This window comes from Grus americana, chromosome 2 (genome assembly GCF_028858705.1).
Source record: "Grus americana isolate bGruAme1 chromosome 2, bGruAme1.mat, whole genome shotgun sequence".
In the NCBI taxonomy this organism is placed as follows: Eukaryota; Metazoa; Chordata; class Aves; order Gruiformes; family Gruidae; genus Grus; species Grus americana.
In genome coordinates, this window is record NC_072853.1 from 99,755,617 (window position 1) to 99,899,795 (window position 144,179).

A 144,179-nucleotide genomic window follows, 5' to 3' on the forward strand; every position below is an offset into this window, starting at 1 on the left:
GAGACCTTTCCAAATGGAAAATTCAAACCCAGGAAATACAGAATCAAGGTACATGCCAATAAAACATTAACTGCCCCCCTGGAGCTGGCCGTGCTCACTGGGAATTATCTGCAACCACTCCAGCTGCAGTCACTGTATTAGCTGGAGCAGTATTGAACGGTGGGAGGATTAGCTGGAGTTTGGCAGAGCTTGGAGGATAACAAGAAAAAATTTCAGGGTGGGAGAGAGGAGAAGCTGCATGCACATACCTGTGTGTGTATATGCATACATAAAGGGAAGCAGCACCTATGTGCCAGGGGGAACTTGGGAATTTCACTGCAGCACTGAGATGCAGCAAAGAGACAAAAACCTAGCAATGGAGATTTGGCAGCAAGGCATAAGAGAATATTGACTTAGGGGTTTAGTGCTGGGCTGAGGTGCTGCTGTAGGCTATGTAGCTGGGCATGGGGTAGATGTGTGCAGTTTCTGTTTGGTCCAGCAAATCCACAGCACAGGTAGCATTAGCAGAAGGAAGGTATCAGGTGCTCTCCCATGGTGGTCATCTGTCTTTCCCTTTCCTTGCATCTACAAAGTGTGTTATCAGGGAATTGAGATCAGGGAACAATTGTACAGCTGAATTTTCTTATTTCCAAAGGACTGCTTATCCAGAGTAGTACGTATTATTGGGCAGCCCGGGCTTTCTGATAGCAAAGATAGTTGTCAGTGAATTCCCTGGGTTTGTTCAATAGTAATAGGAATGTTTTTTTGTTGTTGTTGAAAATAGTGATGACTTCAACTATTTAAGTTAAGGTTTTCACTCAATACCACTAAAGAGGAAATAGGAAGTCTTATGATTAAGTGGTTGCATTCTTTTTTTTTGTGTAACAAAATAAATTTTGTTCCTGTGGAATGGAAGTTATAGTCATGTTTTGAAATACCTGTGGGCTAGCAGAAGAGGAAGGGAATTCAAACCTGTGGTCTGTTTCTCCAGGTCTTCAGTGCTTTCTTTTGTGGTGGCTGTAACAGCTTGAAGCTTGCGACAGATGGCTGATACATCTTTGTTCCCGCCCCCCCCCCCCCCCCCCGGCATTTCCGGCAAGATGTAGAACTTGCCTGTGTCTTTGGCCTGGTCCATTTCCCATGCCCTTAAAACATTAGTACCTCAGGAGCTGTATATTAAGCTCCTCTGTGATTCTCTTCTAAGCTGGGTTTTGGGAGCTGACCTGGGGCCGGGTCCTGGCCCCTGTGTTGTCCCAGCACAGGTTGAAGAGCCAGGGCTCCAGGTCTGAGCACGTACACCCCATCCTACTGGAGTTCAAGTTTGGAGTGAGCTAGAGGCACTTGCGGATGGGTGCAGTACGCGTTAAACATCTTCCCGGCAGGCAAGAAGGGTCTGGGTGCACTAGAGTCCGTGATGCCCTTGCTTGGAGGCCGTTCTGGGCAGCCTTCAGGCGGGCGAGGGTTGCAGTGAGCTCCTGGTAGCGATGCTGGCACAGCCCCCTCCCGGGGTAGGGTTGGAGCTGGGAGGTTTAAGCCCCAGGCCGTGTGTCTCAGAGAGGCATCTTGAGTTGTCTTTTCTCAAAAGCCCCTGATTTCGGATGACAAACAGGCCTTTCTGAGGCACAGCGAATTTGCAGGCAGTCTAAGTTGGCAGGGATTTTAGAACTCTTTGAAGACTCAACCTTTTAACAGGAAAGGCTTCTTAGCCTTTGTGAGAGCTAAGCTGGCCCTCCGCTACAACAGATACACCCAAACATCTTCTCTTACCTTTTGTTTTCAGGATACCCACAATATTAGGAAAATGTTGCAATGAAACACTACTGTTATTTCAAGAAGTAGCTAAAAAAGCCCCTGGGGGAGAAGTGACTTATTAACAAGTCACGGGACTTTGGTACGCCTCAGGCAACATTTTCAACCTATTGCTCTCCAAATCAATCGCTATAATTATATCACTTTCCAAACAGAAAAAACAACGTGGGAAATTCATCTAATGTAATATCATAGGTCTGAGCCTTGGAGCAGAACAAAATGGGTTATTGAAACATAATAGTAAAATAGGTGTGACTGCAGAACAGCAGGTCAAAGCAAACCCTCAGATGAGTAATTAATTCTTACTATCCTACTTGTTCTATTTCATCCTTAGGTATTTAATTACACAGTTTTCTTTTCCTCTTGTCCTAACATGCACCATGAGGCAATTTTTTTTCCTTGAGCCTTGGAAACAGTAAAACTTGAGTGCTTTATTAGAGCTACTCTCCTAAAAATAAAACTTTGAAAGGCCTGAGCAGTGGTAGGACCAGACTTTGTAATTACGGCTCTGTCTAGAGGGTACAAGATGGATGAGGGTGTCCTTGTGCTGGGTGCTGTACCCTATGTGTTAAGGCAGGAACTTAAAAGCAGCAGAGCACTGGAGAAAACCACGATCTTCTGTGCAACTTGCAGCCCTTGCTCGAAGTTAATCCCATCCTTTGAATTGGGTTGGGAGCAAGTTGCCTTGACATGGTTCCTATCTGGGGATGAGAAACTAACTTTTTTTGCAAGGATGCGTGCTGGATAAATGTAGTAAATGCTGCCCCTGGGTTACTAGCCTGTAAAAACAAGACCCAAGTGCTTTCTTCAAAAAAAACCAAACCCCACAACCATTCCCTGCCCGTTTAGGTGCTTACAATGTTCCTGTCATTTTAGTCTTCAAACGCCTACTATTCTAGCGACTCAGCTGATAGCACTGTGGAAAGTAAATCTCTCTCAAGCATTTTCCTCCCTCTGGATAATAGCTAATCTAATAATAGTTTGACTCCTACCACCACAACAGCTCTCTTTAGCCTCCTCCCACTACACATCTTATAAAGATATCATCTCCTCCGTGGTGATCCAAAACTCCTTGAAAGTAGCGTAATGGTACTGAATTGGGGCCCTGCGCTGCTTATTTATCACCCTACAGACCTTTACAGGCTTAAATGTTTCTCAGATTTGACTTTAAAAATCCAACAAAAACAACCAACCAACCCTCCCCAACAATGCATGCCCCTCTCAGTTTTTGTTATTTTTCCCCCCTTTTGTGTTAATGTTTTCCTTGTTAGTGTTTCTGCATGAGATCTCTTTATTTATTTATTTAGTGCTTTTATATCAGCCCTAAATGATCTTCCTATTCGTACAGGAAGCTGGCAGCAGCCAGTCTGCAGCCTTTGGATAGCCAACTAATTAAGGGGAAAGCAGGTGTGGATGAATCTATTGAGTCTATAAATAAATGCCAAAAATTTAAGTTATTGGTCTGTGAGTGTTAGCAGGTGGAGCACTGTTTTATACTTTCAATGGAGAGAAAAAGAAGGGTTAGAGGAAATTATTATTATTTTTTTCATGATTTAAACCTCTTCAGAAATACAGTATGTCTGTTCTTTAAAACAAAACAAAAAGTCATTGTCTTGTACAAGGTTAGTCTTGAAGACAAATAAAGGTAGTGCAGGGGCCCTTACTTTCATTGACCTGAGCTGGGTGATGAACTGGATGGTCTGCAAAGAAATAATTCATATTCTTAGGCTGTGTCAGAAACGTAACTCACAAGTGACTACAGATGTTAGTGCCTATTGTTCCTTTGTGGTTCTGTTTATTTATAAACTTTCCCTGCCTTCCATCAAATGCCCAAAATGTTCTAATCTGCAAAAAAGCCTCTTCCCTCAGTGCTAAAGAAAAATACGATCTATTGAACAAAGTATTATGCAAGGGAGTTTGTGTCTAAGAATATATTCTCTCCTCACACTGATTTCTCCTCCTCCCCAATTTCTGTACTGGCTTTCTTCCTTTGTGCTGGATTTAGTAATTTATTCAAACACTTCTAACCAGGGGGCGTTTTTCACCAGGGGGCGTTTTTCACCAGGGTGCAGTGGCAAGAGACCACAAAAGCATTTCACAACACATGCAAAATACATTAAAACACTTTCAGGGTAGTATAATGTGTAATAAGATAATGTTAGAATAAAAACATGTAGAACAGCCACCTACTTACTTGACTGGTTTCATTAATTTTGATCTGACTGATATAAAAGTCTAGTTCATGGATATGTATTAATCTTTTATGGGCTGTGTATAAATTTAAATGCAAGCCATAAATGAATGCTTACACTAAAGCTTGCATGTGTCAATCTGGGAAAGGCATGGTGAGAGGAAAAACCCAGTATTCAAAACATACACATTGTTTATATTTTAAAACTCTGGGAGCATCTGGCCAAGCTAACAGGTGTTAATCTGCAGTTGTAAGGAAGGGGACTTGTGGTCTGAGGCTTTTGGGAGGCACTGCTGGTTTTAGGGACTTTACTTTCTGAATATGCATCTCGAAATCAGAATGGGACTTTTTTGCCTTTCCCTTTCTTTTCTCCCCCTTAAATACTTAAAGGTGGGGAAAAGAAAAGAGTTTTCTAGGTCAGATTGATCATTATGGATTGCCTTTTAGTTCCGAGTCCAATTCTCAGGGCGCTCAACCACAATGTGGCCGTGCACGTGAGACCTCTTCTTTGCCTGCCAAGCTATAGGATGCTCTGGCTTGGAAAGGGGAATGTTTGTAACTTGTCTTTTGCCCCTGGTTCCTCTTCATACAGATAATGAGATATTTGCTAGAGCAGGGACTGGGATTGGGTACTCAGCCTTCCTAGCTAAGTGTACTAATTAGTGTCTCTTTTTCTGTCTCTTAATGAATCCATACATATTCATTGAGAAGTAGAACAGCTCCAACAGGAGAGACTCAAGAAAAAACTCTTTCTCAGAATACCCTGCAGCCTACCTGATGGTTATGACTTTCTCCTGATGGTTAGAGACCATGGCTTAATTTCTTTGAATCAGGTGGAGGGAAGAAAATAGCTCTTTTGCCTCTAGGGTGAATAGTCTGGCCACCAGACCATTGCAGGCAAGGAGAATGGTCTCCTTCTGGAGGGTGTCTGTGTGTTGATCCTTACTTCTTATGTTCTTTTATTATGAGTGCCTTAAATACAAACTTTTTCAAATTGGAGCTGAAGAGAAAGTTTGTTTACTAAGTAAATCTAAATTTTAAAGCCTGTTTTAAATCAATCTAAATATTTCCTTTCCTTAAACCACTGCAGCAATACATTTTTGGTTTGATAGAGGAATAAGAAATCAATCGTTGACATCATTTTATTGAGGTGCTTTTTAAAGCACTTGGACCCTACATGCTTTCCTATTTCATCCTCAGGAACACTTATGTTTTGTTACTAGAATAAAAAATAATACTAGTAATAATAAAAATGACTTGAAGATAGGTGGGTAAGCATTGGCTGAGAGTACCGACAGAACCCATCCTGCTGGAGAAAGCTGGCTGTGAAATGGATGCTAAAAATAAACCTCAACTTTAAAAGTCATTTCTGACAGACCTGGGTCCTGCTTCTCTGTGTAACGTAATTTGCCACAATCTGTGGGCTGATGTTGCAGTAAATTAGGTTCCTGATACTTACTGTTAATGAGTCACTGAATAAATACATCTGTATAAATTAGCCCACAATTTGCCTGTTGCAAAAATAAACAGTTTTGATTTCCTGTGTGAACAGCATGGCAAGCGTTGTACACGTGTAGTTTTGCTAAACACTGCGGATGTTAACTTGTGGAAAGAGAAAGCAGTTGTGAGCAGGTACGTGAGTGGCGTGTGGTGGGACGGAGAGGTTCAGCCCTTGTGCCACGTCCCGCTATGTCGGAATGGGGCCGTGCGGGGCAGTGCAGGATGTGGAGAATCAAGAGCTCCAAGTCTGTAGCGCTGTCATCTTGTTTTAGACTGGGTGTCCTCTGCGTCAGCCTGAACGAGAACAGCAGCAGTAAATCGTGTACCCAACAGCAACGTTCAAGATGTTATTTGTGTTTTGGTAGCATGGGAGCTCGGGCCTCGTGGCACCAGATGCTCTGTAAGACCAAAGTAGGAAATGTTCCACTCTTGGAGTATTTTACAGTTCAAGTCTGAGAAGACATAATAACACTTGGAAGGAAGACAATGAAACCAGCAATGAGGACTTAGGTTTATATAGGCCAGATATTTGCACAGTCACAGTAGATGACTTCTAGGCTTCTCTTGTGTATTTTTCATCTCCAAATAGGGTAGTCTAAGTGCTTTACAAGTTACTAGTCTGAAAAAGACTCGGCTACTCCTTTTTCAGTGAAAACACCTCCACTCCTATGCAGTGACTTCAGTTGGAGATATGTGGAAACAGAAATGAGTTCAATTCTCAGTCCTTGTGAGCTGGGTAGTGCATTTAGCTGTGGAGCTATTTGATGTCAGTCTCCCTGAAATGGCTGTCTCTCTTAAGCACTGGGTCATTTCCAAGGGTTGCGAAGAGTTGCCTGTCTGCTGGCGCTAGACATGTGACCTTATTGAAATGTCTCCTTTAATATCTAGAGGCTGCGATATGTCACACTGATACATGTTTTTACCTTAACACTCACTCAACAGCAGCTTTGTGATGTGACAGTGCTTTTCTAATGCGTAGACATCCAAGGAGATGGATGTCTGTGTAATGCTACTTCTGTTTGCCTAGCTGGTCTGATAAAATGAATATCCTCCCACAAAGTCATTATGTGAGTGGCTTATGATGGCATGCAGGAGTATGAACTTCAGTGCTTATTCTACCCAAAGTATGCATATCCCATGGATGACCTGTTGCAGGCATTTATTCTGGAAATGACTGTACGTAGCGTGCAAAAAAGAATGAGTTGCATGTTTTGTTTGGTCATAAGCAATGGCGTCTGCAGAGGGGCTAGGATGAATGTGAGGGAAAAGGTACTCAGGGTCTGCCTGAGGCTGGAGCATGAGCAGGGGAAATTGTCGATGCAATAAACCCGAAAAATACTTAGCAATTTTTAGGGTCATTTTGGTGGCTTCTCTGGGTTGGAGATGCCTTCAAAAGCACCTGGCAAACCTTTCTGTCTAGTCAATACTATTCCATATGGGTGCCATTTGCTAGGCAAACAAATGTGAGATTTTTATGCAGCCAATTTCAGTCCCTCCTTCCATCAGGCATGGTCCTTGTTTGTTGGCATATAATGCTGTGCTTCCTCATTCACTTTGTGCCTCAGTACACTACATGCAGCTGGTCAACCTGATTTGGGATTTGTTGGCTGGCTGCCAGCCCAGGGAGCATGTGAGCCCTGATAGAGGATACACATGTCGGGATCCACCAACGATAGAGGACCAACCATACCTGCTAATTTTCTTCTGAGTGTGTGTGTATCTTGTGCGCTGTGGGAGGAGAAAGTCGAAAGACATACCGAAAGCACAGAATGAGTTAATAAGCCAACTATGCAGTGGCAAACCATAATCTGACCAGGAGAAAACATAAAGAGGGCTGTTTAAGCTTGACTTTTTTTAAAAAAAAAAAAAAAAAAATATATATATATAAAAAAATGCTTCTATGAAAGGCTATTTTATAATGAAACTATAATTACAAAGCTGTTTATTGTGCACGTATACACACGTGGGCACATATGTACCTGCACATTGTGTATAAGTACCTGACCCAAGTCAATTTGATTCTGCAGAGTGGTGTGCAAGCTTGTACTGGCTGGAGGATTTGTAAACTCATATTGCACAAAAAATATTTGCAGAAGTTATCTCTTGCCCAGCAAGGTTAATGTCTCTAGGATCATGCTCTGGTCGAGGGGAAGAGAGGAGCTCTCCCCAGGTGCAATCCAGAGCAGCAGTGGTGGACTGTTTTTTGGGTAAATTCCCTATGGGAGTTTTTCTTTTGACAGAGAGAGCCAAGGCTGCTGTGAGCCTGAGTGAATATCCTTCACAAGGAGATGTGAACTAGGAGAGGGCAAGTTGTTGGGGGTTTTTTTGTTTGTCTTTTTTTTTTTTTTTTTTTTTGAGAGAAGTGTCTTTAAAGTTAAGCTTCTAAACTCCTACTTCAGTGTTGAAACCAGATGCCTGGTTTTTAGCAAGAGCAGGGGGCTCCCAGCTCTCTGCCCAGCCGCCAGCAGCAGGACCCCGAGGGGCTGCCCTGCTTGCTGTAGGGCGATCAGGGTTCCTGGGGCTGCGCCGCGCTTGCTTCCCCCTCGATCCGCTTTAAGCTTTGGCTGTGTTTCACAACTCTTCATGGAAATAACTCCCCGTTCTGGGAGGGGCTCGATTTCTTTCTCAAGTTATAATGCAATCCAGACATGAATTGGCAGAAATGTCATGAGACTTCTTATTCTTGCTTATTTCCAGTGTGAATGCGCTCAAAATATCCTGAGAAAGGCAGCCTTGGTATTTTTTCTGATGAACTGACACTGACCTGATAGTTTATTGCGGTTTCTTCCCCAAAAGTTGGTTATATAGGAAAGAAACTGAAGGATCCCTTTCCCATCCCTAGCTTGTTTTCCAGCTGTACTACTAATAAAACCTATTATTTTTCTACACTGTATTTTAATAATTGTTGCTCCATCAAAATACTTACAGTTGAACACCACCTTTAAGCATATGCTTAAATGTTAACTTAAAACCCATCTACCTTTGAACTCTGTGCATTTCAGGAGGCTTAGTGTACCAGGTAGGAGGGGACAAATGGTTTAATATAGTCCTCTGAGTACAAATTCAAAGGGGGACCTTCTTACCTCAATATATGGGCAGCCTAGGATGACTTATCTCCTTCAGGGCTGGCACCTAAATTTACTGCCCAGAGTTGGGCAGAGTGGATAGCTGCCATTATTATCTTTGTGCCTTGAGACAGCAGGACCCCTCTTTCTCTGCCTTCCTGTTTCCTCAAGTCACTGATAGGGATTCCTGATATATCCTGAATGATGGAAGGAGAGAAGGTGTTTCACAGGCTTTTCCCAGTTTTGTTCCTGTATGCAAAGGGGACTACTGATGTGGCACAAGAAGAGCCACTGGGAAAAAGACTCTGAGGATGGGCTGGGGTCAAGTACCATGTTCTCTGAATCCTCTAACAGTTGGGCAACATGGGTGCCTGACTCAGTGAGTGCTGCTGTTGTGGCTGTACAGGGATAGAGAGGGACCTTAACACAGATCTTGGTCCCCACTGTGCATATTCTGCCCATTTTTTGTGTGGGGAAAGGCTAATCTTGACTCCTCTGCTTAATCTAGACAAACTTCCCTAAGAAAGAGATCCCCTCTCATGAAAGCCAACAGGGAGATTCAGGAAGGAAGATGACATTACTTCTTCACATGTCTTTCCAACATAGCAATGAATGGGTACAGCAAGGTAGGTGCAAGCGATTTAGCTAAAGTCTCACAGGAGACCTATAGTGGAGCTAAGAACAAACCCCGTTCTTCAGCCCCGCAGCACTGACCTCTCTGTGGGCTCCTTTTTATTTTGATCCTTGACCCAGAATGGCAGCATTTCACACCACATATATGCATAATTTTTCAGAAGATGTAAGGTATGAGGCACTGGAGGGCTGGATCTGCTGATTTTTTTCCAGCTGGTTGTTGTTGGGCTAGTTTCCCTCCTCCAGGGCCAGGCACCTCTGTGGTTTCTGGACCTCAGTCCTCAGCACCCGACCACCGAGACACCAGGACAGATGGGATCATAGGTGCTGCTCAGAGAGGAGCTGGGGAAGAATCTTTCTTCCAGTTTCTACCTCCGCCAAACACTTCTCAATGGCAGTGGCATGTGTGTCACCAACGAGGGCTGAGCTGCTTCTTCCATGGAGGAAAGTGTGGGAGAGAAGCAGGTAAGCCTCATCAGGCTGGTTTTGGGTTAGTGGCTGAGTTGAGCTAATAGTTCATATATGCCTCACATGAAGTCAAATGTGTCGCTCAGTCAAGCACATCACTTTATTTTTTAAATAAGCTCAGCTTAGATGTGTCAGTAATATCTGGCAATGCTTCTTCACACGAGAGTTGAACTGCTGCATACTTGTCGGAAAGGCAAGAAACAGAGCAAGTACCAAAGCTGCAAAAGCACTCTACTGGTAAAATATCACAGCATGACAGGTACATCGCAAATCAATACTACAGAAGAGTTTGAAATACAGTGTGTAGAAATATTTACAGACCATGGAGATTCAGAAATATTACCGGCATGGTTCGGGGAATCAATACATGAGGGTAATTACAAAATGCTGCCGCCTTCTGAGACAAAAAATATAGGTCCCCATCTTACCTTAACAGCAGTTAACATGGACCTTTATTGAGTTTCATTGGAACCAATGGAAAGTTGAAGGGGTTTCTGTTCCTCCGCTGAGTTATCTAACTGGACCCAGTATTAGATTATAGAAATGGGTCCCTTACTTCCAGCTATTTTAAGGAAAAAAAGAAAAAATCCTGGAAAGCAGGGAAACCCTGAAATGATAAATAATTGGAGAAAGAAATGTTTAAAGTGCAGAAAACTTAAGATAAAAATTCTAAAAACAGTTCCCTGAGTTTTCATCTAGCTCCAGATTTTATTCTGGAACTGTAGGGATCAAAATGAAGTACATAATTTAGGATTTCTTTTTTCTTTGGATTTCTGTAGGTGTGATTTAGTTTACTTTGTGCTAAAGCAGATGTAGGGAGGATAATACTTCTGGCAGCGTTTCATATAGCCTCTGCTCATAGTTGCTGAGTGGATTTTTTTTTTTTTTTTCTGATTTATTACTGAGGTGTAAGTTAATATGTGGCCTGTCAAATATGTTGGAAAGACCCTATTTAACTCTCGGGAAGGAAAAGGCACCTCATCCGTGCAGTAAACTTACAAGCAGAATGGAGCCGGAGGCAGACTGGCCTTGGCTGCTTCGATTGCCAAAACTCTTCCAAACTGTGCAGTAACGTGGTCTGTGGTTTCTGCCTGGTTCGGTGCAGCCTGCAGAGGTCAGGAACCATTGAGCCATCTCTGGTCCCACAGACACACAGAACATAATGAAGAGCAGATTTGTGCCTCTTCTCCCTACTCCATAAAATTCACACCAGCAGAAGATGACCTTGACATCTGCTGAGATAAGCAAAGACAGGTTTTAGCCAGTATACATCAGAAAGTAGCGTTTATTGAGAAGATTAGCCTAAGCTTAATAAAGGCTTCCTGGCATCTCCAGCCTCCATGGCAGACAGTGCTCTTGTGATGAAGCTGTGCCATTAAGCCAAGAGGGAAATTGGGTATCCATTTCTGCAAGTGCTTCTAACCCCACAAAGGTGCTGGGGGAACGCAACGTTGCCATGTGCGCTGTGGGCCCATGCCATGAGACATAAGGAAAGGTCTCTGGGTGCTTCCAGGAGATGTGGTGGCAGTAATTCCCACGGTGGCGGGATGCTCAGAGAAACTTCTCCCAGCAGAGCCGTCACTCTGGCACTTGACCATCTGACCCACCAGCTAGTGCACTGATACCGATCCAAACGGTGCCTCAGCAGAGCGTTTTGAAGGGAAACCCTCTCCAGAGGGTGGAAAAGCCAAAGCTGTAAGGTGGACAGACTTAGAAGAGAGGGGGGTGAGTTGCAGGCATGTGTTGCACCAGGTCTGTTTAGATGCTAGTTGAACTAAGAGAAGTTACAGCAGAACCTGTGGGTTTGGAAGCAGCCAAGGAGGAAGAGCCAAAAAATCTGGAGGCAGCAGAAGCTGAGTTTCTGCTAGCACCAGAGACCAGTCGACCCAGCCCAAGCATATTGTTACTGTTTTATTAAAAGGGTTGATTTGGAGAATGTTGTGTTTGCAATTCAGCATCATGCCTTGGAGCCTTGATTTCAAGCCTTTATTTATATGCTTAATTGTTGCTATGGAAATTCAATATTTAAAGAGGTAATTATTGCTGATCTTGTTGCATGTGTCCATTTCTGATGTCCAGCTGTTAGCTCTTTAGCTCCAGTCTAGCAGATTAATTACTACTATTGATTACTTTGAGCTTCTCTCTTCACACCTGCAGTCTGTGTAATTAGCCAGTGGCCTCCTCTGAAAATTAGGAGCAGTTTCATTTTGGCACCTTGCCATTTCTCAGCCATGTGCATTACACTGATGAACAAAAGCAAATCTATTTTAAATAGAGATATCTGGGCAATGAATTTGTATTTTTGAACTATCTGTGGATAACTCAACTTACTCTATGTTAGCAAATATTGCAAACCATTGGAAGACCACTGGTAGTAAAAAAATAAATAAATTCCAAAACACTGCCATTTGCTCTGACAGCCCACCAGTCAGTAAATGCAGTTCTAGCTTTTTGAAGTTCATTTTCCATAGTGATTTTTGCACTAAATGGGACCCAACCATCTGAGCAGAATCACTTCTCTGAACCTGCTTTCCTGAGGTGAAGTTGTCCTTTCATAGAATCATGGAATGGTTTGGGTTGGAATGGACCTCAAAGATCATCTAGTTCCACCCCCTTGCCATGGGCAGGGACACCCTCCACTAGACCATGTTGCCCAAAGCCCCATCCAACCTGGTCTTAAACACTTCCAGGGAGGGGGCATCCACAGCTTCTCTGTGCAACCTGTTCCAGTGCCTCACCACCCTCACAGTGAAGAATTTCTTTCTAACATTTAATCTAAATCTGCCCTCCTTCAGCTTAAGGCCATTCCCCCTTGTCCTATCGTTGCCCTTGTAAACGGTCGCTCTCCAGCTCTCCTGTAGGCCCCTGTTGTGTGCGTGAGACATTTCCTGACATTCTTACTAGATACCACTGGGGCACATCAGAGGAATGTTAAGTAGGAGGGTACGCCTGTACCCAGGAGACCCTCATCCGTCCTCTCCCTTTCCAAGCACTGTGCTTGTGTCTGGCCATTTACTGTTTTCCAGTGGCCAACCAAGGACCATGGCCCTTCTCAGGAAGACAAGTCTGTGCTGAATTTCCCGCCCCCCCTCCCCGTTGCACATCACAGAGGCAAAGACCAAGGATTTGTAGGCTTTGTTTTAAGAAATAAAATATACTTCTTTTGCCACTGAGGTCATAGCTTCCTCCTCTCAAAAAAGAAACCTTTTCTTTATGTAAGCTGGGTTGCTAAGCGTAGGTCATGCTAACATTGTGTGATTTCAACATAAGCAGTGTGCTGGGAGGGGGAGAGAGCAGGAGGCGAATTCTGTCTTCGCTCTCTCTGGGCGAGCATCCAGTCTAGATTTATAGCAGACCAAGGACAGTCCAAAAGCACAATACGGGTGGCCTGTGAACTGAAGTGTGCTGAAATTCAGTGTTCAGGAACTAACTTTCATATTAATGCTGCATGACTGGACTCTCTCTACGTATCAGCAATTTAACGTGCTGTGGTTCAGGGTGGTGAGTCTCCAGAGTCGAGGTGGCAATGAAAACGATCTCCGCTTCATGGGTCAAATGCCACCCTGAAAGTTGTTGTGAAGTTCAGGGGAAAAGAAGGAATTATCTCCTTTCTGGTCGGGTAAAGTAGTCGCTTTAGACTGGTACAGCACCGGCCTCCAGACCAGAAGGTATAGCACCGGCCTCTAGACCAGAAGGTCCCCAGCTGGAATCTCATCACCGCCACTGTTTCTAGATTAAATTCTAAATTGTGTACTGTCATTTGGAGGCCTTCTGTGCAGGGTCTCACTGAGTCACCAGTTATTAGGAATGCCTCCTATTATCGTAGCCTTAAAAGCTATTTGAACAGAAGCCTAATGTGACTGTGATTTCCAAGGACCATTTGCTGTTATTGCAGCTCTGCTTTGCTGTGAGTGAGAGAAACAAACCAAAGTTGCTTTCAGATCACATGAAAGGGAGGGACAGGGAAGCAGTGGAGCTGGAGTGACATTCAGCTGCCAAGAAATGTAAATTCACCAAAAATAAACAATCTTTTTATTAACTAGAGCGGGGTCATTTCTACTGCAAGAAAGCAAACAGGTTAATTTTCTTCAAGCAGATACATTTTCAGGATTTTGTAATTCTTCTCATTTTTCTAAGTAGCTGCAAAACATAGCTGCTGCAGAAGTATGCAGAGCCTATACGCTGCCCTACCCCATGGTCCAGAGGGGTTTCCTCCTCTGTAGAAGAGGAGGACATAGCCAAAAGGCGAGTGTCTGCTCTCTGTGAGAGGAAGGCAGTAACATGTGTGCACAAAATGGGAAACTACAAACGTAAATATTATTGTGAAGGCACGCAGATACACGTGAGAAGTCCATATAATGTGAGAGAGTTTGGACTCTGAATGATACAGTTTAGAGGCTGGAGTTCAGAGCAGTCTTGATTCTGCTTTCTTGCTGACTGTTTATCAGACTTCTTAGTCCTAAGTTGCCTCCATAAAATGAAGGTGGAATTTTGCCCTAAGAAGGGCTGATTAAGATACTAGGAAAATAGGTCTTTCTTAAAGAATTTTAGAAGTTCATGTGCTGTGAACAGCTTGCTCCTGCTTAGGAGGACTGATGCGAAATGGCATTGGTCCACTACAGCTAGTGGTGCTAGGTTCAACACTGGTTGAATATATGGCCAAATATTTGTATTAGTCCTGGTAATACAGTTGTATACACAATTCAGCCCTGGCTCTCCCTTATCTAGCCTAGTGCTGGGGTGTTTGGCAAGGATGAAGGGCTACATCAGAGACTCTATTTAGAGCATGAGGTGCCAGACATCATCTTCATATCAGATGGTCTGCAGCCAGCCACGCTCGCAAAGAAGGACAGACGGCTGGCGAGGGAGAAGACAACTGAAAGCTGGGACCATTAGAGGAAGGCAGAGGTGCTGCCAGCTATTTGCTTTCCCTGTTCCCAGCTGGATATATCCCATTTAAGATGCTGCTGTACTGTCTCTAGCAAAAAGATTAGTAAATTGGGAAGGGAGCACAACTAGCTGTGGGGCAAATAATAGGTGGCCAGGCAGAAGAGAGAGCAAATGTGTTTATGCATCCATGTTATGTGTCCAAGCACTCACAGCACTTCAGCATGGCACAGGCTGAAGCATGGGGATGCTTTCATGGCTGGCTTACTGTACGTGGAAATCTGTGAAATTTAGGGCTGAAGTTTCAAAGATTTCAAAGTGGCCAAAATCCAACCTACTGCAGCAGAGGTCACAGCCTCTGGCCAGCGCAAGGTGCAGAAAGGCCATTCCTGCCATGATTGTCTCCTGGGATCTAAGAGCAGCAACTGATCCAATTCTGTTGAGAATTAGCAAGCTAGCCTGGAAAAAATCAATCCTGCATGTACGATGGAGCCACCTAGGCACCAGCTGCCTGTGTGTTTTAAACCACCTAGAGGCATTGCTTTTACCTAACTGAGATCGAGCCTCGAACAACTTGCTCCAACCCACACAAAGAGCTGGATCTCATGGCTTGGGGGTGCAGGTGGGGTGGTTGTCCCCATATTGATGGTGAGGCAGACCTACCAGACTTAACAGTCTGTGTCCATGGTCAGGGCCAGCGCGCTAGTGGAAGTGGTGACAAGCTGGAATACTTCTGGGGCAACCGCTTTCCTCCTGGAGAAAGGTAAGGCCACTGGTAATGCCCCTCAGGGGTTGCTGGTAAAAGAAGAAGTTCTCTACCTACATGCTGTGACTAAATCTGTGATTAAAGGTAATGAGTGTCTCACCCTGAAATTCTTAAAATAAGTTGGCTCAGCAAACCATTCAAAGGTGCCTACTGGCATTACCAAAAACGTCTGAGGGCCCAGTTCAGGAGGATCTGAATATGGGCACTTTTGGTGATGGCTGCCTGTATCATTCTGCTGTATCTTTAGGTGTGTAAACAGTTTGATGTGTTGCCATGTTTAGAGTGTGTTAAAGGTGTGACTTGAACAGCCTATCACCCTTTCTGAGGGGTTTCATCATTCAATTTTGCATCATTGCTGCAGCTTTCTTCGTCCTTTTACAAGATTGTGAGGTACTACCTCCTGCCACCGTATACTTATGTGGGTCTCAGCACAGCTGGTTCAGACTGAAGTCATCCCAAAATAAAATGCAAGTAGTAAACAGGAATAAGTGCATGAGATAGGTATGCAATGACAAAAGTGAGATGCTTGCAGCTGGGCAAATTGTGTATCAGAGGTCTTTAGATTTGAAATGCCATTTATTTTTGACTGTTTGTCTCAGTGCAGTGACTTTGTTGATGTTTTCATAACAGAAAGTTCCAGCTTTAGTTATAGAAACATAATCTCAGTAGAGAATGAAAAAGAATTAAAATGATCAAAAAGCAAAAGAAAATTTGTTGATTTTTCTTCATGATTCTGACTTTTTTGATTTTGACTTTTATCTTTACTGAAGTCAGGAGCATTTATTAATTCTCAATTATATAGAATTATACTGAAAATTGAAAGCAGGAGAGGGACTTTTTGCAAGGACATGAATGGGTTTAAGCTGAAGGAGGGCAGATTTAGATTAGATATTAGGAAGAAATTCTTTGCTGTGAGGGCAGTGAGGCACTGCAACAGGTTGCCCAGAGAAGCTGTGGATGCCCCCTCCCTGGAAGTGTTCAAGGCCAGGTTGGAAGGAGCTTTGGGCAACCTGGTCTAGTGGAGGGTGTCCCTGCCCATGACAGGGGGGTTGGAACTAGATGATCTTTGAGGTCCCTTCCAACCCAAACCATTGCATGACTCTATATGCCAGGTGTTGCGTTTGGCCTTTGACATCAGCCTATGCAACCGTCACTGACTTCACCTGAAGCTGTGCGAAAGTGCTGCACTGTGTCATATTTTCCTTCCCCAGGATTGAAGTTGTTTGAATTGCTGTGTGTGTGATCCTTCTCCTACCTAATAACATGCAGTGGTTGCACTTTGTCTTTTGTCAGTGTGGAGTTTTCGTTTAGACAGTTATAGCTGTGAGCTGCTGTTGAGCTCTGATGGTGTTTTTTTCACTAGTCCCGTAAAAATCTGTTGCCATTGCTAGAAAGGACACATCTGGGAGTGCAAAGCACTCAGGCTTTAAGCTCTGATCTGCATTTGAGGTGCTTGCTATGTCCTGCTTCTCTGACCCCAGCTCAGGAAACCCTACCAACCTGCTGCCTGTAGGAACGGGCTGAAGGAGCCGATGGCACGCTCCGCACCAGGCTGCTCCTGCTACGTTCCATCTGCCTCGCTTAGCTGGAGCGTTTATTGTCGAAAGCCCTCCTGACAGTAATCATTCCAGCTGTAATGAAACATCCACAGAGATTAATATGGTATTTGTTACCAAAATGTCTCCCAAAACCACAGTACTGACTTCTGTGTCCTAATTGTCCCGCATCTGTTTCCAGCTTCAGATTATTACCTCTTAGGTAGAGGGGCTGATGTAACCAAACCGTCTCTTGGTGTCCGTTGCTTACTAATGTGGCTTCTGCATTGTTCATGAGCTAAGGAAATAGCACGGTGCTATAAGGATCCTAGGAAACTCAGGACAATCTGGGTTCTTTATATGAGTAGATGTCTTCAGGAGGCATTTGAAATCCTTGTACTATCTCTTGATATAAAATCCTTTTCTTGAGAGCACTTATTTTATGGCTCACACTTTCTCCTCTCTGAATGTAAATACATGTACATACGTATGCATGTGTCTGTGTGTGTGCATGACATATATGAGAGATTTTTGTCCCTTAATAGGGAAAACATGAGTTGGTATGTGTTTTCATGAGCTTGTGTGTCCCATCCACAGTACCAGCTCTCACCCTAATGAGCTGAAGCTACATTAGCAAAATCCCAGGCAGATAAATTGACTTTAACCTTGGTTTGATGATCCTACTAAGACATTCAATTAATTCTATTTTGCTACAAGCTAATTTATGACTTTGTGTTTATTCCCCAAAAAATGTTGAATGTACAAATCAGTAGGAGACAAGGTAATGAATTATTCTACCTTCCTTCATGCTCTTGTCTTCACACTTCACTTCTATAAGAATGGAAGAGGAAATATGAAAGAAATGTCTTTTGATGTATGAAATGTGGGTATTTTCTCATACTGAGCTGTATCTAACTGGTGTAAACACATAATCAAGCCCTCTAGGAGATGCTAATTAGTGCAGTAAATGTTAGTTTATTAATTGCCATTACGTTTCTCTTTGTTTCACCAGTGAATGTGTCTTTTCAGGAGAACAGATTTGATATGGTGTGTCTGTAGAATTTGTTTGTGTTCATGGCAAATGAAGACAAGTAGCCTAGCAAAGCTGTGATGAATTAACAGCAGTCCGTGCGATCAACGTTTCTGTAACGGAGTCCACAAAGTGCATGGGCTTCTGTGTGATCTGAGAAGAAAAACAACACAAAACAAAAAGCCCCAGAGGATTTGATAACAATTTTCTGCTCCATCTCTCTACTTGGTGTGTTTTTAATGAGCTCTCCAAAAGCACAGGTAGTAAAACTTTCCCTTTTTGATGTGGCAGAATACACTGCCAAGACATACTGCAGGAGAGGTACTTCAAAGGCAAACAGCCAGCGAATACAATTACATTAGGTGAGGCTGCTGGGTATAATTGAGTTCCTCCCATCCTTGGAAAGTGATAGAAGACAGTCCCTTAACAATTCCCTCTTCCTGCTCCTCCAGCTTGTTATTACAAATCAATACTTTCCCTGTGATGCTCACATTTGTAAACTATACCATTATCACACGCTACGTCGCCTGAGTCGGGTACCGTGAGCCAAAATTATGCCTACTGGTAAAAAATAAGGGATGAAGTGAGTGCTCCCCCAGTACGCAGCAGCAGCATGGGCTGTGGAGAGGGCAGAAGAAGCATCCAGTGGTCTGCCAGCCTGGAAGCCATCCCTTCACCCCCATGGAGGCTGCCAATAATTGCTGGAAATGTTCGCGCAGGGAGGTGCCAGTGCTTCTGGGAAGCAGCGGAGCGGGTTGTGCGTGTCGGAGCAGCTCAGTGTCCCAGGAGGACCAAGGTGGGAAGCGACTTTTCTGGGGGCGGATCTCTAGAGTATGGTTTGACCAAGCTCTCAGGACCTACTTTTAGACTTGGTATGGGGAGAAAAGCTTTGCATGGGGCGGGGAGGAGGTTGTTTCCTTCTGTGTGGAATGTGAACTTTTGGTGTGTTTTCATGGACTTTGGTTAGAACACACTAAAACTCAGCTGTCTCTTCATATTCCTTCCCCTGTAGAATCAGCTCTACAAAGTCTTACAATATGAAACAACGAATACCTTTCGCCCAGACATTTGAAAATACTTTGTCATTGTTTTCGTCAATTATTTGCCTAGACAGGCATTAGCAGGCCACTGAAAACCTGAGACTGGAATGCTCGTTTGATCTTTATCCTTGAGAGCAAGGTTGCTTTGTGATGTCTTTGAATAGTTGGAGTCCCTAATCCTGTTCAGGGCAGCTTCCAGTTTATATTCTTATATAAATAACGACTATCCCATATCACAAACTTCTAACTTGGACTTCTCTGGATGTCTGTTCAAGAAGCAGGATCCTTCTTGCCTCTTTCCACTAGGGCACACATCTTGCCTCTGCGCTTCATTTACTGCAGACGTCAAAGGCGGGCATGGCTGACTCTTCTGGGACTCTGCATGGCAACAGTGGGTGTTGCTGCTGCAGGTCTTAATTAGCATTAAGTCATTGATTTATTTTCTGGTGATAAATAATCATAACTAGTATATAAATATGTAGTTCTGCTCTGATTGGAGCACTGAATTAGAAGGTTCTGTCCAAATGTTTGCACGATGAATGAAAAGAAAAAAATATATTGGAGCGCCTTTCATTTTCCAGATTGCGAAGATTTTAAAAAAATTGCAAATGTTGTGTTTAGTGTATTGCTTCAGCACAGCTTGTGCAAAATTCTACCTTATTAGTGAGGGGGCTTTTTGCTGTACTCCGGTAGCAGGAGCATGATGGAGGATGGACCTAGCTTAGAAATTTGCTAGAAATCTGGAGACAGAAACTGGCGTGTCCTCCGAGACACGCTCCATATATGCAGAATCTATCTGAATAAATGAACCCCTTACTTAACTGGGAACGTACTGTATATTCCATCTGCAGACTGAATGATTGCTCCATTTCAAGCCTCCTGACTCCCATGGAGCCATCTGGTACGCGCTAGTTTGTACGAATAGGTGAGGATTCCTGCTAACACAACAGCCTTCAACTAGGCAGAGTGCTGATATTTAGCACTCTGCTTCACATCTGCGCACAAAGCCGTAACAAAAACCCCAACACTTTCCGTGTTTAATATTTAAATGAACCTTCCTTTTTTTCCTGGAAAGCCAGTTGGGACAGGAACAATTAATGCAATTACATCAGAAAATGGGTTGAGCTATTAATACATCCAACTAAGCAGAGATTTCATGTTATGTGGCATTGTGAATTTTTTTCACCCATTGCTTGCTTAGGGCTGAGCGGGGAGGAGGGTAGAAGAGGGGGAGAAGGTATGTGTCATATAGATATTTTTATATCATTTTGAGATATCATCAGAAAATTAAGCTAATGGATAAAATTCATGTCTGTAAGCAGCAGCGGGCTGGTCATACGACTTATCAATAGGTATGTAAAGGGTGTCATTTTTGGCTGCCCTGCTATGTCCGAGATGTCCATATGGGACTGGCAGTCTGTGGCACAGCACCACACAGAAGATAGGGGAGAAAGGGCAGTGGGCTAAAAACCAAAGGCTGCCTATGTACTCACACTGTTTTATTCTCTGGCACCCAGATCCAAGATATATTTAAGACACCTAACACATAGCCAGAGACACCTGTGTGCTCCCTAGCAATTTAAAAAGAATATAGTGACATTAGATCCCCCTTTCCCCCCCAGACATGGTGCAGGAGCCTGGAGGGGAAGGAGGTCAGGAGGACCTTCCCGCTGCTGCGTGGGACGTGCTGCTGCCCTGGGCTGAACAGTGGTGGCCCTTGTGCCTCTGGAGCTTGTAGGGAGCTCTTGGCTCAGAAAAGTCCCACTAGGTCTTGCTCTCCTGAGATGTTTTGCAGAGTATAGGTTACTTAAGACTTTTGCTTGGTCCAGGATGAGACTTGCATCTGTAGCAGACACCTGTCTGGTTTTGGTTTGACCAAATTTATTTATGTATGTAGCTATTGGAAATAACGTTGGATCTTTCCAACAAAACTATCTTTTTTTTCAGCCATTAAAGCTAGCTCTAGCTTCTGATGCTTCCTGATGGGAGTCAGTGAATGGTGCAGAGACTTGTGTTTTCTCATAATGTGGTATGTGGTTTACCAGTGCAGGTTTTGGTCTGTGTAGATTCTTGCGATTCACCATCAGTGCAATCTCACTTTGTTTTAGTAATGTTGCCCCTCAGACATGGGATCGCTTACAAACCGGGATCTGTGCTCACATGTCTATTACAAAATACAGCCTGCTAAAAACAGCTGTAAGGAGCTCCCTTTGTCTGGTTGGGGTTCTTCACTTAAGTGCTTGTGGTGCCTGATTAAATTAGTAATCAGAGTCATGCTATTTTGTGACTCTGAGAGCCTTGATTGTGGATTATATTTACACACTGCAATTTCTTTCTAAATGGAGCTCTTTGTATTCAAGGACTTTAGGAGTCTTTCAGCCTGTGATAAAATCCAGTTTGCTACATAGGCTAGGTCTTGCAGTGGTGCCAAGCTCTTGGTCAGGCATGCTGTGTAAAGCAGTTTTTCATTTGCACAATAAATACGGCTATGTAAAAGTTCATGTGTGGTGCAGTGGTTTTGCTGACCCTTTACACTGAAAAACTGCACAATGGCAGACTGTCAGATGCATTGAATGCCTTCATGTTGTGTTGCCTCGGAACGACGGTTTCCTTTCTTGTTAAAACAGAGGTTGGCTTGAACCAAAGCCACATAAATGGCAACAACAAACTTTGTGGTATTTAAAACGCCTGCATGGATCCCAACGCTGTGGCCTGTTCCTGGTCAAAACAATAGGGCTGGAAAGCCAGCCAACCCTTATAACATATTTTGTTGTGTTTAAAACCCACGTTGTGTGCTAAGCCAGTGGCTCTGTCCCATGCGCGTAGGTAGCAGAGGTAGGCAGGAGACCTGACTCCTCTGCTGATTTTGAGACTCCAGAGCCCTTCAGATAAGCCCTATGGGGGAACCCTTTTGGTGGGGAAGCCCCTGTTTAAAGTTTCTCCTTGTCCTATTCAGAACAGGGACAGGAGTCCTGATCTGCATCAGCGCAGCTGCATTCGCTTGCAAAAGGGTGCAGGGAAAATGAGAAAGACTTGGCCCACCATGATGAGGTGCTCCAAAATGGGGGAAACCTTGGGCCAGTCTGTGCTCAGAATCAGCTCAGCCCCTTTAGCCCCTTAGGGATTTCCCTGCCCTTGGCCAGAAGATTCACCCTGGCTTGCAGGAAACTTTCCCAGGGAGGGTTTTTCTTGTTTGCTTGCTTGCTTTGCTTTTTTGTTTCTGCTGGAAACTGATGGGTTCTTATGAAATAAACCTTACTACTTTCTCTGGTGACATTTGATTCGAGCTCTCTGAAAAATTTCTGACCAGCTTTAGTAGATACTTTAGTGGGTACAATTTATTTGAATATCTTACATTGATACTAACATGAAAGTCCTGTTTATAAATGTATTAGTGAGATTTAAAACACGTAATTCTATTCCTTTCTTTGCTTTCCTCCTGCAGCAGCACTTCAAATCTCTGTGCCTCAATTTCCCTTCCACCCATTACTTACCTTCTCCATAAAAATTCTTTGGAACTAGATTTTTGTTACTTCCTTGTGCAAGAAAATGGAACTCTGATCTCACTTGGGTCTTTGTATGTTGTAATGTAAATAATATTCAATTAATGGAGTACCTTTAATGATTATTTTTAGGTATCCTACCAGCTACAGTAGCCATTGAGCCTATTAGGATGGTGAAGCCTTTGGATGAATTAACAGACCAGATGAACAGATACAACTCACACACTTATAATGAAATTAATTCTTTCCAGAAAATGATTGTACCATCTTGCAGATTGTTGGAATGATGCTGCCTACTGGCATTTTCCTTCTGCCACAGATAGCTACAAACCACTCCCCAGTGAACTGAAGAGTCCTACAGGATAGCAAACGGATCAGGAATGTCCCCGGAGTGAACCCTCTTTGAGTTCAGGGGGTTCTGTTCAAACAGCTGGAACTGTGTTTGCCTCTTGTATTTTCTCTTCCAGCCTAGATGCAGCTACGAGCTTTTTGAAGCAACCTGCCAGGAAAAAAAAGTCTGAACTGGTGGGAAAAAACCAAACCACCCTTGCATAATAGCAGTTATACTCACTGTAACATCATGCCTCTAATGATGCTCCTATCCCCGTCCCTGGCCAACAGCAGATGCTTGGTGAAGAGCGTAAGAAGGGTGACATGAGTGTGGTGATACATGTCCAAACACCCTCCTGTGGCTCCGTGGCTCTTGACCGTGGCTGGTCACGGCTCAAGCTAGTGCAGGGACCTGCCAGCGCGGAGGCAGCCATCAGTGGGATGTGTACTTCCAGAGCCAAGCCTGAGGGGAAGGCAAGGAGGCACATGCAAACATGGAGAAGGGGTGTCCCTGGGCACACTGGAGCTTGCCTGGGGCGTTATTTAACAGCCAGCTCCATCTAATTGCAACGTGCTGTCTCCAGTACAGTCCTGCCTGATCACACTCAAACCATCCTTCTTTCTTCAATAGCTATTTAAATACACTGGTTATCCTATCTGGTCTTGCTACTGGTTGTTTTTGGTAAGCGGTGTTTTGTGATCTCGCCCTTCGTAGGAGAAACGTGACTGTTTTAGGATTTGGTCTGTGTTAGGTGTTTGATTTGGGCTCTCCCTGAGCTTGGCTCAATGTCCCCTGAATCGCAGGACCTGCAGGCTACCCTCCAGCCTAATTTAGGTACAGAAAAGTATGGTGCATAGGTGTGATCCCACCCAGCTCTTCTCTTGGTACATACAGCCTAGCTGTGATCTCGAAGAAACCTGTTCCCAGGGGCTCCATGTGTTGCTCAGTGTTAATGGTAAGTCATAAAATCCTAGCCCAGGCTTCCTCCTGAGCCTGAGTGCCTCGGCTGGCAGCCTGCTGCTCTGCTCCAGGCTCCTCTGCTTCACGCACTCAAATGCTTTTATTTTCTGTGGCTGGATGTAATGGGACTCACCTGGTTTAATTGCCAAGCTAAGTCAGCAAAATAATCTTGAATATCAATGAAGATTTCTCCTGTTCTACTGCAATGGCTGGATTAGTGCTCCTCTCCCCGAAATGATAACATCTCCTCCCCTGCCACCAGAAAAACCCTAAAGCCCTCCAAACCATCAGTGCAGGAACTAAAACTGTCATGGTCATTGCAGTTTCCATAGGTAGCAGCTTTTGTGTTGGTTAATGAGCTTTTTGAAGGCCTTATTAGTATGGCAGTAGAACTCTTTGGTGGCTTTCGTGGTACAAATAAAGTAGGACTAAAATTGTGACTGCAAAAGTTGAAAGGAATACAGTTACTGGGTGTTTGTTAATTCCATCTTTGCAGGAGGATAGCAGCTGCTTTTCTTTTCTTTTTTAACAGATGGAGTGATTTCTCATGTAGTGTTACAGTAATGACCAACGTGACACAGAAGGAAAATTCTGTGACAATATGGTGAGCAAGATCTTATTGACAGCTCCACTTGGTTGTAATTTGTAAGCTCTATATTGTTGCTCTATTCTTTTTTCCTCCCCCTGCCCCCCCCCTCCCCAAATGCTGCCTGTCTTTTCTGCCATATAGAATTAGATTTCAAGTTGAATGAAACAATTTAATTTTAAGGACTCTTAGCTAAAAGCTGTTCAAAATCTTTACCAGAATTTACACCCCATCATAATTTTAAGAAAATAAAAAAGCGCTGTATTATGAAGTGATGGTGTGAAAATTATCCCCTATTTCATTTCTCTGTTGAGATGGCAGCCTTGATGTCTCCTGTAGCAGCTGATACCCTCTCAAGGACGGGACTTACCTGCTTTGCAGAAGGCAACCTTGTCCTAGCATGAAGGTGGTACAGCTAAGGACCAGCCCAACACAAGGGCACAGCCCCGGTGTGTGGACCATGAATGATGAGGAAGGAGTGCTTGAACCCTGCCCTATGACTAAACAGTGTGCAGGGGCTGGAAAAAAGCCCTGGGACATGATTATCAACTAAAATCTCCGGCTTCTGCCATGCATAGAGGCGCTCAGAACAAATGACACCCTCCATTTGTAGAGAAGCTGAAAATCCAGCTAGAGACACCCACCCGCAGCTCCTCTTTTGCAAAGCATAGAATCGTAGAATGGTTTGGGTTGGAAAGGACCTCAAAGATCATCTAGTTCCAAGCTCCCCGCCATGGGCAGGGACACGTGCCTGCCATGGCATGGTTAGCTCTATGTCACTATGTGCGTGTAGCTGCATGGATAAGGTAAAGGGCTCTCAATATCCTCATAAGCTCCTCTGTAATCTGTATGGGGAATAGGTCACAAGGCAATATATCTGTGGGATAGCTGGGATGATGTTCTACTCTTCCTTAGAATCTATTAGGTTTGAAACTTGAAAACAAAAAGCGAATGTTTGTTAGCTTGATGCTGTAACAAGTACACCCAAAATGTTTTCTTAAAAGGGAATGTCATGAAATAGCAAAGATGCTATTTCTCTGTGGATGATAAGGAAGACAGACAGAACGATCCAGTGGATTCAGCAATAGCATAAAGCAGAACCACAGAGAATATTGTGCCAGTGGGAGGACAGGTGGAGCTTGCATGTGCTGCAGTCCTGACCTTCTCTGCTCCTGCATGAGGGGTCTATAGTCATCCTTGCTTCTGAGAAGTGTGGACTGGCAAATTCTGCTCTTGGAAACAGTTCCCAAAGAAATAGTCCCAAGGGTTGGTTTTCATGCTTGCTACCAAATGCCAGTGACTCTTACAGTCCTGTTACAGACTGCGTACAGTGCAAACACAGCCATTTCTTGGTAACAGGGAGAAATACTCCTAAGAGAGACATTTTCCTTTACAGTCCATAAATGAGACTTACTTTTTTTGTGTCCTGCACACACAGAATGCGGCTGTTTTAATCTCTGTAGCAGATTTGTCTTTAATTTCTGGACTTGTTGGAAACTTGTGATATTGTTTTTCAGCGGGTTAGTTAGAATAGGGAGAGATTAGACTGATTCTGTATTTCACTTTAACTGCCTTTTAAAATTTCTCCAAGTGAAGGGCTACCAGCCTGCTGCTCAGTGACTAATAAATTTGATTCATCCTCACTCCCCACAGGGTTATCCTCCTTCTTACTAATGTTTGACATTTTACGTTTTAATTAAAATCACCCTCCAAGCAGCAAACCACTAAGAGAATGACAGATATTCTTACTGCAACAAGATGTAAGCAAAAGGGCAATTTGCTAACTATATCTTTGATAGTGCCTCTCACTTACACTCAACATGACCACCTAATGTTTGTGTGCGTGTGTGTGTGTGGGTGTGAGAGACAAGGCAACACCTATCTTAACGTCCAGGGTACTTCCAGTGTCCCAAGATACTATCATTTAACGTCTGCATTTCAGTAGGAGCAACTGGGACTCAGGAGTAGCAGTACTTGGTTGGTGCTATACAGACACATTTATAAAGTTGTGTAGCCTAAGAGAAGGGAACGAGGGCAAAGAGGAGCAAAGTAAATCACAGCTGTGGAAGCAATTGCAATGAAAATGCTCTAAACTGTGTGGCTGCTGGCTGCTCCAGCCATCACTAAGGGGCTGGTTGTATGGGACCTCCCCCTGGAGAGGAGCAGAATGGAAGGACTGGTGGATAAACCTGGTGGACGGGTGTAGAGAGGGTGTTTGTGTAAGAGCCTATACTAACGAGCGTGTTAAACTATCATCACATGAAGCTGAAGAGCCACCAGCAAAGCTGGTGTCGGTGACAACATAGAGGAGATGGCTGGTGGGAGACAGAGCAAGAGGATAGAGTGCATAGGTGAAGGCGTGAGGTGCCTTGTAACCAGCATTACAACGTCCTTGGAAGGAAGAGCAGGTTGAGGGAAGTAATCCTGCCCCTCTACTCGGCTCTTGTGAGACCCCACCTGGAGTACTGCGTCCAGCTCTGGGGGCCCCAGTACAGGAGAGACATGGAGCTGTTGGAGTGAGTCCAGAGGAGGGCCACGAAGCTGATCGGAGGGCTGGAGCACCTCTCCTGTGAGGACAGGCTGAGAGAGTTGGGGTTGTTCAGCCTGGAGAAGAGAAGGCTCTGGGGAGATCTAATTGTGGCTTACCAGTACCTGAAGGGGCCTACAGGAAAGATGGTGAGGGACTGTTTATGAGGGAGTGTAGTGACAGGACAAGGGGTAATGGGTTCAAGCCCAAGAAGGGTTGATTTAGATTAGATGTTAGGAAGAAATTCTTTACTGTTAGAGTGGTGAGGCACTGGAACAGGTTGCCCAGAGAAGCTGTGGATGCCACATCCCTGGAAGTGTTCAAGGCCAGGTTGGATGGGGCTTTGGGCAACATGGTCTAGTGGAGGGTGTCCCTGCCCATGGCAGGGGGGTTGGAACTAGATGATCTTCAAGGTCCCTTCCAACCCAAATCATTCTATGATTCTATGAAGAGGAGGTAATGCTACCAAAAAGGATGTATACCTTTTGCAGAGGTGAGTCTGTAGGCCTTGAGAAGGGGAGTAGCAAAAGCATGGAAAAGTGCTTTGATTATTTGAACAGAAAGAAGGAAAACCTGAAAATGTTTTGGAAAAACCTGAAAGTGATGGAAATGTTTTTAACTGGTCTGTACATAAGGCAGAGAAAAGATAATCCATTGAAGATGCCCTCTAGGGTACAGAGCTTGATAATAACAAGATGGTGAAGCCAAAGGGACAAGGATGGATGCTGGCAGAGGGACAGAACAGTGCTGTAAATCCATTGGGGAACTGGTGCCTGAATCTGTATGGAGAGTCAGAAAGGTGTCAATCCAGTGGCTTGGGAATGGCATCAAATCCAGAATGAGCCATTCAGATTACGAATCTTATTTACCTTTGACAGAGACACTTATCCAGGTGCTCATGATAAGCCAGTTTTTTTTTAGATGACAGTGACTGGATGTGTGTGATGTGAGAAATGCCATCTTTCCTCTACTCATGCAGCCTAAGAGCATAGAGCTATGTTGTGAGAGGGTAGTGACACAGCCTATGCCTCACTTGTTTCTAACCTAATGCACCATACTGTAGACTCTCACTGGCCTCTCTTCCTCTATCTCAAACCCAGCAACAAAAAATATTTTCCTCATACGTATTGAGTCTGCTGGTATTGAGGATGTTATTTCAAATGTCTTCAGAAAAGACAGCATGCAAGAAAAACTTGCAAAACCCTGCAAGTTACAGGCTTGTCTGGGCCTTTCTGAATTATTATATGAACCCCAAAGGAATAGTGGAGAAATGACAACTCCCTTTCATGTGATATTCTGGCTGCCCTTAGGACATGAACAGTGAAATATATGACTTCTGAAGAGAAACATACTTAATAGGGAGGAAGAAGGCTTAGCTATATTGGTATGAATATATGGGGAAAGAGAGAAAGCTGTAAGAGAGACGGGTTTTGTATTCATAGCTGATTTCTCCTCCTTTCTGGAACAGAAAAGTCAGAGAAATATGGTAGTTCCTCTTAAGAAGCTCAGCGATCTGCATTTCAGCATCGCCAAAACCAGAAAAATCAAGTGGGACTAACTGGTCTCCTGTAACTCCAGGGAGAGACCTGTTTTTGGTTTGCTAGAATAGCCAGTAGATAGCAACAACCCTGTGGCATGTACTGTTGGTATTAAGAGCTCAGGAGATAAAAGCTGTTATAAGAAATAGTGTTTGTGTCTCCCCATGACTTGGTCCTTTAGGAGGGAATTTACAAAAAATGGTAGAGTTGCCTCCTTCTGTCGGGACATCTGAATTTTGCGTGGAGGAGGCACTTGCGCCAACCCTGGTAGAACCACATGGACTTCCTAAGGGCCATCATTGGGCATCTTTACTTATGATGGAAAGGGTCTTGGCTGTTTTCAGAAGCAAGTTTCTTTCAAGAGGATTTCTGTGTCAAAGTTGCAAGATGCTTTGCTAGGCTCTCTGAGTGCAGACACATACTTGAAAATAGGAACAGACACTGCGTCTCAGGAAAACAGGTACAACACTGTACAGATTCCTACCCTCTGCTGGCCATCCCTCAGGCATGTTGACTCATGGGTTAGTCCACGCAGGCACATGGAAGGAAGGAAATCCAAACTAGCTACACGATCTGAATTTAAAGTGGATTGATTAAATTTAATTAAATCTGTGTGTAGATGTTCTTGTTCAGAATCAAGGTAAAGTAAGATAAGTCTCATAAAGGCCAAGTTAATTCTGAAGGAGAATACGTACGTAGAGATTTAATGCATTTTTAACTAACCCATTTTCGCAGTTAATTCAGATTAACTGTACTCAGCGTTCCTCTCTAGGAAAGCCCTTCAAGAGAACAAGACATGGAAAAACACCAGGCTCAGAAATGTAATGTTTTTAAACACCCAGCACTGTCGATTACAAAGCAGATAATTACCACCGTGGCGTTCCCGAGTTGAATAGCTGCACGCAGACCTACCCGTGTCGGTGCTGTTGGAGGGGGCAGCGGTCCTGGGAGGGACTTGCCAAGGGCATCCTTGCTTCCAGGAAGGTGTTTTGGGAAATGGCGCAACGTGCTGTCTAAGCCTTGGCTAACCTGCTGCTATGAGGAATTTTGATCGTTAATGAGATGTCTGTGCTAAGAAAATGCATCCTCCCCACAATAAGCGTGGAGTCGGCTGATACCTGTGCCTGCTTGCTGTTTGCGTGCAAAAGAGGCAGGATGCGGTGTGAATCTTAATGGTTTCCCTCCTACCTGGAGTGATGTATTCTCGGGCAAAATCCTGTCTTCACTCCTCTGTGTAAACCAACCAACCAAACATTGCTTAGCCCTGTGAAGTCTCTTCTTTAGCTTAAAAAGTCAAAACCTGGAGTTTAAGCTTTAGTATTGATTTAAAAAATATATTGTGAACAATAACTTACAGAGAAATGGGAGATTATGAATAAATAATAAGGTGCATAGGTGTACAGGGAAAATACAGCAGTCCATAAATATAGTTAAGAACTCAGTTGTACAGTAAAAAGAAATGGTATAAAAATGTAGATGACTAAAGCAATATGTGTGCAGAGGAATAATAATCTACCATGAATTAAAATATGCAAGTATTGGGGACTAAATTGCTTTTACTACTCTATACATTTTTTTAAAGTACCTAGAGGCCTTCAGGTATGAGTGCTAAAATAAAAATATTATTATTATGGTTTTTGGGGGGCAGATGAGTTGGAACTCAAGGATGTCCCCTGTGCCTTAGCTCTATTTCTTGTGGTTAAATGCATTGGGCCAAATTTATCCCTGTTCTGCTATATTTATTGTTGAAAGCACTTTAGAAAAGTGCATATTAAAGCTATATCTAAAGAAGCACTGAATTCTGAACAGGCATTAAAAGCAAGGCAATAAAATCAAAGGTGTTCTCTCAGGTCAGTTTAGTTTTGGGTGAGGGGAGCGATTGCTCAGTCACATCAGTCCAGTGAATCCGAAACAACAGCGCGTGAAAAATATGGTGGCAAAATAATGTCTCCATGTGGGGCAAGTGCTAATGCTAATCACTGGCTGGGCTGCTTCTTGGTTTTTACTCATGTATTTTATCCTAATTTTTTCACTGATTATTATTCCCCCCTGGTGACTTCCAAGGTAACTTTTGTCCCTATTTTGCAGGGAAATTTGAGGCCAACGTTTTTGCTGCATAATGAAATTCATGCAAGAAAATTTTTCATAGTGCCCGCCAGCAGCAGCCTGCAAAGCGATCGTGGTTTTCCTGCTGACTACGAAGGAGCTGGGACTGAGCCTTGGAAGAAGACACCCGGACTGCGGTACCTCCGATGGGTTTGCAGCCCAAGAGGCACCCCATGCACACGTATGGCAGCAGGTATGTTTTGCCGCTGTCACTGCCACAGCTGGCTTGGGCGATACTTTGGTAATCAGGGCAGTGGTGCTGTTGGGGCACAGCTGCTAGCAGTGACAGAAGCCAAACTGGCCAGGTCTGTGGTTCCTTCATCTATTTTAGATTCACCTCCCACTTGCTTCAGAGCATTGGGCCCTTCAGGAAGAGCTTGCATGACTTTAAGGAAATGCAACAAATATTCAGGAAAGATGACAGGAAGGGAAGAACTCAATTTTCTATCATTTATTTGTTTCTGCAATCAAGCTATTTTACAGGGTTTGATAACTCCTGTGTCCAAAACAGCCAGTTAAATCTTGTGTGGAGGAGCTGATGCTCTCTATAGCCTTACTTCTCGAGCAGCCGTTTGCCTGCAGCTGGTCCAGCTGCATTGTCCTTCTTCCTTCGATCATACCCTGAGCCTCCCATGGCAGGACTGCAGCTACGTAAAAGCGGTGATGGCTGCCAAGCAGGGTCACATTTGGAAGAAGAAAGAGGGCCATCTGGGAAGTGTGCAAAATGCCTCCCCAAAGAAAGGAAAAGCTACAGGCAGTGGGATGTGGAGAACATGCTTGGTCGCTTGTCGTTATTCCACGGCGATGAGTTACAGGAGAGCGGCTGAGCGGTTGATATTCAGGCTTCATAATGTCTAGATGCATCTTGTGTATTTTTGCAACCATGTTTTCAACTTGTCATTGCAGAACCTGGCATGGCCGCATGTGCAAAGTCCCATTTTATGAGAGGAGGAGGAAAGGACTTGCACCAGTGGGCGGCGACCAAGCTCACAGCACTGTCTGCTGTGATTTTGCTTCCATGTGCAAAGTAGAATTGCACCTGAAACGGTTCATTTTTGCTGCCACAGCTGCAACTCAAAGGTTTAATCCTGCGGACCACTCCGTTTGGCTGATAGAAAGGAGCTGACACGCTGGGGCTCAGTGTGGCATTTGCTCAGCACTTGTGCAAGCAGCTTATTTAGCACGCACGGTGCAGCGTAAACCTTCATACCTGAGGGGAAGAGGGTGCGGTGCAGGGGTGAGTCCATGGCACCGAAATCAGCCCTATTGAATACCCAGAGAGAGAAACGGTCAGGGACAGAGCTGGAAACAGGCTGTAATGAAGTTATAGCATAAAAACTCTGGTAAGAAACTGAACTAGTTCACGGCAGACAGCAGGGTTGGAAGAGGTCGTGCTCCCAGCCTTTTCGCTCCCTGGGGGAGCAGGGAGCCTTGCACAGCCACTTTGATGCTTCTTCCTGGTTTTGTCCCTTTTATTTAAGTGCTGTGCTCTGCAAAGAAGGAAACGGCAGGGTTCAGTCGTGGCTGACCCCAGTTCGCAGCCATGCCGTAGCAAGGCCTGTGCGTGTGAGAGTTAAAAGCTGTGTAGGGACTTAATGGGGGTGCATATACAAAAAGGTATCTATCTTTCCTGGATGCCCTTGGGTGCATCGGCGTGTAGTACTTGTCTTTTGCTTTATTTCTATTTCTGTTAGTTAAAAATGTCCCTACTAGTTGCCGTGCAAGCAGCTTGTACCTTGTGCAGCTCGGGCTTGGCATCCTGCGCCTTTCTGTGGAGAGAGGCTCTTGACCTCAGCGCAGAGGCTGCGTTTTTACCGGCAAAACGTGCAAAGGGAGCGAGGGAAAGCTCCATTTTCTGTTTCCTTTAAAGTATAGGGATCACCCGTGCTAAAAGGATCGAGGTGTTTTCAGAAGCACACAGACATTTTCAGGGTGGCTGCTGTGCCTTTGGGGAGGTTTGAGTCCCGCAGACGATGTCCTGCTGTGCTGCTCCAACACGAGACGCTTGCCAGTAGTCGGTTCGGTCCTAGTGAGATCAAGGCAGAGCTGCCACTGATTTTAGGGCTGTGTGGCTGCAGACTACAGCAGCTGTGCAAATCGCTCCTAGGGATCGTGCTCTTTTTTTTTTTTGTTACAAGTGTGAAAGTGAGGCTAACCTCTCAGCCAGTTTAAGCCCACCTCATTCTTCAAGCCAAACAAAATCCTTTTTTATCATATCGCTTTTTTTATCATAAAAGCATGCCATTTCCTGAAGAAAGGGGTAGCTGGGGATGGGGGAGAGGGGCTGTCTGCATTTTGCCTGGATAGAAATGCAATTTTGTTAAAACTGTGAATCAAACAGTTGGAACAAGAGAAGTAAAAACAACCCAAAGTTTCGGTGCAAAACTCAGTGATGCAAGAAGAGCAACTCTCCATCAGCTCGGGACCTGAGCACATTCTCTCTCCAGCAATGCAAACAATATCATTACCTTGTCCCCTGGTGAAAGTGCTCCCAAAAGCAGGGAAAGGCAGACCCAGTTTGAGACCTGGCCTCATCTACACAGCAGTGCCATGCTGGCCAGCCCGAGGGAGGACTGGGTCGAAATGCAACATTGCTGCTCATGCTGAGGGCTCTCAGGTGCCTCTGCTCTGCCACCCTCAGCGATGGAGGTGCCAGGACTGACCCCCTTCAACATGGGAGGACAGGGGCAGCTCAGGCATACTGTGCTGGGAGTGGGCTTGAGAGAGGATTCTCAAAATAAACCCTGCAAACAGTTTTCGAGGAACCCACTGCCTGTCCAGAGGGTCTCCCGGCCCATGCAAGCCCTGCCCTGCCATCCTCATGGGCATGTCCTCCAAGGACAGGGACACCAGGAACTCACGTCTGGGCTCGATAGCTCTTTTCCTGGCATGAAAGCCTGTTTTTCTGCTCCCATTTCTGTTCCACAAAAGGGCAAGTGATGCTTTGCCCATTGCACGAGTGGGTTGTGCAGATCGGAAGGTAAAGCACTTTGGAGGAGATAAATCCTGCGGGCATCTTGTTTTGCAGAGCCTTGTGCCTCGTGCTGGATTTGAAGCACTGAGAGCTGCCAGTGACTTTTCCAGGTCGGGGCCCCCAGGCATCCGCATGGAGAACTGCAGTAGCGGGACTGACACGGCTCAGGGACCATGCGAGGAGACAGATGCGAGAAATAGAGAAGAAAAAGCGATGCCACCTTATTTTTGCGCATCTCCTTTGCTTCAGACGGTAAGTTTAGCTACCTTCCCTGTTGCAGAGCTAATGGAGGGCGGCAGTGGCGTGCCCAGGCTGCCCTCCTGGGTCATGGCACCCGCTGCGGACTGAAGGGGAGCGTGGTGAAGGGCTGCTGGATCAGGGAGCGTGCTCGCAGGAGAGCAAAAGTTTACATTTGTCAGAGCAAAGTGAAGAAACACGGGATCAGAGAACACTGGGTGCTGCCATACAAGCACCATAGCCCCAAGTCTAATGGGTAATAGAGTCATTAATTCTGCTGATTAACTTGGCCTTGGGGTTCATGGAAATGACATCCACCTCCTTTCTTTTTTTTTTCTTTTTTCTTTCCTTTTTTTTTTTTTTAAGCTCAAACTGTGGAACGAGGGAGCATAAAAAAACAAGCTAATTAGAGAGAAATCAGGAGAAAAGAAGCAGGGAGAAAAGAGAGACAGTCTGAGCATTAATGAGACTGATTTGGGAAGAGGATGTGACAAGCTCTTCAAAAGCATTATTGTCAAATGTGTCACTGTTTCATAGATGGCTAGCGCTACCTTTGAGCTTCACGCTGATAGTTAATGATTTGAATCTATAAAAAGATTGAAAAGGTAAAAAGGAAAATGGCAGACTCGACTGGATTTTAATGAGAGTCGTCCCCCCCTTTTCTCTTTTTCCATGTGAAGCAGCCTTGGAAAGTACAAAAAAAAAGTTCACTTTCCCCCTGCCCGCTTGCTCTCTCAAGGCAAAAATTGTTTACAAAGGAGAAGGGAGAGTACAGAGGACCATCCGTCTCTCTGATCACCATCCATCTCCCCTTCACCAAACCATCGGCTCCCCCGTCCGCTGTCAAGCGGTGGTGGGGTTGTGGCTGTACAGGCAGAGGGCTGACAAAAATAAGCTGAGATTGATGGAAGAGACAGCTATAGCTCTTGTTTGTTTTTTTGTGACGTGCTGAGCAGAAGCAGTCTTCACACTGTGAAATGTAACAAAGAAATCTAAAGTGATTACGCAGGTTCATTTGTCAGTATCGCTGCTCCAGCTATTGCTGTGTGCGACAATGAGATGACAAGGCATTTATTGCTGATGGTTGGTTATTAGCTGCATTATAGGAAACATTAGCACAGTCTAGGATACATAGACCAGGGAGACAATAGCTTTCTGGGCTCCAAACTCAGCAGGGTAGCCTTGTCATTAAATTTGGTGGTACCAATTTAATTTTTTTAAAATAAATTGAAAGGAAACTTTGAAAACTGAGTCTGTAACCCTGCATTTACCTTAAGACTGATCAGTGTGTTTTCTTCGGATGCTACGTTTTGTATCAGGAGGGCTACGCAGCTCAGCAGGCCAACATACCTCCTACAAAGAAAATCCTAAGGATACGTTGGCTCCTGGACGATCCCATTGCTCCCTTCCAGCCCTGACCTCCACAGTGCCCCGCTGCCGCCGGGATGGACCAGGTTCTTCTCAAACAAGTCACCTGCGAACGTGCCAGAAGAAAAGTCAAGAGGCATCTGTAATCTTTTGTTATGATCTTTGTCCTGCTTTTCTTATCTTTCTCAGGCCCACCCATTTTTTGCTCGTCTTGCTTGGGTCCTTTAGAGTCTGATCTTGGTAGGTCTCCCATCCTTGCAAATGGCCCTGTAGAAGTCACTGGAAGTATTTGACAGTGAGGGCTAAGTGGGGAAAGTAAAGGTTTAGCATCCCTGGGACATGACTGGATGGCTGCCATGTTTATTAAGCTGTAAAAGAACATGCCTGTCCTGTGGCAAAAGCTGTATTTGCACAGTGGTGCGAAGCCAACCCTCAGTTCTGGGGTGAAGTGCCTACTTTTTGCAGCCTTTCAGTACTGAGTTTTGCAGTAAAAACAGAAATTCTGGTGGTGGCTCCTTCTTTTCAAAGAAGGTTTTTATTATCTAATTCATTTTCATATTAACTCAGTCAGTGAGCAATATATTCCCTGTTTCATTTTTTCTGACACTCAGCTTCGGTTTATTTTGTGCTACCCTCAGATTTCCAGAATGCCCCAGATTTTGGCACTGACAGCACTTAAATAAACTGTAACAGTTGTTCTGGGAAAGTTGGAGGTTTTGACAGCTGCATTAGGGATCATGGGACTTCAGCCCATAAAATACCAGTGCAAGGGGAATTACAACATTTTAAAAGACACTATCAGTTGATAACATTGTAAATAGCAACAGGAGCTGGATTTGAATAGATTCAGGCCAAACCCAAGTGTCTTTGAATCCAAAAGTGAAATTTTGCTGTAATCTCTTCATCACTGGATTTGGATGAATCAATTTTTTTTTTTTTCATGTTATGAAATTTGTCATAATCTTTGCCTAATATGCTGCCTGCCTAGCGGTGAGTTTAATCTAAACTGATTGTTCTGGATTCATTGATGATAGTGGTAACCTGAAAAGATTGTCAGACTGAGACCCTTAAGATTCGTAAGTCAGGTTGTAAATTTTGTAGCATTTTTGAGGTTAAAAACAAATAATAATTAGTAATTTTTATTTAAACTGTGTTTACCAAATGTGTGTGAGAAAAGAGCTATCAGCTCTCTTGCATTTACTGAGCAAAGTGATTTTGCCCTCCGCTAGATGCACTCTAAGCCACATCACCTGCCTTTGCCCAGCAATTAGTTTTGCCCTAAACTACGAAACTGTTTTCCCCAGTTTCCATATCACTGTGCCCTTCTCTCATTATTTCTGCTCTTGTGTTAATTTTGTCTTCTCTTAATTTCCAACTTCCTGCTGAAATCCTGTGATTTCAGTGAAATCAGAAAATCAAGGGAGCTGATAGCACTGTCAAGCACTTTAGTATCAATTCAAGAATGCGTGCCTGCTGAGCTAGTGCCCCTTGAAAACAGAAATATCCCCCATAAAATGGACAGATAGCAACACTTGTGATTCGGCTTCCAAATTAGGATCTCTTGTAAAAAAATAGAGCAAAGAATTTAGTTCACTAATAATAAAAATAATAACAAAATAATAATAAAAAATTTAAAAAATCATGACCCTCTACACTCAACACCATGAGAGGTTTTGAAAGGGTAGCTGATAGGTCTAAATCTATGGTGGTAATCAAGAACCAAATAAGGATGAGGTCCCTCTTGAGGCCATAAAGCTTGAAACTTGTCACAGAAGAGGCATCTAAACTCTCAGAAAAGAAAGCAATCTCTATTTGAGAGCACACAGGCATTTCTGACAAGTAGGGTCTGATGAATCAGCATTTCAGCTAGCGAGTTAATGCAGCATTTGGCAGCTAAGCTAAAAGAAAAAAAAAGGAAAAGAGCCCTTTGGCATGAACTTTGTTTGTGAGATATATGCAGTGTGTCTTTGAGAAGTGGGAAGGTTTTTGAAGTTATAACGGAGGCTGTTTTAATTTGGGGCAGGCTCATTAAGGAACACGGTTTAAAAACATAGGTTTTGTTCCCTCTGGCTGTACGCCATGCTTCACCAGTGCTTCACACTAAACTTGGCAAAGCCAAAAAACAATCCAAGAGAAGGTATCTGTATTGGAAAAGCCAAAAGCCAGCCTTGCTCTGTGGCTCAGATCAGATAAGGGCTGCAGGTAGCAGCGCTGTAAACTAGAGCTAAAGGCGTCGAGGGGTATGCTGAGATGATGTGTCAAAATTTAACTTAAATCCTCCCGCAATCAAAAAGACCAACCCTTTCAAATCATTAGTTGTGAAGTAGCAATTGGTGTCAATGGAGTTTTGTTGTCTAAAACCGAAACGGTGGAGAGCAACGTAAAGAAGCAGTTAGCAGTGCTGTGTGTCGGTCCCACCTTTTATCGTGGCCGTTTCACTCAGCCAGAAGAGGCACGTCTTGCTCTTTCTAAAGTCTGAGCCCTCCTTCTGTTCACTCTTTCCACAGTTTTCATAAGGAATTTCTGGCTTTCAAAATACAAATTATGCAGGAAGGGCAATGTCTGCATTTCAACCGAGACTAAAATGTTTGACTAAAATTTAGACTTCAGATCTACCAGAATTTGTACACAAGAGAGTAGCAAGTAACTGATGATACACTGATAGAAAATGTTGGGTTTTTTTAAAAATATTGTTTCCCTCATATGATGCTAAACTTGCAAAGAGTAAAGTATTGACCAGCTATCCGTTACAAACAAGACACAGGCATTTCAGACAAAGGTTTTTGTTGTTACTATTAATCATTATTTGTGTTGTGACCGAGCCTCTGAAGGCCACATAAAACCAGGTCACTGATGAATCAGGCACAGCGAATATGAAGAATTCATAGCTTAAATGCGCAAAAGAGCCATGAGAAAGAGCTGTCTCATGAAAACAACACAGTGATGCTGTGGAGAACATCCAGCCTGAGAACTGCAGCAGGGTCCCACGTGGCAGCCCCTGCCCGAGCAGTGCGGGTGCTCCCCCGAGCTCAGCTGCGGTGAGGCTGCAGGACCCGGGTTAACTTCTTTGCCCAACACTGGGCTGGGAAGCATGGTTGAGTGGCTTGGAGGTGGCACGGCAGCCTTTAGTGTGGTGCCGTGTGTTTGTGCATCCACAGCGTACCCCAAGGTGGGCTCTGAAACACCTGCAGACAACCGGCTGCACAAGGTCTGCCTCCTGCCCCCCGGCTGCATTTACCTTCCTGTCTGCATGTGCAAAAAAACCCAAAACCCCACAAATGGGGAAAATCAAAGTAATGAACGAACATTCAAAGCTGGCCCTGAATGTTCATGGCCGGTAGATGAAATCAAAACTCATTGCAGTGACATTGCTCAGGATGACCCGTGGAATTTTGCTTTTAAAGGTTAGATGGTAAAAAACACGGCTTTGCTGCTTGTAGGAAGGAGAGTGTGTAGCTGTAAGGTCACTTTGTTTTCACACTCTTGGAAATGTTACCTCCACCCTTCACAGGGAATGTAAATCAAGTAAAAAACCACCCAGCAGGGTTATCAGGGTAACACTAAATCAACACCAGCTGCAACTGCTAGGGATGAATTTAAAATTTACAGTGAGGCATATGTCTATTGCTACTGAGCGATTAACAGTCTTTTCAATTAAAACATGCAAAGACCAAGATGATTTTTCTTTTTAGTGGTCTAAAGAAAAGCAAACTTGGAGGCCAAACTCATCCAGGTTTTCTGTTCTGTGTTCACAGTGTCTCTAAATCAAGACTATATTGCAAGCTGGAAGAGGATAGGGAGGAGGCCAAACTTTCCTTTCAGCAGTTTTAAAAAACTGCTGACTAAAATCTGCATCTATCATCTTGTTATTGAAAAGTATAAGTAAAAGGTGAGAGAAAATTGTGTCTAATGTGGGATGTTTAGTTGACAGACAGCTCATTGTAACAGATGTGGCTCCTTTTAAATAGCACCGTAAATGAGATCCCAGAAAGACAAGGACAAAGACTAGGAGAGAGCACTTAGACTAATTAGACAGAGAAATCCATTTCCTTTTTAACTGAATGCTCCTCTAAATGTGCAGAGGTTTCCAAGTTATGAAGCGCAAGCAAAGGATGGAGACTAGAGCTATCAGTTCATAATCTGCAAGGCATGGAATAACAATGGTCCTCATTTTTCAAGTACTGATCTTCAGTAGTTTGTTAAACCTGCACATCACCCCCTCACTAAAGTACCTGCAGATTAATGACATGGCTAGAAAGCTTTTCATCCTCTGCGTGTGTGTGTAAATCATAAAGGAAGGCAAAGAATGGCCTCAAAATTTGAAATTCATTAAGTAAAGGACTGGAAGCCCAGATTTTTACTTATCCCAAACTTCCAGGGAAAATAAGATTCAAGGTAAAAGACACAGAAATGGTACTATGGTTTCTATAGCAATCAGCACTCCAGGCTCAATGTGCCTTTCTGTGTGTGCTTTATGTTGGCCACAAGATATTAAAGGCAGGATCCCTCTCGCCTAGCTTCGGCTCTTTCACTGCCAGTCATTCATATATTTTTACCCTTATAAACACACATAAACTGAAGTTTTCCAGGATACTCCTACAGTTAACTTGAGAGAGAGAGAGAGAGAGAGAGAGAGGCATCTCCAAAGTTTCTTTTGTCTTGTCCAGGGTGTGTGTCCGAGATGGGTGTCTCTGGAGGGTGAATCTGCCAACCTATTGCCTCCCGCCGACTACAGAGGGCAGTTGGCCCAGGCTAGTGGAGGCGCTTCTAGGCAGATCGAGTGAGGCAGCTATTTTACGAGAAGTGATTCTGCGCTTACCACCAGAAATCTCAGAAAACTTTTCACCAGAAATCTGCGCACTTGCTTATTTTTGATCTCTTTCTCTGTTCTACCAAAGACCAAAGAAGGGGAATGGAGAAAGGGAAACTTGAGGAAATGGAGAACATGACTAATTTTTGTTGGTCCTTTTTGAGCTGAGCAGGCAGCCAAAATTTATTGCCTTGAATGTTATGTGGAGTTTCCAGTGATCGAGTTGGGCATCTTTGGTGCAACTTGTGTGTACCTTTTTCTAAATAAACAGTTCTGCTTTCTTGGAAGCCGGGGGAATCAGATGAATGGAAAATGTTTCTCAGCTCTCACCTCTATACCTGTTCTGCCAGCGTTTCCCTGACCTCCTTGAGAACCCTTATTTGCAGTCATGTTACAGTGCTTATTCAGACCACGTCTGTGCCAGTGTTTTTTGGTATTTTTTTCTGCACCCCAGCAGTAAGTAGCCTGTGTTAGCAGGGCAGTAGCAGTGAAGACAGAGCAATGCAGTTTTCAGAGAGCCGTAGGAACCACAGTCTGTGGGTCAACTTTAGCCTGGTTGCTGTCAGGTATTACAGCCTGGGCTGTAGTCCGTTTTCACTGCCGTTGCCCATGTCAATTGCATTGACCAGGATGGATATAATAACATAAGTGAAAGACTAACTTAAAAGGCTGGCAAGAGAGTGAAGTGAGGAGAAATAGAAAGTAATTGTTCTCTCCGAGGGAAAAAGCCTGAACTGTTGTTCCTCATCTCCCTTTTCAGAGCCAGCTCCTCTACAGAAGAGTAGGAGTGGGAGCAGGGAACGATGAGCCCTGCTCCTTCCTACGCCTCCAAATATAGGAAGAATGTGTAGGATAGGAACATAATTTTAGGAAGGATTTGGTACTTTTGGGCTGTGCTCCTTGGAAGCAAAGGAACATTTAATCCATTTGAGGGGGAAAGCAAAACCTTTTGTCAGTATGGCAACAGACAGCTTTCTAGATAGTCCGAAGAATAATGCAGTGTCTTAGTAACGTATGAGCCAAACAAATGTGGTTTTTTTGAGCGTAAGTTCTGCCAGACTCTTGCCAGTGGTGCTTAACAGGCAAATTGCTTAACAATTACAGGAGGGGTTCTGCAACTGGGATATGTGCAGGTGCAGGCTCCTGGTTATAGGCCAGGATGATTTTGCAATGCCACTGGCTAAAATTATTTTTAAAGGAAAACATGATGGAACTGTATTTGATTTGTTTCTATGTGTGTGTGTACCCATATATTTACATACACGTGCCTATAAGTGTGCGTGGGCATGTGTGAACATAGATACGAGTGTGTTTGAACTGTACACTGGCAGTATTTGGAGCAGCATAGAAGAATTGCCAGGCTTGCTGGTGATGAATTAACCCCAATGGACTGAGTTTAGTTCAATGACTCTGAAACAAAACAAAGCCATCCTCAGCACTGAAGATTAACAGCACATGGCATGGTGAAATAATGGACGTTAGAAACTCAACAAAGTTGTTTTGTGTTTTCAAACAGCGTGGGATAACGTGAGCACAGAATCGCAGTGCAAGCATAAGCTGGGCATGGGTCAAGATAACAATCTCAGCTGGATTTCTCCCTGCATCTGGACAGGACATCGAGCACACAGGGCAATATTTTCTGGACTTAGCAGCTTGTGGACTTCATTTGCTTACACAGCCACAGAACAGGAAATGTACAGAGTTATTTATCTGTGATTTTTATCAGAGACTCTCTTAACTGAGATACTAAGAGAACTGGAGAATAGATTTTGGTGACAGATGTCCTGTGCTTTGCTGCTATGTAAAAAGCCACCTTACCTTCTTTGTCAGCTTTAGTATCTGACTATAATTAGAAGAAATAATATCTGTCAAATAATTGATTATGCACATTTTGATTAATTTCCTGAGACAATTCCACTCTTGTGCCACTTTTCAATCTCCCTGTGATTTCTTCATTTTTTTGTTTTTTCGTTTGGGGAGAACTTCTGATTAATTAGACTCCACAATCTTGCAAACAACAAATATATGTGGTAAGGTTTGTTTCCTTACTCTTGTGAGACACCAGAGTATGTGGTATTCTCAAAATGCGTCCCATAAGTTATATAGCACCATTGCTACTGAAAGTGGAAAAAAATATGGTAGAGCATCTTTCTTGAAAGTATAGTTATGATACGAAGAAGGACTGTACTAGTTTATGAGTGCTGTAAGCCTGCTTTGCTGGCTGGTCATGCTTCAAACAGGTAAAGATTGTGAAAGATGTTTTTGGTGAGATTAAGTGTTTTCAAATGTGAAGCTTGTTCATCTCATTGTGACTTTGTCAAATACATTTAAATTTCTTTTTAAGAAGTTAACCTGGAGAATTTTCAGAATTGTGTATTTGGTATTTATGTCAGGCAGTGATGATTATCCTCTCCAAAATGTAAAATCAAAACAAGCCAAAAAAGAACCCACACTTTAAAAATGGTTTTGTTCCCAGGCATGGGACCAACTGAAAGACAGGAAAAAAAGGTGTGGAGAAAACCAAGAAAATCAGTTCCCAATCTATCCTAGGGCTACTGCTTTGATAGCATCTGTGTGCCTAGCGTTGGCAGGCGTGGTGCCCTAGGGGCTGTAGTCATTCCCAGCAGATCTACGCCAGGTGTGTGAGCGTGAGACTCGCTCCGGATGCACACCAGGTGCCCTCGTGCCCTGCCTGGCTGTGCCGCGGGCACCACTCGGGCAGGGGAGCGAGCGGCGGCAGTGGCAGCGGCGCATGGTGCCAGCCCTGTCGCTCCTGAGCATGCTGCTAGCAACAGGCACCGGCGTGCAGCGATGGCAGTAGCCTAAAGAGCATCCAGGCTCAGAGTTTAGGATGAACAGATGATTTTATGTGGCTTTGTGTAGATAAGAAAATATTAAACATCCCGTACTTCTCTGGAATGAGGATAACTGGAGAAGGAGAAGGGTGGTGGTGTTTTTTTTTCTTTTCTTTCAGCAATCCCTTTGGGGCCCGCAGTAGTAACGGTAATCTGTATCAAATGTGCTCTCATATTTGAGCCCTAATGCAGTATTTTCCTGGAGCTTGTGTACTACTGATTATCTTTCCTTATAAAAATCTTGAAGGAGATCCCCCAGTGTTTTGGGAAAGATACAGTAGACTGTGATGCAAGTCAAACATCGTAAGCATTAGATCAAAACGTAGGATGAAGTCTCAGCCCTTTTGAAACCCTTTGGAGTTTTTTACTGATTTGAGAGAGGCCAAGACTTTCCCATAACATGTTATGCAGGCGGGCCAGACTTGACTTTGATCTCACCATCTGATATTGAGCACGGACTGTTCTCAATCCAATCTCCTCTTATTTTCTGTGTGAGTTCATCCTCCTCTCTGGAGAAGGCAGAGTTTTTACTCCAGAGCTGACTTGGGGATGAACACACCGTGACCAAACCGTGCTGGGCAGCAGGATTTCCCTGCCTGCCTGCATATCAATCAGGAGATGAGGCGTGCGGGGGAACTCTAGGATCGACCCCGAGGGCATAAGGTCTGAGGTTAAACCTGCTTTGCTGTTCCTGGGCCGATCAGCAGGATGCACACCTGTGCACAGGAGGAAATTGCACCAGGGCACTCTCCTCCATGCAGGCTCCCACGCAGGGAGCGGGCTGCCTCCCACCTGGGAGGTCTGGCAGGCATCGTGCTCAGCGCTGCTCATGCTACCCCAATCTTGCTTTGGGGGGGCGTAGATCTGTGGCGCTGCATTTCTTTAGCACCAAGAGCAAAATACATCCCCCTTGCTCCTCCAGACCATTTTCAACCCATTGCACATTAGTGTATTGAGCCATTCAATAGTGTATGTTCCTCTGCACCTCATTTACTTTTCTTCGCTTTTCCTCCATGCCACCACACATTGGTCTCTGTGTTGCATTCCTTCAAATCTGTGATGAAATGCTTCTGATTTGGGCCCAAATCCCACTGGCTGCGTATTCAGCTTCTTGCCTTCCTGCGTATCTCCCACCCCGGATTTGCTGTCCCATCCGTTTGGCGGGCTTAGCTGAGGGATGGTGCTGCCCACCACGGAGGGTCCCTGCTGCCTTCATGGCAGCATGAAATGGCTCCAGGAGCCCCGAGTGAGGCCAGTCCATCTGGGTGTGCAGATAGTTGAATTGCCGCTGCCGCCTCAGTTGCTGTGATAGAGAGTGCTACGAAGTGGATGTGATGTGGTTATTAGGCTGTGATTCGGTTCATACTGAGCGGTATTGATTGGTGTTGGTTCAGCGTTTGCTACATATTTTATCAATTGACCTTCTAGATTGTATTCTTGCTCTGCTTTTATTTCTAATTCTGCTTTATCTCCAGGTTTTGCAGCTCCTAATCTTCCTGTGGTTGATTTCTCATAGTGTTTCTTTAGTATTCTGTTACACAGAAAAGCTCTTTCTAGTGAAACTGTGCTTTCCTTCTTTTGCTTCCTTTCCCTTTGTTTGCCTTTTAAAGTCTTTTTTTAAGAAATCCACCTGCTCTTCCCTGATACATGAATTCCATTAAGAGATTCGGCTTCTAAAATATTTTTGCCCTCAGCAGAAGAAGTCTAAATGCAGGTGTTTTGCAGTAAAGCTCAGGGGTGCAGAAACTGGTGTTATAGCAGATCTTGTCAAATAGGATTTACAGAACCCGATAACATGATACAGTTCGATAACATAATGCCTTCACGAACTGTTCTCCTGGCAATCTGTGGAGCCTCACGGTTAAACCAGCTGAAGATCTGGTAACCTATTTCCAAGATGTTGTTTGTAAATACACGCTGAAAACGTGAAAGAATAACTATGGTTAAGTGCATTTAGCTGGGTGCAGTTCACTGCGGGTATTAATTTTGGACTTTTGCTGAAAACAAGGGAGACAACATTGTCTGCTGTGTTGTTTTAGCACTGGCTGGTAGGAAGACAAGGTAGGGAGCTAAAATATCTGCCTAGATCTAAGCAACTGCCTGTATGGCAAAATTATGGTTGAAACTCAGGAATTTCAGGCTCGCAGCTCTCTGCTCAGCCCAGGAGCATGCTCCCTGTGTGTTGCAGACCCCTGATGTACAGATCTGCTGTATCAAGTAAAAACACTCAGATTGCAAGAAATTCAGCATAGGAAAAATAGCAAGCTTGTGCCAGTCAAAAAAGCAAAGGATAAATAATACACTGTCGATTCACAATGTGTGAAGAACTTACCTTCAGCAAGGAGATGCAGAGCATCAGAAAGACGACCACGGGATTTTCAAACCTTTTTGTCGGTTGGGAGGAATATAAAATGTCTAGTAGTAAATGTGAATCCACACAGATATGAATTATGATAATTTTGAAGATCTCAGATTCATACGCCTGGCTGGATTTCAGAGTTATCAATTAGAAAATGCTTTCTAGGATCTTATGTAGGAGTGCCTTTGTGTAGAAGTGAATTTGAAACTCACAGCCCAGCAGAGTAGTGGTTGATGTCAAAAGGAGGAAAATAATTTCAAAATATATATTATAGAATTGTGATAAGGCACCAGCTCTTTAGAAATCTCCCCTTGTTAATAGTGCACAAGTGCCTGTTCTCCATGCAGTTTCACCCAATGCTCTCTCCAAGCCAGAAACAAACAGACAAAAGAAGATAAAGCCCCTTTGGTCTAAGCTCTGAATGCAATGTGGAAGTGTGAGGCAAGGTCTTCGTCTCGGTGTGGCACAGGCAGGGCGCAAAGTGCCTTTTCAAGCCCATCTCTCCCTCTCGTAACAACACTGGAAGGAAGAAAGACATTCATTTTAGAAATGGCCTCTCAATCAATATCATAATATTTGAGTGTGTTTGTGAAACCACTTCAGAATTAGATTTAAACAAAAGGAAAAAAAAATCCTACTTCAATTATCTCTGAACAGACCGGCGTGCCTGACAATGTTACAGTATGAGGGCATCAAGAGAAGTATTTTCACAGCCAAATCACTTGCCAGAAAAGTGTTATGGTCCATTTTCTTAAAACTACCCTAATGTGATAAGTCTTACATGTAATTTTTTTTTTTATTTCCTAATGCATTAGAAACAAGCTAGCCGATGCCATTAACATCTATGAGATTTTTAAAGGAAATCATAATGGCCACTCCAGGGTGTTGTTCTAATGTGGGTTTTTTTTTAAATCTGCTTCATTCATTGAAACATTTTTCACACTTGTGTTATTTTGCAGTGCCATACCATTGCAAATATTTGACCAATTTTAAAGTCAAACTTGAATACTTTCTCAGTTTAGATCTGTGTCTCAATTATATAAAAATTAAGGTCAAAAGATGGTGAAGACTTAGTGAGACTTCTAGCAAAGACAATTTTATTACATATGAAGAATGATGTTGAATATATTCACCTTGGTGTCCTTCTAGAATGCTTTCCCTTGCAGATTTTGTAGCTCAGCTTTTGTATTATCTCAGAAGCTGTGGGGTTTCCTTGGGGGGGGGTCAGAAAGTTGCAATGCCTTTCAATGCATCCTGTAAGTGCCACAAAGTCCAGAGAGCCTCTGGAGGGGCAAGGTAGCTGAAGAGGGTCTGGCCAGGGATACTGACACCTGAGAGAGTATCTTTTAAGACTGTTGTGAGGCAGACAGAGGAGAAAATTTGTAAGATGATATTGAGGTGTTCATGTGCACCAGGGAGATAAAACAGCTGGTAAGAGGGAAGGAAGAATGAAAGATGCAGGAAAAGCATCTTCTAGAGCAGGAGGAAAAAGACGAAGTTGGGGGAAGAGAAGAGAAAAATAACCTCAGTGGTTTTATTTTTGGGGCAATAGTTTTGGAGCTGGAGTCTCATGATATTTTAAGTAAGTTGTTTTGAAATTGTTTATCATTGCAACATTGCTTTCTCAGAGCGAGGTGCCATTCAACCTGAAATTGACGGATGATAGATAGCCAAAAACCATTTCTATCATCTGCCTGGTTCAATCACCAGCCACCAGGGTTGGTGAAGAGCAAATGAGAGAAATTCTAAGCCTTCTTTTTTTTAATTTATTTTTTTTTTTCAGGAGCCACAAATAGCAGAAAACCCTCTGCCTTCAGTCTTAAAACCTGAGGAAAAGTTCCCAAGGGCAAGCCGTGGAGTGACTCCAGGACTGACCACACCACTGACGAGCAGGAGACAGACCAGCCTGCAATGGTACGACCCCGGCAGACATTTCCTCCATTCTTTGAACCCGTCGCAGTACCTCCCCACAGCAGCGGTTGCTAACCTCGAGTGCTTGCGGGGTGAGGACTGGGTTTTGCTCTTTTTTTTAAACAATCGTTTCGAGCACTGATAAATTTCATTCAATCTTCTGCAACGTGAACAGAGTGTGAAATCCTACATTGCTGCACAGTGGAAAGGGAACAGCGCTATCTTGTAATGTACTTATTTGTCTCTGTGAGGGATTGCTGCCAAGATTCTGTGAATAGACTTTTTTTGGCTGCCCTCCCTTAAATGAGCAAAAATGCTGAAAATTTATTCCCACAAACCCCAAAACTTCTTTCTGGTATTTCATGATATTAAAACACACATACAAACATGTATACACATGTGCAAAACTTTACCAGGATTAAAAGCGCTTTTTTGTGACCACAGATATTCTTTCCCGAAGCCTCAGAAAATGCTTGAAAGTATCTAAGTTATCAGTTTACTCAAACCTTTGGGATTTTTTATATCTCTATAACTCTAAAATCATTGCCGTTCTGACAGACAAAATCAAACCTGAAAAATATGATGCATATCCTGTGTGGCTATATTAAGAGTATTTCTGAGATGGAGGAAAAAATAGAGGGGAGAATAGTTAAGTCCAACATTTAAGAAGTAGGTAATAGTTCACATTCCATAGCTGGAGTAGTTTTTTTATTAAAAGAAAAGCAAATAAAAATGACTGATTAAATGTTCCTCGCATCTCTATAAATCTGCTGTTCTCCAAAGAAGGCCAGGCACTTGCCTGGAGTGTGTGCACATGAGTAAGTGTGTGTGTGCATGTTATATCTATTTCTATGTACAGGATATATTTCCAGCAGCGGCAGGTAGTAGAACTGATGAGTACAAGATGGGAAAAGGCTTTGGTGATGAATGATCAAATTTTCAGAAACATCTCACCTCATTTGATTTGTTCATAAAATCCATTACAAGAATAAATAGTATTTTCCTACCTCAGGCATTCTGCGGTTCTTGGTCACAGGATGATGATGTTCTGCAATATCTGAAGTTGGAGGTTTGTTGTTTGTTGTCTTTTGTTAAATAATATGTCATCTGAAAAAATACCTATGTTTTTTTCTGAAAGAACATTGTGGCATTGGGAAGTTGACAGCATCATCAAACAGTCAGCAGTGGTGTATAGGTAAGGAATTTATATGAAGAACTTCCTAGCTAGAGTGATCTATTTAATAGCCAGGGTTGGGAGAAGGAGGGCAAAAGGGCCAAGAAATGATTGTGCTGATATAAATGTTTCTCCTGTCATTTTTCTTTCTCTGACAACAAGAGCTTCTCGAATAGCCTGTGCTGTCCATTGCGATCAGCATTGGTGGACTGAGGTGGAAGCTTGGACTCACACCAAGGAAAAGTCTCTGTGGCTTGCGGAGTCAGAACTGATGCATGGTTTTCTGCAAATATTGCTTTGCAATTTAATCCCAGAAAGTACTATCTACTGCTGCTACTACTGCTATTGGCCACTCCTTTTTAAATAGTCTTCATCCCTTGTGGAGCAATAAAGAAAACGTATTTTTATTCTCTCAACTAGCCTCCAACGCAAGGTGCTTTTGAGAGTCCACCTGTCTGCACGGGCCCGTAAGACAATTGGTGAGGTTCTCTGTCCTTACATACAGCACATTACTGAACTGTGGCAGCACCTCTCAGTTCCTGAGCCTGCGGGCATGTTTTCTTAGGATGAAACCCAAGTGCACACTAAGCTTTGCGGGTTAACCCAGGCCCGGTGAGAGCTGCAGTGTACACCACGATCCCCCAGGTCCCCCAGACTTGGTGGAACATATCTCAGCAGGTAATGTAGTTGTAGCCATAGTGACCGGCGTTTGCATTAATTATGGTGCATTAATGGCTGGGCTTCAGAGATTCACAAATAATTAAGCTTATTAATATATGGAAGGCTTTACAATGTTGAGAGCCTTTATCAGGGGCTCAAATACAGTTTTTGTGACATTCCAGTAGGGAAGTTCATGTTGCTTTTAGATCACTCAGGTGCTGAGGCTTTTCCTTCTCAGTCTTGGCAAAGTCAGCAATTAGCAACCTGGCCAGTGCTCTGTCACGTGAATTTCTGGGCAACACAACAACTGGTGCAAATGGCTTCCTGCAAAATCTTCAGAAAGATGTGCTTGTGCGCATCTCAGGGCCAACAGGACAAGGGCAATTCACAGTTGTGCGTCGTCCATGGAGACTCTGAGATGCTCTCTGTCGTGCTGTGGTTCAGAGGGTGTCCCCCCAGATGAAACAGCATCCTGGCTGACAGCATGCCACTTCGAGTCAGACTGGAGTTCAGATTGCTCTCTCCCATCCGCAGGGGCCAGGCTCTGCCTCCTCCCCACGAGAATTTTGGGCAAACGTGGCCTTTGCCGAGATACCGTGTCCTGTGACTTGTGCCTACCTCTGGAAACAACGCTGTGGATTCGAACTTTCTCCTTGTCTTGCTACTTACGGTGTTGTGCTCACGAAATGGTGAGAGCTGCCAGCCCCCTGCACCCGCTGTCTCGGCTCTGAGCTCTGTTATTTCTGCCTCAGGCGCTTCCCATTGGGTGCGTTGGGCTCTTTATGGTGCCTACGCTGGTGGAGGAGTGCGAGCACCAGTCCAGGCTGGACAATCCTCTTTGCTTGGCAAACTCATGGTAGCCCCAAGAGTTTGTTCCCTGAGCAGGCTCTGACCGGGTGTTTTGCTGCTGGTACTGATCACCCTCTGCTCCCTTGACAGGAATAGGTTAGCCCTCCCAATATTTGACAATCAACTCCTCTGCCTTATGTATATAACAAATTCTTCTACAATTTCACAGTGTCTTCATATTCCCAGCTGCTTTAAATGAAAATTGTCTTCTGTTTGTTTTCTGATCTGCAGTGAAGCCTCATTCTAAACCTTTTCCAGTTACTCACAGGTTTCCAGAGAGTTTAACCTCTATTGTGGGTTTTACTGCTTCATTATCTTCTTAGATACTTGCTTAATTCTTCTGATGGCTAGAACCATATGCTGTGTGGTAGTCATTGAGACAGGGAGTCTGAGAGAGGTAAAAAGTGCACATTAAAAATATAGTTTTTTCACAGGTCTCATTGGGAAAAATACTATTGATCTTTCGTTGGCCATTTGGGCTTTTTATATGTAGTTCTGCTTAAAACACCTTCAAGGCAGTCCTTCAAGAATGAAATTTTAGGTCATGAAAGATGGAAATGCTGAGAACTCTGAAAAATAAAAACCTTTGTTTTTTAAGAGAACAGCATGGTTTTTGCACTGGGCTGGTGGCAAATATACATTCCCTCCCACTGCTCCCATGGGCTGGTCAAGCCCTCTCCTCCATGGTTAGCGTATGAGAAAGGGCACTGGGGAGGGCTGGTCAGGCAGGACTGGGCTGCAGGATCGAGATGTTCGGTAGCCTGAACCACCTAGTTTATTTGGAGGAGGCAGTGGCAAAATCCTGGAACAAATCTTGCTCCTGCAGTTTCTCAGGCTTGGACCAGGGTAGGTCTGCTGGCCATTGCCATGTGTTGCTTGTAGGTGACAGGCAAATGTACATGCCAGGAAGGATGAACTCTGCTGCTGACATTCAGCCGTTGCGTTTTGGTGAGTTTAAAAATAATCAACTGCAGTCTCAGCCATCTGGGTTAAATATTTTAAATTTTATTGCGAGTGGGTCGACTTGCAGTATTTGGACACCAGGCTCTCCATGCTGAAGGAGCTGAACTTCCCTCGCCACTTCTCCCCCTTTCTTAACTTACTTTTTGGCAGTAGTTTGCAGAAAACACATCTGCTACCCTTGGCAACTAAAGGCACCTTCGTTTTCAGATAGATTCTGTGTAAATACCAAACAAAACATATATTATAGACGCTTGGCTTGGATCTAGTATAAAATTTACCTTCTAAGCTACCTTTTTCTCCTCTGGTTTATGCAGATGTAAGGGCGTTTCTGCAGCTATGTACAACTTTCCATCTACATGATATTTTCATAGGTAATTGAAGTCTCATGGCCACCATCCTGCTGCCCCTGCTTCTAACTGCATAGCCTGAAAAATGCAATCTGGAGTGAGCACCGCTGCTGTTCGCTTGCCAAAGAAACAGAAGAGAATAGACCCCATTTCACCTGGACCATGGTGGAGCTGTATCAGGCCCCAAGCGTGCTTCCCCCTTCAGCAGACATGATGGGCACACTGAGCAAATAATTGCCATGAGTCGCTTGCTTCATAAATTTTTGTCCCTCCTCTCATTAGGGTTTTGGTCTGCCCATCAGCAAGTCAGGATTTTATCAGGTGCCCCCAGCATCTCTCTGAAGGATTCTTTGTTTGCAGAGCTGCTGGGCGCCCGTCCGGCTGGCTTGAGACAGAGGTTATGTGGTATGTTTCTGTCCTTTGAGTGGACTTCTACAATCCTTTTTTTTGGGATAAATATTTGGGTTTGCAGTTTTGAAAATTGCTTACCACAAATATTTGCCTAAAATTTGCTGGTGCAGGGAATGTTTCTTCAGTAAACACATTTGCCAACATGTTTTCGGTCAGTAAACACCACAGAGGTGTGAACACAGTTGAAGGGAATTAATTTTTAATATAAAATAATTTTGAGAAGGCTGGAATCAGCTTTTTCTCTTGTATTTTGGGGAATGCTCTTCAGTGTAAACCCGGATATGCTCAGTGCAAGCCTGTATCTTTTGGGGGGTGTGTGAAAAGAGGAGCGTGCAGCAGATGCAGCGACGTGTGCCCCAGTTTGGAGAAAGCTGGCGGCGTAGCTGTGCATGGTATGAACCAGCCCATTTAACTTGGCCAGGCATGAATGATGAATCGTTGCACTGTGAGGGTCCTCACAGCAGTCCTTGTGACCAGCCTTTCTTGGGGAGATGAGGGGGAGGTGGGAAATGGGAGCTCTTGCTGTGTTGAGCCCCAGTGGAGGTGGTGCTCAGTGGGGTTGGGTACCAAAGAACTGATGGGACTCAACCTGTTCCTGCAGTGACGTGGCCCAGGAAAGACGGGCATGTTGAGGAAAGGGAGGTCTCCTTCCTCGTGAGGCGGCAGCCCCTGGCCAGGCTAGCAAGAGCAACTGCTCGGGTTTTGGGCTGTCTCCTTGGTTTCCTCCCCCCCACCTTGAAGTTGTCTCCCATTTGGTGGTGGGACACCTTATCCTATGAATGGCTTTTCATTGCAGGTTCTCCTGCCCTCCTCGGTGGGAGAAGTGCCGCACTGCTGTTGGTTTGCCGAGATGGTTTAACCTGGGAAGGAGACAACAGGCTGTGGTGACATCTGGTCCCCAGCTCAAATCTCCCAAGCTGGGTTGGTCTGTGGCAGGGCAGACCAGCTCGCTGTGACCCGGCATGGGGGCTTCACCTGGCCTGGGACTGGTGAGAAGAGAGTTTGCTCGGGGGGGCTGGCGTGTGCAGTGTCAGCAGGCTGTATCAAGGATGTGGCTTGATTATTATGGATTCCCACTCCAGTTTTAAAATTAATTTGCAAGCTCTAGAGAAGCGATGGCTTGGCAGAGGGGTGATGTCATTATTCTTATCAGCACCAGTAGTTTTAGACCAAATCCTGTGTCCTCACTCCCTCTCAGAGTTTGCTGGTTTTCAATCAAGAAATGTTGTGACCCAAGTTGGGTAAAATGTGTATTTCTAGGCAGGAGAACATCCTCTCTGAATGACATGGCCAGAAACATGAGCAAGACATCTTGTTTTCATTCTAGGGCTCTCTGAAGCTTGTCAGGGCTGCTGAAGACAATCAAACCCCTGTCTCATTAAAGATCCTTTTCTTCATCAGTATGTTGTCCACTGGCAAAGTGGGAGGCTCGGTCACTGATGCCAGAGCAGACTGAGGGCTCATAGAGAAGCTAATTATATTTTACCTTTTTTTTTTTTTCTTCTTTCATTGCAGAAAGACAGAATAGTTGTGAATAAATTGGGAAAGGGGAAGGTGAGGAGAACTGAGAGTTCATTAATATTCATATTTAGCCACAAGTACACAGAAAAGGTGACAAGGAGCTGGCTCCCTGGAAACCTATGCACCTTGGCAGTAGATGGAAAATTGCATTTAATTATAGCTACCTTTAGCTCAGCACCTAATGAGCATGTTTGAAACCATGCAGGGTTGCCGTATACTAGAGGAAGATCCAAGACTCACAGAGAAAATGAAAACCTTCCCTCCTTCTTCCCTGCTCTCCTGAATTTAAAATAATTCTGCCAAGACCCAGGGGACCAAGTGGACTTTTATTCTTGATTTCCCAGTGATTATCACAGAAACCCATCCAGCAAAAAAAATAAATAAGATGGTCAGTAGCGGGGAACAAGCACATTTTAATGGGGAGTAAAAGAATGGAGACTTACTCCATTCTCACTTTGCCTAGTGAGCACTGCTAGGGTCTTGAGGTTTCTTTTTTTCCCTTCTCGTTTCCTGCTGATTTATCTATTCTTTGATAGCTTTTAGTGGTTTTTTTCTTCTTTAGTTTATTTTTGGGGAGACTGCTATCTGTGGATTTTACTACATTGTAGCTAGGGAAGAGAGAAGCCAAGGAGATTTCTTTCACACACATTTCTTAAGGTTGCTTTAGCATGTTGGTTCCCACAGCAACTTTAAAACCGTAGAGCCAAATCCTTCTCTGTAACACACAAGCACAGGCAGAGATTGAAGCCAGTGGAGATGCGTGAGTTTAGGGGAAAGCAGAATGTGGTTTATACCTGGCCCTGAATCTCTCGAGTTTCTTTGTCAGCTTATACATTTTTTCTTAAATCTCCACATTTGCTTCTTTCTTGGCTCTGTCTCTTTGGGGAATTTGGTAAACCTTGGGAGAAACAGAAAATCATATGGGTTTCCATTTGGTCTGTCTCCTCTTTGGGTCTTTCTTTGCAAAGAACTTGCTAACGGTTCGTGTTGCTTAAATATCCCTATGCTCCTAGCAGACAGATAACACTGGTGCTTGAGAGATTCTTGAGATAAATCTCTTGTGGACACACAACAGTTACTACACCACACATCTTCTTTCTCCTGCCTCTTTGGCAGGCATGTAGTGAATTCTTTGTTTGCAGGAACTACTCTCAGCTTCAGTACCCATCCATGTCTTTTATTTTCCTTCCTTCCCGGGGATGTTTTCTTCTGCTCCTGCTCTTTTTGGATTCATCTTGCTTTTCTAGCAACATTACAGTCTATTTTGGGTGATTTAGAACAGGACAGATAGAAAGGCACAGATATTTTTCCCTGGCAAATAAGCAAGTCTAGATATGCCTCAAACACATTTTAAAACATTTTAAACCCTTATTCACAGGCAATTTATGTAGCTGACTAGTGGGCAAACATAAATCCCTAAATCCTCCTTTGCCTTTATTTTGATCAGCCTTACTTTGTCTTCCTTCTGCTTTTCTTGTCAGCTTATTTCTACAGGGCAGTAGGTATCAACAGGCTTTCAAAAATCCTGTTATATTGCTTATTTAGACACTTGCATACCACAGCAAAATTTTACCTCAGTTGTCACATTTTTTGAATGAAAACAGTATTTAATTATGATCAAGAAGAAAACCTTCTGCATGTCTGTCTTTAAAGGCACGATAGGTACCTATGGTGGGATGCTGCTGCTGCTGTGCTATCTCCCGTTCATTACAGTCAGCCAAACAGAGGAGATGCAGAGTGACAGCCGTTCCTGAGTAGACTTTGGGATGTGTCAGAGCCCCAAAGTGAGTCATAAGGTGTGACAGACATCCACAATTTTTTTACTTATATGTGGAACTTGAAATGCTACAAGATGCCTTTCTTCAGGAAAAATAGCTGCTACGTGGAGAGCTGTGGTCCAGGTGCTGTGGGTCCTGCCTGTCGGTGCTGCAGGGAAGGAGATGCTGTCTTGCAGGCTGGAAATGATACAGCCTCGTTAGGAGAGAGTTATGGGAAAATTTCCTGTAACTTCTTGATCTTTCATATGTAACTGTCATGACTGTTGTAATACCTTGCGATGCATAATATGCATCGCTTCAGTTTGCTTGGAGAATGAGAAGGGATGCCTTTTGCCTGCTATCTGACTTGCCAATAAATGTGATTGAGGAAGTGTGAGGAAAGGGTAAAATACAGAGTCTGCGCAAATGCGAGTGTTTTTTTTCTACACTATTTTTGTTTAAAACTGTTGGAAAAATTAGAATTTTGAATAATGCCCAGGATCAGATGAAGCAATTGAGCCAGAAGAGCAACTTCAACTCTGAAAGGCTGCCGTTGCACTTTAGTACAGGCATCTGGGGAACCTGTATGCTTCCTATAGCCAACATTGTCCCATCCTGCCAAATCGTCCTTCAGGAAATGTCCTCCTTCAAAGAGCTGAGGTGCTGCAAAATGGGAGTCCTTCACCTTGCCATGCCATGGCAAATCATGCCTGCCCCTTGGGGAAAAGGGAGTGAATGAATTAGCATATGTCTTGAGGCACTTCAGCAATATTTCCATATTTTGTTTTTTTGGCTTTCAGCGAATTATGTGGCAAAAATATTTTGGTTTTTGATTTTTTTCCCCCCTCGAAGATACACCAGTTTTCTGGGGGAAGAAATAGGCTTAGCTCTATTGGTGATACTATTTTCTGTCAAGAAACCAGTTCATCTTAATGGAGAAATTTTAATCAAGCGTGGAAAAAACCCCCACTTTTCTAGGCAGCGATCCTGTCACCTGTAGACAGAGATCTGGTATGTAGGGTGGTTTCCTTCTGGTTTTGAGCCTTGCCTTAAAGCTCATGTTTTCAAACTCCTCAAGTCAGCCTCATGACGTGCAGGCATGCACAGCTGGAGCATTATGAAAAATAAATAAAAAGAGATTTCTAATAGAATAAGCAGTGTCGGTAAAAGTGGCTTCACCTGCTCCGCTGAGAGGTTTGTGAAGCGTTGCTCCCGTGTGGCAACTGGCATGCACCGCCTTTGCTGTCATCAGTACGGCTTCTGTGTGCTTCCTTTGAAATACATTTCCTTTGTGTCAGCTATATCTTTATCAATCAGGGCCGCACGATAAAGCCCTAACACTGAGATGATAAAGTGAATTTAGATTGTGGCTACCATTGATACCCACTGACCCATCCCCAACCATTGTGTAAGAGCCTGTGGGAGGATGCAGTGAGGTGTCCCTGTGACAGCATAGACAGGGCATCAGATTGCACCAGACATGAGAATAACTATACGTACAGAATGTATTCAGCCCTCAGGCACATATCCATATGTTTGGATGCTGGTGGGTGTTTTTTAAAGTTACTGTTTTAAAGATATCCACACAGGTGGCTAGTGAGTGTTTGTTAGATGGCACAGCACGAACGTTGAAGGAATCAGACCGCTCGTGGGTGAGGAATAGAAGGAGAAGCAGTGCTGGGTGCCCAAGTTTTTCTGGATAATGGCTATTTGCCTTAAGAAGGAAAGGACTAGTTTTTTGCAGTTAGCTTTGGAAAAAAGCACAGGGCTGTGTGGAGGCTGACAGCAGGCTCTTGTTTCACAGAAAACAAAAACCCCATCAGGTAGAGGCACTTTAGAAAAACAAACCCAGTTTTCATGATGTGATTTTTTTTTTTTTTTTTACAAACCATATTTCATGCTTGGGTGCAAAGTGTTATTTTCTTAGTCATTCAAAGGAAATAGAAAAAGGGTGTAAAGCATGAGGGGAAAGCAATGTTTTGGTTTTGGTTTGTTTTTTATCATGGAAATATATGATGAGGCCAGAGTGTGCCATTGTAGAACAACTCTGTGATGAGCAGCAGGATGAAGCTGTGCAGCCCCAGAGGTTGGGCAGTTGGTTTGCAAAGGCCACAGGCTCTCCAGAGGAGGCACAGTCCTGTACCACTTCCTTACAGGATGATGAGAGATTTCCCCTGTGGCCAACCACCTTCTCCAGGTTTCGTTTCCTCCCTCTGTTTCATGGTCGCAGGAGCATCCCCTCCAGGAGGACTGGTTTGTTGTATAGGTAGTCACTTACAGGACAGCAGATGTTGCTGGTGCATGTTGAGAAGCAGCTTTACCACAAGGATTTTGAAGCCACTTTCAAACCACAGCCTTCTCTAGGTCTAAGTTTGCTCAACACAGAGAACGTGATAAACACCAAATGAGCGCGGGTCTCTAATTGTAAAGGAGTTTTCCCAGGGACAAATTGCTCTGAGGAACCTTTCCTTCTAAAGTGGCAAAGGCAGCCACTGAGCTGAAGGACACTCATCCTTTATTTCTGGACAGTTGCTGAGAATGAAAGGACTGTCAGTAAAAAAGCCCTAATTCCTTTCCCACCAAGCCTCTGGGCCAAACACTCCTGAAGCCATGTAGAAAACAGAATTTCTTCAGACCGTCCCACAACTTCTCCATCAAGTCTCCAGCAATTATGCTCTCATCACAACTTTATGTTGCATCTACAAGTTTTGTGCCAGTGTTCACTGAGGAAAACAATCCTAACGTAGGTTTGCTGGCTCATTAGCTGCGAGTCTGTAAGGGCATGAGTGACGTATGAGAGAAGTTAATTAAAAAAGCTATTGCTGCGAGGAGGGAATGAATAGCGGTGGTCATACAGGGTGGGAGTGGGACTCAGGCAATATTCATATTGAGCTATAACTGGGATATATAGATGGCTGAGCCAAGTATTAGCAGCAGAACCACCCATATGCTGAGGGAGTTGTCAGCTGGTGAAGCCGGAAAAACGGAACAAGACCAAGACTTTGACTCAAAACGTCAACATGAATCCCTCACTGAGCTGACCTGCACCAAGCACATCTGTGCATTGTGAAGGCAGAGCTGTACAGATTGTAATATTTTAACCTGAAGCTATTTGGAAGTGGGTCTGGCTAGCACTCGGCCGTAAAGACAGCAATTGTCTATCACAATTTGCTTCAAATATAATTGAAACTCAAGGAAAATTAGTAGAGCTAGGCTGATACTATCAAAATGACTGCAAAAAGGTTAAAAATACAGTAACACTGCCTGCCCCCTCCCCCCCGCCAACACCTGGCTTTCTGTTGAAAACCTGTGGTGCTCCATGTGAAATCTTGGAAATGACTGAGTGATGCTCCGGGTCCTTCATCCGCCAACTCTCACTGCTGCTGTATGGGTGGCTTCTGCGTGGGCTGTGTGAGGCAGAGCTGGTGCCCCTTGGGGGAACTCGCTATTTCCAAGCTTATGACCTCATGCTATTGAGCTGTAGTGTATGCGAGTGGTCTTTAATAATCATTACTGAAATGACACCTAATGCAGGCATGTACATGTTCACCTGCGCACATCGTGGACTGTGCATAATTTTTACATCCTGCGGTTTTGGTCATTTTGGGAATACCTTCCCTTGTGGGCTCTGACTCATTCTATTATTTTGCCATCTCTGAGCAATGTTTATGCTGTGTTACGCTGAGAAGCTCCTTAAATCTTCACATGCAACCTCACGCGTGCATGCAGACAGTCCGGCATTATCAAACTCCATGGTGAGGATGTTCACATTTCTTCTCATTAGCGATGTGCAATGTAAAAGGCTTGCCTTGAGTTTCTTGAAGACGGCGGTAATGAAGCTCTGAAGAAATAGTCAGGGGACTGGAGCTAATTAAAATGCAGCAGGGTGTAGAAGTAAAGGTAGCAGCAGCTCGCTATGCCATGTCTCTGGCAATCAGCAGTCCCTAGTTTACCCACACTAATTGACAGGAGACGCAGTGCTACTGAGTGTGCACACAGCCAGCGTTAATGGAGTCAGCACACGCTGCTCTTCCTGCCTGACTTGTCTCATTATCGACCTTGAACTGGCAAAGGTCAGTTGATAGTGCTGCTTTCATCAAGATGACAGGTGTCTGAAGATCTTCTCTTTGTAGTATAATAATTTGGCAGTTGTCTTATCCTGTACGTGAATTAGTGATCAGATCCTGAAGAGATGACGGATAAAAAAGACTGGCTTACTGTGGTGAGGAGCTGGACTGTTGTGCGTTTAAAAAAAATAATAGGTACTGAAAGTCCTGGAGGAAGGAAACAAAACTGTATTGCATATTTCCCCTTGGAGAAGGTAGTGCCTGAAGAAGCAAATAGGCAAATTTTCACAAGTGGAAATGCAGTCGGTCCACTGTTAAAAATCGGCAGCATGTTTGAGTTGATTATGAGCACCAGGTGCACCGCTGGCACTCGGCAAATATCTAATAATAATAATAACAATAGTCAGGGCACCTGACACCTGCAGTAAGCTGCGAGTGACAGTGTTCTTGGGGAGACGTCTCATCCGAAGGCAACGCCGTCTCCAGGAGATGCATCATTATAACATGCCGCACCAGGGCTGCATCTTATGTGCCCTCCTTTTTTTACTCCTCTGTTACAGATGGTCTCAGCAAACACAGTGGAGACTGACAGAAATACTTCTGCCATCCTCCCCTTCAAATCTGCAAAACCAGCATTTCTGAGCATTTTTAACAAATGCTTTGGCTTTTCTGAGAGACGACCAGCAGCCTCCTGTGTTTTGTGGCTCCTCTGACTGGAAGTGGAGCTTGCTGGAGCCCGGGCTTGCATCTCCTTTCCTTTCCCACCTTCACTTGTGCAAGGTGTGTGTAAGGATGCTGCATGCTGCCATAGTGGTATTTAGCTACTTGTTTATGGGTACAAAATGGGGTAAATCAGGGCCTAGAGCTGGGAGGGGTCCATATTGCCCAGTAGTGCAGACAGAAAAGAGGTCATTGCTGAAGAGCCGACGGGAAATTTTGGTAACGACTGACTTGACGGCAGTACTAGACTGCATTTTTCTTGGCTAAAATGGGGAGGGACAAAGTCAGTGGGAGCCCAGATATGCAAAGCAGCACCTGCAGAGGGACTCCTTCGAAGAGGCTCCTGCTCCCTCATCTCGGTGTGGGGGGCCTGGCCCCGCAGGCTGGCTCACGGGCAGCTCTCGTGCCCAGCCCTGCTCTGGCTCCGCTGAGGGCAACGGGGAGGTGCTGGTCCCCAGCCGGTCCCCAGCCTGTGGTGCTTTTCTTGAGGAAGATGGGGCAGTTGCATCGCTCGCCAGAGCTGGGGAGGGGAAAGCAAACCGAGCACAGCTTCTCTTTGCTTCACCTGCAGTTTCCCAGGATCTTTGTATAATATCCATCTCTGAAAGCAACCGCTCTTTGCTAGGATAATTACCAGAATATTTCTTCATTTATCTGTGATTATAGGAAACTGAAGTATTGTCTAGGGAACAAAATACTCGGTAACTTGAAAACGATTTATAGCAGCTCTCTTTTTAAAGATGTTTGAAACAAAAATGCTGGGGCAAAACATATGTGTGATGTCTGCTTGGCTGCAGCCCAGCTGTGGAAGAAGACGACCAGGAGCTTTTTATCAGGGCAAGCCTGAGGTGACTAATAGGATCATTCTTTAAACAGAAAAAATGTTTTTGTGATTGAGCCTTCCCAATCTGACAAGTTTTCTCAGCTGCCTCTGAGGTGACTGCCAAGTGTACGCGATGCTCCTGGTCTTTCATCCTCCAAGTACCTGCACTGGTGCAGCAGAACCTCCCCAGGCTTCCCACCAGCCCCTGGCATGTGGAGGGGCTGTTCGCCCTCTGCCCCCAGCACTGCATCCGCTCTGTCGTGCCAGGATGCACTCTCCTTCGGGGGCACGAGAGCGGGCCTCCACCTTTGTGCTGGGTTGTGAAAGCAATTGTAAAATAAATGTTAAAAGAAAAAAACCTGTTGCCTAAGTGCATCCTGAGACCAATAAAATATGCAAGCATGAGCTCCTACTGTTCAGGGCTTCAACAGTCTCTAACCTAGAGCCGGGAGGCTTGGAGGAGCGCATCGGGGCTACTCGAAGTGACAGCTGATAGGAATCCCACATTAATGCAACAGGTAGAGCTCATACCTTTGTACCCAGAGGTCTCAGGTTCAGGTGCCAGCTGTGAGGGGACTCTCTGGAGGTACCTGTCTGAAGAAGCAGTGATAAAGGAAAGTAGTGATAAAGGAAAGTAGTGATAAAGGAAACTCTAGCAATTAAGATTTTATGGCTGGGTTAACTCCTTCCAGCACTGGGTCATTTCTTGTTTTGTAGAAGAGGATCTATCCCTTTCTTTCCTCAGCAAGGAGACAATTGATAATAGAAGTGGTGAAAAATGAGGATAATGACCACTTTTCTCTTGCTGGGGAAAGAGAGATGCTCCCATCCAATCCAAAGACAAATGAGATGGAGTCATGGATCATTTCTTCTTGAAATGAAAAGCTCAGGTTACGCTGCTGAAACCAATAGCACAGTGGGACAATAGTTCCTCCTTCCTATCAATGGAAAGGGTGGTGAGTGAACCAATAATATGCATATGGGAAGTATAACATGACAACTATTAAAAATATACAATTGTATTTGCCTGTTGGGTCGACCTCAGTTCCTGTTAACTCCCAGGTTCTCTCTTTTCTTACAGAAAAAAAAAAAAAAAGTAGTAAGGGAGAAAGTGCCACACAAGTATTCTGGCTGCTTCTTCATTGTCCTTGGTGGGAAGGATCGGCTAGGTCCCAAGCCCTGCATGCTGTGGGAGTGGCAGCTTGCCGTGTGCCAGAATCAAAGCACTAGAAGTTTCTAAGGATGAAAGCATTTAATTTAAAGCAAAGGCACCTGGGAATATTTGTGGCTCACGGGAGTGTTTATGTTAAGAACATTTGTGTCAGTGATTTGAAATGTTAAGTGTTTTGTCCCTGTGTGTGTAGATGCAGGCAGGGAAGTCAGGACTGAAAAGCAAAGTGGCTTCTGATGTGACGGCTTTCCTAAAGGGTGTCGGGTGAGGCATCCTCAGAGCTCTGGTGCCAGTTTGTCTTCTCTGAGGAGAGAGGAACAAGACCCATGAACAGTAAAGCAACTTGTGCAAAAGGAACCAGAGCTTTTGGGAGACACAAATGCAGCAGCTCTCCCACTGAATCAGGTATACACTTCAAGCAGAAACTGATTTTAAGGCTTAGATGAAACTGAATTCAAAGCTGCGCTGGGACGTCCCTAGCTGACTTCAGCTGCTCTGAAGAGGGACCCGTGGGTGGGTGTGGGGCAGGATGGAGATGACCAGATGGGAGCAGTGAGAGCTGCTTGCACAACCCTGGATACTCCTTTGTGTGACTCTGAGGTGGGCTAAGAGTCTCGAAAGGATCTGGGGTTGACTGACAAGGAGTTTTCTGGTGAGAGAAACAAATGTTTGCTTCAGGGCTTGGGACGTGGCGAGTGGAAGAGCGTAGTAGGAAGTGGCAGAGGAAAGGATGTCTTTCTGAGAACACAAAACTCAGAATTTGGAAAGGGACATTTTTTTTCCTGTCATCCAACTAGCGTGTTGCATTAATGCCACAGACACCTGAGCTGGGAGAAGCTTTTTGACTCCTACATAAGCTCCTGAGGAACCTGGGAAGGGGGACAAAGAGGAGAGGCCTGAAGAGGGGAAAAAAAAAGTCTTTTCTCCTTCTTCCTGGCTTGCAGGTCTCTGGGAAAATGACTTTTCTGTCTTTGGGTAGGGGTTTGGCCACTCTGGCTAAAAGTTTCTGTTGCCTCAGAACAGGTTTCTGGGCAGATGCAGGAACTGGCGGATGTTTCTCTTTAGCCTGTGTCTAAGTCAGACCAGACGAGCATTTAGGTCCCTTCTGGCTTAAGCATATTAAGCATTGTCCCTTCAGCTGTTTAAACAGGGAAAAAGGTTAAAGTATCCTTTGTCCCCATATTCTTGTCTCCCTTAGCGATCCTGAGGTTTTTGCCTCTCGTTGTTACTCCTATGGATGTTGCCTTTGGCTGAGTGCTCGGGGTCACACAGCTTTTGCGTACTATCCGTCTCTTACCAGAGGCAAGAAATTAGTTTCCCTGTTTCTGAGTGCAAATTACAGAGAATTACTCCAGACACAGGCTAAGATGGGAAGAGTGTCTCAAAATTTAGTTCAGTGCAAAAATGAGGAGAGATCAAAACAGCATAAAAGGAAATAAATTGACATAAAAACTCTTTATACGGGCCAGGTATCTTGAGGATGCAGTTGAAATGGTGCTTCCACTTTCATCAGCTTTGTCTCCCAGCAGTTAAGGCCTTATGTTTTACACCGTCTCTTAGCTCCGGTTTATACAATATCAATGAAACGTTTTACTCTGAAAGCCTGTCGCTTCCATCTCACAGCTACTCTGGTATGGCCAGATGTGATCTGCTGCTACCATGGTAGTCATGGTGTTATTAACTGTTAACGTCCAGGAAATTACATTTGTCCAGGTGTGCTGCCTTGGGATGGGAATCAATCTGTGTCTTTAGACCACTTCAGAAAGCCAGTTATCCCTGCTCCAGAAGGATTATTCTTTTTCCAGCTTTTTCCGATACCCTTCCCTAGAAAATCTTGAGTTATGTATTTGGTTTTGCACTGATTTGGAGCAGCATGGAGGCTTGCCTGAATTTTCACACTGTCCTTCAAAAGAAGCAACTGTGTCTTCACACTCTACTGTCAAGCAAGAAACTCTCTCTTGCGTTTTAGTCATAGCTTGAAAATTCCTGTATCTTTAGAGATTAATGTCAATATTTCTCAATAATTTGATTCATATCACTTTTGATTCCACAACTGGAAATGACTAAGTCCTGAAAAACAATTTATTTTCTAATCTGGAAAGAGCTTAGAGAAAAATATGCTGAGAGAAGGACAATGAGTACCATTCCTATATCTTGTCCGTTTTGGTGTTGAGTCCTCTATTAATCATCATCAACACAGCATAGCAGAAATGTTTACCACAGCAAAAGACTATGAATTTAGCGGGAAACTTCCTTCTAAAATTTTATGCCTCACTTTACTCTGAGATTTTTGTCTGATACGCACATTTTCTATCACATTGCTATGTCACAGGAAAGCCAAGGAACGTGTAAGGAATAAAATAAATAAAAGGAGACAGATAAAGCAACCTGCAGTGTACTTCAGCAGTGCTTAGGCTGTTTGGATCTGTTCTTAGCTCCAGGAGCATCGCTGCTGGTGATCTGCAGCAGTGCAGCAGGCGAGCGAGTGCTCAGCTTTTACAGGAACCCCAGGCAAAGCCATGATGAAGACCAGGCTGCAGCCCAGGAGGTGGTGAGGAAACACCTTTCCAAGAACTGCACGTGCAGAAACACCATTGAGGTTTTCTCAAGTTGGTTTGTTTTGGGGTTTTTTTGGTTTTTTTTTTTTTTTTTTAGTCATCCCTTACACTTAACTAGAGGGAGGGGAAATATTAATGTTAGAAGTTCAGAGAATGGACTTGCCTGACTCCGTGCAAACCTGAATTCACAAGATGCCAACACAGCTTTGCAAATGCAAAGAATTTAGGCATTCTTATCTTCAGATAAGAATTAGAACAAGAATTCTTTTTCTATTTGCCCACTGCTGCCTAAAAGCTCATACCAAGAAAGTAGTTTTAGCAATTGATTTTTTTATCATTCCTGCACATATGCTTTTTTGTGGTCTGGATTTTCATCTGCATTTCCCATTTTCATGAGTTTTGGTCTGTTATATAATGGCATAATCAAGCCAAGGAAAAACGTAATGTTTCTTTTCTGTGTGCTGCATTTGAGTAAAATTAAGGCCATGACAGAAAAGCAGATGAGACCTAGGGAATACATAGAAAACTTAAGTCATCAGTGCAAATATTTGCAGCATAAAAAAGTAATTTAATATTTTTATATGGGTGGCTTATTTGTTTTCCAGATTCCAGACTTCTGGTTCTTGCGGCTAGCCTTTGTGCTTATGTTAAAATCTTGGCTTTTTGTATGTATAGTGATCCATTTGGGTGATCCAAAGCCAAATTAAGTCAACAGTGGTATTTCCATTAATTTTAATCTGTAAAAGGCTATGTTTGTCTAATATTCAGTGGTTTGGAATCTGATCTTCTGTATTTGCAATGCAAAAAACCCCTGCTTCTGTGCCTATACCCCATTTATTCTTCATGAACCTCTTTTAGTTGTGTTAGTCTAAAGGAAGCTGTCTGCCTTTTGGTGTAATGTATCTTTTATGAGGAAATCATTGTTATACCTGGATGCCAAGAAAACTATGAGCATATTTTCTGTGGTAAAGGCTTAAAGGAAATAGAAATAAGTATTAAAAGTGAACTGACTGGACTAAATAATTACAAGGAGTGTCAAGAATTTTCCCCAGCATACACCTAGACCCAATCTTTGAGATCTGAAGAGGATCATTCAGTTTCAAAATAAGATGGTTTCTGGTTTTGCCCAGTTCTTCCCATGCTCCATGCTTGCTGCTGGAACTAGATACAGAAGGATGGAAATACTGGGAGGGAAAAAAACACCTCTGGGAAGCACTTCTTGGCTAAGTATGAAGTGCCAGGAAAATGTACTTGTGAGATTGCATCTTGGGGGATTTGCACCCTTAATCTATTTAAATTACAGAAGAACGCTGAGACTTTGAGAGAGCTCATTGTGTCTCAGCCTATGAATTTCTCATATTCCCAGTGCTACCAATAATCACATATGCAGGGAGTAGTTCTATTACGACTGCAGTCTGATCCTAAGTTCATATCTGGGCTTCATCGTTCATTTGCAAAATAGCAGCCTGAGGCATCCTCCTCGCTTTGCGGTAAGATGCCTGAAATGACTCCCCTTTTCCCATTCAAGAGGGAAAACAGGCAGAGAGGAGGAGAAGGTACAGGAGATGTTCAGTTTCTCTCCATTACCCAGTGGGAAACATTTGTATTTAGAAGTTTGGCTTTTCCCTCTTTTTCTCAGAAGGGGAGCTACCAGGAAGGGAAAGGAGAGACACTTGTTCAGTCTGTACTATGTCCTATGAAAATGTGTGACTGGATTAACTCTTCCCAACTATGAGCAAAGCAGAAAGCCAGGTGCTTTCATTTCCACCCAGTCAGCCTAGCCACACTTCAGTTCCAACAGAAATACATCTTCTGCCTTGTCATAAGGGAAATTAATAGCAAAACACTGACTCTGTTAAAAATATTACAGAGGTAGCTCAAAACAGCTCTTATTAAAAGGACTACCTAATCCAAAATGGCAATTTCTTTGTCATTGTGGCAGACACCAAATGGCCACTTCCTTTAACTAAACCAACACCAGAGAGACCATGGCTTGACCTTTTGGACCACACTGGCCTAGGAAAGCCAGGTACCACCTGGCTAGCTATAGTGTGACCTTACCTCTGTGGGTTTTAACGTGTGCTTGGTTAGACTTTAATTTGTTTCTGTCCACTGGGCGTTCTCTTACAGCAATCTGGAGGAAAAAAAACATGTCACGAGTTCGTTTCTTGAAGCTCTTTCTGAAATCAGCGAGAACTGAAGGTAGATTTGTGTCTCCAAAATCCAGTCATAAAGAAGCTGCTATTTAGCATCCAGTTCTACCATCCTGACCCCTATGTTATCTTTCTCTGCCTTTGCTAAGCCCTCTCATTAATTCCTGAGAGCCTAGTGCCTAATATACATTCAATGCAAGTAATGATGGCAGAACTAACTTTAAAGAGGATTGTGAGTGAAGGAGTGAGAGAGACAGGGAGAGAAAAATAGAGAAGAAATACAGTGTTGCTGTGGGCATTGATGCATGTGTGGTGCAGTCTCCTATTGGGGCAATGAAATCTCAAGGGTCTCACCACTGTGTTTAGACAAGACCCCAGGGACCAGCAATAACTCTTCAGTCAGGGTGAACTGCAAGCAGAGCACCCCTTCCCATTTAATCTTTATTCTCTATATGGGGCGGTTTAGGCAGAGAAGCCAAAGAGAACATGTTTTGCTGGTATAATTTGCTTCAGTGCCCAGGTGGGGGTAAACCAGCCACTTCAGGCAGGTTGGACCTGTGCGGGGCTGAACGTCGAGCTATTTGTCTCCTGCTTGCCCAGCCTCCCTGGGCTGCTGAAGGCGTCTCGTCTCTGATCTGTCAGGATGCTTGCTGAAAGCTGTTCCTCCTGCTGCTGCTGAAATGTCGTCACACAGAGGGATCGTCGGGACACGTCCTGAGGCAAGTGAGATATTGCTGGGGAGGGCCTTGGATTTCAACTTCATTCCTGTGTTATGAATGCAACTTATTTTCTGCAGAAGAGTTTGGAAAGTAGATCAGACTGTCCTTTAAAAAGAGCTATTACAAGGCTAAAAGAGTTCCAGCAAGGAAGATAGTAACATCACTCAGCAGAAAGGGATCTTTACCAGAATCTCAATTACAACCTGCAACTTCACTAAAAGCAATAGAACAGTCTAGGCATAAGAAATGAACAGTGCTGTCCATTTAACTTCTGAGGCTGGCAGGAGCTGAGGCAAAGATTTACAGTTGTTGATATAAAATGTCAAGGGTTTGGATTAGACCCCTGGCTTTTTTTTCCACTGGGATGCTCAGGGAACTGGTCACGTTCAGTGGTACTTCACCTGAAAAAGACAGAAGATGCAGCCATGAGCTGCATGGAGCCAGGCAGAAATTCTGCCCCTTTATCTTAACCTTTATCCATTTGGGGACTTTCCTCTTTGAAGAGGAATATCTTGCTTTTCCACTTGCTATACGCTGATAAAGCTATGAATTGACTCCTTTTCTCTGAATTTTCAACACTTCTTTTAAGGATCATCTTTCTTCTTTCCTTCTGCTCCCACTTCCCCCAAAGTCCCCTGGCCATGATGAAATAGCATTGGGCATGACCCGGGAAGAAAGGAGCAGTGTTGAAGGGTATGTGTGCTTTGTAGCTTTCCTGTGCTTTCATTTGGCATTGAACTATCCATGCAAGAAGAGAATTAAAATGACATGAACATTTTTGGGGGTTTGGTTTTTTTTTTTTCCTCTCAGAGTTTCCCTTCCTGAACTCTACATAACAACTTCAGTTTTTGCTGAAATTATCTCCCTCAGGACAAAGCCTATGGGCCGTATAGGACTGAGCATTGCAGAACTGCAGCATGCGTTGAAAATCATCCTAGCACACACTTGGGGGCAGTTGTGTTTTTCTGTGACTCAGTCAAGCAGCTCTCTAAACTAGGAATCATTATCTTTGATTCTAATGGCTAACATGATGGCTAACATGACAATTTGGGTGATAGTTACCTCTTGCGTCTTCGTGTGAATGCTAGATAGTCACCATACGTGTGTGCCTGCAAGAGCAATTGCCTGGGGTTTTTTTCCCTCTGGTGTTCATGTATGGCTGTCAGAGACAGGGAAACAAGTTCATTGTGAAAAACTGTGTAAACAGTTTGAATGTGGTGAAAGTGCTTATGGCTTTGTAGAAGCTGAAAACAGTATCAGTTCTTGGCTCAGAACAAAAGACTGAATCCTAATTCAAAGCATGTATGTTTGCTAATAGCAAAAACTGAAAGCCATCAAAGGAAAAAAAATAAACAGAGGACCAAAAGAAACACGGAAGAGGCAAAGAGAGCCGAAAATCAGCCAAGGACAGCTTGCCTGCGTACGGCTCATCATACGGCACAAGCCCCACTCCTGCTGTCGCTGGCCCGCCTCGCTTCGCAGGGGCAATGCTGGGAGCTCGCGTCTGACGGGGTACCCCTGGCTGCCCCCCTCTTCCGGGGCACAGCGGCAATTGGCTGGTGCCAGCTATCTCAGCGCTCTGCCCTCCGGAGCCGCGGTGGTAATGGCAGGAATCCTTATGGGTAGAGGGTCGCTTTGGGCGGGAGCTGACAGAGGCTGCCTGCCTGCGGCCGCGTCGGCCTGCGCTTTGTGCGGGGAAGAGCTACCCTGGGCGCGGTAGGAAATGTCCTGCGGCCTGTTTCTGTGTTAAAGCACACCTCCTCCTACTTTTCTGAATTCATTGGAGGGCCAGGGGTTATAAACTAGCAAAAAGCATTGGCCCCTTGTGTCTGCGCCTAGTCTGCTCAAGTTAATTCATTTTTTGGCTCATTACATTTTCTGCCCCATTACTAATTGCCTCTTGGGCTGTACTCATTGCCAGGGTTTTCTGACCGTCAAAACATTACTAAACAAATGAACTAAATAAAAAGTAAGCCTTTTTCAAGAGCCTTCCCCCGGCCCTCCCCTTGTGTTAGTATTCCAACTGTGCCCAACAGGTAGGCATCTGCACTCACGTTATCTGTATTAATTAGACTGTAATACCCTTGGCACAAGACAAGGACAGAGATGCAAGAGAGTCTCTCCTGCAGCTTTCTGATAATTTATACCAACCGAAAGCCTTCCACAGTGTCTTTCTTTAGTGCCACATGTACCAATAGTGATGCATAAATAAGATTAATTTTTATTAGGCACTTTGCCTTCCTTTCAAATGATTAGCCCCTTCTCCACAATATCTGAGCCCTACACAGTATTTAGTGAGCATTTTGTAGCAAACTCCTGAGGCAGAAGTGCTGTTATCCCCAGACAGACCGGCTGTGTCACCCATGGTCATGAGAGAAGTCTCTGATAGAGTGTAACATGAACGCAAGTTTCCCAATGCCTAGACTAGTGCTCAAGTCACTGAACCCTTCTGCCCAGCAACTATCTCTAGTAGTTGTTTACTTCTCCCTGACTTTGCACACTTGTATCTTGTGCTGAACGTACCTAAATCCTTCAGGTATAAAACCTAACAGTTGAAGCAATCTGTCCTCTATATTGGGTTTCTTATCTTTGCAACATCAGCATTTGTTAAAATCAGAGGGAACACGAGGGTAAACATGAGTGACTCAAGGGATAAGCTTGTTTTTCATTATGACTGATTATTAATATAATGAGTTCAATAGCAAAAGTACTACAGCAAACTGCTTAACCTTGGGCCTTGCTTGACCAGGCTCTGAAGGATCCTCATCCCGTGTTCGTGTGACAGTAACAGCAGGGTACGTTTCATTATGCAGCCAGTAGTAATAAAAGCAGCACCAAAAGTGGGTTTGCTCATTACCGCCTGAATCCATGTTCTCAGCCAAGGGCTGCATCCTCCACAGACAAGCATCTTCTCTTAGCAAGGTAGTTTAGCGCCAGGGGTTGTCCTCTGCTGCTCGTCACTCTCCCCTCCTCACACTCACCCCGCTGGTTTCCGTCTCCTGCAGCCTTTGCAGAGCCATAGCCCCTTTCCTCAGCAGCAAGAGTAGCTGGGAGCCTCACGCACCCCTTCAGGCCCCGTGGCCGTCGCTCATCTCACGCCTGTTGCGGTGCAAAGGTGAAGATGGGGAGCAGCGCTCCTACATCCTGCACTGCACTTTTTGAAGCACCTGCTGCCCCGCATCCAGAGTGGGAGCGAGGGACTGCGCTGGAGCTCTGTGGTCCCAAGAGCAGAGGATGGGTGGGCGGCCTTCAGCAGGAGGGCAATGCGCACCAGGGCCAGGGTACAGCAGAGCCCTGAGGCTCTGCACGGGATGCCCAAGGTTTAGCCCTCGATGCAGGGCATAGGTTTGTTCAGAGCAGGACTTTTTGTCCCTGCTGTACTGTTAACATCGTGTTTTGAGCCACTTTGGGAACTCACACCGTTGCCAAGGTCTTCGCTTTGCCACATTCTTTCGGTTAATAGAAATATTTAGCTGAAGCATGAAGGCATTGTATTTCCAAAAGGAAAACACACAGAAAAAGGTCCGATCATTTTTTTTTTTTCTTTGGGCCTGATTGTCTCTGCTTGTTTATGGCTGCCACTAATTTGCTCGTTTGCTTGCTGGAAAATAGCTAATTAAAACCCACTTCAGCTAACAAGCTGACTGGGACCATGCAAATGTCACTCTCTGCTGTCTGCTATTTTCGTTTATACTTTACATTATTAGCGTTGTTTTTCCTCCCTCCATAGTAATAAACGCAAGGATAGATTTAGTACCCTCTTCACAGGTGTGTGCTTGTACATCAGCACATCATCCCGAGAAAAGTGCTGCTGTTTTACTGCACTTCAGTACTTTGAGTGTTATTACCCCTGACAGTTAATGGTTTCAGACTACACTGCTTGTTAGCACTAGATTCTGAACAGCTTCATCTATCTTTTTGTTTTTACACTGACTGGTCACATTAAGTATATGTGTCTGAGCTATTAGTCCCGTCTGTTCATTGCATGCATTTCATTTGGTGCGTTTTTTCGCTAAAATTAGTATGTATTGTCATCCATATACTTCAACACATCGACTTTTGTTATAATTATGCTGTCATCATTTTGCTTCCACACACTTGCTAATTTATTGTAGCTAAATTAAACCTAATATTAGCAATTTTGCAGCTGTTCCCATAGACCACGCTTAGCCATATATTTGTACATTGTTTGGTAATTGGATTTGAGGGCTCAGGAACGGACGATGGCACTCTTCAGAAACAAGGGAAAGATTTGAGGAAATGGGAGAAAAATAAAAAATGCAAGCCCCAGAAGAGGCTTCAGGGGTGAATTTCCAGAGCCAGCATAAAAGGTTTTCACACGGCCAAACAAATCAGAGAGTTAGTGTACCAGATCACAAACTTTCCAAAACGCATGTCGCATTCAGGCAGGGGATTAGTCATTCCCCCTGAATATGCTTTTTATTTTAACCAAGAACGGACTATGAAAAATCCCTGGGGACTTATGGAGGGTCTTGGGAAACGGTTCTTACTGCAGCATATTAGAAATCTCCAGGAAAGGATCTTGGCATCAGGGGAGGCTGCTCTGAGATGATTTCTTTGGATTGAACCATGGGGAGAGAAGAAGGAGGGAAAATGGTTTTGTTTCAGAGTGCGAGCTCTCCATCCCTGCATATTGACACCCACCTCCTGTTGCTTATCCAGCCCCAGTTCAGCTGATGTCAATACAAACAGAGAATGGAAGGGATGGGGTTTTTTTTAAAAACAAGAGGGCGAATGAGGAAGGCAGAACAGAGCTACACAGCTCTTATGTATCCTTTCTGGGCACAAGTTATTTTATTGTCAAGTGGGATACAACTCCAGCAAAAGAAATTATGAGAGCCATTGAATCTTATACGGCCTTTTGGTAAATAATTTTCTGACACAATAGAAGACAAATTTGTGAGGGACACTGTTCAGACTGATGCTGCAGAATCCGTTTATTTCCCAATCCAACAGAAGAAATAGAGGAAACTTAATCACTAAAGAGCATATCCTTACCTGCAATGGAACTAAATTCTCTCTGCTCACGATACATCCACCTGCTTAATGGGAATATTATAACAAGATGCAGTGCTGCTGGCAGATGCACATGCAAGTTTAAAAATAAGACAGTGAAATTAACAACAAAAAAAAAGGGTATTTGCTCAGCTCTCATCTATAACACAGAGTTCTTTCCAACTCACTACAAGCTGTTGCAGCAGGCTGCATTCTGCTCTGCCTCTCCCTCGGCCAAAGCTTAATTTCTGTTTGGAAAAGAACAGAGCAAAGTGACCTGCCAAAAAGTAAGACAGCATAGGCCAAGTCATGTAAGAATTCAGGCCCTACAAATGCCTTATGCAGGAAGGGAAAGTGAAGGCTAAAAGCCAGGCCATTTAACACATTTTTAAATGATTGCAACTCGTACAAAATATTTAAAATAACAAATCCAATTTAAAACAACTCCCCCCCCCCCTCACATAACAATCAATAATAAACAAATGATTGCCAGATGATATTCTCCTGTCCTGACAAAGCCTTCATTATACTTCCTCTCCTCCCAAATGCCAGGAAAACAGAGAGGCAGGTCTTGCAGTAGCCTGAACAGTTACTGGATGCAGCAATGGAGAAGTCGATCTCTTGGCAGCTGTTTCCAGGTGATGCTGTGACCATGATCAGCACATCCTGGGGGGAACAGGGAAGTATGTGCTTTGCTCATTTGCTCTGCTTTGGGTTTTTTTGGGTACATTTGTTTTCATTTCATGGCAAACTTTCCTCTGGTCAGTCTTCTCTTGGACTCCTTGATGTGGAGACCCAGCTAGGTCAACCTTTTCTTTGTGGCTGTTGTCAGCACACCTTGCCCTGTTGCAAGTCCCTAGTTTTGGTGTCATTTCTCACCCTCTTGTCTTTTCATTCTGCCTGAGATTGTCTCTCAAGTAGAGGTAAACAATGGCTTTTTTAGCTCTTTTTTCCCCCACTACTTCCCAGTTATGATTAATATTACTGAGCAGCGTAGAAATATGCATGCAAAGAGCACTCGCAGCAGAGAATGGATATAATATATTATAATATACATTTCAAGGTGAGCATAAAAAGAGGAGGTTTGGCAACATTCAGTCTTAGCTTGCACATACTCTTAAAGTTCTTGGTTTTACTACTTTACTGTAACATCTTTTCTATCAAGCTGCTAAAGACCTACTAAAAGGGTACAAAATGAAGTCATTAGCAGAAACTTGTTTAAGGTCTCCCCACACATATGTGCTCTTCAGGTAGCTGGCTGGGCAGTGCTGTGAGGCTCTTACTTGGAAGCTGGAGCAATAAATGTCATGTCAGGGGCCAACTGTCTGTAATCACAGTTAGCAGGTTGAACAGACTTGTGAAAATATTTTCTTTATGTGAAGGGAGACGCTGCACACTTTGCCACAGCAGAAGTTGCTAAACCTAATGTAATATGACAAGTCCTTTGGCAGCAAAAGCCACATTTAATAGACATACTGCCTGTGAAATGGGAAAGAAACAAAAGCAGTTTTTGTGCACAAATGTCATCTCCTCTCTTTTGCAGTATCTCTCACCTCATCCTGCTCCCACACCCTTTGTTTTCCGGGTGACATCGGCCAGGCGGCGTGGTCTTCTTCCACATCACCCCAAGCCATCTTCTCCTTCAGGTGCCTCAGGACTGAGCCTTTCCTCATCCACAGCCCTGCTAGTGATGCCCACCTTAATACGCCGTCCTTGTGCCTAGAAATCCAGCTGGTGAGGGGTGTCTTGCTCTGTTGGGAGGAAACCTGGGCACAGAGGGGCAGCTGGTACACCCCAGCAGCTCCCCAGGGCTGCAGCAGCAGGGAACCCCTGCCGCCCCACAAAGGCCCACGGGCAGGGTACATCTCCCATGCGATATTGTCTGTGGCAGCCTCACATTACAAATAAAGTGTCCGTAGCACTTTGTGCAGCTGGTGGTGAGATTCAGGAAACTTCAGGGGTCTGTCGTGAGACAGGCAGGAGTCTGCCTGTCCTCTTGCTTTGCCAGTGGCACCAGTGGATGGCCAAGTGGGGCCAGGCTCTGCATCCCACCACCATCTCAGCAGGTACATAACAGCGTAGGCTCTGCTGCTGCAAGCATGGCTCTGGCTCATCATCACGGGTGACCTGAATAGAAAGAGAGTCACACCTGAGTCGTCCCTGCCCGATGTTCAACCACAGCAGTGTCTTCTCCAGAACGCTAATGCTGCTTTGCAGGCATAATGAGATTTCCCTACCAACTGGCCTGCAAGAAGGCATCCTTAAGTCAAGGACAAAAAGGTGAACCAATGCTGTTTGTCTTGTGCAAACAAGAACGGTGTGCGTACGTACACTCAGACCCTCTCTGAAACTTTTCAGTCTCATCCTCCGCTGCTCTGTCTGGCGGAAGAGTGTGGTGGAACGCAGCCTGAGCCAGACCTTTCTGCTTGCAGCCGTGTGATAGTGTTTTGCACTCGCTTTGCACTGATGTAAATGATTACATGAGGTGTGAGGCAGTGGAGAATCAGGCTCCCGAGGGCTTCTTACAAGATGGCAAATAATTAATGATGGTGTGCAATGCAGGTCCAATGGCAGTAACAGCAAAATCAAGACTTTTACTTGCAAAACAGTTGTTCTGTCACTGAACTAACAAACCACCCATTTAAAAAGGAAATTCCCATAGAAAAGTTTCCAGCAGCACCCAGGGTAGTTTTCTGCAGCGGCTTTGCACAGAATCCAAAGTCAATCTTTAGAGCCAGAACATCTTCAGTACCAAGACATGTTCAGGGAAGGAATAAAAAGGGGTTCTGTGATTTCCCCTTCCTAAGAATTATTGCAAGCTTTGTGCCAACTGGCAGCAATACTTGAGGGCCAATAGGGAAGTACAGGGCTGGTCCACCTGCCATCCAGTTTTCCCTATCTCTGCAGGACTTCTCTTCCCCTGGGCAAGATGCTTTTTCAGCTCAAAGGGGACTAACACGGGGGCTCACAGTAATTTTCTGATCTTTTTCCACTGAATGCCCAAGGACAAGATCTTAAAGAAAAGCAACAAAGAAACAAGAATAAGTGAAGCATTTTAAAGCTACTGCTCCCTTTCATGGTTCTTTTCAGCAATTTGGCTTCTTAGTAAGACGATGCCATTAGGAGGATAGGAACAAAGCATGTGTGAGGGCGTATGAAGGGAGGGAGGTCAAGAAATACGCTGCAGCAGGATGCCAGGCTCACATTTCTTATTCTTGACTCATTCCCCAACACATTACTCCATACGAAAGGATGCAGTGGCAGTGATTGGAAAAGCAAGTGTAGCATCCCTTGAACTGCAGATTGGTTCTAAGTTGCACTGAGTGTGACAGATAGATGAGCTGATTTAGTGGTGAGGGTGTATATGCTCCATTTCTTTAAAGCTGTAGCAGGGAAAAGCAAGGAATAAGTTAGAAAAAGACTCCAGGCACAAGCATTATAGATGAGAAAAGTAACAGATTGGTACTTGAAGTAATAGTGTTTGCTTGACTTAAGAGAATGATTTAAGCATACTAAGGAATAAAACTGCGAGCAATGTACGTTTTCCCTCAAGTTTTATCTGAGGTCAGCCTTTGCTGTTTTTCTTTTAAAATCAGGGTGCAGACCTTCCTGACTTCCACTTTTCTCTCTGGGTGTTCATCAGGCTTTCGGGTTCATTTCAGGTAGGATCACAGAACATTGGTCCCCCGCCGCCTTGCACCTATGCCACTGTCTATAGTTGATTTGAAGGCCAGTGGTCTACAGAGTTTGACACTGACAGAGGGCAAGGTGGGTAGCAAGGTCTCTGCCAGCAGGCCCCGTGGAAGTCTCAGTACATCAGTGCCAGCTGAAGCTGGGAAGTGCGGGAAGAAATAAGTAAGTTTGAGCTGATTTATATTTAAATCACATCAGCTTGCTTCATAGCGTTATTTTCACCATCATGGCTTCTTAAGCACCATTTAAACCTGTTCTCTTAGCCCACAGCTGCATGTTGGAAATGCCATTTTCCAACTTGCTTTCAATATACATATAGATTTATAGCCTGTGCTGCAGAGGAAGTATTTTTGCTGACCCTGCTTTGCTTCTTAAAGCTCAAGTGGACCCTGAAAATATTTCATGTGCTGCACTGGCTAAAGCAATAGCACTAATGTTGCCATCCTATTATTTTAGAAAGCTGCAACTGTATTGTTTTTACCATAGGAGTGACATTAATTTTGGATATAAATTCAGTACATAAATGTATAATAAATTGTTTAGTGATATTAGGGCAGTAACTTTTTTTTTTTTCTGAACAAACCACCCAAATGACTGAACCAGTGTAGTTAATTAGAATCGATCTCACTTTTTAGCACCAGGAAGTGCATAATGGAAGATAAGATTGATTGTAACATTGGATCACTTCATTTAAAGACTGCTAATAGGCTAAAATGACAGAACCAATCTAAAATTATAATTTCAGAATCAATATAATTTTTATAACGTTGTCAAATCTAAAAAATTAATTTAAATTTATGCTGTGAAACTAGCAAATCCTTCCTAGCTATTATAATGAAATGAACCAACATTTTATTATATTACTTCTTTAAATAGAAAAAAGGCTTCTTTATTGGCATGGCATTGCATAAGGCTAGATAACCAGGCTTTCAGTTTGGGAGGTATCTGCTCATTTCCTGCTTAGGGCAAGAGTAGAAATGGATTTTAACCTTCCCTCTTTCCATCATAGACCCTTTTTCCACATTATTAAACCACCAGAAAAATGTGAGAGCAGGCTTCATTTCAGAAGAAGACATCAGAACTGGGAGGAGAGTAGCACGGCAGGAGGGAATTCAAGTTTGCTAATAAAGCTCTAGTAGCAGCATGTGCCTCTTAGTTCGCCATTGCTATCCCTACACCTTCAGAAGAAATGTAAACTCACCTTCTCCAGAAGAAAGAAAGGGACAGTGGTGGTGCCTTAAAGACAAATATTTTTCCTTTCCTTACAAATTTATTCTGGGGGTAGGGCCTGATTGAAAACCACATTGCCAATTTTGATAATACCAAGGATTCTGGTGCATTCTGCCCCTGCAGAAGCAAAAAAAAAAAGCTGCTAGCATGGCTTCAGTGCACATTGACATCTCTTTGCATGTCAAGTGTTCAGGTTGTTCTCTCTCTCTCGCTCGCTCTTTTTTTTCCCCCAGTAATGAATTCTCTGCAGAACTTGTAATGACTTATTTGCTGTAAGTTCATAACCACACTTGTGTACTGAGCTATATAACATTGAGTGGGCAGAAGTGGTCCCCAGGTTCTTCCAGCTGCAGAGCTCACCCAGGGCTATGGTTTGTGCCTCTTTCACTTGATGTCCTCAGCAGCAGCAGCAGATCTCTCAGGAGCTTTAGCAGCCACATGATAAAGCAGGTCTGGCCACCACAGATCAGGGCTGTTTGCATCCTTGATTCCCTCCTGGAGCTCCTCATGTCCCTCCTATGGAGAGCTGGAAGTACTACTTGGGAAGACTAGAGCTACTGCTCTCCAATAACCTGTGAGTAATGAGTCAGAGAGTCAAACCACACTTGGGGTAGCGCCTCGCTGTGAATTATCTCTGTGTGCTTTCTCACTGATGTTGATGTGGTTGGCAATAGCCTCATCTTCAAGACTTTGCACTGTGCTGCCTTAGGATGAAGCTGTTCTTTCCAGTGGTGATAGCCCTATATAGCCTTCTTCCTGCTCAGCGTAAAGGCCAATCTAAGGGCAGTGTTTCCTTCTGAAAGCACAAATGCTGTTGAACCGCTCCCAGCGCTGGCTATCTTCACTCAAGACTGCGGAGGGGTGAGGGCCCCGGTCTCACTGAAATCGGGGGAGCCTTGACATAGATGTCAGTCAGGGCAGGACTGTGATTCAACAGCCCTGCCTTTAGTAGAGGGAATGAAAATGTGTCCAGAAAAGTTGGTTGGAAGGCCACCATCCCTACTTCTCCAAAGAAGCTGCAGAATCCTCTTTCTGCAAAAGGTGACTAAGCCTGGAAAAGTAGAGCAGGGCATCCTTGCAGACAAGGCAATTCCCTTGCTTCTGCACACAAAAGCAGAGGCGATGTGCAGGCAAATCCCATCCTGAATTCATTTTGCAGCGATGGGAGGTGAGGCTGAGCGTGTCTGAGTGGGACCTGCACGCAGGAGCTGACCCTGGGATGGCAGTAATTATTGCAGGAAAGAGCGAGAGAGCACATGTATGGAGACCCCAAAGAGCACTTTGGAGAGCTTTGTGTTTCTTGGATGTTTAATGTATTATAATCTGATTCGGCACAAGCCAGTCTGGGAATAAAAGAGAAATGCAGAAAGACTAATGATTTGAAGCACAGGGGGAAGTGGAAAGAAAACAGCACTTTTAAGTGCATTTTTTCCCTTTTATGCAAGATCTGACTGGGGCCGGGCAGAGAGAGCAAAAAGCTTCTGTGAGTTAACACAAAAGTGAAACAGTACTTTAAAGAGGCTTTATTTGCTCCTTAGAGCCTTCTTTTGATTTTTAATATCTCTGAGACTTGTCAGGGAGAAAACAGACAAAGACATTAGATTCCGGGTCTTCAGCAAAGCTCGGGGACTTGAGACTTCCACAAAATGAAAGAAATTACAGCCTGAAAAAGTTAACGACCTTACCCTAAGTGCTGCGCAACGTCAAACAGAAGCAAGCTGGTCCATGCGCTGTGGAAGTCTCTTGCGTTAGCTGGAGGAGTGCTTTAGGCCGATCCCAGCATACCCCCAAATTTCCAGTTGAATTGTTTCAGCTAAATTGAGAAGGAAAGCGAGTTGGGGAGAAGCCCGGCGCCAGACCGGAGCTGCCGCCTCCATTAACTCCAGCAGGCAGGAGCCATCCCAGCTGTAAGCACACACAAATTACACTGGCTTTTCCAAACCCGCTTTCTTACTGCCTGCCCGGGCCCACGGCAGTGTCCAGGTCTCTGTGTCCAAACGCTGTTAGGGAAAGAGGATATCGAGGGATATCCTGGCTCCACCGGGTGTTACAAAGGACGTGCTTTTGGTTCAGTAGGCTCATAGCTGAAAGTCCTGAAGCCACTTCATCTTGCGAGCCAAGAAACCAAGCTTGGTTTTCACTCAGAGTCAACTTGATTTGATTATTTGAGTCTGTTTTAACTACACGAAAGAAATAATTTCAGCTTCATTGAGTATCTGCTTTCTGACAGTTTCATGCATTTGTGACACTTGCCCATCTTCGGCTGGTTTCAACCAGAAGAAAATAATGCTAACAGTAAAGATGCTATAAAAAAATAGAGCCCGAGGTAAATTTTGCCAAAAGCCAATTAGAGATTTGAAAAACAGATAGATGTTTCAGGCCAACTTGAAGCTTATCAAATTGAGCTTCTGGTGGTTCCAAAAGAGCGTAGAGACAGAACGGACTCTGAAACATCCAGCAGATGCAGCCAGGGAGATATGGAACTAGTTGAGACCCTCTGCTGAGAGAGCGTCAAGGTCTGCAAGAAACCCACAGAGCGTTGTGTCTGCAATGGGACATGAAGAAAACAGCCCTCTCTTTGTGAAGTGGGTCCCTGACTACGGAGAAAACTAGCAGACTTAGCACCACGAGCTTCTTTTGAAAGCAGGCAGTGACCACTGCAGAGCGTTTAAAAGATAGACATCTATTTTCTGAACCATGTGGAGTTTTCCAGTGATAGCTTCATGAAGAATAAACTCCACTTCTCCAGCTTAGGGATTGCAAAAATGTTGGCATAGGCCTTGATTTGAGTCAAGCATGGGAAAACTTGGGTTTTCATAATCATACGTGGAATTCATTTGTGATAAGACATGAAAGCAGCTTGTATTTCTAGGTTAAAAGTCACTAGTGCAAGTTGTGAATTTGTCCATATTTATTGCCCGATTTAGGATAAGGAAGTGACTGCCATGAAAAGAATGTGCAGGGAATATGTTGGGAGAGTTAGCTATTTTTAAGCCATTGATTTCTGCTGAGTGTGAGTCCTATGGCCATTACTTAATCTGCAGGACTGCCACCATTCTTCCCAGCGAGGACTCCCACACATATCCTGTTTTTCACATTTCTGCGAGAACATCTGTTTGCGGTTCCTTCAGCGGATTTTGAAAATACAAAAGTCACTCATGATGGGACTTTCCATCATGACCTAAAATGTAGGATTGCCCATTCCAGGAGAAGATTGAGTGGCTTTGACCATCCAGAGCACTTGGATGTATCTACTAGAACTTACCTTTCTGAACGTGGAAACTGAGACAAGGATAAGGGAGAAATGACCCTTTGCTAATAATGAAAGAAAAGTGAGGACTTTTGAGACATTGTGAAAAATATGCCCTCTTTTCCAGCAGATCCATCAGAGGGAAAAACCATGTAAGCTGATGGTCTACTCCAGTCCACCCATCCTGCTCATGCCCCGCTGCTCGCTCACAGATGTGTGTGTTAGGGATATCAAGAAATTAAGCCAAAGTTTAAAGCACTGTCTATTATTCTTTCTCTTCCTCTTCCCCCCCCCCCCCCCGAAGAAATGCCCATGTTTTCCTTTAAACTGTGAGTGTATATGCATGGGAAGGAGAAACCTGGTTTATCAACAGTCATCAGAAGACAGCAGCAGTCCTCCTTCTTCGTGCCAGTCCATCAACTCTAGCTGGGAAGACGGTTCAGGGTTAAAAAGCATCATAGTCCCAAAGTTGTTATTGCGTACAGTTGATGTAACCATCACTTCTTCGTTGCATCTGTGGAAGAAAAGAGTTCACCTTCTAGACCACCTACTTCAGTGAAAAAACCCCACACGATGCTCCTGCATTCAGCAAGGAGTCCATGAGCATTTGTACCTCCAGTCTGACTGCGAGACTGAGCAATACTGGCAAGGTAAGAGCTGACCCCATCCCATGCATCTAAATCAGAGGTTCTCAATAGCTGCTTACAGCTATCCTCTGCTGCGAGAGAAGTCGCTTCCGGATGCTATGTAGCATCTATGTAGCCCCTAGGCAAGAAAGAGCGTTCATGACCAGGAGTTTTCTCTTAAAAAGCATTTAATTTGGGGGGGGGGGGGAATTTAAAACCTAAACCCTAAAATTGTGTATGTTTTATTTTCAACATGGATAGAACTTCTCATCCAAACTAGAAAGAGAGCCTCCTTCACCCTGAGGTGTTCACTTGAAACAGTGACGTGAGTCTCACTCCTATATGTTGTAAATACGTGTCTGAAGCGCCAAGTGGCTGGTTATTCTCAAGCGGATATTTCTGCTCCTCTTCTGTGCATCCTAGATAACAGTTGTCCAATTCTGAATATTTTGAAACGTCAGGAGAGTCTCTAGTTGTAAATGAAAGCTTTTACAAGGCATGGGTTGATTCTGCTGTGGAAGAAGGACCCTATCTTCTTTTTTCTGTAATTTTTTTTTTAAATCTCAAAATGTTTTTTGGGATGGCTAAACTGTTCTCCCACAGCTCTTGTTTTGATAGTCTGAAATTTATTCGTAATCTTCAAAGTGATAACTTGTTTCCCGAGGGCTTTCATTAACCATAAGAATGCAACAAGAACAAGCAGCTGGGCATGAAAGCCAGGTGTATTCAATTTAGAAGCGAGGCATGTATTTTTAATAGTGCCAGTGACTGGCACAGACCTTCATCAGTAGAGATGACTTTCCTAAACCCTGATATCTAGCAGGAAGATATACTTTAGTCAATCTGATATGAGCATAATAATGCAAAAAATCTCTAGTCACCTAGAAGATGAGATCAGAGATTGGTGAGGCACTAGAACAAGTTGCCCAGAGAAGCTGTGGCTGCCCCCTCCCTGGAAGTGTTCAAGGCCAGGTTGGATGGGGCTTTGGGCAACCTGGTCTAGTGGAGGGTGTCCCTGCCCATGGCAGGGGGGTTGGAACTAGATGGTCTTTAAGGTCCCTTCCAACCCAAACCATTCTGTGATTCTATGATTCTATGTCTGCGTCCCTCAGCCTCGCCTTTGGGGAGGCAGGGTTCTCCATGCATGCACAGCAGGAAAAGGCAGGGACGTGCTGCTGATGGCCTGCACTGCTGATCGGTGAATGCAGGGTGTATCTGAGGCTGTGGGGACATGTCTGCACTGCTTCATGTGCGTCAGCTGGGCTGTGTGCTTGCGTGCACACGAAGTAACAGCACGGCAGCTGTGCACTGCAGGACTAGATGATCGAACAATCACCTTAAAACCTATGCAATGATACAGTACATGGTTCGTGCTGCACAGGTAGATGATGAGATAATTTTTTCCTCTCCATGCCTTCTCCTCTGTATGCTACCACGGAGAGCATCTTATCTGGATGACAAGGAAACGCAAGTAGGACATAAAACTAGAAGGAAACTCCTGGGTTAGTAAGACGACAACTTTGTCCTCTCATCCCATTCATAAATGTGCCAAGGAAAGAGTTAAGCTATCCTGAAAATACTGCCAGGGATAGGTACTTGTGGAACCAAACCCATGTTTAAGAAGGCAGGGGGTAATTAGGGCAGTTGTTTTTCAATTATCACTGAAGTCAGTCCTTGCAAGGCCCCCCAGCCATATCCAGGTTAATGGTCACCAGTTATGCTGAGTCAGCAAACCCCTCGTGCTCGCCTTCACCAGGGGCTCCCGATCAGCTGAGGCTAGCTCGTTTTGCTGGATGTGCTGAACTTCTCTCTGAAGCCAGGATGATTAAAAGAGAAAAGGAATCTACAGCTTTAATCAAGCTCGCAGGAACACACCTTCCAGATTTTGTGAGACGAGGTATTTGTTACCTCCTGTCCTCTGGCATGGTAGCATTTTAATGAAAGGCTGCATATTTTTCTGTTAGCGGCTCAACCACTTAATTCTTAAGTTCCTTCAGAGCTCTCAGATGTATGCCATCTGGTCATGGTGACTTGTTGCTCTTTAATTTGTGAATTTGTTCCAGCACTTCCAGTTTTGACACCTCAATCTCTGACAGAGTCTCATCTTCATTACTTGAAAAGAATAGCTCAGAGGGCTGTCTCTCTTTTGCACGCATCTACTTGTAGCTTCAGTTTCATTAATACAATTTTAACTTAAAGGAAAATTTATATCTTTTCCCAAATATGCCATCTCTCCACCTCCTACCCATCCTGCAATATTTTATTGTGCTATATTTTTATTAAATGAAAACACATCTGAAAACCACGTGGAACCTGTGCAGATAGGTAACCAGTACCTTTTCTATCTTATAAAAAGGCCTGAAAGTGAGTTCAAAGAAACATCTATCACATCCACCAAGGGGATATTATTAGTTCTCAGAAAACAAGGAACAGGAAAGCCTGTTTAAACACATATAGAATGCCTCTTCATGGCCCAATGTTATTTATTTATGTATCATAAATAATATCTATTATTTACGCTCTATTTGCATTTCAGGTTTTCAGGGAAGTTGAGTCCCCATTGTAACATGCACTCTACAAGCACATAGTTAGAGGCAATTCCTCTTCTGAGGAATTTACAAATAGAGAAGACAAATGGCTAAGAACAGACAACATGCAAAGAAGTTGTCAAAGACGAATGTCTTTATAGTTATACTTTTAATGGATTTTTCCTTTTATATACAGTGCCCTTCGCCCCCCCTCCCTGGTGTTTCTTCAGACATCTACCCCCACCTAGCCTGACAAGCTTTTCCTAATATGTTTTATTTCCATCCTTTCCCCACTGCAGGAAGATACGACAGCAAAACCCTTGGCAGGGTAGCACGTCAGTGCATGCCAGTATTTTTTTCCCCTCTTCCTGGGAGACTGAAACCATTTCCCAGAGATATCTTTGCTCTTGGGGATCGGGGCAGGAGGCTCACCTGGCTTGCTGCCTTCTTTCTCCCCCACAAAACACGGGTGGCATGATGACTGCATTGCCCTAGCAGCAGAGGCCACCGCCGAAAAGCCTCCTTTGCCTTCAAACCAGGGAGGCGGAGAAGGGAGGGCTGCTCTGCCACCCCTCTCCGTATCTTCAAACTTTTCTGCAATGCACTTTGCAAACCTCGGAAATGGGCTGGCTGGAAGGAGCGATTACAGATGGGCACGGAAAGGGCAGAAACTTAAACCTGCTCTTCACTTCTTTATTAAATCTAGGAAATGACAGAAGCATGCTCCCCTCCTGACAAAGTCTGAGGGTCTCTAGTGACATTTATGTCACTGGAAAGGCATATAATATGTACACTGTGGTTTAATTTTATCTTAATGAAACAATATACATATAAAACTATCCATTAAATATAAAACAGTGAAGTAATTTGCAAATTTTCCTACGGCATAATAAATTAAGCATGGAGAGCACTAAGGAATGCAATTTGCAGTCATTTATAATGCAGTGTTTTATGTTAATAATTCAAAATCACATGCTATTTGGAGACACTTCTAATTAATGTATTTATGAAATTGTGAACTGTGACTGTTTTGGTTCCATTTAGCTAAACATTTCAACAGAATGCACTTGCTGTTGTTTTGTGTTTGCTTAATGGCACCAGCAAGCATCAAATGTACAACTGGGGAAAGTTGGGGGTGGTATCTGTTGCTGGTTTTTTTATGGGTATGTGTTTTTGTCTGTGTACTGTATACATGCATGTGATTACACTCCTGATCTCACTGAGGAGAAGAAAGTTCTGCAATAATTTGAGGAGGAAATAAGGAAAGGAAAGTTTTACGGATGAATAATTAATTGCAAGAAAAGTTCAGTACCTTCCTAAAGAATTGCTAAAATATTCAGTACTTTTCACATAGCAGATCTGTATACACTGACATTTCTCCTGACTGGATAATTATGACTGATACAGCTCGTAAATTTGTATTCATATTTTTATTTTGATATTATTCAGCTTTTTCATCAGACTAAGTATTTATCATGCTGCTTCTTTATCAGCATGCTATGAAGAATGTCACGATTCCCCAGAAAGTTAATCTCCTGAAAGGAGACTTGCAGAGATTTTGGGGTATTTTGAAATTTCAAGTACATTTTAAGAAAAAACCCATACATATTAGGATTTGTAGTGAATTACTACACATCAAGGCCCTGATTCTGAAAGTGGATTGAAATGAATGGGCTTCTAGGCATATGCAAAACCAGATGCTAATAGTATTCTGTTGTAGCTCTGCACAGGAAAGTGAAGGGAAAGATCTTGAAATAATTTTCTGTGAACAATCTGTTTCACACAGGAAAGCGAAAAAAGCAAAAAAAGAAAAAAAAGAAAAAAGAAAAAAGAAAAAAAGAAAAAAAGAAAAAAAGAAGAAAGAAACCTGACACTCCTCAAACCCATAGTAAAGAGGTCCAAGGCACTATATGTGGCCCCTTCCACCTTCCAAAACAGTTCTGAGAATTCAGCAGGATGCTAAATCAAAATTGTCATGTCTCTTGGTAATTTCAAAGCTCACTTGCAGATCAGTAAGTCCATGTTGAATGTTTTATTTCACCACTGTGCTTTCTGTATGGTTGTTGTTCTTTTTCTTTCTTGATTGCTTGCCTTTTGCTATTTTTTTTTTCTTTAGTGCTTGGGACAACATGTATATGGGTGGGAAAATATTTTAAAAGTTCTCATGGCCTTTAGCTGTGGTCTTGGAAATTGACCAATGTAATCATTAGACTGAGAATTAAAGCTGGATTTTGACCACTTCGTGTGATTTATATTTTAAACAATGTAGGAACTGTTATGATTTAGGAGGCAATATGGGTGTCTAGGACTTAGCTCCCTATTTCTTGCCATCATCCGAGTTGCTCTATTGAGTCTTTTTATTTCCTTGGTGTCAAATAACATACTGGCAACATATTAGATTAGCTGAATGATTATCTTTAATAAACTACTTCTTCCTAAAATGAAAAACTTGACCATATCTTCTGCATTTCTTCAGTTTTGTCTGGTATGAATACATTCAGAAAAAGTCCCATGTATTTATATATTTGTCTGCTTCTGTTTCTAGTCCCAGACTAAACTGGAATTTGCCAGGAATTTGTGAACATAAAGATTCCGATTTGGGTCATATTTTAGGTGAGTTTCTCTATTTGAATGTCCTTACTTGCTGGATTTTTAACTAGAATTTATCTTTCCCCCAAAAGGGTGAAAATTTTTATCCAAGCTATGTTCTTTAAAAATATATCTTGTTTTAAAAATTTTTTTATATCTGTCACAGGGACCTAAGGTGTTAGAAATGCCTGTGGTGCATCAGTACGGGACGTAAGGTGATGTAGCATACTGGGAAATATACTGTGAGATAGGGGGCATATGGAATAGATATTCTGTGGACTTTGCTAACGAATCAGTTATTACCTGTTTGCCAGCAACCATGGTGGTCTGGATACAATGATCCATCTTTATTTTGAGCTGTATGCTCCCAGGTTTATGTCTGAATTATGAGTTTTATGGTTTGTGCCCATCTCTAAAATTAATTTACAGTCACACAGAAGGAAAGTGCCTTTGCTATTTTGTTTTTGGTTGTTTTTTCTTCCAGTTTGAACAGAACATTTTCATTTCACTGTGAGGCAAGGTGGCTGCTTACAGCTTCTGTTTCAGCCCTGTGGTATTTCAGCATTCAAAAGATTATGGAAGGCTTTTTTTAAAAATCCTTTCTCCAGTGGTGGGAAAATGGCAAAACTTGGGAACATGTGCACTTTTCTTTTTCCTTTTAATTATTTTGGCATGATTTATAGGACTAGATCTACAGCTGCCTGTGGTTAAATGCTACTTAATAAAGGTACTGTAAAAAAAATAAAGCCCAAACCACAGATTCTAACTGTTCTGCTCAAAATGATATTACCAGTTTTGATGGTAAGTTTGGCTGAAAATTATAGATTTCTTTTTTAACATATATAGGCATAAGTGAAGAGTAACAGTATCAAAATCAGTTCAGTAACAAGTGCTGGGTGTGAGTAGACACTTATACCTTTTACAATTTGTAAATAATGTCATGATGCTTTGTCTCACATCTTATTATCAGAGGGCAGGAATCATTGGTGTGCCTGAGTGTAGGTACTTCAGCACATATCAAACAAGAGTTAAATTAACCACCACGTTCTGGAAAGAATAACAAACCCAAGCAAATTTAACAAGGATGTCTTATGGAACTCCACTACGTGGCACGTGAAGATTATCTTTCAAATTAATGTTAGGGACCTTCAGTGTGGATGTAATTATTAAATAGTATTGGTTGATCTGAAAATTCAGCAGAGGAGCTGCCATTCCTTGGCATTCTAATTACCTTAAAGGATTTTTATTTGGTGATTTATGTAGAATTCATCAATCAATCAGAGTTATTTCTGTAGAAACAGTGCACTCTTTCTGGAAAGCCCTGTTGCTTTACCTCCTTTTCAATTTGACACAGTTTTTCACAATGGAATGTTGGGGTTTTTTAAATCTTCAAGGATACCAAACCAGTGGGTTTGAAGGTCACCAAAGAAAGACAGGAAAACAAAGACTGGCAGAGCTCCTTGTGAAGGAAGAAATGTTATATTTCCATTTCTTTTTAACCAATGTCTACTAACCTGTGTCCTGAGGATAACTGTACGTATGTATCAAACTGTGAATGGATACTAGTTAAGGTAAATACACCATTTCTTTTTTAGATTTCAAACAAAAACTTTACCTGTAAAGTCCTTGCCCCTCCTTTTCCCCCTTGGGCTGTAAGAGGACATGCCTGTCGTCATTTCCTGTTCTACCCAGAACTGTGCTTTGGATAGGCAAGATGCTCTGGAGGAAGAATAAACGTATAGGCATACTCCAGAGATGGAGTAGGTGAAAAAAGAGTAAGCAGCACTGCAAATCTCCTTGACTGGCACAGAAGTCTTTGGTGCAGGACAAATCCTAGGAAAGCTAAAGCTTTGGGGCTCTGAACTGGCTAGAGACTGGAGAAGGAGTAGAAGATCTGGGTCCCTTCTGCTGCAGGAGCTCAGAAAAAACCCACATAAGGGACGAAATTTAGGGGATTTTGGTACATCGCTACCACAAAAGGATAAATTAACCAATCAGTAAAAGGAAATTCAGCACCTGCCGCAGCAGCAGCATGGTAAGAGGTAAAAGATTTTGCCACAGAGCTTAATCCAGCTCCCACTGAGTTCCCTGGGAACTGAATTCAGTCTTTTCAAGTCAGAGCAAAGGAAGTTTTCCAAGCTGTTCGGAATATTTTTATTGCCATGAACAAAGCTACTGGGTAAGGCGTAAGCAAACAAACAAAAAAACCCCAGATACAGTAATTACCAGCGGTGTACGAAGTTGTCTAGCAGCAGGCAACAACAAAAAAATCCACACGTCCTCTGCTGAATCGTTAAGCATTCGTCTCAGCAGTGTTTGCAACCCCGTTGCATCTGCTTGCCACATACATTGTGCGAAGGTGCTTGACTAGACCAAATGATTCAGCAAAATGGATTTCATTTGCCACATTTCTAATATTCTTGGGCAGGGAAGTCTGGAAATTTGAGAAGGACTTTTATGGGCCGAGTTTTCTGAGATGAATCCCCATGGGCTGCACTGAAGATGCCGGGACCTGGCCTGTGGTTATTCCTGCCAAGAGCACAGGGAGAACTTAGCAAGACCGACTCTATGGAGGCCACACCATTTGAAGAGAAGACCTCAAGTTAAATAACATTTTCCACATACCATTTAGCCACCAGTGCACTTGAGAAAATAATATCTTTGAGACCATTAAGCAAACTGAAAAACTGGGGAAAATCACTGAACTGATAACCCGCTCTGGATGATGTCCCCAGCTCTTTCTCCCTCACTTGGTTAAACTTGAAGTACCCGTTTTTTAAAGCACCTCTCCCCCGCCTGTGATTTCATGCTGTTTGAGTGTATCTTGGGCAGGATATGCTGGGAATTAACAGCAGTGCTTCCCAACGCTTCTGCAACCTGAATCCAAGGGGCAAGGGAAAAGGTTTCTGGCAGCGGGACTTCTTCGGCAGTGCAGAGGGTTAACAGCTGCCAGAGACGCAAGTGAGATAATGGAATAATCTTGGGCAATCCTAAAATACTGGGAGAAACCAGGCCGGACAGAAAAAACCCAAAAAACAACAACCCAAACCAACAAACTTTCCTCTCTCCAGGGCATTTACACTGCCAAGCAACTTATTTTACGTCCATCTATGATGCAAGTGTGTTGTGAAATGTAGCTCACTTGCTAAACATTGTTTTGATGTGTTGTTCAGGACACAGGGAAAGAGAAATGGACTGCATTCAATCTCTATTAAAGCAGAGAGACGTCCTCCTCAGAATTTATTTTCAGAAGCTTTGCGTTAACTTCATTTTCTCATTAGCAGAAATTGCTAGTGAGACAGTTTTAGCAATGATGCTAAATGCATTCATGGAAAAGATGCGTCTGTCTGTGCTCAATGAATTGCCTACTGTTGTGTCAGCTCAGAGAGAACAGATCTTTACTATGGGATTTTGGGATCTGGGATTAGGTCCTACTGATAATTCACATGGGAAAAATGTTCTATGTAATTACAGAAAGGCAAGTATATGGGAAGATAGCAAGAAAATGTTACAGGTAGTTAGAGCTGCAGGAAAAAAAGGAATTTATAATAAAAAAAATTTCTGATATTAATATTTGTTATTGTTGAAAATTGAGAACAAAAAAAATTGGGAAATAGAGTTTTTTCAGAATCAAAAGTCCAAAAGAATTATCTTGGAAATGTGCTTTTGGAGCATTTTTTATATCATGATGAAACAAGCTGAGAGATAAACTAATCCAAAACACCCTGGGTCACCAGAAAAGCATGTTTAATGATCACGATACAGTGAAGTTGAAGATGGGAAGCATTGTGCTCCCACTTTTCCCACAAGGGTCTAAGTCCCTGTTTGGGCTACAACCCTCATAACACATCTGTAGGGACTCAGTACCCATGGCAAATCCTCTCCCTGAAGGAGGAGACTGGGGGGCATCACAGGAGGCATGGGCTCCTGGGAGGTAATGTGCCACTGAAAGATGATTTGGTTTAAGCTGGAAGTGCCACAGAATGAATGGCTTAGGTCAGTCCAGCAATCAGAGGAATTCTGATTTGGAACAAGTTCCAGCAAAAGAAAATCTTTAATGATGACATCTGTGACAGGGGGGAAAAAAAAGAAAAGACAAGAAAAAAGAGATAATTTTTTTTTTCAAAAATAAGAACAAAATAATCTGGAAAAAATTCAGCATTGTGGAAACTGCATTTTTCATGTGAAATTCACTCTGAGGAAGTGGACTAGATGATCACTGTAGGTCCCTTCCAGCTGAAATATTCTATTCTATTCTCAGTGTTACTAAGCCACTGTCTTGATAGTCTTCAGGATGTTAAGCCATAACTTCCAGGAACTTGGCAGTGCAGCTTTAACTCTCATGCTGATAGCCTTTTCTCCCCCACTTACTGTCCTCTGTGTATTATACGTTGCACAGGCTAAGGAAAGCTGTCTCTTTAGAGGAGCACTTGTTTGAAAAACACGAAGAATATGTGTAGAGAACCTGGGCATCACACAGACTGCGCTATTTAGTCTGAAAAAAGTCCCGAGTTAGATCCTATCTTATCCTGCATCCTTATCTCTAACACCTCCTCCTCAGAGATGAAGCAGGAGCTGTAACTAGCAGAGTGGGGTGAATCATTACTGGCAGGTCATACAGGTACACACTGCGGATTTCAGGTCAGCCCAGCCCCCTAGGAAGCACCGCTTCAGATTGTCCCCCACTCATTTGAAGGGTCTGGGATGAGGTTAATTTGGAAGGTGGGGAAGGTTGTCTCAGCTGCAGCCTGCCAGAGAAAAGCCTGCCACGTCCTGCGCTCCCTTTCAGAGCGAGCTAGGAAGACAAGAACTGTGCGGGATGCTGAGCGGCCTCTAAAGGAAACGTTGGCATTGATCAAGGTGTCACACTGGTGCGCACGGAAAGATGGATTTGGGGCTGCCCAGCTGAATGTCTTTGACCGAGCCAGTGCCTGTCAACAGCTCCACAATAATACTGGTTTTATGCACGTTTCTGTATAAACAGAATGTATAGGACCACGTTCCATCTGTGTGTCTGTCTGTGCATCCCTGTCTCCAATAACTTTTGCTTATTTCAAGTAAATTTGACATAGGAGTAGAAGTTTCTAGGCATTTCTAGGTATTCGCCCATTTGTTCGTTAGATGTGACACATCAAACACAGAGCTACACAAAACACAATAGCTGGACATTTTGTGATGGCTCATTTGCAAGATTACACTGTTGCTGTTCACTCAGTATTACCCTCATTTTCCCATTCCTTACTGCTTTTAAAAGCAGGATGAAGAGCAGGAGCAGCTGCTGCCAGGAAAGGAAACTGCAGGAGCTGGAGGGACACACATGAGGGAGTGCAAAGACGCAGGCTTTCACTGCTAATGACCTTGGCTTCTAGCACATCCCATCATCAGCGTAACTGCTTTGAGGGCTGGAAGGCATGGGGGCTGAATCTGTGCATCCCATTTAGGACTCAGGGAAAGGAAAAACAATCTGCCCTGCTTAACAAACTCAGTGAAAAATTGGTGAAATTCTACTTATGGTTACTGCAACCTTATGAGGGAAAAATACTTTTTTCTTAAAAAAAAGACATTTTTCTCCATAGCTATTAGAGGGACACAGGCCAGTACTTATTTTGTCTCCCCTTCTGCTCTCTCCTGTTTCACACACTCCTGAAAGCATTTTGCTCTGTGCCATTGCTGATGGAGCATTGCTCTTGTTCTTACCACTCTGTAGGTGCAGCCCTTTTCCTCGTGAGTGATATGACAGCATGGTTTACCCTGATGTGGTTTCCTCTCCAACCACCTCCTATTCAAGAATAAGACCTGTTCAGGTGACTGGCGATGTTTCTGTTAGCTATGTAGTAGCATTAGTAGCATTAGCACTTTACCACTTCTTTGGAAAACTTACACAGCAGGTGTAAGATATTGCCAAAACTGGAGAGTTAAAGTAAATAAAAGTAATTAAATCCTCAAGAAGTCCTGTCTGCCCTTCTGTGGTGATGATCTTCTCATAGACTCAGGAAAACCATTCATAGTCAATTTTGTTCTTTGGTGCAGCTGCATACAAACTGAGTTGAAAAACTACAAAATAAAGATGACAGGTATCAGCTCTTCAGCTAACTGCATTATTAGCTAACGGGGAGGTGGTGAGGAGTCGCATCCCAGGAACATCCTCAAGAGCTGCTCGTGTCTAAGGCCGGTACATAAAATTCCACCTGTGATTTCACAGGATGCTCCCTCGGCGTCACAGTTTTTCCTTCTCTCCCTATTTATCTTCTTTCATCTACTCATGCCACCTTTCCATTTTTCATTATTTCTTTTTTCTGTTTTTCTCCTGCCTATTTTTTTGTTTCCATTTTCATAACTGGAATGAGAATCTGATAACTTCCAGTTTGAACACTTGCTCCATGATATTTGAATGCACTAGGAATTACAAAAATTAAATGTGTCCATTCCGTGATGCTTCTCATTTGGGTTCTTTCTGTACATCCCCAAGGACAATGAACACTAAATGCAATATGGCCAAACTTAAATATTTAGGTTCATTAAGAGACAATTAGAAATTGCCTATAAAGTTGTTTCCTAATGGAAATATCTCTGGGGGAAGGTTATTGGGGAAAGATGTTTCTTTAATGTGGTAGACATGTAACATGTACAGAGTTAAGTACCGAGTATATTTGGCAGTTGATTTCAGTAAAGGACAATTCCTGCATCCTATTCTACACTACTGTGTCAATTATCCATTAATATTCAATGGGTTTTGTAGAAGAAATATGTAAAAGCATGAAAGTGACCATCACTTGACCTCTGCTCCAAGCTGAACTGTGCAGTTTAGGAAACAATGGGGAAAAGAAAGTTCTTTTCCAACTAGAATTTGATTGTGAAATAAGTAAGAGACTATTTCCATGCAAGTTTGTGAGCTAAAAGGAAGAGGAAAAACTTTACATGCAGCAGGAAACAGCTATTTTTAAAGCTTTCAATAACCTTATGGCCAAGACTATGACTCTGCTTCCATTTCGATGGCCTCTATAGAGTCACAATGATCACAATTGGCTACACTGTGTGTTTCAGTTTCAATGAAAAAATTAAGGCAAGATACTGGTTTATTCCATCCTGGATTTTTTTTCCACTAATCATTCCCAATTGACTCACCATTATAAACTTTTATGTACTGTGTTATTAGGATTTAACCAACTAGAAAAATTTAGATAGTAACTGTGGTACCGTGCCGCTGGCACACCCCACTTTCCTTTGAAAGGAAATTTGGGGCATAAGCAGGGAAAGAACTGTGATACCCTCCAAGCGGTCAGAGGCCAGGTTTGTGGGGAACATGGTGGGTTATACCTTTTCCCACACTGTGGTCACAGATATTTATTCCGTGATTCTATGATTCAGGTGGAGTTTGTTCAGAGTACGTGTGTTGATGCCAGCTGATCCCAGTAAAGGATGCTGAAATAGCTACATCTTTGTGCCAGTTAAAGTGCTGAACCAGGAGGAGCCAAGAACAAGGCATTCTCCTAGATGGAGTTCCCTCCTTCTCATCCATAAGTCTCTCTGAGGGAAAAAGTGAAAAAAGAACTAAGAAAATTTAAAAAAAAAATCAGCCTTTGCACAACGATGCATAGCCTGGACTACGAGGAAGGTAAGTGAATGAGAGACTGAACTGTGTTCATTATCCACAGAATGAAACAAGCCTGCTATCTTTTGGTACCTGCTTTGATGAAGAAAGGTTAGAGCTCATTCATTCTATCTTGTTGCACGCTGTACTCATTTCAACTGTCTCCAGCTGAGGCAAGGCATTTGAGTAATATGAATAGAGGCTCTTATCCTGTGAGCAATTATATGTGGGTTTAAAGTAGCTGTAAGGTTCTAATGGCCTTACAAAAATTTTCCTCAGTATTCTATGTAATAGCAGCTATTTTAGAACAAGAATATTCTATATGTGCACAAGGTGTAACCCCTTTTTGATATACACACAACTGTTTTCAAGAATTCTCATTAAATAATATTACATAGGCTTGTTTTGGAATAAAATTTTTGGCTTCTAACTGACTGTACATATTTTTGTAAGGGATAGGGTTTTTTTCCCCCATACTGTTCTTTTCCTTTGGCTTTAATTTCATTTGCTTTATTCAGACCTTAGGTCAAAGAATTTTTACATTTCATATATGTATCCTGATGGGGGCTTTAAGCACATTTTTGAATCTGGGAATTTAGAAGGGCACCTCTATTTGATGTGTGGAGACGTACGCCTGCAAAGTCTCAGCCTGAATCATTCAAACCTGCGGGCCTTACGCTTGTGATCACACACATTTGCTAATTCGTGCATGTACCTATTGTTCCCTTTGATTTCAGAAGCTGAGGGAATTTAAGGTCTGAATATGCCACTCAGGACCGAACTGTAGGAACCCAGGCTTTGCGAATGCTGCCCTTGGTTCACACAAAGTTATCAAATGGCAAAATGCAAGCGCCCTATTCTTTTACTCTCTGATGTAGGTGTCCCTGTGACATAGTGATATCCCTCTCTTTTCTTGTAACAGCATCCTAACCATGCCTTTGAAAGAGCTGAGGTCTTTTAGACCAGTGTGTTGTGTCTTTATAATGCCCAGGGAGCAATAACTCCTGTTCTCCAACCAAAAGCAAAACAAATTCCCCCTTGTAATTAAGGTCGAACACAGTCATTATTTCCACCCCTTCTGTGTTATAATAATGCAAGACGCCACTGTGTGCTTAGTAGTGTTTCCCAAGCACAAATACTAGGATTGCCCAGCTCATCTTCCCTCAGCACAGAAAGGCTAGGTTGTAGGCACCTCTCCCTGGCTCTAACTGCATTACGCCACGTGGTGAAAAATGGCTTCTGCCAGCAATGCTGCAAACCTGCTTTGTCTCGCTGAGAAGCATTTTTGTAAGGCGTTTGGTAAATTGTCTTGTCACGCTTGTATTAGACTATTGATTTACCAACACCCTTTGTATGTTGACCCAAGAAAACACAGTGGATGCTATTTAGAATATTACAAACTCTCTGCCATATGCATGTTGTCTAGCCTACACTTCAACCCTATCACCTTTCAGCAGATTGCTTTAGACAAGAGATCTCATGGGCAGGGAATCTGCAATGCATATAAGCTTACTCGCTCATTTAATACAAGAGAGTCCTAGACACTGACCTTGTCTATAGCTTCCAGCTTGGCAGGGCTGTAACACTGCAAAGACCTGCAAATCCCTTTTTAACAAGGCTACCTGAACCCAATGGCCCAGGTCCAAATAGATGAAAACTTGAAGATGTCCAACAGATCGGTTGCCTATAACATTAAGTAGAAAATTGTCTGACGCCGCACATACTGGTGTCTACTTACATGGTTCAGTACCAACTCCTGGCATAATAGCATGTCTGTTGTCAGTTCCTAAAACACTATATGTATTGTTATTTCATTAGTGAACTGTGAAAGGGTATTTTGCACGGTAGATATGGAACTGCAAACATTTACCCAAGACGTCTCACAATTTGAACCAAAACCCATATTCCATCAAAGTGGATTTTGTTTTTAATTGTTTGAAATAGACAATAGTTTGGCTTTGGGCTGGAGAGCCTAGAAAAAGTCTCCAGGTAAATGAGAATAAGCCTCTTTGTCTGTGCGATTGCACCATGACATTAAAGGATGAAAAAGTATGTGAGTTAAGAACGTGTTTGGGGAGTGTGTTGGGAAAGGAAGGTGTTCCTGAATGGCTTCCCGCATTCCCCCAAGCTTGTTTCCACAGCCATTTCCATGAGCCTAACAAAGAACAGAGGGGACCTGGATACGGAAGCGCACATGGTGAGGATTGCGAGCACCTGGGTGCAACGTGGCATGCTGATTTCCTGCAGCAATTTGCTGCTTCACTATAGCGACCTTCTCTTAGCTGAGATCAACATTTCCAGTAGCCTCATCATAAGCAGGGCTTGTCCCGTTGTAGTTGATATTTCTGGGCTTTTTAATTGTTTTCATAACTGCTGTACAAGCTGTTTCATGGAAGTCTATTGTATGCCTAGCACCAGCAAGTAATATTAAATTGGAAGAAAAATATTAAAGACATGTGTTTGGCCCCAGGGAGAAAATAGATAATGACTAAACCTAAAGTGCAGTTCAGCAAAGCTCTGTCAATTAGGGGTTACAGTTTGATGGAAACAAAACCAAAGATCATTCCCACTTCAGGTTTATCCAGATCAGCAAAGTACAAGGTAGTGTCAGATATAAATGCATGAGCAAGAAGGCTTCACTTCTGTCCTGCCTAGGAATAGCTTGTGTGTTACAAACTATACCATGTTTTCTTTCACCAGTGATAGAGGAGGAATGACACAACAAACTATAGTAGTTGCATGTTAAAGCAATAGCTGAGTAACTTGTCAAAATTGCTAGACTATTGTCTATCATGTACATATTTAAACACTTAGAGGACCAGGGACCTCTGCACTGCTCAGAATTTCCCATATAATTTTTTGTGCTGGCTCATGCATGATGCCACTCAGCTTCTATGACATTAGGCCAAATGATGTCGTATCATAGGATATGATATTCCCTGGTACGCTGTGCAATATAACAACCTCTTCAGCTTCTAAACAGAAAGAGACAAGTACTCTTGAAACCTGGATATTTTGCTGCATTGTTATTTAAAGATTTGGAGTGCCTGTTGACATAGCAGTTAGTTGCATATTAACACTTCACATAAAAATAATAAAACACGGAAACTCACCACCCACAATAGATACAGTTAACTTTGTCAGCCTTTTGTTCACTTTATATTCAGGTAAATTTAAAAAACAAACAACCGAAGTCCCTGCAGAATCACCAAAATCTAAACCAAATAAACTCCTCGTAAATCACTCTCTGAAGCTCATGGAAGATGTGCATCCATAGACCTATCAAAGGGAGGGTTTCCAGACAAAAGTCCTTGCCTAAGAAAGCACTGCCTCTGAGCCCGATAGCTCCGGGGACTGACAGCGAGAGCTACTCGACTGCACTGATCTGCGAAGGCTGGAGAGCGAAAGTGGCAGCTGTATAGACAAAGGTGGTGTCCTTCCTACAGCAGGCTCTGAAAAATTCAGGATTATCACTGACATCTTGAGCAGTGATCAGCAAAGGACAGAATGTGAATGTGAGAGTGGAAAATATGATACCTGTGTTTGCAGGAAGCCCCTGGCAGGCAGGAATGGTGGTTGTGCGTAGCTGCTGTATTACTGCTGCTATTACGAAAACGCGGCGTGCATCCCAACCACATGTAACAAAAGCACCCAGATAAAAGGTATAGCAGGTGAGGTTCCCTTGGCGAATCCTGTTTCTCAGCTGCTGTTTTGCAGTATAACACATGCCCAGCATTGTGGCCTCTAGGCACAAGAAATGACACTCAAGAATGAAAATCACCAACCTGTGACCATGTGAGGTTAGAAACACTGCCCAGAAATTACACCAAACATTACCAAAAGAAAAATAAAATCGGTCAATCAAACTGTTGCTGGGCAACCAGCAGACAACTCTCATCCTATAGAAGAGAATTATACCTTTCTTTTGTCCACAATCACCAATATAATGATCTCTGAGCAGGCTCCACTCTGGCTTCAGCCTTGCAAATTCTTTTCATGCACAGATATCCCGTACATGAGGACAGATGGGGAGAGTGCCGGTAACGAAAAACACTGTCTGCTAAGTTTTCTGGAAACTAATGCAAAAGGATATTCAGAAGAGAAGTCTAAAAGAGCTGCTTGCTGGCGTGTAGCTTTCTGCGTCCTTGCTGTTTCCTATTTAGGAAAGAAATAAAACATTTCCCAGTGTAAGGAAGGAAACTATTTCTCATGGAGAAGGCTGCTTTTCATCTGGATTTCATTCTCTGCTTTTAAGAATAGGGCAGGGTAAATGATTTGATCTGTGTAGGCTGACTGCCAAATCAGAAAAACTCCCCTAAATTCTGAATAACCACGTTGTACTTCCCAGAATCACTCATGAAATTTTTGGTAGTGATGATCTCTGTCTCTGAATGAACGGATTACATAAATATCCTTTGCAATGGAGAACACTATCAGGAGAAACAGGATTCCTTGTCTCAAAATATTCTTTAGGCAGATGTTAAAGATATTTCCTGAAAGATCATAGACATCTTCTTCAAGCATGCTCCAAGCGTACATTTCCACCAGGCCTTTCTTTTCTGGTTGAGAGGTCCTTATAGGTAATGCTGGATGTTCATTGGCCTTTCCCTCCCTAAGGAACTTAAAGATTCTAGTTAGTGTAATAAGGTCTTTTTTCTTATTTTACTTCTACATAATGTCTAGTGTTGTTCAGAATAATTGCTTCTTATCATTAATTTCATAGACAGTCCCTTTGTCTCCTCATCTTAACTTTTTGTACTGGTTAGGTTTGAGTACTGGTTAGGTTTATGAATCTTTAACATCACTGGGATTTTTAGTGTGTCGTGGTTTTACCCCAGCCAGCAGCTGAGCACCACGCAGCCACTCGCTCACTCCCCCCTCATCGGGATGGGGGAGAGAATTGGAAAAGTTAAAGTGAGAAAATTCGTGGATTGAGATAAAGACAGTTTAATAGGTAAAGCAAAAGCCACGTGCACAAGCAAAGCAAAGCAAGGAATTCATTCCCCACTTCCCATGGGCAGGCAGGTGTTCAGCCATCCCCAGGAAAGCAGGGCTCTGTCACGCGTAATGGTTACTTGGGAAGACAAACGCCATCACTCTGAATGCTGCCGCCCCCCCCTTCCTCTTCCCCAAACCCCTTATAAACTGAGCATGACATCATATGGTATGGAATATCCCTTTGGTCAGTTGGGGTCAGCTGTCCCGGCTGTCCCCCCTCCCAACTTCTTGTGCACCCCCAGCCATCCCACTGGCGGGGCAGTGCGAGAAGCAGAAAAGGCCTTGGCTCTGTGTAAGCACTGCTCAACAATAGAACAATACAACAAAAAGATCTCTATATCATCAACACTGCTTCCAGCACAAATCCAAAACATAGCCCCATACTAGCTACTATGAAGAAAATTAACCCTCTCAGCTGAAACCACAACATACTGCATGCGTTTTGCAGCTGTGTTCTCTTCCACCTTCCTTCTAGAACTCAGTGTGAAAATAAAGATGGGGTAGTTTTATTGCATTTTACCTCCTGTTCCTCTATGTGAATGATTGGAGCAACAAGTGGTATCAATGCTATTCTGAAATATGTATGTCTGTCATTGCTCATCGAAGTAGGAATGAAGTCAAGGTTTGTGTGGTTGAAGGGAACAGACTAGACACTCGCGTTCTTGCATGAGATCAGTTCACATCCCTCTAGTGCGAACCCTGGCAGGTTATATACAGCTTGAGCTCTGTTCCTCTAGGAGTTTTTCCAGCTGCATTGACAAATGGACCCTGCCACAAAGCCATTCAGGTTATGCTTGCATACATGGTTTTAAACTCAAGACTTAAGTATTTGAATGCTTCAACACTAATCCAATTCTCACTTAAAAAAAAAAAAGTGTGGTGGGTTGACCCTGGCTGGAGGCCACCAAAGCCACTCTCCTCAGCTGGACAGGGGAGAGAAAATATAACAAAAGGCTCATGGGTCGAGATAAGGACAGGGAGAAATCACTCACCAGTTATCATCACTGGCAAAATAGACTCAATTTGGGGAAAATTAATTTCATTTATTACCAATCAAATCAGAGTAGGGTAATGAAAAATAAAATCAAATCTTAAACAACCTTCCTCCCCACCCCTCCCTTCTTCCCGAGCTCAACTTCACTCCTGATTTCTCCTCCTCCTCCCCTTGAGGGGCACAAGGACACAGGGAATGGGGGGTTGTGGTCAGTTCATCACACACTGTCTCTGCTGCTCCTTCCTCCTCAGGGGCAGGACTCCTCACACCCTTCCCCTGCTCCAGCATGGGGTCCTTCCCACGGGAGACAGTCCTCCACAAACTTCTCCAACCTGAGTCCTTCCCACAGGCTGCAGTTCTTCATGAACTGCTCCAGCATGGGTCCCTTCCACGGGGTGCAGTCCTTCAGGAACAGACTGCTCCAGTGTGGGTCCCCCACAGGGTCACAAGCCCTGCCAGCAAACCTGCTCCAGCCTGGGCTCTTCTCTCCACAGGGCCACAGGTCCTGCCAGAAGTCTGCTCCAGCGTGGGCTTCTCACAGGGTCACAGCTTCCTTCAGGTGTATCAACCTGCTCTGGTGTGGGGTCTTCCAGGGGCTGCAGGTGGATATCTGCTCCACTGTTAATCTCCATGGGCTGGAAGGACACAGCCTGCCTCACCATGGTCTTCTCCACGGGCTGCAGGGAAATCTCTGCTTGGCACCTGGAGCACCTCCTGCCCCTCCTTCTGCACTGACCTTGGTGTCTGCAGAGTTGTTCCTCTCACATTCTCACTCCTCTCTCTGGCTGTAGTCACTCTTGTGCAGCAACTTTTTCCCCTTCTTAACTATGTTATTGCAGAGGCACTACCACCATTGCTGATGGGGCTCGGCCTTGGCCAGTGGCAGGTCCATCTTGGAGCCAGCTGGCATTGGCTCTGCTGGACATGGGGGAAGCTTCTAGCAGCTTCTCACAGAAGCCCCCCCTTGCTACCAAAGCCTTGCCACGCAAACCCAATATAAAGAAAGAGAGAAAAAAACCCCAACTATTTGTTCACGATTGTAATAAAAAACCCCAAGTTTTGCTGGGTGTCTTAAGGGACAGTTTGGCTCAGGCAGACACAAACACACCAGAGAAGGTTAGTACAGATCTCACGCTCCAGGCCCACTGCTGATGCTGCCCTTTATTCAGTCACCCACAGCTGCAGTAATTGGATCTTTAGGTACAGGTTAATGGGATAATTAGCCAAACGAGATCAAACTTGTACACTGTGTAGAAATGGATGGTTGCTGTCTCACAGCTGCCTGTTGTATGCCACTAGGGCAACCTGCATTTCATTTCAATGGGCAATAAAGTAGGAGATGAATTAGATGTGGTTGATTCTGCCTGCTCGTGGTGGTGAGGACAGCTTCACTGGTATTGCATTTTCAAGAGCAAATAGTACAATTAGCAATTGTGGCTGGAAGCATATTGGCAGGGAGGTCTTCCGCTCATCGCTCTCCTGAGGCAGGCCAAGCACTCAAGTCTCAACAGCTTCCATTCGAGGATGTTCCTAGGGAACGACGCTGCCAAGAGAAGGGCTGTCTGCTAAATTGTCCTCATACAGAGGACCCTGAAGACTCTTCATTTTTGGTAATTTTATAATAGAACTGAAATAGACAGTTTCAATAGCCCATGGAGCTTGCTTATAGACCCGCATTTCTTCATAGTTCATGGCTGACATGGATCTGACCCATGGCTTGCCTCACTAGATTGAGAGGGAACAGGCATATGTTCAGACCTAAACAATTCCAGGAATCTTTTCAGAGCAAAAGATTTTAGATTTTATTTTGGGTTTTTAGGACTGTCACGAATGGTTTTTATTGAGAGATCACTTTTTAGATCAGGTCTTAGTGACATCAATGAACTAATATTCTTTCTTATAAAAGTGTTGGCAGAGACTCTATTCACCCTACACTGATGAATGAGGAAGCCCACAGAGCAATTTTTAACTAATGCCAGAAGCATATTTTGTGGTGGAGTTAGGAATGCCATCCCAGTCTTCAGACTTTTATTACTGACTCAAGAGGCCATCTTCTGCAAAGTCAGTGATTCATGCAGAGTGATTTGAAAGGAATGTGTTTGAATGAACTTCCTGTGTATTTGTCACATTTTATGGTTTTTTAATAACAAATAATTATTATTGTGAATTTTTAAGCCCAGAATCCTCCATAAATCTTTTCAAACTGATCTCTATTTATAATCTGGGGAGGAACCTGTTCACTGTTTTTGTTCATTCCACTGTTGTTGATTCATGGATTATTATTATTAGATAGGTTTTAAAAAATTAAAATGGTGTAGGAGAGAGGATTTTGTTCACAAACTCACAATTTTTTACCTTTTTTTTGTCATGACAGAGGCCCTGCTTGGTCTGCACTGTAGCTTCACTACAGAGCACAGAGATTTACTACGGACAGTGTCGACTTCCACCCAGGGAACGCGAGTCTGACATGCAGCAGACATGAGTCCAGTGCAGTGCATTCAGCTGGCTGTAAACCAGCCGAGAAAGGGGGTAAACTTTCTGACACCAAGTCTAGCACAGTTGCAGCCAGCCTGCCTCCTGAATGAACTAACTTAAAACTAGATTGAATATCTCCACCCTACACCACAGTCACATTTGAAATTACAGTGGAGACACAGGCAAGATCCATTTTTCCCCCCGTTTGCTGCAATTAGAAGCAGTAGTTGCCAATGAGCTAGAAATAACATGATATCTAATGCAGATAGACACCTTGAAGTCTAGCAAGTCATTTTGAGCTTGCAACATATATTTGGACTTTTCTTCCTTGCAAAATTCCCAGAGCGTTCTGTTGCAAACCCAGTAATAACATGGATATGTGAAGGTATATAGAAAGAAGTGATGAAACGAACCCTTATTTAAACTCTTTGAAAAATAAAATAAAAAAAATAAAAAAAGAATCAAGGTTGTGTTCACTTCCAGTAATACACTGTGGTTTTTAGTCAGCTGGCACATTGGAGAGTTGGGGCTGAAAGCTGTTTTTTTTCTTAACTGGTTCAGCCTTTCCTATACGTGACCAGCATGGATCCTGAACCTGCAAGATACTGATAAATCTATAGGAGGCAAAGGCATTCATCATCTCATAGAAAGCGCTCATTGTCTAGTAGCATGAGACCATGATGTTTGTACAGTCTTCTAAATTGGTGAAAGCATTAATTACACTGAATAATGGTAACCCTGGTATCTTGGCAGACATCTGAAACCTTGGATAATTATAGCTTCTGCTAAACAAATTTTAGTTCTTTTTGAATTTAGATTTTAGGGGACAAATAATTTTCAGATAACCCAGTGCCTGAGAAATCAGGATGTGAAGAACTGGAGTTTTACCTGTATGAAAATGACTGATAGACAGGAGTAAAACTTTTTCTAACCACTTCTGATGAGATCATGTATTTCTCCTAACTCTGAGGAGATGGGAAGCATTGAAAATCAGTGCACAAGCAAACCAAACAAACTCACAAACCATACTTTTAGCAAAGGAACACAACATAATGGAACATGAAATTAAAAGAAAATAATGAAATCAGTCTTGACAAGGATTGGAAAATCTACGTCAGCAAAAATAAACTTGTTACTTAATAAAGTTAATAATAGATAAAGTCCCCTAAAGATAAATTGTTATCACAGTTGATGACCATTTTATTAAAATGTTAATGGCCTGAGGCAAAAGCAAACTGTTCCCTTAATCTGCCAGAAGAACTGCTTTCTCAGGAATTATGTACGCCAGAACACTTGGGATCTGAGCTAACTGTAATAAGCGTGTTTGAAAATTGGAGCATCCGCAGCTTGTGAATTTCTGACTAAAAGGGAATGGATCTCACATGTCTCAAAATGGCTGTGCCCTTTTCTGCCAAACACAACTTCCACTCGCATTTTTGAATGAAAAATCTGTTGGATGCAATTGCTGCACTCAAAACAGCTGAGGTGTCAGTAACCGAAGAAAGGATTTTTTCTTTGCCTTCTTCCATACTAACTGTGAAAAAGGTATAGCTTAATAAGGGCAATTGCTATAATAGCAACAGAATGAAAATATGTTTTCATCAGCACCTCTAAGCATGGCAAAACTACGAAGCAACCTGGCAAGTATGCTAAGCATTCAGTGAATTGTGATAGATTGCAGTATGATTTGTCTGGGATGATTATACCAACAAAAAAGCCTCCATAAGATTTGATGAAAACTCATCCTATACAGAGAGACTTCTTTCTACAAGCACAGTATCAGCTCAAAAAACAACAGAGCTGACGAACTCTAGTTCACGTCCTGTATTTCCTTGTGACACGTGAAATGCATATCCCTCAAAGCCCTCCGACACCTGAGCAATGGGAAAGAAAAGGTAAAGCCGAAAACATTTGTGATGCTGAATTCTGCATTTCTTCTCGATTTATCTCAATGTCAAAGGTACAAAAAAACCCACATAAAAGCTACGCTATAAATACATGCCTAACACCCAAATCTCCTCTACCAAAGTTTGCATGAAATAAAAGGGAATGAGTAAGACTAAACCAGTTTAGCACAGCAGAGGCTGTTTCCACCTTGGAGGAGGGAGGCACATCCTGATTCCCAAGTGGTACCAGTCTGGGGGATCCAGGAATGGAGGACAGTCTGATGTAGCTCCACCAGTGAAGCTGGCTCGTGTGCACAGTAGGAACTCAGACTCTGCAAGGTCTGGGTCAGGGAGGAATATTACCAAACCTACCTTCCTTCCTTCCTTCCTTCCTTCCTTCCTTCCTTCCTCCCTCCCTTCCTTCCTTCCTTCCTTCCTTCCTTCCTTCCTTCCTTCCTTCCTTCCTTCCTTCCTTCCTTTATCCAAGGTCCATGCCAATTGATGGCATAAGTTTTGCTGTAGGCTTTTGGGGCTGGGGGGGGGGGGAAGTGTGCCAAGAGCAGCCCCCGTTTTGGGCCACAGACAAGAGGGAGTCTGGGAAGAGGCATAAAAGTCTTTGCCCTGACCCCAAAGGCATTGCCTATGGGTGTAGTGTTTATATGCACTCTAAGTCCCCTAGTAAGATAACACAAGGGGTTATACCTTCTTCTTTTCAGCAGCATTTATTCTTATTTTAACCAATCTTCATATGGATAACCTATGTGCAGTTTTTAACACAGGTTCTCCACTTTTACTCAAAGACTTTAACTTTTTAAAGTGAAGCTTCTTCCTGTCCCTTGCCTTTATAAAACAAAAGGCAAAGGTTTCATGGATGTATATCCATCAGTCTTTCAGGGAGACGCTTACTGTATTTTTTGTGGAATTTTCTGTGCCAGTTGAATCAGAGAGGGAACACAGATATTTTTGGTGCAGAGATATAAAATAAGATTTGTAAGACAGTCTTTTTTTCTCTTTACCACACGTATGCACACACTTAGTCTCCTTTAGTGCCTGTTTTCCAGGCCAACTATTAACCTTCCTTTAGAGAAACTGTGATTTTCTGGGCCTAATTTATTTAACCAGCTTGCTACACCTGCAGTTCGTTTAGTCATTTCTTTCCACAACAGATATCAGTCTTCCTCAAAAACTGGGAGATTATTGAATATTAATTGCTACTAACACTCTCATGTTCTTCCATACAGCTTTGGTATAATACAAATGCGAGTAGCATTCTCATCTCTGAGATAACTTTTCTTTGATGTAAAAATTACCACCTAATTAGTGTAGTTAAGAAACCCAATGGGGCAAAAAAGATGGTGTCTGCAAGTATTTCTGCATTGTGAAATGAGTGGTGCACTCAAAACACCTTTTCACCTGCAATGATGGCACTTAATCTACCTGAGGTTTGTGCTGCGCTTGGGAGAGGTGACGTTCAGGATATCTACTCATGGACTAGCCCATGGTACGCTCAACTGTGCCTGACTTGTCCATGCTGCCTCAAGATATTTGGTCCATGCTAAAGCCCTGCACGCTCTCTCCCATCAGGAGAGGCACCAGAGCTGAGTCCGTCTTTGTGCTTGAGAAAGCACCATGCATTTGCGAGAGGCCCACTCTATGCTGAGGTGATAGGATAAACATTTTCTGTGCATCTGCCTTCTTTCATCATTGTTTATCCTGTTTTTTCCCTCAGAGCAGCCCTGAATGTGTGTCGCCTGTTGAAGGTGGCCCCCTTGCAGCAGTGCATGCAAAGTTGGCCTGTGTGTGGGAGGTTGGAGGACAGCAGGTAAGTGGTAGCATCCTGTTGACAGAAACCACCTAAGATGCCACTTTTTCAGACCAATATAGATAGACCTATTGCTTTGAAGCAAGAAACAAAGGCCAGGACACAGAAGTAAGCCAGCACTGCACAAATGTTAACAAATAAGTTCACGTTTCTTGTGGGAGAAAAGCCAGAAAAGAAAGGTAAACCATCTTTCCCTTCTTCTAACCCTGTGACTGATGTGTAATGTTGCAAGAAGTTCAGAAGGGGTACTATTTGGTGCTAAGTGGAGATGAAAAGGAAGCTAAACTACTACACGGTTTTATTAGACTGGAACACTTCTGCATTGTAGTGTCAAGAAATACAGAGCAGCAACACGGCCCCCAGTTTGGTGCTCTTTTGTAGACGCCACATAAAAAGCACACACTGTCAAAAGCAGCATCTGGAAAGGGTGTTGGATGGCAGACTTTCGGGGGGGCCTCCCCAGCGAGCTGGGCAGTGAGGCTGGTGAGCGGTGGGCTTGTCTGCCTGGGGAGCAGGGATGCAGGGAGACGGGTGTGTTTTTCAGGCTGGAGTCAGCAGCCACAAAAGCTCTTGGAGGGGTGGCAGGGACTGCCATCCACGCGTCGGCGCTGGCCCACCAGCTCTCCCAGAAGATGACGGTCTATTGCCTGGGAGCGCCAAGTTGGAGATGACACAGCCAGGTTTCTCGCAGAGCTTGGGAGAAGTGCTGCGCTCGTGCAGCTATACAGCTTTCAAAAGCAGAGCTCTCTTAAGCCCGGCCAGCTCAGGCTCTAGCGAGCGAACATGTGCTGGTCTACGCCCAGCCCAGAGTGTCCAGAAAGGCTTAGTGACGGAAATTAACAGCTGCCATTATAGCATTCTAACTTCCCCATGTAGGCAAGCCCTCAGAAGCCACATTAACCCGAGTTTAGACTGTAATTTGAACTCTCTGGCAAAGGTACTCCCTAACTAAATGCAGAAAATCTCTGTGATGAGCAGTAACAGTGCATATAAAATAAAATAACAGCAGGACTAGGGAATAGCAATGGCACATCTTTCCTTCCAAATTGAATTGTTCACTTCACTGTGAGAAGGAATAATTATCATGTTTATTGTGTTTGGCTCAATTAGGCTGGAATCTTAGGCCAGGAACCTTTCTTTTTACATTTCTGTAAATGTCCATGTATGGCTGTGTCAGCACTGATTTTGCTACCATGAAGGTACCACAGCTGTCTGCCTGAATGGGAACATGCAAACCAGAACTAATTCCTGAAGTGTCTCTTTTCCTAGTTTTAATCAGCTAAATTTACTAGTAAACTGAAAGAAAAGCAAGCCAGCCTCTTGTATTATTTCTATAGAGCATTGCCCTTGAATGCACTAGGGACAGAAGTATGGCCTGAAACTTTCTTTTTGTACGTGGTGCACATTTACTCATGGAACATATCGCAACAAGATGCATTAAGACCACATGCATAGGGAGATTACAAAATGTGCATGACTTTTGTCAAGAGGCATATATGTATAAGACTGACAAATGGCATTATGAGTAGGAGACAGTAAAGCTTGTGAGAGTCCAGCATTTTATACTGGGGAGAGGTGAGCAGAAGATGAGTACATGATGTGGAGAGCACAGGTACATACAGTTTAGTTAGCAGAGAGTCTGCGTGGGACTATGTGTAGTAGTCTCCTACTAACTTTCGTGGCAGGGCACATATGTATAGTTTTTAATAACTATACATTTAAACACTGAAAGAGAGGCGCTCTCAAAGACATGTGTCTTCAAGCTCCACTTGTAGAAATGTGGTCTCACAGCAGGAGAGGACCAGGATCAAATGTGCAAGAGGAGGAGGAACTCGACCACTCCTACAGGTCTAGGAAGTCCCTGACAGAGAGAGTAGGTATATTTGTGTGAGATCACTCAAGAGTCTCTTAACTGTGACTATTTGCTGGATACATCAGTGACTGGGAATGTTGTGAGTATCAGAATGACCCAGCAAATTATCTGTTCCACTTCTGCATTAACCCTTTTTCAGTTGGGAAGGCATCTAATTCCATGGTCACTACCAGTGACTGGCAAGGGTCAACAGAAGAAATTAAATCTACATTTCTAGAAACTGATTTAGGTCAATTTCCTCTGATTCTTTGAAATTACTTTTCTACATGAAGAGATAGAGAAGCATAGAGAACTACAGATTAAAAGTTTGTAAATAATGCTAAGTGAAAAGTGAGGGATAATACATATCTTGAGCACTAGGAAGATTTCTGGGAAAAGGCAGACTCTAACTTAGAGAGAGATCAGAGATCAGATCTTTGGTAGACAAGTCTAACAAAGGGTAGATTAGGGATAAAATGTGAGGTGCCACCTTTCAAAATTTTCATTTAGGATGATATTAGAAAACATTTCTCTATCCAGTCAGAGATTCAGGAGCAAAATCACAGCTGATGTATGAGGGACAGGTTTTGGATGGGAAAAACAGTCTGGAAAGAGAAAGGTTTGTCTGACTTGTGAATGCAATAAGATAGGGCACATGAATAAAAATTTGTTATGCCATTGTCAGAAGTTGAGGTGAACCAGAATACATGACAGAGGAAGAGCGTGTAAAGAAAACCGTCCTGTTTCAAATTCATTAGAGTTGTGGGATAAGGTGATCATGATGTCTGCTCATTAGCTCAATTTGTCTTAATGTCCTAATCTGTGAAAGGGGGAGGTGAGTAGCACAGAGAAGAGCTGTACTAAAAAGAACGTGTTTGGGGGTTTGTTTCCTCACTTCACACTGAAAGCCACAAAATGCTTTATGATACCATAGCACATCACTGAGACTTAAAGTCTAGCCTGAGCCATAGGAAAAGGCCAGTCCAGACCTACTGCAGTGCCCTAGGTGTCTGCAACACACAGGGATGAGTACATAGAACACGTGTAGGTCAACATCTAAGTTCTTACATCTGGGCTGGTTTGCTTAAATAGCACTTTCGAGAAATATACAGTCTCTTGAATCTGCTGTTAAAAAACCAAACCAAAACAAAAAAAAAATCTGTGGTTTAAAAAAAATCCAACAAAATCCCAAACCTCATTTTTCCCCACTGATGTATAGTTTCAATGTCCAACTTCACTTTTGATTGCGCCAGGACCTGGTGGTTTTCCCTGCATCATCACGTGGAATTGCACACTAAACACAACTCGTGCTGCTTTTCACATTCTGAGAGTTGCTGCTTTAAAGAAAACCATGCTGCACGTCTCTGTGCAGGTACGGAGGTACGTGCTAAGCAGGGACCGATTGCCTCAAGAAGCCAGCAGAAGACTTTCCATGGCCAGGAGTGGTGCAGCATCATTTCTGTAGCGCAGAGTTGGGTGAAGTTTAAAGGCAGAGCAGTTTCATACCATCCTCACTGCCGGCATGCAGGGAGTTCTTGGCAGCTCAGATGGTGGGTCATAAATTCTCCTTCACTAGTTTGGGGGCTTGATTATTCTTTTGTGCTCTGCTGGAAACATTACTTATGAGAATTGGGGCATTTTAATTTGGCTGTGCTACCACTTTATTAATATTTGAACATCTCACTGTTTTCTGTCTTGGCACAACGGGATCCACAAAAAGAGGCTAAAAGAGAAAACGCTCCCCTCCCTGGCATTGGATTCCTGCCCTTTTATTTTTAATTACTTTGAATTATTTCTGGAACTTTTTATGCCATTTTGAGAATACAAATTAAGTTTTGACTGTAAGAAAGAACACTATAGAAAGCAAGCAAATGTGGCCTTGCAGGTTCATCCAGAGACTGCATCAAACATGCAAAGGACAGACACTTGCCAATTTATCCATTATATCCTGGCATAACAATGATCCATTAGCCTGAGCAAGGCCTATGTGAACTGTATGCACATTTGGCTAAGCCCACTCAGTTTATTTAGCCTCTGGTGTGCTCTGGATTAAAGCAGACACTCATTAGAGAATAGCATTTCTTCCACAAATGCTGTTTTGCATCATCTGAAAGAAGTGACACAGCTTTTCAAAAGCCTTTGGTATTTAAGGACAAATGCTCCCTTCTTGTAAATGTTCATCCAAGATTCAATAGGTTTTAACCATTAGTGCTTCTAAGAGCAAAAGTTGATCCCGAGGCTAAAAGAATAAGACCAGAATCGCAGAAGATTGTGCACCTTCAGCTGGGATTTACCACTTGACCACAATGTGTTTCTGTTTCCCAGCAGCTCGCTGTAAAAGGCTGGAAGCCCAAAACTCAACCCCCTGACGTTTCTGGAGCATACTTTGAGATCCTCAAATAAAAGGTACCTTGTGCAGTGGGATAATTCTGTCCTGTGGCTTTCCAGGAGGATTTGATCACCAAATCAGGGGTTAGAAGGAAAAGGCACCCCAGAATATTCAGTAATTATCTGAATGTCAAATGTAGGGGATCTGATTCTTAGTGGCACTGCAGCATCTTTACACCGATTATGTAAAGAGCTTTAGAACAGCCATTTTAGGCCCATTTTAGTCCCCTTCAGGCATTCAGACTTCAGATCATTTTCCAGGAGAAGAGGGAACCTACTGTATGTGCCAGGGCAACACAGCATTTATTTTCTTAAAATCACATCGGTGTATTTTTAGCAGATTCACAGGGAGAACTATTACTTATTATTGTAAGGGCATTTAAGTACAACATGTATCTTTCAGTTAACAAAAAAACCATGGGGTTAAACCCTGAATTTAATTAAAATCAGTGCAAGTCTTCACATTTTTTCCCACTAGTTCGTGATCCTTGGCTGGAGAAGATGACATGTTCAGATGGACTTTGCTGCCCTATGCAGCAGTTGAATTAATAATTTTATGATAAATGTGTCAAATTCAGTCCAGATACAATTCTGTTACTGAACTGCCAGTTCTATTGCTATCCAACATGTGTAAAGCTTCACAGATTAACTTAGAAAAGCATGGTGTTGAGAAGATTTCCATTTTCTTTTATATTTTATTCTGAGTTTCAGTCATTTGCCATCAATTGCTTTGTGGCATGTGCAAAACCTACCCACTTTTGGAATTAATACTTTGCAGATTCAGGCATATAAATAATAACACCTAATAAAAGCAGGAATGAATTTAAAACAACTGTTCCCCAGGACATAACTGATTTTATACTTTCCTTGAATCTTTGGAGCACTAAGTCTATAAAGTGTGTGTCATATATTTTACTGTGGGAGGATAAAGGCATAGTAAGAGGTCCTGAAAAGCACGGCTTGCCTATACACAACATTGTCACAGTTCAGGGCTGTGCTTTCTGATAGCAAAGAACAACCAGGTGCAGCCTCTGTCTCCATCCCTGAGGAATTATTAGGCAATAGCATGTGAGACAGTTGAGGTAGCAGGGTCAAGGCCAGGGCTAAGTGACAGAGCTACACACCAATTAGCAAACAGGCTGTATAAAACTCATTGGCTCATAGTATCAGATCTTGAACTATTATTATGGGAAAAGACCTGATGGATCTCATTATGATTTCATATTGATTTGGTGAAAAGTATTAATTCAGTATTCTTGGCTCACATATTAAGATATTTATTGATATAAAGAAGAGAATCTATTGCTATTAAACAGACAGATATAAAAGAGAATATATGTTGACATTAAAAAAGAGTTTTAACAAAAGGAACAATGTCCAGAAGTTAAAAGTTTTCCCATTCCTCCTCCCCCAAAACAAAGGCCCAAATTCATGCGCCCTGAACTCTACCAGGCATAGGGTGACTGTTTTCCATAGGCTTTCAGAAGCGCCAGACTAATAGCAAGCGACAGTACTGGGAAAACAGGCGACATAGTCTGGGTAAATCTGCACAAAGACCATATCTCTTTAACTATAAAGACCCTTTGGGAAGGGTTTTCTTTTTTGTTTTGTTTTGCTTTGCTTTGCTTTATAATACAATTTGAAGAGGTGCAGAGGGGCCTGGAAGAAACAACAGGTAAGGGGGTAAGTGAGCTGGCAGCAGCCTCCCACCACAAACCAGGACAGAACTGGGGGCAGCAAAGGGGATGCCGCTGTCGGCACCTCGGCTGCTCTCAGCTGGTGCCCTAAAGTCTGTGTGTGACCCCATGTGATAAACGAAAACAAGAACCTAGAATTGAATCCAGGAGCAAAGAAGTCAATGCAGAGGACAAAATACCTGCCTATCATCTGAGACATGCCCTGCCTAACTTCAGTCAGTTTGTGGAGAGGAAGGTACTGGCAGAGGGCACCTCTTCCCATCCGACATTTGCATAGGTTTCCAGTGACGTCTGCCTGCCTCTCTCTGTTACTCCCAAGTCAGTGAAAGGGTTCAGTGCCCACAGGTAGGTGGGATGAATTCAGGCCACGATGCTCTCATTGCCAGCAGGGCTAAAAGGCATTTTGAAATGCTGTGCCTGCTGTGGTATATCTAAGATAGCAGAACGGTGAATACATCTCCTGGCTGCCCCTGCTGCTTCCCATCCCTCCACATTCAGAAATGGACGGGAGTCTGGCTGGAGCGGGCTCTGCTACCTAACAGATCTGCATAATTAACAGGTTTGTTTTGTGGACATGCTCTGAGCTGAGAGATCTTTTGCTCCTTCTTCCCCAGGTTACTTCCACCTATCTGCCTAACTTCACCTCTGCCTGCTCCAGATGAAATCAGCCCTCCAGCAACCAAGCCTGGGATCCAGCAAGCTCTAGCAGCAGTCAGTCCCAGCTAAGGAGGATTTGTAGGCTGTGCTATTGTGCTTTATTTCCTCCGCTGTGCACTGAACAGAAAGGAAATCAGACCCCTGTTACCATCAGGAGAGACAACCTATCAGTCTTCTCAACCTGCTTTGTCCCCTCAGAGGGAAGAGGATGGGGCTGCTGAAAGGCAATGTCATCTATTCCTGCCATGTCAGCAACACTTCACAGTATCAGAGGCAGCTGACGGATTGGAAAGGAGAGTCGTAACTTTATTAACCACTTCTCTTGTGTTGAGCTGCTTTAGTAGAAATCTGAATAGCTGGCTCATCCCCTGGGTTTATTGGACGCGGTTTGTTTTGCAAGTGGGAAAACAATTGTGAGTTTCATGCCTCAATGAGCTAACGTGTTTACACAACACTGCTGATGCAGCAGAAACAGGATACAATATGTGTCAAATATTGCTTGGGCTGCAGGCAAAATAACTGTTGAGCTGAAAGGCAGTGCTTTGTGCAGGACTCCTTTTGCCAGAGGCAGCTGTCGGGTACGTGTGAGGGAAAGGAGAGGGGAGCGGGGCTCGGTGTTCAAATCCCTTGTTGCAATGTGGTTCCCAGAATGAGGAGAAGTTTTCCAAGGTTGCTACTGCTCTTCTGCTGGTAGTGAATAATAACTATTCCTATCAATTAATCTGTTTAAAGCGGAACTTGAACGGCACATAGACCTCAGCTTCGCCCTTAGGATCTGACTCAAAGCCTTCTGAAGCCAGTGGGAGCCTTTCCCCTGACTTTGGTGCAATGCTCGTTTCTTATTTTGGATTTTCAGGAGACAGATTTGCACAGCCTAATTTCTGTATCGGGATGTCTGCACAGCAAGGAGAGAGGGAGCTTGGCTTTTTCTGACACACAATAATGCAGAGCACAGAAAGATGGGCATTTCAGATGATTGGTTTAAAAGAGCTATCCTATAATGGCAGCACAATTACAAGCCTGCAGGGAAAATTTCTGGGCTTTTGTATAAAGAGGAGCAAAGAAGAACACAAAAAGATTTTACTGAGTTACAGTGCCAGGGTTTCAGTTACTAGTTCTGTAGGAAAGCCAAGAAGAGGGCTTAACTAAAGATATTTCCAGCACCGAGCCCATATACAAAATGGGTGGATGTGCAAGAGCAGGGCAGGAGGCAGAATGGGAAAGGAAAAGGGGGCGCGATACAGGGACAAACTGCCACAAACAAGCATCACCACAGAAAGCGGCCAGACCAGTGAGGAGCAGAGAGACTTTCTGGACAGAGAAGGGTGGTCTGATGCTCTCCAAATAAATGAAGATTTTAAAAAAGGAAAAGAAAGGGAAAAAGAGAGAGTGAAATCAGCTGCCAAGGAGTGCTGGGGCCAGAAAAAGCAACAAAGCCCTATTTTTAATGTAACTTTTTTTTTTCTGCCAGTAAAAAATCAAATGATAAAATAGGCTAGAGAAAGGAAGCAATTGGGAATGGCTGAAGAGGATTCCCAGCTGTGCTTGCAATCAGTGCAATTCATGACTCACAACATGCTGGCCACATCACTTCCCAGGAGCGACATATTCTCATGAACAAGCAAAACAAGTCGGAGACAATCTTTAAAGGCTTTTTGGATCATTCATGGCTTAGTTGTGAAATCGCCCATGAAGCAGCTCGCTGGCTTTGAGGGTCAGGGTAATTTGAGGATTGGTCAGCTTTCCTTTTTTTTCTGCTTCAGCTGCCACCCCATCCACCAGCCCTTGGCGGCGCGGCTGAGGACATCCTTTCTTTTCCGTCTTCTGACTGAGAGGAAGAGCTGGAAATGAAACTGGTTTGCTGGCTTTGAAGCAGTTCTTGTCCTTCCAGTTTCCCACAAGGACCTTCTGCTACACTGCAAAGAGTGAAAATAAAGCATCTGAAAACAATATTTGTATCTTTATGCAAAACCAAATGGCTCAGAATTGACTGCCTGTATTTAGGTCTTGCTAGTTCTCACCTGGCTGGTACGTAAATCATCTGATTCAAGTGATAACACGGCAGGTCCCTCCAAATCTCAGCTTTAATTCAACTGGGTCAGACTGCTGCTTTTACTGAGTAATATTTTTTAAAATAGAACTGTGCAGTTGCTCTACCGCACAGTAAAATGATTAGCAATATATATAATTATCATGTAGCTACACTGCTAAAATAAAGAAGAAATGTTTAGCACTGCAGTAGCCTTGAGTTTTTCCCATGGTTGGTGTATATTTACTTATTTTCATGGTTGAGTAATTTATTTTTTTTCTCATTTCAGAAGTCTCATCACTGATTAAAGGTTACGCATCCCATTTATAATAGCAGAATAGCAGTATGGATCACACAGTGACTGTTAGGGTCAGAGTCCATCTAAAGGTCCAAGCTTCTGTGAAGGGCTTTTCCTGTTACCAGAGTTTTCTTACCTGGCCATGATGTCTGCCTTGCATTGGAGTTTTCTGTGCAGAGCTGCACCCACGTGCAGCAGATAAGCTCTTTTTCCCAGGGAATGGCAACCTTTTCAAATTGGTCAGTGCTCTGAATCTGAATCCCAAGTCAAAATTTTGAATTTTCCAAGGGAACGAATGCTGTGAAAATAGCAAATAGGAAACATCAAAGCATTTTGCTTCTACTTGATTGAGACACTGAATCTTTTCTTTTGTAAGGTTAAAATATTTTTTTAAATATTAGAACAGAATACGTGCTTGATACATGTACATTCTCAATGAATAAGGAAAGTAACATATACTATGGACTAACACAGAGAGAAAAATAAAATAATCTCTAAAGGAAATATTTTTACATTCCTGGAATAATGTGTTCTATCATAACTGAAAAACAAAAACCCATGAGAATGTAAAAATGTTTTCAACACTTTTCTTTTGGAAATGTAACTGAGTTTTGTATGTTTTTTGTTTTTGTTTTTGTTTTTTAACAACATGCATTCTCTGATGGAAGAGTATGTCCCTGATATCCTTCTAACCAGCTCAGTTATTAGTGCATCTTAGAAGAAAGCAACTTATGAGTCTTAATGGAGGGGGAGAGGACTTATTTTAGAAAAAAAAAAAAAATTCAGCTGTAAAGATATAAAATATACAGGCAAATTACTGTGTTTCAGTAATAGTATAGTAAGCCAGGTGGTAAAAAACCCAAAGTGTTCATTATTTTATGCACCATGGCTGAATCACATGCTGTAAAAATATCAAGCCAATGGGCCAGTTAAGTCCAGGGATCTCTGCTCCAGAATGAATTTGTTGAAATGTGTATAAAAAAGGTGGCAAGGCCTTATATTGCAGTAATTAATAAAACCTCTAGAAACAATGATATAAAGCCATTTTAACTTGCACAGAATCACTGATGTGAACATCTGCCTAACAAGACTTTTTGGGGCCAAGAGGTTTCTGGTAGTCCTCCCCTCTTTTGGGACATTGTCTTTGGGGTTGTCCTGGACTTTGTCTCAGATTTCTAGCAAGTAAAGGCTGAGAGCTGAATTTCAGAGTGAAAACAAGTGTGAGACTTGTGAGGTTTTTTGCTTTTCCTTTAGGGTCTAATTTTGAAGGAGGCAGAGCATTTCAAAGTCACTGGGAAATTCAGAGTTTAGCACATCAGTAAACAGACCATAATCTTCAGCTTTTGATCTAAAATGGAGACCTAAAATTGTGAATCAGGGGAATACAACAGCACTGTTTTGCCCTTGCAAAGGCCAGTTTCACCACAATTAAGTCACATTTTCAGGATGTTGACCTTCTCTTGACAGACCCCTTCCATCCATCCCAGCAAGTAAAAGGCCAGAGCCTGACCACAATAAAAAAAAAAAAAAAAAAAGTTTTTCTGTTGCTGAGAGATTTCATTTAAAAATCCATGAAGTATTGACATATCTATTGCTTTTTCTCTTTGAAATTCTTGCTAGACAAGATTTGACTGATTTTGTTTAGTCCAGCCAGCAGAGGCTCCAGGATTGGCTACCTGAAATAACTCTCACAGCAGCATTTATCTCTGCACAGTCTGGAAATCTAGGGAAACTGTGAATTACAGTATTAAAATGCTAGGCCACGAGAGAAACAAGGAAATAACGTTTCAATTTCCAGCACGAGAAAGGGGATGTCTCAGCCTAGCAATATTTTTGAGCTGGTAAAAAGCTGTTTATGTCACAGTGGTCATACGTTCCTTAAATGTCAAATCACAATCAATAACCTCGCTGAAATTTAACCCTGTTGGGCACGGTGTAGGAGAATTGGATGCTCTCCAGGCTATCGGTTGAAAGGCAAGAAACAGCAAGCAACTGATGAGAAGCTATCAATAAAACCTCAGTATTGTTTTGAGTTCAATTTCAAGTAATTGCTAGACATCTGACATTGAGTCTGACAGACATGAAGAGGGCTAATGTTGCTTCCTGGTAATGAAAAGTAGGTTTCTTGTTCAAAATAGCACAATGGGACCTAATAGTGAAATGGCTTCCCCCTCAAAAACCCAAGTTGCTCTATGAGCATAGGAATCAGTGAAGCCTGTGTTTTTATGGGTTGGTGACCTGTGTCCTTACAGCCCTCTCCCTTTGTCCTTCCCTCTTCGCCCTCTGCTTCTCCAGCAGCTCTAGCTTCTCCCTTGCATCCTCTGTTCACTGCATAAAGCAACATAAGTCCCCTATTTGTTACTCCAGCATTCACCAAAAATTCCAGGTATGGGTGAGTTTTCCTTTTTTTTTTTTTTTCTGTCTTGTCTTCTCTCACTTAATGATAGAAATTATGCACAAAATATGCCGTCTAAATTGTTTTCCAAGTGAATTCTCCATAAATGTGCCAGCTCTCTTCACAAAGTTAGGATTTACTTGACACCCTAAGTTAAAGGTTTAAATGGCACATTTTGCCTCTCCATTGTAGGCTGGTTAGGTGCATATGGGAAATTACAGTAGCAAGATTGAGAAACGGTTACTTGTTAAGCTGTTCTTCAGATAATTATCTGTGATCATGTGGTGGAACCCCCTTTTTATATTATTTAACACGCTCTGCAAAATAATTTGTCATAAGGTTCTTCAGTGATGCATAATTCAGGAAATGAATCCTTAAAAGAAATGTCTTCCCTCATTCTCATACTGTTAGCTAGGAACTTGCCAGAACACAAACTTCTGGCAGAAATACTATTGAGCATATAATAGCACAAAAAATCACTGAAGGAAATTACAGTCTTCAGGAGGCTTTCACCTCCCACACAGAGCTCAGCATCAGTGTTTCAGCTGACTTCTCTTGTACTTTGACCCTATAGCATTTCAGGAGGAGTACTCAGAGGCAGTGGCACTAGCAGGCACGCGAGGTTCAATGTAAGGCTCGATCCTGAGGCTGAATCAGGATTTAGTTTCCAGACTGGCTAAAAGAGCAGCTGAAACTACTGAGGCGATTCCCTTACAACAGTCACATCCTGACCATCAAGTAGATGACATTTTTTACTTTACTTGGCCAAAGCCACATGGAGGCAGGTAATCATATAAAATTAAAGATGTATTTGGAATATTTTTTTTTTCATTTTGCCCTCTTTGGGAGGATTCTTCTTATCTTAGTCCATGGCTTGCCCTCTGCCCCGGCTGTGAGCTAAGCCTAGACTCCTGGGGAGTGCACACGTTGACTATAGCAAGGGGCTGTGATTTATAAAGTGAATTCTGGCATGAAATGGTTCTTTTGCAGGTGAATTTTCCTGCCTTTTACTAAGTATTCCAGCCATTTTTTTAGAAAGCTTCACTATGGAACAGGAAACCAAACCTAACTGGACCTAATCTTGCTCTGATGGGTAGTCCTATCAGCATGGCTGATGCTATGGCTGTCTGATACTGCAGTAATGTGACTTACATCTCCAAATCATCTCTATAACTTTCTGCAGGTCCTTGCACGTGCGTCTCCCGCTCCCAGAATTCCTGGGCTTGTTTCACTTCCTCAACAGTACACAGGCCTTGTTTTCAGCTCTTTGGAAAAAATTTATTCCTTTTATTCCATTTTTCAGCTGCACTTATGAGGCTATTATTATCCTTTGGATTTTTTTGTTTTGTTTCCTCGTTATGTTAAATACATTCTATTGTGTTAAAAGAGACAGGGCAGGGAACACACAAAGGGTGAAAATGCAATCTGTAGCTTCTTTCTGGCAAACCAAGCTTTACTACTCCAATAGCCAAGCACAGTACTTCATCTCTCTGCTGAGGTCTCATATGTGCTGAAGCCAAGCCCAGGCCTAAGAGTGAATAAGTGCAAATCTCAGTGTAAGTATTGCACAAAATTTTCTTTGAGCTCTCAGCCCAGAAGTCCCATCAGATGTGAATTCTTAATGTGGCAGATGATGTTTATTCAGGATATCCTGGTGACCTTGCAACTGAAGCTGCACAACTGCTTCACTGGTGCTGTCATTATATTTCCTTTTCTCCATCCGCTTTGCCTGTTGGCGTTCACCTCTTTTGATGGGGGGCAGTAGGAGATTCTGCCATTACTCTTGAGGGTTTTTTTTTTAATACTTTCATGAGCTTGACATTTGGAGATTCTAGTTCCTATCTTTCTCTTGACATGATCGTGGATAGATGTGAATATTCACCTGTGGAAATCACTGTGCTAAAATTCATGGTTACTATTAAGGTCAACTGACACATCCTGAAATCACACCTGCTTCAGGTTACTTCCTTCATGATCATGCTGTGCTAAAACATATAAAATGGTACAGCCTGAGGCCTTTAAAACTCTTTTTAATAGCAAAGAGTAGCTTGGTCAAGGAAAGATCTATGCTGTGAATATAACTCCAAATGTGACAGAAAAACAGATTTTCTTAGTGAAAGGTTCTCAGTGCCTGTGATATACAGAGGAGAACTGAGTGGGAAAGGAGCTCTCAGTGCCTCCATCATAACGACCCAATTAGCTGCACTCTTGCCTTTGGGTTCAAGTCGCTCTCTGTGCCCTGGGTACACGCTGTACTGCAGCACTACGTAAGATGGGGAGGCTGCATTATGAAGGGAATTAGCTTAACAGGAGAACTGGAGAGGCCTATCCAGCCAGGATGGGACGTAGCATTTTTCAGAGATGGTCAAGATCACCCGTGCTTCTTGGTAACGGCATGTGATACTACCGTGATTGTCTGCCTCCGCTCCGTACCAACACGACCGACCTCAGTGTGTAAAGTCCAACTCCTAGAGGAACTAGTTATGTGAATATTGCTCTCAAGTATTTCTTATAAGGCTAATCTAAGTTGGATCCCTTTGAGTGGTGGAAGCAGAGAGTGAATTTTGCTTTTTAAATAGTTATTCAAAAGAAATCCAAGTCATTTGAACAGCTTGGTTTTCGATGTCAATTGTCTCTATTCCCAATATTCCCAATGTCGGTCATTCCAGGAAGTATTATGATTTTTAAAAATTTTTATTTCCAGATGGAAGTCAGGAGGACAAAAATGAGAACCTAATGGTAAGAAGAACAAACAGCCAGTTTGGAACTCCATTAATGGTTTGATTTGTTTCAGTCTGAGATCTGGAGATGAGAGTTCTCCATTCTCAGCTCCACAGGGTGTGAGGGAGCCAGGATAAAATAAACATCTCTGTGATACATCACTTACCGAGGGCTGCCACTCTTCCTGTGGCTTATATGATCTGCATAGATGCATGGGGCAAGACTGCAGTGTCATTAGTTTACTTTCTTTCTCCATCAAAAACACTTGCAGAGGAGTTCTGGTTATAGTCTGCACCCAAAGTCTTTTTTGTTTCTTCAGAATAGAGGAATTCTGATACACACCAAAAGCAAAACAGAGATCGACCTTTGAGCTATAGGGAAATGTGACCTGTGGCAAGGGCAATTCAGCTGCCTGAGGCTCTGCTTCACAGGGTGTTTTCTGATCGGCTCCTGCAACTCCTTACCACCACCACACTGTGAGCACCGGGTTACAGTACTTAAAAAGGTCTGCTTCCATGTATGTGTTAGTGTGGAGTGAGTCCCATCAGCAAAGTCCAAAGCAGACTGAGTGTAAAAATAATCACGGAGACAGCAGAGCTGGCCTTTTTATTTGTTTCTATTCAAACTGTGTTTCTTCTCTACTTCTCTTTTTTTTCAGTGAGGGATCTCAGAATGGGTATAAGTAGGACTGGGGGAAAAAGTCCCTGCTCTTCTCTCTTCTACAAGCATAGTCCATACAGTAAGCAAGCCCAACTTAGCTTTCTATGGAAAGCAAATAGAAACAAAAAAAGTAGTATTAAAGATTATCTGTATTCAATTTCCTCCTTCAGGAATGCTTATCCCAAACCTTAGAGCCCCTATTGCCATGAAGCTAATCTATCCTGCTAATAGCCATGTGGAGCAACAAATTGACTTCTTGCCCAAGTGGATAGAATGGATTCATTCTAATCACCAGCCAGCTAAAAAAGTTCAAATTAATCTTGCCTGGCTGTTGGGGTTTTTTTTGTTTATCTCCCCCAACTCCCTATCTCCTCCCATAAGCCCCAAGAGCACCCATTCCACCTTGAGCCTCTTCTTTTTCTTAAAATTAAATGAAATGTTGACATTTGCCCCGAGGAGGGTGAGGAGGTCTCCATGTCTCCTTTCCTTTGGAGGCAGCCAAACTGGGAACCCCGTGAACTATTCTTCCCTGAGGATGCTCTGGCACATTTACTGTGGCACGTTTGACAGAAACTCTGGGAAGGATCACAGCCTCGAAAGACCATTTCATTTAATCCTCCATATTACCATGCAACTTCCCAGTGGGCCCAGAGATCGTTGCAGAGCTTCTGGGAGAATAAAGGACACTGGGATGAGCTTAGTTTAATAGAGCAAAGTCTGCTTCTTACGGGAAGCTGCTTTCCTGTTTTTACTACATTTTCTAGTATTCTCGAAAGAAGGGATGAAGCCACCTTTGAACTTCCATTGAGTGTTAGCTCCTGTGGGGGGACCTCTGTTGCTTCAGGAGCAACCCTCCCATGTGCAGCTGTCTGTGGTGGCCAGGCTGAACTACCCACTGATCCAGCCGGTGCAGTCGCCCTCTAACAATATATTTCACCAACAAATGCAGAGCCCTGCATCTGTGGTGATTTTCTTTGATCAACAGTTGTTAATCTCATTACTTTAAAGACTTACCTTCTTGGGATTGGTGAGTCAGTGATTTGAGTCTACTTTATAATCCAATCTAATAGAAGTCAATTATGAAAAATAAGAAATGGGAAAGGAAGCAAGCTCACTAGGTTCATTCCTCTTTGGATTTGTCATGAGCTGATCTTCTAAAGAATGTAGAGAACTATTTCCTTCCAGCCAGCTTTGTGAATACAACTCAGGTTTCAGAAATTCGGCCTCTATCAGCTTCCTACTCTTGCATGTGATTCCTGATGAGGTCTTTTTTTGGTTTTATTGTTTGTTTCCTTTTTTAAGATATTACTTTGCTTCAGAGATTTAAAAGTTTGGATTATAAGACCTTCATTGGTCAGATGTATGAAGAGAATAAACTTAAATAATCTTTTTTTTTGCTCTTTGTAAATTTTAAAAGATCCATAGCATCCACAGCAAAAAAATGTTACATTTTGACAACATATAAATACCTAGCTGCGTAGGAAGATGAGTATACTGTAGCACTGATAACTGTCATTGAAGCAGCAAGTACTCAGTAAGACTCTATTCCATTCACCTGTCCCCATGAGGGCAGTTGCATTTAGATATGGGAGAAAGAGTATGTACCATTCCTTCCTATTACTTGCAACATGGAATTAAGTGAATCTCACAAATGGATGTTGTCTCCAGGTCAGATCCTAGATATTACTGAGTTTTGCTTCTGTAAGATTTTTTTTTTGTTTTTTTCTTCCAGTGAGGAGTTCCTGAATATAGTGCTCTAATATAAAGGTTTATGTTTAACATTGGGGCTATTTGCAAGGCTGTGTTGTAGAAAGATGTGCAGTGTGGGATTGGTGATCAGATATCATACCCTCAGAGCATCATTTGTTGTAGTGCACTGTTGTGAACATTTATGATCAGACTACAAGAAGAGAAGGGAGACAACGGTAATGAAGCCGAAGCCATTTAGTAGGGTGCCATCTACTTAGAATCATGCAGAAGAGAATTTACTTCCAAAAGGAGTCTGAAAACAGTGCAGCCTAATCTTTGCAGATTCAATACTTGACCTTCATTTAAGGTGCAAGTTTGAGGGTAGAAGGGTTGAAAAAGGAGAAAGCGAATTGTGGAAACAGCTAAGCCCTAACCTGGGCTCGGAGCAGCTTTCCTTCTTCATGTAAATTTAATATCACAATATCCTAAGGATCTCAGTGTATTATCAAAACAGTATTCAGATTTTCAACTTCACAACTCTCATATATGTGACTGGGAATATTAGCATAGTATTGTGAACACTGTGCACTGTTAAGCTACTGCTGCCATCCACATCAAGAAACATCCAGCCTTCAGTTGCAAGTGAAATCACAGCAGGACACATTATCTTGGGAGAAAGCTCTTACTCTTTGTGCCTGAATAATATGGGTATACCGTTAGTTGCTCTGAAATCCTACTGGATGAAGCAGTTTTGTTGTTACTTTTTGTCCTAAAAGTTGTCAAGCTGCAACCCAATGCACCTCCTGAGAAACAATTTGAGAAACACCCCTTTTATTAAACTGCAACAGTTTTTTCCATGGGTATCACTGATAGTTGGATTTTCTTGAAATAGTGAAGACTAGCTGCGCATGAGCTCCACCACTTCAGTTTTATCTGAAGTGTAGGTTGATGTGATAGTATGAACTACTGTGAACGTAAGAAACTTGGAAGTACAGCTGCAAGGAAAAGTTTAAATTAGATTCAGTCAGAACTTTGAATTACTACTAACATAGCAAATGATTTTGTATTTGTTGTGAAAATTTTAGTAGAACTGTGATGACGTTTAAGCTAAAAGAGATAAATTTTTGTCTTCACAAGAATGTAAGTGCAATGTCATTTACTTCACCTACTGGCAGCTTAAAAGAAAATTCAGCAGTCAATGGGAGGAGAGATGCATTCTTAGCATGCTTCTACCACACAGTCATTAGTAATTTCCCTCTCCTGGCCTTCAGCTTGCATATCCTGGTGCACTGCTGAGGGACTAATAGGAATTGTGGTGTACATCACCAACAAAGATGTGCACATTGGTTTAATTTAGTATATGAATGTGTTTTCATTCCGATGAAGAGGTGGCATAGCAAGGTTAAGCACTTTTTTTGAATTATTTTATTAAATCCCATTGGTTGCACTGACTTCTCCCCAGTAAACTGCAGCTCATCAGCCTGTCCATTGCCTCTGAACTAGGCTCATTTGTACTGAATTATGGAACTATAATTCCCCCCACTGTTTATGTCATATGAGCATGTCGGTCACATCTTACCCTTTCTAGGAAATATTAAATATTGCAAACCATACTGATACTGCTACTGAAGTCAAAATGCATTATGCTTTCTTTACACGCATATCTGCTTTTCTTATACCTTCTTCAATTAAAAATAAATAGATGGATAATTGTTCTATATTGCATTTAGAATCCTATGTAGACATTGTGCTAGTCTAGTATTTATTTCGCTTTACTATTTGGTGATGGTTTTTTTGGTTCTAAGACCAGGTTGGGGCAGCGAGGTTATGTATTGGCCTGTACATGCAAAGAGAGAAAAAATGCTGCTGATGCAGGGTCCAAAACTTGATGTCATTAACGTACCTGTCCTGAAATTAAGGCAGATTCCCAATGGTTTATCAGCCTCTGTTGAGGTTTGCTGTTGCTAACAAGCATCGCCAGTCAGAGTGTCACCCACAGAAACCTGGGCTGAATTCTGTCCGGGGCAAGCACACCGGCCCCTAAAGTGAATGTGGTGAATCTCAGCTCTGGCTGCTCAGTCCTTATCTTAGCCCACCTTCATAACTCTGGAAAGCAGGCACATTATTGTGTAATATACAGATACAGTAACTTGCATGAGAGGACCACCATTTTGAATGCAAAGGTATACAAGCGTCCTGCTCCCAGGGCCTTATGGGTCAGGCACAAAGGTTGTTGAGAGCTGCACGTTGTGGTTGTGGCATCATGTAATCTCATGGGTGTGCCCCACCACATATGATGTCTAGGAAGCTTTAGTTAAAAAGAAGACAAAACAGTTCAAGCTCTTGCTTAAAAAATGGAAAAATAAATGACATTGTCTATAAGCTCAATGAGCCATATTTCTCGACTTACAAGCAATGAATTAACTGCTAAATAAATGGGTTGACTCAATCAGAATGTAAATTGTAGGGAGGGGAAAGGAGAAGAAGGGAAATAATTTGGAAAAGTTTAATTGTTCACAGTAGGTTAAATTCTTACCCTACGGCACATTGACAATAGCCCCTTACAAAGCTTTCTTGTAGCAGTCAGTGGGTGTACTACATTAGCATTTGAGTTTGGATCAGGCATGCATTTCTGCAATAAATCTCCTGGCTGCCCCCACAGTCCTACTATGCTTTGGTTCATACTGTGGAGTGGTCTTGGAGCATGCAAACTGGACTCCTTTTGGACAAAACTCAATTGCAGTATGTGCTTTAGCAGCGCACTCAGTGTGATCCAACTGCCAGCAGTATTCATATCCTTGGGACCAAACTACAGCTAGTTTAAATTAACCCCCAGCCAAACACATAAAGTGCAGATATGGGACCCTCAGCACAATTTATTGCCCATTACAGATGCTCTTTTGGCCACAATACTTGCTGCTGCCACGGCTTGCTAAGGTGCTTGCTACTACTTTTTCTATGTTTTCGCTCCTCTCAGAGACTGCTGCTCAGGCTTAGAAAGTTCAACTGAACTGAGGTGTCTGAAGGGTGTTCCACCCAAGGTGAAGCCTGGGTTAATCAGTAGGAGCATGCACACTGGCGATACAGTAATTGATGCATACATATCAGTGATAATCAGAGAGAGTTTAAAATCAGAAAGCATCAAAAAGGAGAACTCAATTGCTGTTAACAGACCTCAAATGTGTAAGGGGTTAATTCCGATGATGTTTTTGTGCCTGAGCTTTGCAGGCTGGGTTTTCCAGGCTCATAGCAACTTTGGGTTATGGTTTCCTGAGAAGAATATAAGGCCAGAACAAGGATCCAACAAGTGCAGTATCATGTCTCTGACTGTGACTGGTAGTGAATACGTAGAGAAAGAATAAGGAAAGTACACTGTGGTTCTAGCTTCAGAAAATCTGAGACTCTTCCTGACTTGTAAATTGCATCTACATCATCAGGTTTAACCCATCATGGACATTTCTTCCATTAATTTGTATAATTTCTTTTTGAACTCATTTATGGTTTTGGCCTTGCAAGCATCCTGTGTAATGTGTTCCACAATTTCATTATGCAGTGTGTGAAAAAGTACTTCCTTTTGCTTTTAGCCTGTTGCCTAATAATTTCATTTGGTATCCTTACTTCTTATGTTAGAAGAAAGAAGGAATTGTTCCTTGTTTACCTTTGTGATGGTTGAGCCCCAGTCAGCAGCTAAGCAGCATGTGGCTGCTTGCTTGCTTCTCTCCCTGCCAGTGGGATGGGGAGGAGAATTGGAAGACAAAGGTAAAACTTGTGGGTTGGGATAAGGACAGTTTAATAGGACAGCAAAGGAAAAGCAAAATAACAATGACAATACTAATAAAAGAACATACAAAGCAGGTGATACACAATGCAATTTGCTCACCACCTGGAACCTGATGCCCAGCCTGTCCCTGAGCAGTGACCCCTCCTCCCCAGCCAGCTCCCCCCCTTATACTGAGTATGATGTCATATGATATGGAATATCCCTTTGGCTAGTTTGGGTAAGCTGTCCTGGCTGTGTCACCTTCCAACTTCTTGTGAAAATTAACTCTATCCCAGCCATAAACCAGAGCAACCTTTCCCAAGTAATCTTCGATTTATAGACCTCTATTATAGCCCTTTCCGACCACCTTTCTTCTGCTTCGAACAAGAAAGTCTTGTGTAAAAAAAAACCAACTACTTGATGTCTGCATCAGCATTTTTGTTCAATGTGAGGTCTGAAGCAAGTCTTCCACTTACCTTCATTTTTACTGTTCATTGTTAGGTTCCTTATGGGTGCACCACGCAGGTGCCTTTCAGATCTAAACTAGAAGCTCTGCGCCAGGGTTGCTGTACACATGTTCCAAGTCCTACCAGACACTGAAGGATCCAAACCAATGACTGGTCTCACAGCCAGCTTTGGACCCCATGTATGATAAAGACATTTGGTCCAGGTGATTGAACTAAATCTAGCCTGAAATTATATCCCTTCAGGTGTAGAGCTCTCAGCATCAATTGCTTTGATCTGTCAGTCTGCCCTTCAGCACCCAATTACTTTCTAATGTAGATTGGACCTTATTCTTCCTGTATGGAAACTTTAACTCCCAGTTATGCCAGTTGCTGACTCTGCACTTTATCTCAGTCTTGTAATGCATCTTTATGGTGATAAGAACAACACGAAACATTTATACAATACCATAATGATGTTTTCTCTTTTGCCCTTGATTTTTTTTCCTACTAATTCCTAACAGTTTGTATGCTGCTTTAGCAGATTATAGGCACTGGACTGACATTTTCAGAGCCTTGTCCACATGACACAAAATCTCCTTCCTGAGTGACAAGAGCTCAACCAGACCACACTGTGTATATTTCTACAGACATAGATGTTGTTTTCTTAATGTATGTTATTTCACAACTGTCAGAATCAAATTTACATTGCCCTGTTATTTTCCAGTCACTTAATATCATGAGATATTTCTGAGCTCTTTGCAGACAAATTGCATTTTTGCTGCCTTGAATTATTTAGTATCATCAGCATACTTCATTATTTACCCAGTTTTTCATCTTATTTTATGAATATAGTCCCAGACACATGACTGTGTGATTCCACTAGACCTTACTCCACTGCGAAAACAGGTCATATACTCCTTTACTTCCTTTTACCAATTTACTGCTACATGTGAGAATCTTATCTTTTGCTATAAGACTTCATCAAAAACTTTTTGGATATGCAAATAAACTGTATCAGTGAGATCACCCTTTTCCATCTGTTCTCTCTCTGATGACCTTCATAAATTTTGGTGGTATGACTTCCCTCCTCAAAAGTTTTGTTGACCATGGCATTACATTGACTTAATCCATGTATAAACTGATTATTTTCTTTTTCATAATTGCAAGTAATTTATCTGATGTGGAAATCAGACAAATTGTTTCTAGTTTTCCAGACCACCTCCCCTTCAGAGCCTTTTTTTAAATAGTGGCATCACTTCTACCATTTCCTGTACCTCTGAGATGGAGACCAGTCTCCAATATTTGAGTTTCTTCAGAACTTTTGGGTAACATCACCTGAATGTAGAGATTTACTATTAATTTTGATGATGTGTTTTAAAACCTCTTCTACTGACATTTTGATATTAAACTGTTGCTTGGACTCATTCTTTCAGGTTCCACTTTGGAAAATACCGTAAGCTTTCCTGTAATGAAATCTTATACAGGGAATTAATTTGGGTTCTTGTGATTCTGGCTAAACTCCCCTAGGTTTTCATTCACAAAATTGTCTTAGATTTCCATTAACAAAAAGCCCCAGTCATTCCCACTGAAGTGCTATGGATCATCAGGAGTTAAAGGAGTTGCAGAGGGAAGAACCCGATTAGTTCAATTGTTTATTCTTCTTGTCTGCTCTGAGATCACTGTGGTGACTGTGCCAGATAAAGTTATCTGTGGAAACTGGGCATTCTCTTATCACTGTTACACCCATCAGTGAAGTACCAAGATATCTAGGAGACATTTAAAAATAGATATAAGTTAATATTTTATTTTTTTTGCTTCTCACTTCTTTTGCCATTTCTTTCATAGAAATCTTGTCGGAACTCCTCTTACTGACAGAATATGTGGGGCAATTAAACAGAAAAATCAGTATCTATACTCCTAGTCAAGAAGGATTAATTGACTTTTATGGTTCCTTTGCATTAAGACCATTGCTGTCTACTCACAGGACTTCCGAGCTTTTTGTTTTCAGCTTCCTTCAATGATTCTGGGCTCTGACTTCTCATGTTGTAGACCTTTAATCATGAATTACCAGCCAGCTGGAACAGCAGGAGAAGAATAGTTCATACATGCCCTGTGCTCCAGTTAGTCTCTGTGAGAAGTGCACAGAAGCTCTGCTGTTTCCTGTCTAAAGCTGGCAGAGAAATTACCAGCAGCTTATCACCCTAGCAAGTTTTAAGGTAAGCTTAGCAGCTAAGTGTTGATACTGGAATATTTGTCATCAGCACTCAGGGGAACCATTCACACCTCGGATTTGTATAAACTTTACATCTTAATGTGAAAAACCATATGCATCCAACACATGTAAAGCTGCATTTGAATTCAAATGAGATTAAGAAGTGGTTCCCTGACAGTCTTGCTTTTAGAAGTCTGTACTAATGCCTTGCTGCTGAGATAACTTTTTTTTTTTTTTTTTGGTCCCCAGTGAAGCTGAATGCCATTTACTGTGAACTGCTGAACCTACAACAACAAAACTAACAGCAAACCTTGGTTCCAATGATAGGTGCCACTTCTGGCCATCGTGAACTGCTATTCCCATACATTTTTGCCATCGTTATTTCTTAGGGTTAAGTCCAACAAATGGCCCTTTGTGATACTGATATGAATCAGTTGAGACACATGTAAGTGGGAGACGACAATAATTGGAGAACCTTGATGACTAAGGAGTTGCTAGCTCAGGGACTCCCAAATAACAACCCAGCCATCTGGCCAGCCATTCAGCTGCCTGCTGTGAAGGCTCTGCATTTAAAAATTGTGTTATCAACTTTACAATAAAGAAGCAGCCACTTGAGCATCAGCTTGCAGAGCAGACAGGACTAAGGGATCCATTATTTAAATATAACCCTTTCAGCCAGATAGAAGTAGGAGGGAAAAACAAGAACTCTCTCTTATCACTTAACCACCCAAGCAGCAAGAAATGAACAGAGAGACAGAGCTGGAATAGTTACTTCTAGTGCTTCATGTTGATGGATGAAAATCAAATTGGTGGTGTTGTGTCCTTTCCATTTGTTCCACACTACCTTCTCATCCTTCCAGAGGAACTGCAGAAAGCATTGTTTCATGCAAAAAACAGACAAGATGAAAGGCGCTGCCAAAACCCATACCTTTTTTTAAAAAATAGACTACTGAGTGCTTGTGTAGGTGATGAAACAGATGTAAATTGATGGGGAAAAAAACAACCTCTGGTAGCAGTCAGATAGAAAAAGGTCTATCTTGGCCTGAAGAACCACCACAGATGATTTTGTGCAAAAACGGATGCTAAAATGGATGCTTTCCTCCTGGGTAAGCTAGTACTGCAATTAAGACAGCTTTTTTCTCTTGATAAGTTGAAACAGTTGACATGCAATTGCCAGATAAAATAAACTCCTCTGAGCACCATCTTTATAAGCAAGAACTTTATTTACTGTGTAGAAGATTCACTGGACATTTGGTAAAGCTGCTGTAAGAAAGCAGCACCCTTCTGCTGTTGTGAATACATGATCTGCTCAACGCAGATAATCCAAGCTCCCTTCTTTCAGGCATTTAGCCTTACTAATAATTCAGATCTTCTTGGGCAGAGACTGTAAATGTTGTCACATTGAAGCAGCTCACCAAAGTAATTTTTCTTGCTGTTCTGGGACCTAGGTACTGGTTACGGTCTTCACTCATTAGACAAACTAATCATTAGTTGTAAGCAGTGTATTTGTAATGAAAGAATAACTAGTATACAAGTATTGCAGGACTTGGCAAGTTTCACGGAACTATGCGGTAACATGCTGTGGGGAAAAGCTGGGAGGTAGGAGACTTGCCCATGTGATTTCAGTGATTCAGAATGTATCGTTACACACAGAAACATACATGTGTGTATGCTCACGCCTACAGTCAAATGCCATTTATAATGGCCAAACAAAACATTAGCCATGAATGTGCCCTTCTTGTTCTTGAGAAAAAAAAGATTTTTTTTTTTAGTCTCATAACTCATTTGTATGATTTATGATTAAAACATATATACATTTACTGTGCATGTATTATGCTCGAGTGCAGTTCTACAACTGGTTTAGGTCACAGTTTTACTTCTGTTGAAATTAATAACAAAATCTCAATGTCCTCTATTATAGGAATGGGCTTATGGCTTTTTAGTGGGCTCTGAAAGTAGTGCTCAACTCTTTATTGTGCAATGCATACTAAAAAGCTAGTTTGTGGCTAAACTTAATGTCAAGGTTTAGACCCTTAGATATGCCTAACTGTAAAGTGAATAGGAAACACACTTTGCTTTAAGTGTACTTATTTGTTGTGTATCTACCTCTCTGTGATATCATAAAGCAAAACAGCATTTTGGGATCTCTGAAAGCTCACAGGGCCTTGCTCACCACAGTCATTTTCCTAAGGGAAGGGGACTGAAGCACCTCAAGTGCTGTCCTGGAGCCACCATTTCATACAGCACTGGGTACAATCCAAACATCCCTGGGTGTAACAACTCTCAAAATGTGAGAAAGAAAGGTCCCAGATCAAGACTGATGGTGTATCTTATTTCTGATTTCATCCTCATGATCTCTGAGGCAGCAGTAATTTCCAGCTATAAAAAGGAGGCACATAGTTTAAGTTTGAAAAAGCCACTAGAGCTCCCAGGATGGCTATTGTTTTGAGCCTTATGGAGTGGTTGCTCCCTCACACCTTGTTGAACCCTGTTGATTTCCTGTACCAGTCCTTCATGAAAATTCAAGGTCCCATTTTGGGTGGCCAATTCTGTGATAAGAAATAAAGAAATCTGGTTATCTTTGCTTCTGTCTAGGTGAGCTCTCTTGTGTTCTGTTTCTTTGGAAACCTGTTTCTCATTCAGAGAAAAGTGAAGAGAGAGAGAAAGTGAACAGATACTGGGAAGTGCAGATGCTTCACAGATATAATTTCTTCTTTTCTCAGCAAGGTATCATCTGTTCTCAAAATATTTTATTTTTCTCTTCTGCTTGCTTGGAAACATGGTCCAGACAAGGATCAGATGGTTTTTGTCAGCTCCAGGCTGGATTATTGAGTTGTGTCACATCTGAAGCTGAATGTGAACAGAGTATGCAAGTTCTGGCTGGTATAGAAATTGGCTGTGCACTTTCTGGAGGGTTTAAGCCTGTGCTCAAATCTTTCCCTAACTGATTCCCAGACAGCTTCCAGTTCTTCATTTCCAGAAGAACAAAAGGTTCAAGCCTTTGCTACATGGGACACCCCAGTTTGGTCTAGGACCTGGTCAGTGCAGATTTCAAAGCCCAAGATGACGTGTGAGAGAACTAGGAGTCCCTCATTCCTTGCCACTGGGGTCTGGCTGTGTAGGGGAGCACTCTCCAGAGGAGATCAAGTGAATCGTGAGTCTGCCTGCTTGCATGAAGCACTGAAATACCATCTTTGAGGAGCGTCTTTCTCTTACGCTACCAGATCAAAGAGCCCTTTTATTCCCATGAATTCCTCAATCCCAAACACAATTTTGACTTTCTAAATGCCAAGGTACTAGATACCACAAAGACTACTGCTGTTGTGATTTTATGTTGATGGGGCTTTGATGATGATGGACAGTCTAACACTTAAGATTCATCTTAATATTGAACATTGATACTAAGTCTCCTTATGTAATCTGCCTAATTTTGGTCTCCTGTGGAAACAGGCATTGTAGAGGCTTAGAAAGAGGATAGGGAATTGATATGCTTAAGGATGGGGAAACCTTTTTATGCCTAGCTTCAAAGCTTAAAAGAAAACCAGAGAGAATAAAAGAGAGTCTTCAGTGTCTATCTTCTGGCCTAAGGCAATGGAACAACCCCGTAATAGGCTCCTTTTTTTTCTCAGGCACCCTGGTAACATAAATTACTTCTGTTCTGTCACAAGATCACATTAGGGATGTGTCATGTAGGATCCCACGATCTCAAGGCATGACTCCGAATGGCAACAGAAAACCACGTGAAGCCTCACAGAGTTATTAATTCAACTCGTGTCAGACCCAGACACAGTCAGATACAGAACGTGCTGTGGCAAATTACAGCCATGAAGAACTTCGGTGAAAATGCTACTTGACAAGTGAGCTCTTTCTCCTGACAATCCCCCTAAAACTCCCATCAAAGAGGAACAGGTTTGCTTTTTCATATTGCTACCAGGAGGATACCTACAAATCTGAGTGGCTGAGTGCCTTCAGGTCTTGCTAGTCAGCACTAGCTACTAAGGGCTAGGACACCCAGCTGACACAGTCAAATTACCGTGGTTTACTAGGTATTTTACCAGGTGTAACACACTAGCGTATGACCTGTTTAAATACCAATGCAAGCACACTCCTGACTGAAGACATACACATAGGAACCGCCTCAGAGCTGTCCTTGGCGGACCAGCATTGCCATGCTGACAATTTGGGTCTCCTGCTCCTCTTCCTGCCATGTCATGCATAACATTTGGGATGTCTGCTTCTCTACCAGGGCTCACTTTTCCTTCAGAATTGCATACGCCCTTGAAACAAGCAGTACGTGGACGTTTGTGTGTGGGAGGGGGTGTGGAGGCATTGGGGATGAAGTGGGACACCTTCATGGAGTACTGTATGTTAAATAACAGACTGAGAGAGGGAGTGATGAGTCTCTCAAGGAAGCATAAACACTATGTACTCATTAGAAGACTCATTATAAATAAAGTACAGGGAAGGTGCTCTGAGAGCAAGCTTTTTCGTTGGTATTTATTAGGACAAAGAACACCTTTAATAGGGCAACTGAAAAGCACTCTGCTGCAATCATTAATAGGCATTACCACTTTTACTGACTTCTTGGGAACAGTTTTGCCCTTCTCACTGCCTCTGCATTAAAGGGACAGGCTCATTATTCCATATTTATTCCAAAAGTACGAACCAGGCCAAGACTGGGGGGAAGGAGTGCAAAACCCCAAGAATTTTTACATCTCAGCCCAGAGGAAAAGCTTCGCTGACGAAGTGAAACACAGCAGGCAGCTGACAGACTTGGATAGGCTCTTCTGCCTGGATTTCCTCTATTTTGGGATCTCCAACTGGGCACCTCAACCCACCAGAGGAAAAATATAGCAAAAAAGGGGAGTAGGAGAGAAAGAGAGGAGCTCACTCTCTGAAGTTCCACTGTGTACTTTATCACTTCTGCCAGGCTGGAGCAGAGTTATCTGCTTTAATTAAGCACTCTACTTCTGGATTTCAAACCACAAGGATGGTTGTAAGTTGGCATCTGAAAATGGTAGCCATTTTCCCTGTCAGGTTACCATACCCTTCTTGACGCTGTGGGACTACCAGCCTGCTGGAACACAGCTGTGGTGAACAGAAAGGTTTCCTGTTTGCACTTTTTAGGCTTTTTCCCCTCTCCCCAGTGGAATTTTAAGGTATGAAAACATTATTTTTTTCTGAGATTTCTTTCCTGCTCATTGTTGCATTTTACCAGGCTGTGCTTGATAAATGTGCATGGAAGGCTGAGCACTGTGAAGAATTTGCAATTTTTTCATTATGTGACCTTGAGCCAACACGTGTGATAAGCACTTGGAAAGGAAAATATTAAAACCAATTGTAAAGAGAAGTTAACTGTGTTATTTTCCTTTAAAAACATACACATGTGACTTTGAATCGGCTGGCTCTCCCCTCTGCACAGGCACATGCACGTATCAGTCCTTCTGCTTTTCAGAAGGAAATGAAACAGGTGAAATGTTTTTGCTGAAAGCCAGTGCCTGAAATTCCAGATGTTGGGTCCCCTAGAGGATATTGCCCCTGTGGGACCACGTGGACATCACAGCAAGATGCAGTGCAGAACTAGGTTTGGAGTAATCTGTCTCCTCCACCAGCTGGATGAATATCATGGTGCTGAACCCAAGCTGACTTGGCTACATTGCTTCTGGGGCAGAGGCACTTGCTTCAGGGTCTCCCAAATTGTGGAAGGAGTGGACATATGACAGCCGATGCCCAGAGAGGTCTGTGTCAGGCACTGCCTGAACACTGGCAGACAAGCAGACAAGCATTGCACGGAACGTGAACTTCTGTGCACCACAGCTTTTGGTCCTCATTATTTCCCAACTTCTCTTCTCCCAAGGCAAGCACATCAGCTACCAATCAAACCCTTGAGAAGACTTTCTCTGCAGTCTCACTCTCTTGGTCCTCTGTGCTTCTATTTCCTCTTTGCTTACTTTCTCCTTCACTCTAGTTCTGTGTGTATGGTTCAGCACTGCCTGGTTCCTTCAGCCCCAGGTGTGTGACAGTGCTGGGTGAGATCAATGGTCTGTCCTGCTGAGCACCTTGTTTCTGAAAGGAGCCAGAACTGGGTGCTCTGAAGAGTTTAAGAACAGTGCAAAAATGTGGATAGAAGTAATGTCTTTGCCTTTTCATGTAGCATTAGGTTTACTTTGGTGTTCATTTTATCCATAGAGAAGCTTACTTAGAATGAAGAAAGTAATCTAGATGAATCGTCTGGCCCATTATTTTTCATTCTTATTGCTGTCACACAAAATAAGTATCTCTTTCTAGGTTGTCTGTGTTATATATTTACTTAGGCAAAGTATTGACCATTCCGCTCCCCAAATAACTTTCCTCAGCTGTCTGTAGTGAAGGTTAATGGGAGAACTGTCAAAATCCGTATTGAGCTGTGAGTCTCGTCTTTGTGAGAAACCTGCAGCCTTTTGTTCAAAGGTTTTCTTTTAAATTCAAGAACTTAAACAAGTGCATAACACTCCTCAGACAGGCTTAGTTCATTTGAAATCAGGCTTATATCAATTTATATTAGACAGACGAGAATCAATGCAAGCTGTCATCCATGCCAGCCAATGTTAAATTGAACTGAGAGCAACCACACAGTGGTTTACACTATAAAAAATAACTTACTTACATTGAACTACTGTGAATACCTTGTAAAGAAAGGGCTTTGCTTTACCCCCAGTCATGTTGCCTGTGGGCTTTAACTGAAACAGGACAAACAATGAGCATTTCTTAGCTTTCTCCTTCTGCATGCATCTCTCTCAAGATCTGTCCTGGTTTCGGCAGGGATAGAGTTAACTTTCTTAGTAGCAGTGGGTACAGTGCTGTGTTCTGGATTTAGGATGAGAATAATGTTGATAACACACTGATATTTTAGTTGTTGCCAAGCAGTCAAGGACTTTTCAGCTTCTCATACTGCCCTGCCAACAAGAAGATGGGGGCACCCAAGAATCTGGGAGGGGACACAGCCAGGACAGCTGACTCCAACTGGCCAAAGGGATATTCCATACCGTATGACGTCATGCTCTGTATATAACTGGGGGAGTTGGCTGGGAGGCAGCATGGCTCAGGAACTAGCTGAGCATCTGTTCTGGGTGGTCAGCAATTGTGCTGTGCATCACTTGTTTTGTATATTCTTTTATCATCATTATTATTATTATTATCATTATCATCTTCCTTTTATGTCCTATTAAACTGTCTTTATCTCAACTCATGAGTTTTACCTTTTTCTTTTCAATTCTTTCCCCCATCCCACTGGGGTGAAGTGAGCAAACTGCTGTGTGGTTGTTTTAGCTGCCTGCTGGGTTAAACCATGACAAGATCTTTCTATTTTATAGGTTAGAGACTGGAGCATCTATATGTTGCATCTCTTCTGTTTTATAGGTTTTTAGAAAAGACACACCCAGGTGGTACAACTGAGCACCGTGTAGCAGTAGTTGCTCCAAGCAAGGTAGCTCAGGGACTGTATGAAGTGGGATGCCTCCTGCAGTGATATGTCCAAACTAAGCTGGGCTATACCTGACTTTGTCATACATCTTTGTCAGTGACATGGACAGTGGGATCGAGTGCACTCTCAGCAAGTTTGCCGACGACACCAAGCTGCGTGGTGGGGTCAACACGCTGGAGGGAAGGGATGCCATCCAGAAGGACCTTGACAGGCTGGAGAGGTGGGCCTGTGCGAACCGCATGAAGTTCAACAAGGCCAAGTGCAAGGTCCTGTAAGTGGGTCAGCGCAATCCCAAGCACGACTATAGGGTGGGCAAGGAATGGATTGAAAGCAGCCCTGAGGAGAAGGACTTGGGGGTATTGATTGATGAGAAGCTCAACATGACCTGGCAGTATGCGCTTGCAGCCCAGAAAGCCAACCATGTCCTGGGCCGCATCAAAAGAGGTGTGACCAGCAGGTTGAGGGAGGTGATCCTGCCCCTCTACTCGGCTCTTGTGAGACCCCACCTGGAGTACTGCGTCCAGCTCTGGGGGCCCCAGTACAAGACAGACATGGAGCTGTTGGAACGAGTCCAGAGGAGGGCCACAAAGCTGATCGGAGGGCTGGAGCACCTCTCCTATGAGGACAGGCTGAGAGAGTTAGGATAGTTCAGCCTGGAGAAGAGAAGGCTCTGGGGAGATCTAAATGTGGGTTACCAGTACCTGAAGGGAGCCTACAGCAAAGATGGAGAGGGACTGTTTATCAGGGCCTGTAGTGACAGGACAAGGGGTAATGGGTTTAAGCTGAAGGAGGGTCGATTTAGATTAAATGTTAGAAAGAAATTCCTTCCTGTGAGGGTGGTAAGGCACTGGAACAGGTTGTCCAGAGAGGTTGTGGATGCCCCCTCCCTGGAAGTGTTCAAGGCCAGGTTGGATGGGGCTTTGGGCAACATGGTCTAGTGGAGGGTGTCCCTGCCCATGGCAGGGGGGTTGGAACTAGATGATCTTTGAGGTCCCTTCCAATCCAAACCATTCTATGATTCTATGATTCTATGACTTTAAAAGGTAGGACTGCAGGCTGCATGGATGCTGACAGGTACATGGCATGAGGAAATGTGGATCAGCATTTAACACTGATCTTGCTGACCTCCTATTTTCTGCTGTTTACTGCTGGGCTCTGGGTAGGAACTGTAGGACACCTGCTGCCATTCCCTGTAGCACAGGCTGAACTCAGAGCCTCCTGGAGCAAGTGGAAAATCCCCTCAGAGCTTCCTCCCTAATGCAGACAGACTTCTGGAGGAGGTCTCTGTCTCTTCAGAATGGTGTAGAGAGGGTTGAGTGTTTGGTTATTTTACAAAATGTCTTTGAATTTCAATTCACAAAGCAGACCTAAAAAGCAAAATGAGGAAAGATTTGCCTATTAATAATTATATCCAGGTCCCCAAAATTTGCAGTCATGGAAGAGTCGGGGGAGTGTGAGCTGTGTCTAATGTCCCAACTACCTATGATGCTGTTACAAGCAACCAACGCTCCCCTCCCCCAAACAAACGTAGGGAAAAAAAAAAAGCCGACAACAAAACAACCCACCATAAAACCCCAAAAGACCTTACTTATAGCAGGCCTGTGCTGAGTATCTAACTTCCTTGGAAATGAATCTGGACAACTTCCCAGATAACATATCTGTCCCTCTAATTCCTATCTCAAGGATGAAGTTGATCAGAGAAGAACTGTAGAGGACTGGTGAGTTATTCTCAGTGTTTATCAGGGTAGCACCTGGAGGTGATCTGATCTTCCCGCCTCCTCAAAAAAATAAATCTGTCTTCCCTTGGCTAGCTCACAAATCTGCACTGAAACCCTTCTGTGCCAAACATGTGCAGGTGTACAGTATGTGTGTTACTACTGAGCCATCTGCAGCCTCCCCTGCATGGCAGTTGTTTTACTTCGGAGTTCCTTTCCCGACCAAATGGAAGTCCGCAGAACAGTTTCAATAGCACAAATTAAGAAGCTAATGCTTTCTCACAGTGAGATCAGCTTTGCCTGAGCTCACGTTGCAGGAACAGGAGATTTTTCTCTCATCCTGCTTCTCTTGCTAAAGAAAATATTTGACAGGCGAAGGAAGTGATACTGTAGGGCCCACCTTTATCCCCCACACGGGGCATTTGTTGCATAGACAGTCCAACTGAAAAGAAGCAAATCCTAGCATTAATTTTCACCCTGAGAATTTTTGGTCAGCTGGTCAAAGCATCATGGTCTGACAGCACTGAGGAGGTGTCTACCCCCAGACCTGGCCCCCTCAGCAGAACCACACCTGATATCAAGGTCACACTGAGCATCCGCTGTCAGATGTATGGGGCATCCCAGCTTCCCACCACTCTCCCAAAAAGCCCTGGCTTCTACCCAAACAAAGCCCTTCCGTATCTCTAGCCCTCTCAGATCACGACATGCTCAGCATTACTGTGAGCAAACAGTGCAGCCTCTGTGTTTGTAAGGGAAGGAAGGCAGCAGTGTGTCCGCGAAACCAGAAATGTCACCATTTCCAGTTCTTGTTTCAGTTGGTGCAACAGAAAGCATCAATGTGCCCTCCTGTTTTTTCGCAAACCTCAAGGAGCTGCCAGCCAACACACTGAGCTGGTGAAATTGATGGCTGACTAGATGAACAAAAGTGCACTTTGGGGACCTCCCCATAGTCTGTCATTCACTAATGTTGTCCTCCCCTTGACTTCTGTGGGCTTCCCGGGGAGCCAGCTGTTCCCCACACGCACGTCAGCGGCTATGTTGCGCTTGCGAGTGTAGGCACAGCTGTGAGTGGTGAACCAGAAACAGGTAGAGAACTTGTCCTACTGCCAGCAGGAGGTAGTATGGATGACATGTAATCTGGAGGCTTCCTGAAGCATCTAGGCACTTCTGCCTAATGTGGCTTCAGACCCCCAAAGCTATGCCCAGCTGACCACAGGGGGCCTAGAAATAGCATGTTCTTTTAAAAAAAACCCAACACTGACAAACTTTCAGTTTCAGCAGATTCATTGTGTAACATTTTCAAAGATCTCTTCCCAAGAAAAGGCAGGTGGAAACTTTCCTCTGTTTATCGTTCCTTCTATTTCTCTAGCACCACTATTTAAGCCAGCCTCGCTGCAGAAGCACACTCTGCCTGTGCCCCCATCTGCTCAGGTCCACAAAGAGAGGTGGAAATTGGGACTGGATTAACAAAGGAAGTGTTAGCTGAACATAGTCCATTTCTGCTCCTCATGATTTCGAGAGCTTGTTTTACTTGCATGTTTTCCATGCCCCTATATGGTTCTGTATTTTAGCAGGAGGGAGAAAAGGATGGGTTAGACCATATCATTTGGTGAAAAGGAAGAAGTTTGGGATGTGGAATGCTGTGTATCAGTGGAAGAAACGTGTCAGCATGCTTAAAATTTAAGTCAGCCGCACAGCAGAAGTGTGTTTTCCCACAGAGTCTAAAACTGACCCCCAAAATTATTGAGATCCTCCCTTATTTGTGTCACTTAAATAATCTGGAGAGCATAGTATTTAATGTAAGAAGTCAAGTTGTTTGAGTTGAGTTGCATTGAAACATGTACTGCACTGGTAGAAATACTGCCTGTGTTTGCTGAAACAATAGAGCGAGCTGCAGCCTCTGGTGAGTGGAGGAATTAGGTCTTCACTTCTCCCAGCGCCTGCAAAGTACTGACTGTCTGCATCTCTTACAATGTCACTGATGTCTCCAGTTCTGAGAAGGCACTTAAGATTTTGTCAGTTCTAGTTTGCATTATCTTTCTTTTTTGCTTTTTCTACCTTGTCTTTTTTTTTTCTTCTCCTCCCCCCAGCCCCCTGAGCTTCCTTTTGCATGTCAGTGCCAAAATAGAACAAGAAAAGGAAGAAAAGTAGCCCAAAACTGGCACTTAATTATTATAGAAAGTTTTTGTAAATGCATTTTATAAGTTTTGGTGTGTGTTCCTTTTACTAAAAAGATTTACTAATCCCTCTGGAATGAAAATGATTCAGAAAACATCCATTCAAAGTTATTCAGGAAAATAATTAGTAACTTTAGCCAGCTCTTGGAAGTATCTGTTTAGGCCAAATCCTTTTGCACAAAACTTTCTAGTGACTTATTGTGTCTGCAACTCAGACACAGCCTGACCTTGGACAGATACTCTGTTCACCGTTCATCTCTACAGGCAAGCAACCATTAATCTAGTGTAAACATCAATATTTTTGTAAAATATAATCTCCCCCCCAGCATCACTTTATGACTCTGTGATTTACAAAGACTTAAACTTAGTTAAAATGACCACGTACATTGTTTATGGCTTAATTACATAGCTCTTTTCCTGCAACAATCAGGTATTATTCACACAGAACTTCTCAACTGTCCTTGGCTCTGCCTCGAAAGGGAACACATCCTCTATGAGGCAGAGATGCAAGAGTAAACATTTGGCAAGGGTTTGTTCCTTTCTGACCTGCTCCCTCTGTGCACGGTCAAGGATTTTATTTTAGCAAAGATATTGTATTCCTTCCAATGAACCTGAACGCTCTGCTGTCTTACTGACATCAATCTGGCAGTTTCTGTGTGAATGATATCGGTGTCATTCCTACCTAGAGGAACTGTCCGTAAAAGTGAGCAGTGGCATCAGTTTCCAAACAGACTGAACACAATGGCTTGTCTTACATATAAAGCACTTTCCAACCTGACAGTTGTCAAAGTGCCTATCTTCCAGTGTCTAGCGTGCATTTTGTTTTCATTTTTAAGTGAACTCCAGTCAAAGCATTGGTACACATGCATACTGTATATAAAATCACCTATGAAAAGGATCCTTTGCTTCCAGCCTCCCCAGGTTTCATGGAAGCTGGTCTCTGTTGCGTGTACAGAAGAAACCAGACTGGGCTCAACAATTTTATCCTTACCCTAGAAGTCTCCTCTTTTTAAGTCCCAAGGGTGGAAGATAGCCATTCCTTTTTTCAGGGTTACATTTCTGCATTCTGCAAAAGGCAGGAACTGAGAGCTTAGCAACATTTGGGAAGCCAAAGCATTACTTTAATGGGAGAATTGATCAAATTAGCCAAAGAAACCTAACTATGACAGATGTCATCTTGACTGAGCAGTTTACAATTTACTACCACAGAAAGAGCACAGAAGAAGGTGAATACTGACAAAAGAGCATTCTTTTCCAAGCTAACTGCTTTGGAGATGAATGTCAGCTCCTTACCTTATAATGAGACATATCTATAAATCCTTTATGCGAGAGGTTAATAAGAGCTGGCAGTCTCTGACTCGCGTGGTTCGTTCAGTGCTACAAGGAAAGAAGCACAGGCGGCACATCGGCAGAAATGAGCCTAAGTGCCAGGAGTCAAAACTGGTACCCCCACAGTGATTAGATGGCACATTTGATATATGCTAGAGCAGGACGACTGACAGATAGCTATGTGGAGGTGGCAAGATCTTATATATAGTAACTACTTCGGCTCTCTGGAACCGAGCTATCCCAATAGCTGCATGTTTTTTAAGAAGTCATGGAAACCTAAAGTCAACCACTGTAATGAATTCAGGGGGTAGTTTAATGGAAATCTCAAGAAGGAAAGTAATTAGATGAAGTCAATTAGGCTGCTTGGGGATTTCTAGCTGCTGTTGTTGCTATCTGGGAACCCTAATAGGACGATTAGGATTAACTGAAATCAGCCTGATTGATTAGGGCATATAAACCCACATATGCCAAATTCCAGGGGGACAGTGTGCTGGAGCTTGAATCCATCTGGAGCTATGAGTCAGGAGGATGAGTTTACTCTGCTGGCCTTGGAGAAAGTGACAGATCAAGACTAGATACACACAACATAAGCAAAGCCAAGCAGTGACACAAAAAGGCTGCTAGGGAAATGGCTGATTTTATCTGTTATGGCACTGTGTGTGAAGGCCATCCAGTCTATCCTGAGGAAGTGAGACTAATACTACACAAATCTTTTCCTTTAAAAAAAAAAGTAACGCGTATATAACAAAATACATCTACATCTCCTTCGTACAGCTTTCTAGGCTCAAGTCCTTATTCCGTATGGCTGTGAAATTTCCCAGGATGTCAGAATCTTGTTATTACTTCAGTTCTGTTAGTTCCAGAGCCAAATTTGCAAATGTGAATTTAAAAGTGCATGGAAAAACTGTCAGTGAGTAAATCCTGATGCTTCTGTGTCACAGGGTCAAGCACACAAATGCTTATTTGCATACATTTAAAATCCAATCTATGATGTGCATGGGAACCCCACCTGCAACCTGCTTAGAGGACAACTGAGTTATCTTAGCTGTATTTGTTGTGGAGAAAGATCCTTATGGCCACTAAAGAGTTTCAGGAATAAAGGCTGGGGTGGGGGAAAATGGAGCGAAGGGGGGGACGACAGACCAGCTCTCTGTTATTCAAAGAAGCTGCTCTAAAGCAAGGTAAAGCAACCCAGGCAGGAGCCTGAGGGATCTGATCCCAGTCATTACCACTCATGCGAGGGAGAGGATATGTCAAGGGTAGGGAACGTCTTAGGGGACCTGCAATATGGTAACTCACTTTCAGCTAAGTGGAGAACAACAGCTTTAGCTGTACAGTTTAATAACAGGCTAGGCCACTTTGTGCACCGGCAGGGCTGTTAATGCACAGTAGTCTGCCTTTCATTGTTAGGAGAGGAACCCCGCAGTTCCCATTTGACAGCCAGGAGTAAAATTATTTTGCCGCTAACATTTCTCTTCAGCATGAGACAGTGGGGTTGCGCACTGCACTCGTTCTGCCTGCAGCCCCCTGCACCTGCAGCCCCCTCCTCACCACACAGGAAGGTTCCCATGGGCTTGGAAGCAAGGGATTTTTGCTTTCCTCCCGCGGCTCCCGTGCCATTCAGCTCTATTTGGGTGGCGTACCCGCCTGTGTACCATGGCTGCCAGCTGTGGAGTGCTGTGCAGCATCCTGGAGTGCCTCCAATGGTATTTTGAACAATTAGTAACCAGCCCGGCATGATCATATCCTAATGAATTACTGAACTGTTTTCTTCTGGTTGAATACTGGGCTAAATCCTGAAAGAAAGTGGACACCTGCAGATTGTATTGGCAAAGACCTGTCAGTTAGAATTTGCCTGAGTTAGGACCACAGGACTTGCCTCAACCCTTCCCAGATATGTCCTATGTTGACCTTAATATTGTTAATTTCTCTTGCTGTTTCAGAAAGCATGCTTCACACAAGCATCACGCAGCAATTCAAAGAAACAGACACCCTATCATAACATCAAATGCCACAATCACTAAATGGTACTTTCCTTAGTTACCTGTTGACCCGTGAAAGCATTTTTCTTCCATTAACTGGGCTTTATTAGGAAATGACGGGGAGCAGAGGATTTTTCCCAGTACTGCCACCTTGCCCATATTATTAATAATCCAGCTCGTAGTCACAAAGCCAGTGTAAGTCTTGCAAGAGAAAAGCCATTATCAAAAATAGATTACTCAGAGAAAAATGTCTAAATTTATCCAATAGTTTTTGCATCTCTTGCTCTATTTTGCAACATCTTTATCCATACATTAATTTGAATGGTTGTAAAAATGCTACTGATCACTCTTGAAATTATTTTAAGCAAAGCACTTGCTTCAATGAAAAATATTAGATAATATTTTCAGTAACAATCTTAACATAAAATTTGGTAAAAATTATGAAAATAAATATCCTTTGAATTCTGCTCAATAGAAATTATTTTGTTATTCCCCCCACCCACCAAGTCAAGGATCTTTTTTCCCTTTCATTAATGTTTCATATCTATGGGTCTGACTTTGTGGTAGGTATAATCATACAGGTAATTCTTTTAGCAAAACAGATCACCTCTGACAGCAGATACTAGTGTTGTTTTCTCTTCTATAACAAGCCAATTATAATTGACTGGGGCATCTGCTAACAGAGATGTTCTTTTTTGTGCTGATTTTTTGTGTGTGCTATAATCCTTTTCATAACCTATTTTTCGTTAAATTGTTTTATTGTACCTGGCTTGCAGGAAGATTTCATCTGTATCAGAAATGGTTTGACCGTTCATTTTTTATTCTAGTTTAAAAAAATAAAATCACCATATTTCATGTAGTTAATGTCATTTTTCTTCACAATGAATCCCAGTATCCAGACAATCCTGGATAAGCAAGAGATACTGCAGCCAGCTCTTGCTTCTATCGCTAGACCATTTCACAGCTTATTTCTTTTGCTGTAAGTTTTCACAAGATTCGATTGAAAGTCTGTGAGACTTGGGGGAAAAATACAGGATTGTTTTTAACACAGTGGCGGGAGGGAGGAGGAGGGGGAACACGAAAGTCAAAAGTGTAATAGAGGCTGGAAATTCTTGAACAGATGTAGCAGGTGTAAACATGTTTCCTTATTT

The 144,179-nt window shown here is 43.1% G+C and overlaps 4 long non-coding RNA genes across 4 annotated transcripts; 3 read left to right on the forward strand and 1 right to left on the reverse strand.

Moving 5' to 3' along the window:
• The first annotated feature begins 3,781 nt into the window (after positions 1-3,781).
• Positions 3,782-102,258, forward strand: LOC129203661 (uncharacterized). Its single transcript, XR_008576102.1, has 6 exons — positions 3,782-3,792; positions 85,014-85,216; positions 85,750-85,817; positions 91,501-91,597; positions 93,162-93,408; positions 101,751-102,258. It is a non-coding gene; the product is annotated as an uncharacterized LOC129203661 (long non-coding RNA).
• Positions 24,228-35,165, forward strand: LOC129203663 (uncharacterized). The gene is made up of 4 exons (XR_008576104.1): positions 24,228-24,301; positions 30,437-30,647; positions 33,483-33,680; positions 34,985-35,165. It is a non-coding gene; the product is annotated as an uncharacterized LOC129203663 (long non-coding RNA).
• Positions 34,326-45,275, reverse strand: LOC129203662 (uncharacterized). The gene is made up of 3 exons (XR_008576103.1): positions 45,031-45,275; positions 35,016-35,139; positions 34,326-34,635 (listed from the first exon to the last, which is right to left on the reverse strand). It is a non-coding gene; the product is annotated as an uncharacterized LOC129203662 (long non-coding RNA).
• A 3,216-nt stretch (positions 102,259-105,474) lies between the features above and the next one.
• Positions 105,475-114,336, forward strand: LOC129203664 (uncharacterized). The gene is made up of 3 exons (XR_008576105.1): positions 105,475-105,559; positions 109,740-109,817; positions 112,111-114,336. It is a non-coding gene; the product is annotated as an uncharacterized LOC129203664 (long non-coding RNA).
• Positions 114,337-144,179: the final 29,843 nt, after the last annotated feature.